The sequence below is a fragment of the Ammodytes marinus genome, assembly GCF_949987685.1.
Source record: "Ammodytes marinus genome assembly, chromosome: 15".
Classification (NCBI taxonomy): Eukaryota; Metazoa; Chordata; class Actinopteri; order Uranoscopiformes; family Ammodytidae; genus Ammodytes; species Ammodytes marinus.
In genome coordinates, this window is record NC_137219.1 from 13,446,347 (window position 1) to 13,560,489 (window position 114,143).

At 42.3% G+C, this 114,143-nt stretch overlaps 3 protein-coding genes across 4 annotated transcripts; 1 reads left to right on the forward strand and 2 right to left on the reverse strand.

Annotated features, from left to right (window-relative positions):
- The first annotated feature begins 10,938 nt into the window (after positions 1-10,938).
- Positions 10,939-13,360, forward strand: id2a (inhibitor of DNA binding 2a). Its single transcript, XM_080042115.1, has 3 exons — positions 10,939-11,384; positions 11,753-11,813; positions 12,668-13,360. The coding sequence occupies exons 1-2, from the start codon at positions 11,028-11,030 to the stop codon at positions 11,807-11,809; spliced, it is 414 nt and encodes a 137-aa protein (XP_079898241.1). The 5' UTR covers positions 10,939-11,027; the 3' UTR covers positions 11,810-11,813; positions 12,668-13,360.
- A 1,312-nt stretch (positions 13,361-14,672) lies between these two features.
- kidins220a (kinase D-interacting substrate 220a) lies at positions 14,673-60,403 on the reverse strand. Its single transcript, XM_080041953.1, has 31 exons — positions 60,271-60,403; positions 55,610-55,768; positions 54,845-54,943; positions 54,021-54,119; positions 50,203-50,301; positions 49,869-49,967; positions 49,630-49,728; positions 48,632-48,829; positions 48,353-48,451; positions 47,909-48,007; positions 47,519-47,617; positions 47,153-47,330; positions 46,838-47,002; positions 46,440-46,619; positions 45,826-45,991; positions 45,088-45,239; positions 44,538-44,638; positions 44,260-44,445; positions 43,955-44,095; positions 42,668-42,905; positions 42,371-42,462; positions 39,900-40,044; positions 39,368-39,530; positions 26,453-26,631; positions 23,819-24,030; positions 22,896-23,009; positions 18,952-19,068; positions 18,669-18,767; positions 17,564-17,782; positions 16,590-16,811; positions 14,673-16,204 (listed from the first exon to the last, which is right to left on the reverse strand). The coding sequence occupies exons 2-31, from the start codon at positions 55,739-55,741 to the stop codon at positions 15,365-15,367; spliced, it is 5,031 nt and encodes a 1,676-aa protein (XP_079898079.1). The 5' UTR covers positions 55,742-55,768; positions 60,271-60,403; the 3' UTR covers positions 14,673-15,364.
- A 1,380-nt stretch (positions 60,404-61,783) lies between these two features.
- mboat2a (membrane bound O-acyltransferase domain containing 2a) lies at positions 61,784-101,307 on the reverse strand. Of its 2 annotated transcripts, XM_080042897.1 has the most exons (13): positions 101,110-101,307; positions 81,748-81,893; positions 76,998-77,075; positions 71,416-71,511; positions 70,270-70,325; positions 69,419-69,473; positions 68,637-68,823; positions 67,646-67,838; positions 66,944-67,047; positions 66,780-66,844; positions 66,267-66,399; positions 65,369-65,520; positions 61,784-64,241 (listed from the first exon to the last, which is right to left on the reverse strand). In XM_080042897.1, the coding sequence occupies exons 1-13, from the start codon at positions 101,191-101,193 to the stop codon at positions 64,073-64,075; spliced, it is 1,518 nt and encodes a 505-aa protein (XP_079899023.1). In that variant the 5' UTR covers positions 101,194-101,307; the 3' UTR covers positions 61,784-64,072. The 2 variants fall into 2 exon arrangements, with proteins under 2 accessions (XP_079899023.1, XP_079899024.1); XM_080042898.1 differs by lacking the exon at positions 81,748-81,893 and having other exon boundaries at positions 101,110-101,227.
- Between the last annotated feature and the right edge of the window lie 12,836 nt (positions 101,308-114,143).

Genomic DNA, 114,143 nt, shown 5'->3' on the forward strand with positions numbered 1-114,143 from the left:
CTATTTATTCAGCACACACATCCTTTTAATGCTGAATCTTGGCAACGGCGCATGAAATCCAGCACCTTAATTCCATTAGCTTGTTACTCCAATGAGTCCCAATAATCTAAAACTAACTGCAAACTCATACACAGGCCCTGGAAATACACCAGCCGTGGCTGCTCCCTCTCGGGGTATTTTTTAATAACACTAATAGCCTTTAAAGGTTGATTCATTTCTGCTGATATTAAAGTAAATGACCACATTAACCTGCGTTGGCTGGGACTAACTGCAGTGGAGCTTGTCATAGATAGGAGGGGGAAAGCTGCGTCAATATGAACCACAGCAGGTTTTCAAAGGGATTTATTACATTACATCACAAAGATTTAAAGATGAAGAAAGTTGTTATTCCAATGCTTTTTTAACCCCATCCCACATCTGCTAAGTTTCTCACCGCCTTATGCTTGATGAAAGTCCCAAACAGAGGGTTGAATTTATTGTTGCTATAACAGGCCAAAGCTTCTCTTCAAATGAGGTTTAGCAAGTATCTTTCAAAGACTGTGCTCTTCATTTCACGAGTGACTCAGCTTTTAGTTATTCAAAGGGGTGAGGAGGAGGTTGCTCTAAGACCGAGGTGCCCTTGGTGGGAAAGAACAGATAAAACTGGTGAAAATGAGAGAAAAGAAAAGAAAAGACACAGACACAGACTGAGAGAGAGAGGACGGGCGCGAGACAGATAATCTGAGTGGCCAGAGAAAGTTGTAAGGATATTAAGAGCATGCCAGGAGAGAAAGGCATGAGAAAGACCGTGCTGCTGCTAGGTCTGATCCTACGTGAGCCGATGAGATGGGCGACGGGGTGAGGAGGGGCGAGAGAGATAAGAGCCCAAAGAGGATTAGGGCCGTGAGAACCTTTGTTGTTGTGATCAGTTAAAAGCACTGGCTCTCAAGGGTCCACCTGACCACTTCACAACTGCTTAGACCAGCACATTTGCATGCAAGGAGGACTGACGAAAACACCTTCAGCTTCAGCAACTCTTTGAAAGGGAAAGACCCTTGCAAAGGCCAACGGCGGCAGCGAATTTAGAAAATGTTGGACCCTTACTTCTTTAGCAAGGGATTATAAACTACAGTTGAGTCAAATTATCACACGCCATCAAAACCGGAGAACAATCAAAAGTTAACCACGTCATACATTGCAGGCAGCAAGGGAGAAGAACATTTTTTAAGGCATTGAAATGAAGGATTCAACTGACACGCTAGCCTACATAGTGCTCTAATAGGGCTGCAGCCAACAGTGAGGACAGGGAGGTCATGACCCCTGTGTTTTGATTTGGGGGATGTTTACAACCTTATGGGAGTTTACACTCTGTTAGCTATTTTGGGGGGAATTTTTTTTTTTTAGCTAAAAACAGCTGCCTTCTGTGAGCGAAAAATTACGCATTGACTGAACAGCAGCAGTTAAGTTAAAGTTTCGAGCCATAAAAGCAAAACAATGAGTCAAGAGATGCTGAAACGCTCCATAAAAACATGTTAGGTGATAATTATCTGCAGGTTCATTTGATTAAAAGTTACCAAAAACATTGCAGCTTCAACAATATTTGTAGGTCAACACAATAAATAAAAGGATCTAGTGTTCTCCCAGATTATTGCTATTTTTTTCCTAGCATCTTAGAGAGGACATTGATTATAGTGTTGATACAATCAAGTTGGAAAAATTAAAAATAATGCCGTCACTTACTGGTCCATCATTTTCTGGGAGGTTTCCTGGAAAACACATGTTATCTGGTACTAATTACATGGAAAATTGAGACAAACATCTGAGAGTTGTTTGAATTTAAGCGAACTCGTGTTTGCATGTTGATTTCTATTGAAAATGCAATTGATTGACAGCAAATTATTTTATTTCCCAACACACATAAGCCCTCGGTGTACTTTGACTTATGACCCCAGTGTAACATAAAAACTTGGCTACGCTCCTGTCCTCCACATAGAATATAATATTGGTAAAATAGTGAATGACTGAAGGGCTCCCGGACACTTCACCAGTCTCATTTACTTGATCAAGTTTTGAGAATCTGGACTCAATTGTGCACTAAATCAGCAAACGAGACCATCAGTGCAAAGAATGCTATTTCTATATAGTTTTTCTCAATGCCTTGGTCATGGGTATGCTCACCCAGGAACTACAGCTGGCGCAGTAAAAACACTACAGCTTTTGTCCAAAGGGGGTGCAAGAGTGAACACAAACGGAAAGTTCCTTGGAGCACCTTTAAACAATCAAATACACTTCAAGACAGCGGAAAACATCTTCGCACTATTGTTGCTGAGCTGTTGGCTTAGAATAAAAAATGCCACTCTCCTTATTAGTATAAATATTTCTCTAGTATGGCCATGTTTATTAAATCTCTCTAGAGGGCTCATGAATGTATTTTCCAGCTACACCTGAATGCGTGTGTTATGGCAGCACCTAGTAGCTCACAGCCTACTGGTGCAGCTTTTCTCCAAACACTGGGAACATGGTTTACCCTCTGTGGAAACAACACAAGCGCGGCTGGTCAGAGATGGCATAGGACAAGAGCAATGAATCAGCCAGTTCTCTGTTTTTACAGAAAAAGGAGTGTGTTTCCTACATTAACTCTCTCTTCCCTCTGCGCTGTATAAATAGATAAAGATTGAGTAAGAGCGAGATGACTGTGGTCAGAGGGCTCGGGGTTATAAGGAAGTGGGCTCTGCTGCAACAAAGAGATACAGCAGAAGGAAGCGGTTCTGTTCTGCAAAGGGGAGAGCTCAGTCCAAAAAGGTTGACCTCCTCTCTTCACAGATCTGAGAGGGTCACGATTGTGGATCATGACCCGAAGGCTTTCATAGTAAACGCCCTGCAGCCGGCCAGATCAGCTCCTCTTTAGTTCAAACTAAGGCTAGTTATAACGTAAGTGCTTAGTAAGAGGAGACTCATGCATCACTAAATTAACATGGCGTGGAGCACACAATCTAGCTCTTATGTAAAGATGAGCAGTTACTGAAGGACCTGCTAACATAAACTAGGTTAGGAAAACCAGACTATAACTTTTCTTTAATGTGAAAATTACATTTTCCTTGTATGATCATATAAATTAAATCAAGTTTAAAGTGCAATGCTCAAATTTCCACACAGCACTCAATGGACTTCTGATCCATTTTTGGCTAATGGTTGCTGGTGAAGATCATGTGATATACAACTGAAAGCTACCGAATGGACATAGTGGCGAGATTACTGATGCCCTCCTGGATCTTTATAATGTGTTTTAAGATCTATGTAATCATTTTGCCATCAAAATCTGGTCAGTGTTCATAAACAGATTTGTGTCTGTCTATACTGTACAAACAACATCATTTGTATGTCTAGTTGTTTTGCTTTTCATTATTGAGGGTCTAGTTTCCTGAAATGAAATGCAACTTCTTAGTGGACCGTTTGACACCCGCCATCTTCATGACCTACACATACAAGAAACACCACAGAATCCAAGAAGTCTCCGGCCAAGGTGGTATCAGAAGCTAGTTTCACGTCTCGTATACATTCTCAATTCCCCCTTGGAATAGAGGAACCCGACCGCCTGCACACTGGGACTGTTACAACACCAACATCATCAACTCACTGGAGCGGCTGTTAAGAGACGACAAGCAAAGGCCTAGTGAAAAGACATTACGTTGTTTCAGCACCTGTCACAACCCTGCAGTAACTGAATCAGTGTTGATCACCAAATGTTATTTTTTTAAATTTTCTGCAATGTAACTCCAGGACAGATAAGTTACCCCTAACTTAAGGTACAGGAACTCCCAGGCACCACCTCACCTCCATTACCCTCACTGCATAAAAATATATATATATATATGTAAGCCTACTGTATATCTGGATTTAACAATTACCTTCTGACAGCACGTTTGACTGCAAACCATACTGTCACTCTCTGTGTGAAAGTGGAGATATGCAGATATCTGATTACTGGGGTACAGACTGCTAGCTGCAGTGACAGCTGTGCCGCAGTGATAGGTGGGCGACGCAGTAATGTTAACGTGTGATTGTATGCCAACGGGCAATATTGCCCAAAAGTTAAACTGCAGCCAACTTCTCCACACTGCCAACTGGTTGGTGGTTGTGATGCTGGCCAAAAGATCTGAGCGGTTCAACTCCATCGGAATATGAGTGGATATTTTTTTACCAACTTCAGATGACTAGTTGTTTAAGTTGTCTGCATTTACAGTGGCAAGGTATAAGGAACGTAATGTATGTTTCCACAGGCCCAGCTGTCCAACTCCATCCTCAACCTAAGTATACTGTCTCATCTCCTGTAGCCAGCTGTGTGTTGTATGTGAGGAGGGAGGTAGGGCCCGCCTCCAGGGAGAGTGGCCACTCCATGACCAGCCTGGAAGGCACTCGGCGGCCGCAGTGCCTTTGTCTCCCGGTCCAATCTGGCTACCTCATCTCTCCCATCCATCCATCCCTCTCTCTCTCTCTCTCTCTCTCTCTCTCTCTCTCTCTCTCTCCCTCCCTCCCTCTCCAAGTGCTTCCTGCCTGCCTGTGTGCCTGCTGCAGCCTCTCACGTTACAATAGAGCCAGGCCTCTATCCATGGCTGTTGGTCAGAGAGAGTCCCATCTGGACCACAGGGGAGACTGAAGAGGGCCTAGAGTGGACAGAGTCAGAGATGAAGACAGCAACTGACCAGATGTAATATAGATACTCATTTAGTTTAGACTAAGATGACATGTTAAGTCACAGCTACTTTCTTTCCTTGAAGCAGTTTTTTCTCATTTGCACCAAGAACACATTCCAAACAGATGAACTTGTGTGAACGATGTGATGGTGGTTGTTTCAGACAAATCTAGATTTGAACTTCAATAATTCACATCAATGACATGATGAATGTTGACTGACTGCCAAACCTTCGTTTCACTTTTTGAGACTGTGGCTGAAATAGCCTTTGTCATCAGTCTATAGAAAATCAATCAAATCAGCAATTATTAGTTATGTGGTGTCAATTTACATTCTCTAGTTACAGCAAATCCAATGAGTGAATTTAGTTGTGTATGATAGTTAATCTAATATCTCTGGGTTTCCAGGTGTTGGTTGGAAAAAAAATAAGGAATCTGAGGATGCTGCCTTTGACATGTTTTAATGTTAAACTTGTATTTATTTATTTTTTATTTTAATATTTTGTAGACAATGATTAGGCCTAACTGATTAACAAAAAAAGTAATTGGCTAATTGATAGATAATGAAAATAATCTTGAACCAGACTGCACAGCAAGCACTTAAGCCCCAGTGAATGTACCATAAAGTGTCTGGTTGGTGGTATTTGAGCTGATAGGTTCACCCAGTGGAGATCACAGTTCACCCCCTCTCGTTTGCCTTCACTCCTGGTGACAGCACATCCCTCGGTGTTTGGGGGTGTATAATACCAGACCACGCCCCGTAGGGGTCGACGCTGCTACTAGAGTCCCCGCGCTACTCATATGTGTACACTCCTGCACGCGACAGGCGCGTGGCAGCCCTGCATCAAGCGCGAGACTTTTCATATCTCTGGGACGGAGGAGAGCAGAAATATACTCGCAGTTGTTACTTTGAAGGACTCGGACTGTGAAACAAACGGAATCCCATTTTATTTGTGTCAGAAATTGCGCGGTTTGTAGCCTATATAGTGAAAGGAAATAAAAAGTTTAATTCAAGGCAGTGAGTTAAAACAATATCTTGTCTGGTGCCTGTTGAATAGTTTTAAAGAGTTGAATGATTTCGGTGTTTGCTACTCAGCATGTTTAAGCGACTAAATTAAGCTGTTTTTGTTTTAGTTTTTAATCTTCTGAACTTGTTTTAGTGGCATGTTCTTATTCGTTTGTTTTGGCTATACCTTTACAGTTTCCTACAGAAAAGCTGCACTATTTTGTTGTTTAACTCGCCTAAACCTTGTTTTAAAACCGTCCACCGTGTTGGGGATTTAACTTCAGGGCAAGTCACCCCAAAAGTCATTTTTTTAGCAAATATTTTCGGAAATAAAAAAATGTGTTTGGCATAAGGGGAAAACACGGGTAGGCTAAATCATTTCCAAACAGTGATGTTAACTCATAGATATTAGTGCAGCCACGCGGCGGAATACCAACAAGTTGACCGGGGCGCAGACAGTCCGACGCCGAGGTTGCAGGGTGCACTGCGGCTGGCTGCAGCTCGGCTTTGTTTTCTGAACCGTATCTTCCCGACCCAAACTAATAGGTTGGCGACCGGGAAGAGGATGGACAGGGGAGGGTATGGGGGCTTTATTTGTTCGTTGCACAGGAACGTCTTTGAAGTGCAAATGAAACGTAGGCTAAAAGAAACTTCAGCCTGAGTCTGTGGCTGAGTGTCCTTGGGCATGGGCTGCATGCAGGGCCGCTGCTAAGCTTTTGGGTGCCCTAATCTTAAATTGTCAGTGGTGCCCCCCCCCCCCCCCCAAAAGAAATAAAAACACCAAGAAGCGGAAATTTTTTGCCCTTGCAAGATCTCTGCGACTGCTTTTTGGCACATTTGCTGTAGTGATGAGTTTTGCGAACAGCATTTACTAACAGAAAGAACAGCTTAACTTGTGAAAAAAGTTGCCTAGTATCCTACTAACTGCCTTTGCAAAGGAATTGAGTGATAGGATTATAGACGGATTATGAGATAATGGGCCCCTGGGCACACACTCTTAAAGGGCCCCCCACTTGTCCCTATCCAGTGAGGTACACTGAATTTTCTACACAGATACATACAATTAATGGCAAAAACATATTAGGGAAGTCAGTGTTTCCCACAAGACTTTTTTTTTTATCTTTTTAAAGTAAAATGCATCAATCTAGTGCACTTTGTGAGGAAATTTTAGAGACTAGAGAGATATCAAATCCTGAGATACAGAAGGAACATTATTTTTCAGATTTTTCTTAAACAGGCAGCACTCTTTACTCTGCAACTGTAAAAACAGTAGATTGGTCTGCAGACCCATGTTCTATGATGGAGGGGCCCATTTCAACAGATAAAGAGTGGATATGAACAATTTAGAATTCACACATATAAAGCGTATTTGTGTATGTGTGAGGGGGCCTTCAACCCCCTTAGACAGAGCCACTAATGCTGTTGTTTTTAACTTGCTTTTGTATTTCTCCCCTACTAGTTGAGGGGCCCATGATGATTTCTATCTTGTTACATTTTTACATTTATTGAGTATACTTATATTTAGGCTATTCCTTTTTGGACCCTGTTATTGACATCAGTGACTGAGCTCTTTGACTATGCAACATGAAAAGTTACTATCAGTATCTCTGGCTAAGGGCCCGCCTGAGCCCTTGGGCCCCTGGGCCTGTGCCCAGTGTGCCTGTGCAGTAATCCACCCCTGGATAGGTTACACAATTAAGAAAAAACAACGATGGGCCTGTTCATAACTTACTTATATATATTTTTTAAACTTAATTTTGGGGGGCCCCCGGACCATCTCTTTTTTCCTTTTTAATAAAAAAATAAAAAAATAAAATTATAATAATACATTTTTTTTTTTTTTTTGGGGTGCCCCCCCAGGAACTTGGTGCCCTACGCACTCTGCGTACTCTGCGTATAGGGAGCGGCGGGCCTGGCTGCATGGGAAAAGTTTGGATGTTCTGGTCACTAACTTGTTTTTAGGTTCTCGCCCCTGACGTCGGTGGATAAATATAAATAAATTGCTAGGCTATAGGCTACACTTGGCCATTCATGGACTTGCTGCCTTACACGGGGTCAAATTTAGCTGAGGTTGCTCATCACGCTGCCACATCTGGAAACAATTATCAAACATGGCTCACTGTTGGGAAGTTTAATCCATAACAGGTTTTAAAAGAGATTGAATCCTCACTGAACAAAATGTACAATAACTTTAAGTTTCACATAACAAGCTCAGGGTTATTGGGATAATGTCTCCTGAACTTCCCACTAAAGTGAGTAGGCCTACATGTCCCAGTAATTGATTTCTTCCACACACTAAAACTAGAGCTTAACTGCAGAAAACTAAGTTATATGATTTGCTTCAGTAGCCTAGGCTGATGTAGGCTTAAAGATGATGAAAGCCTACATCATGTAAAGTATGAGTTTCCATGGTGGAGGAAGGTCAGATCCTATTGGCCTGCCTGAGTAGCAGTAATAGTAGCCCATGCAATAGCCTCTAATGATTCTAATAACCTACTTCATTGAAAATAGACTAATAGCAATAGGCTATTGGTCTATTTTCAATGAAGTAGGCTATTAGAATCATTAATAGCCTATCAAAAGTAGCACAGTCCTACTCATTATGCAGATAAACTGCTATAGAATGCTGGTGCATTAAATTGTAAGGAGTAGGCCTTACTCATTTTACTGGTGTGATGGGTATTTATTATTCCCAGGTGTATTATTTAGGCCAAGGCCTATAGGCAATTTTTTATAAGGTCATCATATCTTTCTAGACCTATATGGAATTAAAAGTAGCCTCAGAATCATGTAGGATAATGGAAAAATAGGCCTGTATAGCACAAGTAGGCTATTTGAAATTGAGATAAGCAGTGCTTGATAAAATGTGGCGGCCACCACCGAAGATGAGCCCTCGGTGCGAGTCGACCCAAACATGCCGTCCGGGGGGTTTAAACTTCCCCGGACCGGTCCCGTGGGCTGATCAGCTGAGAACCACCTCCGATAGACAACCCCCGAAACCCCGTCTCCATGGAAACCGCCTCAGCGGCGCCGCGAGGGTTGGCTCGAGGGTTGCAGTGAATGAGGTGACGTCACGGCGACGGCGCCAGAGAGTCTGCTGCTCCAAAGAGCGAGCGGAGAGAGTGAGAAGAGAAGAAACTGAGGAGAGAGAGAGAGGTAGGGGAAGAGGCTGCTGCTGCTGCTGCCGCTGCTGCTGCTACCGCTGGTGCAGCTTCACTCGGCTCTCCACCGACGTGCTCTTGCGCCAATTCACCACCTGCCTGTCACGACATCAGTCAGGGGCGCCGTGCGAAATGTAGGCCCTACACAGCTGTGGGAGCGAAAGGAAGACGAGGAGAAGATGGAAAAATCCGATTGCACCAGATGTGGACACAGACTGCAGGAGTTCCAGATTATAATAGAAACGCATAAAATATCAGCTTCGTCAGACAGCTGAGCGAGAAGGTGTCCGTGCACTGGTGAATAGAACCGCGAGGGAAAGCATTGAAACAGATGGTGCTTTTTCCGGATTTTTGTATAATAGTCTCCTGCAATAAAACCCATCTCACTGACATCTTCTCCGACTAATGTCCCGGACATAATTTCATCGTTTTATAGATTGTTATGGTTCCAGAGCAACTTTCTTTTTGTTCGCCCTCTCTGCTCACAGTAATCCAGGGAGCCTGTCTGCTCTCCAAACTGCATCTCGTTTTGTCCATTAGGATTACTCCGGCTTTTCGGATTTCCTTGTTTGTCTTTCATATGAATTGTCATTTAAATAAACCGAACCCATCTAAGTATAATATTTCCCCTCACGCAAAATTATCTAGGCTATGGCTATCCATCCTATATTTCCCCCATTTTTTACATTTGCATTGATATTATTGATTTTTTTTTGTCTGACAAACATTGACTTCACAAAGCGAAAATCAGCACATGACCGCGTCCCTGCAACTGCCCCCGGGGCAATTAGTAAGTGCAGCATTAAACAGCCCCGGCCCATTCTCCAGCTGAGGAATGGAGCGTGTAATTCGGTCAAACCAAATGACTCATTCAGAAAAAACATTCAAGTGTCAATAGTGCTCAATCACCTCAGATATGAACACCACCTTTGACATAAAACGTACCCAGGTGACAATTATCGCTGATGTGCACTTGATGCATTTAGACAGATATACGCACAGCCACATACAACCGTGTTGGAGCCCGTGGCTGCTGCGTAAACTAAACATTTGGTGAAAACGTAGGCTAGTTCCTTAAATAGCCTAACTATATTTGTAATAAGGCACACATGTGGGCAATGTAAACAATGCATTTAAGTCAATTCCTTGTGATGTGTGCCTATGTAGAGCTACCGTTTGATCTGATCGGTGGACTGTTGCGCACCTATCATTTTATACAAACACACTTCACTGTGGACACTTCGAGACTCTGCTGGTAACGGTGAATAAAGAATACACAGTCATAAAGTGTGTCAAATAACCGACTCATGTGTATTGTACGATCTCAAATAGATCAGCAAACCCCTTACTTTCTCGTGCGTAAAGATACTAGAAAAGTGTTTGTCTCATCGCCTGGTGGTGGAAGGTGTTTTCACTTTGTCACTCAATCATTTCTCTATCGGGTTGCTTTTCAGTGTGAGAAACTTGCTTTCACAGCCGTCCGGGCTGCTGAATTAAGACTCACCAGACGCTCCTGATATGGCACAGCCTCTCATCACCGCACCACACCTCCAAAACCACTCTGTCTACTAAACAAATGAGTGATGATGGTTCCATATTTAAGATGTGTATTGCATTCAGATATAAACTGGGCACTACCGTAGCCTGCATGTATGAAATATAGTTTTAATTCTGACTTGAATCCCTTTTTGATCTTATGCCCTATGCCTTTCCAAACGCATATTCCTGCTTGATCTTCACGACATTCAAACCCGCGCAGGCAAAGGTATTGGTGCGTGCTCACACCTCGCCATGGTCAATTGACAGCCATGCGAATCATTAATTTTCTTGATCAGGAACAGGTAAGGGCTTAATTTTCCAAATTGCCCACCGGAGCTGCTGAAGCGCGCCGACTGGGCTCCGCCTCCAACATGCGATGCCACTGGTAACGCGGCGGAGAAGAGGAGGGTTCCGAGCACGAAGAGCCACTGGTACGTGTAGCAGGCTCTGAGTGACGCGTCGTTCCCGGCCAATCGGCGCGTTGGACCCGCCCGTGTCGCATGTCCTGCCTGCTGCCTATATAAAGCACACTGACAGCTTGGTAATCCAGTCTGATCGCGGCTAAAAAACAGGACTTATAAGAAGCAAGACATCCCCTCTCGCCTTACTCAAACACTGAGAAGACTGAAGAAGAAAAAATAATAATAACAATGAAAGCAATAAGCCCCGTGCGGTCCTTCCGGATAAACAACGCGAATTTATCGGAGCACTCCTTGGGAATCTCTCGGAGCAAAACCCCGGTGGACGACCCGCTCAGCCTGCTGTACAACATGAACGACTGCTACTCCAAGCTGAAGGAGCTGGTGCCCAGCATCCCCCAGAACAAGAACGTCAGCAAGATGGAAATCCTGCAGCATGTCATCGACTACATCCTGGACCTGCAGATCGCGCTGGACTCCAGTGTCGCACTAACCAGCCTCCACCATCCTCCACGGCCGGGGCAGCAGGCTCCATCCCGGACCCCCCTGACCACCCTCAACACAGACATCAGCATCTTGTCATTACAGGTAATTACGATGTAGTTAAACTAACGACCTTATTGTGGGGGGCGGTAGGGGAACGATATATTGGTGTGTTGTGGAAGATATTTAGTAGGGTTCTTTTTTTTTCTTTTTTTTTTTTTTTTTTTTTTGAATGTGTGCGCATAGCCAGTGCGCCCTTTTGTAGCCTATGCGTGACTCGCACAAAATGGCTTGTTGGAGAAGAACATGGCATGCTTCTCTCTCTCTATTTATTTGGACCAAAACCAGATGAGAGAGAGATTCGACCTACATAAATACAACTGTTGCAACGCCCTATAGGACATATCGATCGCATGGCTGCAGTACAAAATAATTAACATTTGGTCTTGCTTTGTTTGTTTGTTTGTTTTCAGTCCCCGGAGTTGCCATCAGAGCTGATGACAGATGACAGCCGGACTCTGCATCGTTAAAGCGGTAAGTAAAGGCTGTCCTCGTGTCTGCTGCTGCATTCTGTCCAGGGCTTTGTAGGCTTCGCTACAGCTTGTCTCCCAGTCTGCTAGAGCAGAATGGAGCTAGGATTACCATTCACCAAATCCATTTGTTCGCCACTATATAATGTAGTTCGTTTGTCTCACGTTGCTGTTCTGGTCCCAATATGTTTTTATGCATGAGAGTGCGCCCGCAAAACGCTGGAGCTTCAGTTATGACGAGACAGTTGGCTCGACTTGAATCCAAATTTGTTCGTATTTTATATGATTTTTTTTTCATTTTGAAAGCAGAACTGCTACACCTTGGGGACTTCAGTGTAAGGTGACCCCAATATCAAACAATCCTTTGGCTCCATGTCTAAAGACATGTTCTATTTCTTCTTTTTTTGCATTGGAATAAAATGGATGATGCTCGCTCCAGGCTGCTTTACTGTATAAGTAGCAGTCGTCAGGGTTGTATTATACCCTCTTGTGTGTCTATAATGAAGAGCATCTGCAACAAGAAAAATAATGGCTGTTTGGATTACTGCTACTACGATGTCTGCACATAATTGGTACAAGAAGTGGGTAGGCGCCAGCTGAGCGGCAATTACGCTGATTCTTCCCCAGATTGTAGGCTGAAATTGTGCAAAAAAGAAAAGTGTGTGTTCGCGTCCCCCCTGCTCTCTCTTTCTCTCTGAGTGTAAGTGTGTGTGTACATCTGGAGCGCAGGGTTTGCTTAGTATTCGGAGTGTTTGGTTAAATGTTAAAAACTGCGGCTTCCTCTCTGGCGCCAGTCTGTCCGGATCTCTGCCCTGTTTGCATTTTCTAAACACGCCTCTCTTTCTCAATCTTTTGCAGGTGTTTGGTCAAGACGCAAAAACACACACACAGGACCTGGGGAGCAGGACTTTCCCCTCACCAGTCACCACCACCCCTCTCCAACCGCTGTCCAGGCCTGGATTTTTTTTTTCTATTTCTTCTGACGCTGAAATCAAGAGACTTTTGCTTATTATGGGACAATCTTATGTGATGTGTTTTCTGTTTGGACACTTCATAATTATTTAACTTAAGACTTTTTTTAATTATTATTTGTGGGTCCTTTCTGGAAATGGAAGGCGCGTTATTCCCGAAACTGGGAGGAAAAACGAGATTATTGTCACAAGGATTAGGCCTATCCCCCCCTACACACACACACACACACACACACACACACACACACCCTTCCTCAACCCTTGCCCCCTTATCCTTGTTGAAATCTTCGCTTTTTTGCGAAGGTGGGAACGTGAATAGAAAAACAACTTGGTTTAGTTACTGTAAAAAGTTTAGTCTTGTCTTGTCCGAATGGTTGGCACATGAAGGACTGGACGTTGTTTCAAAGTTACAATGAGAGAATGAAACCGTGTGAACTCTTATCTGGAGTTTATCTTGTATAGTTGCAGGAATTTGACACTTCTGCAAAAGTGTAATGTTGTACTTAATTATGCTGAAACTTTTTATAAAAGTAATGTAAATTGTACCTTTTTTATACAAAAATAAATCCTAAAAACGCAATTTGAACATGTTTCATTTTGGGGGACGGATGGGAGGGAAAATTCAACGCTGGTGTCAGTGGATCAAGACACGTCAAACCAGCGCGTAAAACCAGCTTCCCATCAGCTGTAGCCTATACGTCCAGCTGACTTTCCACATGACTCGAGTATTATTGGACACGGCCGCGCTGCTGTATGTGCACTTCAAAAACAAATCCCACAACAAAGTGTCCTTATCAGACCGCTCGGTGACCCATAATAGTCAAAGACACAGCGTCAACACTTCAACCTGGTTGGCGCACAGTTGCATTAAAAGCGTATTAAGGGTGCACTTTCACTTACTCATACGCTCTGTAAAGTAACTGGGATTAACTGATGCGTTTCTGATTCCAAAATAAATATTCCATTTAGGTTACTACTTTGAGCAGCAATTCCTTTTGTACATATCTTTCTAAAACACGTGTTTTAGAATTTTTTTTGTTGCATTTCCTCATTCGTAAAGTTTTCCTAATAGCCTAGACCATCAAATAGCACTCGGGTCCAATGTTTGACATTATCAGCCACGTAAAAATCACTGCGAGCATGTGGTAACAGTAAACCTTGCTGCTTGTAGCCAGTGAAGAAAACAAACATGGATGTATTCCTTTGGATAATCCCACTTCAAACAAATATTCTAGTGGGTGACTAAGTATTATAATTTGGCAGTGCGCACTTTGCTGTAAAAGGTGAAACCTATAGATGGCTGTGGTAATATGGGGTATTGGCTGACATATAGTTGCCTGCCGTGTAGTGAAAACCCAGCTGTCAATCATATCGTTCCTACCACGCAGCCTGCCATCTCAAATGTTTTCACACCAGACCCGAAAGTGTGCTGATTTTCAGTCATCAAGTGTGTACATAGGAAAACACTCCTAACCTGACACATGAGCACATGTAACTATCAAACCATGAATACTTTCGTATATGAACTCAAAGTATCTCAAACCCCCTCTTAAAGGACCCCTGCATATCCCCGCACTCGACTTTAGTCACTGAGCAGAAGTTGTTGCCCTCAGTAGTTTCTAATGACAGCTAGTGGTCCGTTAACACCAGCCCGCAGCGCGTTTATATGGAGAGTGCGCCATCTATCGGAGAAGATAAATCCTGGCGCTTTCGTTTTCCATGTTACCCTCTCTTTCCCCCCTAACATGCATTTAGGACTCTGTTTAAATATATTTATTTACAAGCTAAATATTGGTCCACAGAAGCTCCCCTCTACAAACTGATGGTTTTCCTTTATAAAAAAAAAAAAAAAAAAAAGAGCAGTAAAGAGAAAACATCAGACTCGTTTCAAGGGTCCACGTAGCAAAATGTTTATTCATTCACAAAACACAACTTTCACAAGAATCTTTGGAAAAGACAATCACCACTGTGGAGACTAGTGCATGCACTTCTTCTAACACAGACACTTTCAACAGCACACTCTACCACTGTTTACAATCTATTAGAAATATTGCAGCACCACATAAAACACTTTGGAAAGAAAAGCCCTCAGTAACACCGATTGTTTTCAGTCTTGGCTACATTTCCATGAAAAGCACTTATTTTATGTAACATCTGATGTATATTGTCATTCCTACACACACTATTTCCATCACAGCACCACATTCACATGACAAACAAATCACACTTTTACAATCCAACCCACATGGGATAGCAGAAGGCCTTGTAACATACACTTAAAGAATTCCAATTTGACCTGATTGAAACAGTTTTGGTGCCACTAAATATCAAATGTAATTATGAATGTGTCTTGAGATTTGTATTTTTTTTTTAAATGTTGCCAACCAACTAACCTTTGAAAGCTCTACTCGTTGATTCACAGTAACACTTCCTACATTTATTTTCCTTACAGTAGAAAACAAATCTACTCTAATTCTTTGGATTACACCACAACACCGACCCTATAATAATGTCGTCACCACCAACAACATCTAAGAACCACAGTGAACTACGTGACCCTTTGTCAGAGTGAGAGCCAGCGGCCTCAGAGGACGCTCTCCCTCTCGTCACCCAGGCTGATGGTGCGCAGGTTCTGGTTGTGGATGGTTGCTGTGGTGCTGCTGCTGCCGGGGGTGATGATGATGACAGCTGGCGAGGCTGTGGTGGTGGACTCTGTGCCTGTGACCTGATGATGGCTGTTGTTGGTGTTGGTGTTGCCGTCGTTGGGGCTGCCTGAGTTGTTATTGAGGGTGCTGTTGCTGTCGGTACGGTTGAGGTTGCCGACCGGCCAGCTCTCGTCGGGGCTGCTGGCCATGAGGCTGGCTTCAGACGGAGCCTCAGAGCAGATGGACATGCGTGCCACCGCCGCGTCCTGCAGGCCGCTGAGGCTGCTGGGTAGGAGGCCTCTCTTCTTCACCAGGCCTTCCAGCTCCAGTTCTATCAGGCTGGGCTTTGGTGTTTCCCTGTCGCCGTCTCCGTCTCCCTCGGCCTCCTCCAGGGAGCGGTCGGAGGAGCTGTCGCTGGAGCGCATGCCCGAGTCAGAGGAGTCCTTGTTATCCAGGAGGACTTCGGCCAGGGAGACAGGCTTGGTCAGCAGCCCGGTGGACAGAGCTCCAGCTTCCATGTGGAGCAAAGGCATGGTGTTGTCGGCCTCTTCTGGGCCTGATTCATCGTCGTTAGGCAGCTTGTGGTACAATGCCCCCGCTCCTTTCTTCCTGGAGCCTGGAGTCCTGGAGGCTGCGCTGTGGTCCAGCTTCTCATCCTCTTCACTGATGGGGTCCAGCGCCTGGGCGTCAGTCCCTGAGGGGAAGTCTGGGGCATCGCTAGGCTTGGAGACTCTCTTGGTGAAAGGCTTGCGGCTGTCTTGGTCAGCTCCTTCCTTGGCCTGAGCATAGGGAAGAGGATTTCAATGAGAAGAACATGAAAATATACAGTATCGCTATAACCCAAGAGGCCTCTGAAGAGGGGATTCCTGTCCCTCCTTTATGAGCCAAGAGAAACACAGAATAATAAGAAGCAGCGATTTCCCCCTTTTCCCAGCCCAGAAAAAAATTACTTTTGGGTGTTTCACAAGCCAACATTCAAAAAGAACGTCATAACAAACGTACAGACTCAGAAACGGTGTCTTCACAAGTAAAAAGACAGCAGTCACCACAAGGTATTTTTCTGTCAGACACTGGGAGCTCCTACACTGATCTGACTAAACCACTTTTGCCGTCAGGGGATGCGTTGACATAAAACGTCAACACCATTTGCAACTGTCCACCCACCGCTTTGTCCTCTGCGCTGGCAGCCTGGAGGAACTGTCCAGGGTGGGGCTGCACAGGCCTCTCTGCCCCACTGCCGGACATCTCCACCTGGGCCATCTGAGCAATGTACTCCCTGTAGGCGTCACGGTACTCGGCCTGCTGCATGTCTGTCAGCTTGCAGATGTCATTGGAGGATTCCTGAGAGTTGAGGCTGGACATGCTTGAGGTGCGGTGGTTTGCCACCTGACAAAACGAGAAAAAGTGTGTTTTTCAAGGAATTAATACATGTTCAAAGTAACTGCAGTTAGTGTGAGACCTTTGTACGGTTCTCTGTTGTCAACCTGAAGTGATTACTGGATATCATAAATATTTAGTTTAAATGAGGCAGTTAGAACATCACTTTATCATGTGTAACCAATAAAATATTCAAAACATGAGAATTGGATATAGTGAACAAGTTACTGGAAATGACCACAGAAGGAGTGGCAATGAAAAGCTGTGGTGTGTTTCCATGTGTGATGGATGATTTGAATTAGAGAAAGATCACAAAGTAAGATCATAGAAAATAACAAACGGGGCCAGCTGTTTGCTCATGTCTCAGAGATTTTGCAAATTGGAAACAGGGAGTAGGTGAAAATAACAAAACAGGGGGCCCCTTGACACCGTTTGCTACGTTCCAAGGTGTATTTTTAAATCCGCCATGTTCGAGCGTGCCATAAGCTTCCTCTGCTGTGCTCTTTTTCTCACTTTAAAGCAGATTAGTGTGAAACCACCGAGGTCACTGACACACTGGCGTGGTGCAGGAGAGCTTGTGGCCATGCGACAGTTTGGGGTGTGCGACCTTGCGATCTCATTGGCAAGTGTTACACGCTCACAAGTTTGCTTACACAAGCAACTTTAATACCTTTTTTTTTTAAATCTCTTTGAACGTGTGTATGTGGGCAGATCTGCTGTTGTGGTTTATTTACACTAAGCTCTTTCCCCGGAGGACTGACCGGCCACTGTGGGTTGCTGCTCTGTCTCGGAGGTTCCTCGAGCCCCGCTCCGCTGAGCTCTTCGAAGCTGAGGTTGAGGCTGAAAGATGCCGCTTCATGCTGGGCCCCCCCTGTGCGCCTGCCTGGCTCCCCATGGTGCATGCTGCTGCCCTGCTCACTAGCAGCCCGGGACTCCTCCTGAAGCAGAGCCTGGCTTTCAGCATGCCGTTGATCCATCACCTGGGAAAAAGACATCGCCGTTCAGTATTTCCAACCAACAACTCATGGACTTATATTTCAGGACATACAGGAGTCAACAGTTAACATGTACAAAACAAGTATGTTAGACAGCAACAACCAAAACATGTGCTTGTGAGAGTGAGCTGTGTCCTCAAGTAGAGCTATTCAGCTGTCCACTCCTCCCCGACAATAACCTCACTTCATCCAGATACGGGTCAGCCATCTTGAACCAGATGTCCGTGCTGGCTGCGTCCTGGCAACACAACGCTGGCCACTGCACTTCCCAGCTGCTGCTACGCAAGCTCTACATCAGATGTGCTGTAAAACACGACCAATCCAGGGCTCTGGTTTGGTATTAGGAGCACAGACTGACATCTGATGAAGCGGAGCTGGCTACATGTGTATGTGATTTCAGCCCAGGCTCAGCAGACTGGACTGCTGGCTGACTTAACTAGTGTCCTTCTCGTAATACGGATCATAAAATCTCCATTCAGATATCTCAGCACAGCAGCACAAGATGTCATATTTACGGGATGTGGTCTTTTGCTTGTTTTTGGAATAATCAAGAGATGACACAAATTAACATGAGGGCAGGGCTGAGTGTCAGAGTGAGGAGAATGTATGCTATATACAATTTATTTCAGGTCTTTATTGAAGAGTAATGAAGGACTAGTTGTTATGGTTGATGGCAGACTAATGTTTTCTTTATTGTTTTTATTTCTGTCTACTGGTGGCCGCCTTCTTTTGTTTTGAAACAACTAAAAAAATATCTTCTTCAGTCCTCTTCATGAATTGATACGTCACATATAAAATGCCAAGGGCAACAATCTTAAACCAGAACTCTTGGGAAAGCAAAGAGACTCCAGAAGAGAAAATGAAGTTGCACCGTTCCCCTGAAGAGCTGCCAGTCGCCGAAGTTCATCTCCATCTCTTTCTTCAGCTCGTCCAGGTTGCACTGAGTCAGCACTCGACCATTTATATTCGCCTGCAATGGAGAGTTTGTTTACTGATTGTTCTAATGTTTACAGTTGCATCAGGAGCAAAAAAAAACAATATGTAAATTAGAGATTTCAGAAACGTGTTACAAACTTTTTCCTTTTGTTGCAAAAATACGTTCAATAGTGATGTTTATTTTAGAAATAAATGTAGAATGTTTTTGATGGACGCACCTTCTTGATGGTGGAGGTGTACTGAGGCAGCATGCCGGGGTCGATTCCATCTATCTGTCTGAGACGCTCGCACACGACATCTGTGTTCATAGAGCTGAGCAGGACTGCAGGAGAGGCCTACACACACACATACGCATAATATAAAATACAATTAAAATTTCAAAAAAATATAATTAGTGTTTTCATGAGTTAGGTTACCAGGCCAAACAACCGGCACTGTTAGCACATTTCAGACTAGCTCATCACTCCTAAACACATTGATTAGGGCAAAGAACGAGCAACCATTCCTGGCAGAGAGACGTGCAGGCCTGTTACTGGGAGGCACACACAAAGGCGCAAAACTGCAATCCCACACAGTAAATTCTCTCTATCAGTCACACAGTCTAAGTGTAAAAGTAAACAAGGCTGCCAAACCTATCCAAATACACGGTTACCTGCTCTCAGTCTCTTTTTTCTCAGTGTATATATAAGCGTGTGCGCGACGACACTTGAGGGATGGAGTCTGTAAGTCTGTGAGTCGCCGTTGAGGCCGAGCCACACTGAAGTGGTGCCCGCCGCCAAGCGCCTCGGAGGCCCTGATGTGACTAATTCCAGTGGCCTGTGGATGATGCTGTCAAAGGCCTCACAGACAGCCCACATGCCACCCGCTGGCACTACAACTAAACAAACCTCATCCACCCTCCTCCTCCCTCCCTCTCTCTCTCTCTCTCCCTGGTTCTGCTTGTCTTCATGAGCCCTCATCTTGTTCCTTCCTTCCCTCCCTCCCTTCCTTCCTCTCACATTCCTTCCCTCTAAGCCTCCTGCACTGACCTCCTTCTCCTCTCTTTTCTATTACTCCGTTTCTCTCTCTCTCTCCCCCAGCTTTTCCTCCTACTCTTTCCATCTTCATCTCCACTCTCTCTTGACTATTAACACTATTAAGACATGGCTTCAGATTAAGCCCCCCGGCTTTGTATGTGGTTTCGAGGGAGAGAAGAGCAGAGCTTAGTCGGACTGTGAGTGGTTGTTAGACAAAATAATAAGCAGCTCACACAATACAGTACACAACGGTAGGTGCCAACTTTCTGTAGTGGTGGGCAAGAGGATGAACACTGGCACTTAAGCTAGTCTTCGTGTCCACGCAGTTAAAGGATTTCATCTAGTATGAAACTATGTTAGTGAATCTACTGAACGGCTACAGGATATGCAGTTGTGCTAAGTCTATAATGTCTATTTGCTAGAGCATGCTTAGTGGTGTTGAACCGGTGTGTTAGATATGAGGTAGATATACATGGAAGATGGAGGTGGATGTAGCCATTAAACCAAAGGTGTACCTGCTTTAATTTGTAAGGCAGCGACTTTAAATGCTTGATAAGGAGAGAAGAAGAAGAAGAAGAAGAAGAAGCAGACGGACAAATGGTCAGACCAAAATACACACGCAGCAGACATTTATAACAGTATGAAGCGACTGCACCTGTGAGAAAAAAGGAGGGAGGAGAGGCAAAGAGGCACAAATACAGACAAGCAACAGAAAAGCAGAAAAGACACTAGCGCACATGCTGAACTCATCATCAGGAGACATTGGAGCAGACAGAATGTATCTGTCTCACAGCAGGAGAGGAGACGGCTGCTGAAAGAGAAGAGGCTAGTGTGGAAGTAGAATTATTACACAAGGAGATTTAGTTTTTTTGCAGGAGTCAGCAGGCGTGGTGTGCAGTTGTAATCTTTGCAGACAGAAAGGATAGCGGACGAGACAGAGAGAAAGACCGGGTAGAATTGGAGAATGAGACATCTCGCACTCTGCGCAGGAAAAAGCAGAAGTTTCAATTCAGGGGGCTAGCCTTGAATGCGAGTCCTAGATTTAGACTGTGAGCGTGTATTCTAAGAACGTGAGCAAAAGCGCGAATGTCTGCGGCTGTGTGTGCATGTGTGTGTTGTGTGAACCCTCCCAGTTTGTGTGTGATAAGACTGTAATTACAGCTGGGCCGAGCTCAGGGCTGGGCAGAAGGATGGGGAAGAGGAAACAGAGCCCTGTGAGGGAGGAAGCGTCTTGGTAAGGAGATAAGCTCTACCAGCGCTGGGCTCATTGTAAGCGTGTGTATGTGTCTGTACGTGTGTGTGTGTGTGTGTGTGTGTGTGTGTGTGTGTGTGTGTGTGTGTGTGTGTGTGTGTGTGTGTGTGTGTGTGTGTGTGTGTGTGTGTGTGTGTTGCCAGCCCCAACAGTTGCTCTGATGATAATCCCGGCAGCCCGAGGAATCCAAACTCACACTTATATCAGCTAAGCAATTACACTGGGCTAGGCCCGCTTATATATCCAGAGACTCACACAAATGAGCCAGTGCGCACACACACATCCACATTCAGAGATTTGCAAAAAATACAGGTGCATGTGAGCACTACACAGAGAGATGAAGTGTGAACCAAAAAGGGATAAAAAAAAAGGAAAGCCAGAATTGTATGAAACTGAGAATATGTCTACTTATGGGAAAGGAAACAAAAGCCTTAGGGGAGATATGAGGAAAGAAAAGGGGGGAAAGTTCCAAGACTGTGATTAAGGCTTAAATAAAAAGAATAAGATTGAAGTAGAACACAGACAGAGAAGGAAAGGAACATTACATACTAATCTATTTTTTAAATCTTTCATACAGCTCCTTTAAATGCTTGCTGGCAGTGCCCTGATAAGTGGCTTTGTGGAGCAGAAATCTCCAGAGTAGTGTTATCTTCAAATTGTTCTAACAGTGGCTGCTGCTTTTCTCTTAAAACGTGTGAATATCTCGGTGTAGAGTTTCAGTTCTTGCCAGTGCAACTCCATGGATTCCTGAAATGGATAGAACACTTTTATGTCGATTTATGAGAGAAAGGAAACGGCGACACTGCCAACATCAGATTGAACTTAATTCTGTGTGTTCTATTTACATATGCTGAAGCTTGTGACGAAAAAACAACACCTCCCTCATGGTAAGCGTGAGGTCGCAGTCACACCGGATGCAAATAATGCATTTTACTGTGAGCATTCTGCAGCGAGCAGCGACAGTCAACATTTGTTCTCTCTGTGTTCGTAAACCAAAACAAACTAAATGAGTAAGTCTGTCAAACCTAGAGGCGTGCATTTTATTCATGCAAAAAAAATAAAACTACACATTGAAGCATCAGGGCAACAGGCAGATAATAACGGTTGTTTGTTGTTTGTTTGCATAGTGCTTCACAACTGTAACTACGTGTTACCATGGTAGGTTCAGAGGGACAGGAGGGGAGGCCTTCACTGGTGTCCTCTGCAATAACATCCTGACATGGGCACAGAATGGTAGAGGTTGTATAGAGCGAAAGGCTAATGGAGGGTGAGTTCATTACCACTCAATTCATGGAGTAACCTTTCACTGTTTTCCTCTGGGATGGGGCTCACAAACTGGGAAATACCAACCCAACCAGCATCAGGAGCTGGGGACAGGGGCTTGGCACCAAGGGCAGTGAAAACAGGGTGTTGTTATAATCATCAGGAGGTAAAATGTAAGAGGTAAAGAATATAGGGCATCGCTCAAAAGAGAAGGTAGACATATAAAGGTTGATGGAGGAAAATAGGTACGTCAAAAAAAGAGGAAGTGTCAACAAAAGAAAAGGAGGTCAGGTTTTGTGGTATGTTTAGGCAGGATGTTAAAGAAAATGGACATGATAGTATATTTAACATTGACTGATATAATATCACTATATCATAAGCCTTTGAAAGCATATAATATGTATATAATTATTAACAGTTAGAAATTCGTAATTTAAATGAGATTTTCACAGGAAACATAATCATGAGAGCAATACAAACAGTTTAAATCATCATTTCAAATCACACAAACAAAGTTGTTGCAGGATATCATTTCTACTCAACAAGTGTGTATGTGGCTGTAATCTTCTAGTGTGAGATAAAGTTGCACCTCAGATGGATCTAGTACTGCTTTTTTTTTTTTTTTACTTACAAGTCCACTGGAGTTGTCCTTAGGTTGACCGGGTAGTTTAATGGAGTGGCGCGAGGGTGGGGGTGCATGGTGAGAGTAATGCCGTGGCAGGTGATACACATGGGGGAAATAAGGCTATGAGAGGAAAGGAAGGGATGAGGAGGAGAGGTAAACAAAAAATTAAAATCATATGAGGGAGGTCAAGCATACAGAAAATAAAAATGTTACAGGGATAGGATGCTATTCTAAAATTGATTATTCTTGGACATTGAAGGGAAAAAAACATGGTCATATGGTGAACACAAAGATACGTTAACTGCACAATTCACTCGGGTGGGTCGATGTCTTGCTACATTATGATAACGTGCAGAGGACTTGGAAGCTATATTCAGAGAGGGCCTTTTTAAAAACAGTGTGATTGTTTCTGGATCAGTGAGTGTCATTCAGGTGGCAGCAACTGTTTTTCTGTCACTGTTAGATAGTGGCTGGCATTTCCAGTTTTATTTAAAAGGACAAATATATGCTCATTTTCAGGTTCAGATTTGTAATTTGGGTTACTACTAGAAACTGCTTTCATCTTTATGCCCCGCCTTCCAAAAAGCCCAGTCTGCTCTGATTGGCCCTGAATCTAACTGAGAGTTTGAATCTAACTGCCAGTTATATTCAAGGGTATCTGGGAGTGTGCTTGTCACAGCTGGAGGTAGTGCTAAGTTAGGTAGGTAATGAGGGGGTGGGGCTTCTCCCCTTATGATGTCATTAGGGGAGATACATCTGACTGGGGTTTTTGAACACAGGTTTCCAGAAGTGAGGGTTGTTTTTTCTCATAATTTGGGAGCCTCTAAACACACCGGGGAACCATATTAATTTTGAAGGAAGGAGGAGAAGTCTAATTGGTAGGTAGAGGACCGTTGATCTAAACATAAGTCTCCTGTTTGCTGTCTCACCCGGTTGTAGAAGGGGTGCTGAGGGCCCGTCATGCCGCTGAAGTAAGCGCTGTGGGGCTGGGGAGGCAGGGATCCAGTGAAGGAGGCAGTGGGGGAGCAGGCAGCAGAGTGATGGCTGTAACCTGACTGTGGACGGGGCACTGCATCCTGCATGGGCAGCGTGGGATAGGTCACTGGTCCTATGTGCATCTGCTCCCTTGCCGCACGCACATCTAAGAGAAGGCAGAGCCAGGGGAGAAAAATTAAAGAACAAGAAAGGGAGAGAGAGAAGGAAGTTTTTTTTTTTATCTGCGATGATCATGTCTTGGCTATGACTATAAAGACTCCTCTGATCCACCCACGCATCAATAATTTAGTTTGGACAGTTGTGAATCCACAGAGTATAATACATCAAACAATCAACGTACTGAGAAGCAAAATTCTTTGATTTCTGTAGTAGCGTAGGGAACACAGCAAGAACGTCGTTCCCCAACATGTTCTCTACGTTCTCTATCATAAATAAAAACACGATCAAACAACTTAATAGAGGAGAGAAACTGGTCTCATATGTAAACCATACAAGGATTTTAAACAGTGAATTCCATTCTCACTTTGATTTTAATTACTCCGTTTGCTCACAAACCAGCAGGTGGGCAGCTACTCTTGTCTTTTCCAAATGATATGCCAGCCACGTGATGACTCTGGCACACGGAGGCTGTCCCCGACAAATACATTCACCCATGTAAACAAACAAAAGCAGACCATGTGAACTCAAAGGAACCGTCGCGTAAGCACGTCGCCGCAATTGTTCTCACATGAATCAATTTGCCTTCGAGAGGAGTCGAGTGGGAGAGGAGGAGGAGGAGGGGGATTTGGTAAAAAAAAAAAAAGAACATCCCAAATTAAAGTGAAATAAACCCAGAGACAGAACAGAGTGGCTCTGTGCGGCTGGCAAGAAAGTAAGAACCAGAAACAGAAGCAGGCACCAGAAAGTCTCCTGGTTATACAAGTGGCTGCTGAATGACAAGCTGAATGAGACCCAATCCAGCCTGTGAACACAATGGGGGCCTTATGATGTGAGTCAGGCTCATGGGCGGGTATCACTGACAGCACTGCCCACTGGCTGGCCACAGGACACTGGGCACTGAAGGAGCGGGATGACCGGTTAGAAGGCATTGGTCACCTTCCACTCCTCTGGGACACGTGCGGAGGTTTGAAACACCCACACAATTTTGAGCACACACGCAAATAAAAGACATGTTCCGTGGATACACACCTACGCACTTTTAAGGGACAGGAGTCCTGCACTTTACAGACAGGACGTGTGGTTGTTGTAGAGCTTGGTCAGCTGCACCCCTCCGTGACTCAACCTTGGCTCAATGGAACAGACTTTGTGTGTGTGTGAGGTTTGTGAGTTTGCTGTGGTCTCATAACGCTATGATGCAGCAGCTTCACACTAGGCGTCATTGACACTCCTGTACAGGCTGAATGGACGCTGACGCACGGTAGCAAAGGAAGTACAGCGCCCCTCTGGTTTACAGTTTAATAACGATGCAATATTGCGTCACTGTCGCAAAAAACTGTGAAATTTGGTGCAACACCGGAGGCACATTGGTGACAGCGAGTGAAAATATTGTCCTGATCCCAACAGTACTGCATTGGAAACCTGCTCGACATTTTCCGATTGTTTGGAAATGAGAAACAAGCTGTGGGTTTCTGAGAGCCCCTGCGGTGGGCCATTTTCAAGCGGACCCTGCTGCAATGTTATGAGTAATGTCACTGCCAAACGAGCTGGCAAGGAACTCAACAAAAAAATCACATAGAGGACAGCTCCCTGTGATTCTAAGATTATGTATACCAAACTCTTGTATGTACTTAAGACAAAACTGTACAATAAACCTCATTCTGCTTCACATACACACACAAATGCAGCACACACTCCATATCATGATGATCATTTAAAAAGTGTGAGAACAATATAATCTGTATGTCATCTCATGTGCCTCACCAGCCAATATCTAACTGTTTTCACTGCTTGGAAGATTTTTGAATAAAAGATGCCAAATGCTGCGGCTTTTTGACCCTGGTCTTAATTCAAGTTCAAAACATATTTTCCAAGTGATTTGTTGTTTCTGAGGCTTTAAAACATCTTGTTATGGTGTAGTCGTTGTTTTGTTGTCATGTGATTACAACTAAACCATATCCATGACAACTGAACAAGTCCAATTGGCTGGAGAAGGCCATTAGATGGGGTTGAATGCTGCAGAGAAAAACAGAAAATTTGAACCTTATATTGCGATTTAAAAAAAAAAATTATCTAACTGCTGTTTCAAATCAACTATGTGGAACATGCTGTGGTCTGACGCAGTTGCCAGATCTCAACCCAATAAAACACCTATGGGAAATATTGAGGAGTTAGACGGCGCTTTCCAACACCATCATCAAAGCGAACCAAACGAGGGAATATCTTTTTAGAAGAATGTTAATCCCTTCAGCAGAGCCACTTGTAGAGAGTCTATGCCAAGGTGAACTGAAGCTGTTCTGGCAGCTCGTGGCGGCCCAACACTTTTACTAAGACATTTAATGCTGCCTTTTTTTTTTATTTCTCTTTTTTTTGTTTTCACCCAACTGTACAAACACTGAGCGTGTATTAACCTGCTATGATCTCCCTGAGTTTGGGGTCCAGGTTGACGGTGCAGGGAAGGAACATCTCCACATCTTTGGCAGTGAGGAAGGGCGTCCTGGAGGAGAGAAAGACCTCAAAGCTGCGGATGTCTCCATCGATCTCCAGCAGCGGCTCCACGTCCTTGGTGGTGGGAATGTTCTTGGAGATTCTTCAAGAGTGGAGAAGAAGAGAAAGCAGGAGTTAATGCAGTGATAGCTGTTGGCACTGGTGTATACAATTCAACATGAACGTGAAATAAAAGAAAATAAGTGACTTTATTACTGAATTCTACAACTCTTTACTGTGGAAAACTAAAATCCTAAAAAAAGGACCACACACACACACACACACACACACACACACCAGTCTTATTGGCATATGACACAAATATGTCAACATGACAGTTTACACAAAATTCTGGCTGTTAGATTCATGAAAGAAAAACACTAAGCATCACATTCTGATGAAAAAAGAAAAGAGGAAATAGCACGCAGTTCTGTTTAGATTGAAGAGATATGCAACGGTCATCATCATCATGCGAGAGGAGAGATAACTGGATTTAGAGAAGGCGAGATAGTGAAAGGGGGATGTTTGAGGACAGATAGAGTGAGGGATGTTATCTTTTCTGAGCAGAGGAGGAAACCTGAGAAGATGACAATCAGGGTAATTTAGCAAGCAGCAGACGGAAGCGCGTCACGATGCGCTCCTGCAGTTAACTCAATATTTGTTGTCACAGAGTCTAAGTAAACACCGTGTTTGGAGATTGTTCCATTACTGTGATATAGTTTCCTGTCTATAACACAACACTGTATTATATTAAGAACATCAGATCATAGCGATTTCTACACACTGTCAAATTATTAGAAAATATGGCACCATACAATACAAAACTAAAGCTTAAACCAGTAGTTTAGAAGTGGCCACAGCCGTTCAGAAGTGCATGAATACTGAGCATGAATACTGGAGTGTTTTGACACGAGAAATCCAATTTCCAGACGCAGAAGGTTAAAAAGGAGATATCAGTTTAATCAAGGAGGGCAGTGCAACATGTGTCGGAGGCTACAAGAAAAGCAAACAACAACAACCCAGAGCAATCACTACATCTCATTAATCCCATCAATTCAGACATGAAAATATGAAACTCGGAGTGACTTCTGACACCGGCCATTCATCACCAGAATGTGCCGCTCTTATCAGATGAATGAGGAGACTCCGGCACCGAGCAGACATTATTCTAATCTCTGCATCCATTTCTCATCCGCACCCCTTCATCATTTTTCTCAGCGGATACTTTTCTCTCTCTACATCCTGCTTAACCTCCCCTCCTCATAGTTCGACCCACCCAACTCATCCAGCTCCCCCACCCTCCCCCATACATCACCCAGTCTGTGAACTGGCTATGCTCCGCTGAGAACACGGACTGATGAGGTGGGGTTTTTCCCGGCAAACTGATCTGTTTTTGAGAGTGAACACAGGCTGGCCTTTCTGTGACTTGATTGGATGATTAGTACCACCGCTGCAGCACGCTGGCTTAGTCAGGGTGAGGTCAGCATCTGGCCAGGGTTCAACACAGCACACTGTTAGCTAATTACCCAAACTAACAGCTAACCTAATCCAGTTAACAAACTGGCCGAAATGTCCCAAAGTCAGCCCAATCCAGTGAGGGTTCTCATACCTCGGTGATGGGTGGACAAAAACAAGACCTTAGAAGGACACTGCACTCAGTTACAAGTTACATAATTTCCATTTGGAGACTTTTAGCTTTTACTACTGTCCAGATTGCTTGCAGTGGGTGAACAGGTAGGGGTCCAATCTTCAGTTCAAGGACATTTTGACAGGACAGATGGCTAGTGATGGACACATCTGCTGTTGCAGGGCTCAAACCTGTGACCTTGTGGTTACAGGATGTCGCTTACCAAATGTACAAAGTCTGCCAAGGAATACAGCGATGGTGGTGTTCCATGCCTTGTTTCCACTGAGCAGTACAGTTTGGTGCTATACAGCTTGGTATGGAACGGTCACCTTAGATGTGGCTTGTGATTGCACTGCGGACAGTACCCTTACTTGCTAGGCAGGGTAAATGCCAGGCGGTGATAGCCGTGGCTATTGTTGTTCTATGGAGCTGGTGGCAGTTAAGTAACTATTTTGACATCATAGCAGCGGGACATGGTGCAGCCCACTTATGCATTTAATGAGGAGGAAGAACAACACACAGTATCCATATAGCTATGTGCCGATTATGTCGACAAATTAACAGAGTGTTGTCTGTAGTTCCACCTTTTTGGACTGTTTCGGGACCACTTGGTACCCAAACGAAAGGGTGAGAAAAATAGGTAAGGCACAGTATGCTTGTTTTGATACCTTTCCCAACTGACAGTCGAAATGATGTTTTACTGTAAATTCACAACCCTACAAAATGACATACATGTTTAGTTTGGCATCAAGTGCAATATAGTTAATTGAGACAAGATTTATATTTGTTTGCATCTGTGCTGGCAATACACATCCTCTAGTCCTGTTTGATCCCCCTGCAGTGATTCACATCTCAGCACACCAGCCCAGGTGGGTCACCCCCAGCCCCACTGTCCCCAAACAACCGCCGGTACGGACCGACAGAAGAGAGAATGAGCTGTGAGCAGGGAGGACACAGAGGCACAGCTGGGCTCCAGTAGACAAAGCCCTCTCAGTGTTTCTTCCATTAGAACCTTTAACAAGACCCAAAAGGTCAAGGAAGCTCCATGTTGGCACACATGAACCAAACTCATGTGACCTCTGCTGAAGAGGATGAGTGGGGACTCTGAAGGCACAGATGTTACCTGCACACAAGCACGTACACACACACACACACACACACACACACACACACACATCACCAGTGAACAGGGCTGGTGCTGATTCAAATCACATCGATAGAAACAACTGTGTAATGTCCATTGCATACACCTGTACACTGTGGATGGGGACAATTAAAGGCAAAGATTTAGGTTGGAAGGCTTGTATGTGTGCGCATGTGCATGCACATGTACAGTACGTGTGGGTGTTTGGTTCCTTTTTCCCATGAACTGTATTAACCCGTATACAGACTGAGAGAAGCCTGTGCTTTTCCCCATTTCCAGCTGGCTTACTGCTGTTTATTTGTGGGTCTGCAGACACAGACCAACAGGAGCCAGTGACTCACACACACACACACACACACACACACACACACACACACACACACACACACACACACACACGCACACACACACACGTGCACACAAACACGGCACTTCCTTTTGCTATATAGAGAACACCCTCTTAAGACTTTCTTAGGAGTCTTTTTATAGGATCATCCAACATAACTCAATGGTTTGTACACAGTTACGTCTGATTATGCAAAAACTATGAATTGACAACAATAATGAAACAATTTTAATGATGCATTTCAAGAAGTGATAGACACTTTCGACTACTTCTGTTTTTTTTCATACATACATGTAATAGTCTAAATAGATGTACAGTTGATAATTAAACTAATTGTAATGAAAACCATTCCATCTCCAGCTTCATTATCCCAGTAAGATTCCCTCAGAAAACAGAGACATGTTATGCAGCTTGCTAAAATTGCACACACGTTTTTTCCTTGCATGTTTGCTCTAGCCTGCTGTTGTACACTGCAGACACGCAGTCACACCAACAGCTGTGTCTTCCAAGACGACCAGGAGTTGGTGAGAAGAACAAATCAAGGACATCCCTCACTGAGTTACAGCCAGACAGATGGAAAGAGAAAAGCAGAGAGCCAGAGAGTCAGAGAGTCAGAGGTCCATTCCTGACGTTCCCAGTTGATTTGGACAGACACTTCTGCAGGAACGGCTGGCCAGATATAAAGTGGAACTCAAAACTTCAACAGTAGCCTTGTAAGATTTTAAAGTTGAAAGTTGATACGGAATATCATAGAAAAAGGAAAGAAGGAACAGAATGACTAGACCATGCTTGCTAACATGTTGAACTACATGGTGTTACAGAAAAAACAGTACCCATTGACTAACAACAGCAGTTTGTCAATGAGTTTTGACCACTACAAATTACATCTTTTACAGATAACTAATAATGAGTCGTTGGCCTTGGCATTAAGCAATTGACAGAAATTGCTTCAGACTTAGTCATCCTCACAGTGAACAGATGAGGAGGACAAAATGAACAAAGCCATTCTTATCAGCAATCAGTTGCTAAATGACAAGATTGATGCTCGACTTGGAGTGCCAAGGAAACGGGCAAACTACTTTCAGGCAGACCAAGGAAGAGTGAGATAAAGGCCTTCAGGCACCCCGGCAGCCATTCCTGCACAATGGCTCCATTGACAGGACCCAGCTTATAACGGCGGCAATACGGGCGCTTAGGCCCAACCACTCTCTGTGTGGCGTGGCTACTGGGAGCTTTCTGGGCTTATCCAAATGCTAATAGGTCCCAAAGCTGACTGGAGCATTGCCTTTCTTCTCCTCTCAACCTCCCACACGATGCAGCTGACGGGACTGAGCAGAATTCATCTCTATCCCTTACATCCACTTTGGGCACTGAAAGTGTGAATGAGCCTCTTGACTTTACTTTACAGCTGCCCTCCATGCGTACAGATGACATGTGCACACGCCACAAAGAGGTGGTCTTGCGGCAAAACATTTCCATAAAGGGACCCAAAGACAGAGAGAGAGATGCCTGAAGAACAGACAAATGCCTGTGCACATTGTGTTTGAGAAGCTCAAGAGTTTCAATGTCAGACACTGTGGCCTGTAGAACAGTGTGTGGGTGAAGAAGTTAACCAGGCCCGGGTCCGGCACATTCCTCTCCTGGTCAGAGTCATGTCACAGTCGCTGGCACGGTTTCTCCCCCCAGTGAGGCCTTCTCAGGGAAACAATGGACAGACCAGCAAGCTGGCGCGTGGACTTGCAGCATCAGTGCTGACAGAGGTTATTGTTACAGACGGAGCTGCCAAAGTCTCCGCCACCCCAAAGGCAGAGAGGGAGAGCAAGAATATGTTTTCACTTTCACATGACGCCATGTTCTTTGTCTCCTTAAAATCCAGACGTATTTTCTTGATATGAATCAAATGCTTAGAGTAATGTGGACACCCTACGTCTCTGCTTTCCCCTCAGTCTCTAGCTTTCGCTCTGCTTGCGTCCTAGTCTTGGCAGTGCCAACTGACAACTTGTGGCAGCGTCTGCTTTCCATATACATTCGTGGCAAAGTTTAGTCCAATAATTGGAACTCTCTTGTACTAAACTGGACCTGTGCATCCCAAAGCAAACCACAGAGACAAGCAGGCTAATGGGAAACACCAGGCTGATAAAAACCGAGCGGCTTCGGAGCGAGCAGCCTCCCTTTGTGACGAGCTCAGGACTTTCAGTGGTTCCGTGAAATGTTGATTAAACTCATGTGTTGCGCCGAAATGGAGCCTCCTTGTTCCAGACCTCAAAAACCTTAACTGAACCCTCCACTCAGTGTAACTAAGGCCTCATTCTTGACAAATAGTAAAACACTTAACCTCAGCTTGGTGATTTATGCATCGGAGGGGAGTTTGGAGCATCCTAGGGCCATGGCAGAGTTTGTTAATTTTGACACTAATTGCACCATGGAGTTCATATCAGCGCATGTGGTTGTTTGATAGCTGTAATGGCCAGTTGATAGGGCATATGATGCACAGTTAAGTGGGGTGGACTGCTAAAGTGAACACAAATGTGCAATTCTGCAGCAGATAATGCATCTGGAATAAGTCTGTTATGGAGCTGAAATCCATACTGGTGAGTGATGAATTTGACAAATAGAGCTTGGGATTCTCAGGCGGAACCAGTAATCCTCCGATTAACTTCACAGAGTGGGATGTGTGCATCAGAAATAAGATGAGGGAGGGATAGGAGACTGTCAATGAGCACACAAGCATGGCAGAGAAAGAGCCAGACAAAGAGAGCACGCTGTCAGAGGCAGCGGGGAAAAGCCTCTTCTGATAATTACAGAACTTTCTTTAGAACCTCAATCTCATTGCTTGAGAGACCCCAGCAGACGAATCAGAAAAACCAAAATCCTTAAGCTACACAGGGGCTGGTAGCATGATCACGTGCCAAATTGAAAAGCTGCTTTAACATAAAAGATGGGGATTCAATGCAGGCAGGATCAGCTCAATCTTCAATTCACCTTCTTTGGGTTAGCTCACTTGCTAATAACTCTCTGCCATTATAGTATGGTTTCTGCAGAGGGCTTGACCTCCATTGAGTTTTAAAGGGCCAGGATGCTAACGTGTGTATGTGTGTGTGTGTGTGTGTGTGTACAAATGTGTGTGAGTAACTATCAAGTGTGCCCGTGGCTCCCGCAGCGGCTGAGTGGCAAATCTCGTTGTCCACTTAAAGGTCAGTGCTGGCCCTCTTGCAACCCTGCGCTGCTATTTATAATCAGCCCCCCAACTTCCAGCAGTTCCAGCACAGAGAGACAAGCAGAGTGGGAGAGAGATCAGCAATAATGCTCAACACCACAGAAATAGCAGAGTATCAGGCAGATAGATGTGTGCTTCTCTGCCCGCAGCTCCGCTCCTTCCCTTCCATCTCAGTGTCACATTTTAAAAGGTTAATCCAACCTTGTCGTCAATGATGTATGACTATGACTAAAAAGCAGAAGCCAGTATGAGGTGTAGAAGAGTCTTTTATTGCATTCGAAATGATTCTTTATGGTTTAGACAATAAAAAAAAGGGGAACAGAGCGGTTCTCTTGTTTCTGACCAATTAGCCTAATCCTTCGACCTCGGTTTACAGGCAGAAATGAAAAAGGCTTTAAGGATTTTCGAACAAAGAATGCTTCGTGACGTTTTTTTCCGTCCTCACGTTGTAGCCTCCTGTCCACACACAAATACATGGACATGCTTACACAATAAAATAAAATAAACATTGCACACACACATGTACCACCTCCTCCTGTGTCACCTGTACACGTTGGCCGTTTATTTTATTATATAAATTTCGAGCAGCTCATTGGGGGTTGAGTGTTGGTGGAGCTGGCTGTGGCCGATTCATGAATGAGTCACCACGGCCAAACACCTGAGGGATGGAAGAACGACAATGCAGGCTCGGGGGCACACACACACACACACACACACACACACACACACACACCAGTGTATCTGTACAAACAGCCATGTGCGACCCAGTGGACATGTGCATGAGTCTGTGTGTGTGTGTGTGTCCACCACCTGGACTATCCAGAGCTTGGAGCAGCAGTATTACCTGGGGCTTGGAATACACCCGAGAGACACTGCACACCTATGGCAAACTCGTCCAGCAGTAATCCTGCTGGTATCTGGACTGATCCTCTACAGTATGCAAACACTTTGATTCCCTTTACCTCATGTTACCTCCTGAGACTGCTCTCTCTTTTCTTCTCACTCTTTCTTAATGCCCTTTCTTATCTAATACCAACCCTCTCCCTTTTTCCATCTTCATCTCACACCTACCATACTTCCTTTTTTGTCTACGTCTGCCTTATCTTCTTGTCAGTCAGGTGGTCCGTCAGCACTCTGCTGAAGAATCAATGTCGGTGTCCTATCAACGGTGGAGCCAGAAATCTATTGAGACATAGCTGACTTCACACCAGTCTCTTTACAAATGCACACACAATTTCAGGCCTTTTGGGCAAGAGGCAGTGCAATGAGAGATGGCATTACCAGTTTCCTTTCACTGAAATACCTCCTGGAGGGATTTAGCACATGGGACAATGGTCTCGCTCAGATGAGGACAAAGAGAGCAGATAAAAAAAACAGTTTTGAGCATTTGCCGTGCATCTAGATGATAAAAAGTGTCACGAATGCAACCGGAATTCACAGGAACAATAGGCTGCGAATAAAGAACAAAGACTTTTCATCTGAGGGCGGGAGGAGTTCAAAAGTATTCATCATGAGAAAAGAATAGAATCTCGCCTTTTTTTTTTTTTTTTTTAGCATAAAGATATTTAAGAGCTTATTAAAGGATTCCACATAAAGGAGATCACCCGCATGAGCTTTGGAACAGCACTTTTATCCCGGCACATAATTGCAACCAAATTATAATAATTGTGCCAATTAAAGTAATCCTGAATGAAGAGAGCGTCATTTTAATGTTTCAGTACTTGGGATAAGAGTCTCTCTAATTAAGACTGGATTGCCTGGCTACAAATTCATTCAGAGTGCGATTAGTGAAAAAAAAGGAAAAGTTTTGAAGTGTTGAAGAAGTGCCTGGCCCTAGTCATGTCTCTGATAGGGGGATTGTTTGGTGGATGAATGCAGGGTCAGGCAAACCAAGCAGAGGGAAAGAGGGGGTGAGGGATTTGTACATACAAATACAAGCAAATACAGAAACACCGGAAGAAGAGCACTTTTTACGCAACAACTATTTATCTGCTGTGTTTTGCTTCCTGCACCGTGTAAAAGTGTTTGTATGAGTGTTTGTTGAACGCAGCCTGCATCTCAGGGTCTGAATAATTACACTGATTCTCATAGGAGTTGGGGGTGACATATGTTCTTCTTGCACTGGTGTGAGAGTTTTGTGAGTGTGTGTGTGTGTGTGTGTGTGTGTGTGCGTTTGTAGCTGAAAATAGTATTATAGTGCATGTGTGCTTGTTTCACTTACCACATGCATGCATTTTAGCATCAATTTGTGTGTAAGAGTGTCATGAGTGTACTACAGCATGCAATAGTTTGTTTGTGTGTATGCATGTGTGGGTGTGTAATGAACGGAGGATTCAGGTGCGGCGCCAGAATCACACTCCTGAGTGCAGCGGGGGCATCCTGGCACAGACAAGGGCACCAGATGTCAGAGCAGTGGAGGAACCTGCTCAGTGGACCAGTGACACTTTTTATTTTTTTCCTAAAGCTGAAAAGGGGATCTGGGCGTCCAGGAATAAACTCTCCGAGGAGCCTGCCCCCGTACATCATTAGGCCCAAATATGTTAACCCGCTCCAACCAAGTACAGCACTGTTTTCCTTACAAACTAATAAGAAAAATAACAACCTCATAATTAGAGACATTGACTGACAACGGTGCCTAAAGACTGCATTAGCAGCCCTTTAAAAGTCCTTGAAGGTGAGTCATACTGTATTTCAATGCTGGTATTTGTAATTGAACCTCTGAGCTTTCTCTCTTCAATATGTTTTACCCAACATGTCACTAGTGCTGCTTTTCCACCAAATCTAACGAGTCGATCATCACTGACTTTATTAGGATGACCATATCTGACCTCTACTGCAGATTCAATTGATCCCGGTCTAAATACTGGGTGTAACCATTCCCATGCCCACACAAAATTGTGATTTCTTTAGCCATGGGAAAACGGGTATAGGTCTGCTACTTAAAATATCCTTTGTGCCAATTTTTATCCATTATATTTTACAGAATGAAAATGATAAACATGAATATATTTCCACAAACAGCAAAGATCAAAACCACAGCCATGTATCCAACAAGAGTGTCCTTGAGCAACATCCAGAACCTGTTCTTGCATAGTCGCTTGAAGTCACTCTACTGAAGAGATTCCACTAAATTGCTAAATGTAATGTAATGACTATAAACAACATCAAGGAAATACAAAATTACAAAAGCCCCATTAACAGTCTTTAGAAATGGCAGGGCTGCCTTTAAAGCAATAACCATGAAGCAGGAGAGAGCTAGGGTAGCTGTAGTCATTAAGTCTCTAATGGCAGCTAAAACAAGAAACAGTTCCTGAGAAGACATGACACAGAGAGGAAAGAAAAGATTTAGCTGAGAATGATAGTCACAAGGCTGCAGGCTCCAAATTCAATTTACTTGTGACAAAAAAACAGCGTTGGAAACACAGATTTAGGGTTGTTAATTTGACGGTTACAAATACATGAGGGCCAGTCCAAAACACTTTTGTTTTCCGTTTGCGTTTCTGTCTGTGTGTGCCAGGGAGGCCACAACGATGGCTCACAGAGTTAGGTGTAATATGTCGTTTTTCTCTCCAGATATAGTGAGACAAACATTTTCGCTATGCTTTGTGAGTAAGCTTGATTGCTTGGGGCCAATATCTCCTACAGACAGTGCCATCTTTGTTACAGAGTTCTTTCCCCCCCTTGCTACCTTGCATTAGTCTAGGCCGCCCCCGGTCTTACCGTTAATGATAGAAATCGCTGAGGTTATTAACCGATTACACATTCTCCATCAGATTAGGAAGGCTGTGCTGGCCTCACCCCCGCTATGGGAATTAGCGCTACACATTTCTTTTCACGCCATGTCCTACAATGACACTTCACAGCCCTTCATGGACGCTTGTTATTGCCAGGCAAGTTGCTTAAAAACAGCTTTTAGCCGCATTGAAAGCGTGTGTGTTTGTGTGAGATACGAGGGTGAAGGCGGGTGAGTGCTTCTATTTTTTTCTCCTCTTCTCTAGGAGTTCAGATGCATGTCATGGAGAGTAGCTGTAACCTTCATCACTGAGAGGCACTCTGTGCAATATACGTTCCCATGGTTTAGTACTGTATGGGTTCATTTTGTTTTAATTTAGAAAGGTAGGTAGGGCTTAAAGTCTAAACTGAGGCCGTCACTTGAATCTGAGCCTAATTTGAAAAAGGGCCTCGGGAAAGGACTACACATGCATTTTATTTACTTTTTACCTTTAAAGAAATGACTTAGTATGGTTGGTATGTAGACCATGTTTAAAAAATATAATATTTCTGATGCTCTGTGGTCTGTAGCTTACTGAGCTGTAGCATGCCTTACAAAGAGGAGAGGATAGAAGAGGAAGACCATGCTGCCTTGTGACTGAGATGCAGGGCGACAGTTGACCTATAAGGGGCTGACTCACCCCCACGTTCACTTCACCACTAATATATTCACTTAGTAACGCTCAGGGGATGTGCAGTTCCGCTGTGTAAAAATGGTTGAGCACAACAAGCCGTACACATGTATGGATGCTAAAACACAGACAAAGCACAGACATGAGGTCGGAACTACGTTGGTTTGTGGTAAAAAGAATTAAACAAAAAAAGATACTAGTTACAGGAAATTGTCCACTGGTCGAAATTGAAGCTACAGAAAAAGAGGTGATAATGTGTGTGTGCACACACACAGGTGCGTGTTCATATATACACTGCTGAAAAGGAAAGCAAAAAAGTAGCTATCCATTTCTCAAGCCAGGCAGACAGTCGGGAGAAGGGGCCTGAGGTTCTAAGAGGCCAAGTCAAGTGCCCATCCATCGCCAAGGGAAAAATAGTATCTCATCCAGAACAAAAAAGGGACCTAAAGAGCTTCAGATCATAAGAAAGAGGAAGAACAGAGCAGAGAGACAGAAAAAGAAACACAGACAGAGGCCTGAATCTTATCAGCGGAAGATTAGTGTGAGAGATAAGGCCTCTAGGCAAAGGCGTTGTGTTCAGCATGTTTGAGGCTTCCTGTCATCATCATTAAGGCCGCTTCTCCGACGGCCACTGTGGAACAGAGCAGCCATTTGGAAAAAAACACCCAGTGAGGGGGAAGATAAAGAAAGACAGGACCGTTGGTCGAAAACAAGATGATGGCTATATTAAGTCTAATGAACAGTGTGATAAAGGCAGCACTTGAAACCAGGCCTTTTGTCGATGTAGAAACACTGCAGAATTGTAGGGCTATCCCAAGTGTATAAGTCCCAGTATTACTAACACAATCATTCTTCTTCTATCTGGTAAAAGTCCAATTTTACCATTTTCTTTAGGTTTTCCACTAAACATGATAAAGATGCAATAGAAAAGGTGCAGTCACATATGTCTCCACTTAAATGAACACATCTAAAAGAGGCAAAGATCCTCATATCCAGTCAAGTCAGGTAGCCTCTAATCTTCTACCTTGTGCTATATCCTCTCCTCATACTGCACTGCACACGTCCCATGTAACACTTAACTGCCATACAAATATGTGGAAGGTAATGCCTATTGTCGTTTCAAAGCCAAACAGCAAAAACCCTGGTCTAATGAGGTAGCCTTTGAGATGGGGGGAGGGTTGTCTGCTGAATCTCGCTGGCTGACTGGCTGACAGTAACAGTCTGTGACACTTCCCTGCCGCAGGAGTCGTAGGCACTAGTGTATTGTGACAGAGTGCAACCTTTAAAGGCCAACGACTGATGCACAACAGCACCCGAACCCAGCGACTCGGCCTGTGTCGGCCTCCCTCCTCTTATCTGCGGTGTGCACGCCTAAAAGCATCTTCGACCACACACATTCAAAAAGGCATGAGCAGTCATACAGTAGTATACACACAAGTGGAGAGGTACAAGGCCTTTTTTCCTTCACTGCTCAAGCAAAGATGCCTGAGCGTCCATTTTACAAGGAAATGTGTCTCTTCATGGATTTAGGAGCAGTCCAGGCTGTAATATAATAAATGACTAAATCTGTCCGTCATTTGCCAATTAGTGTGGCGCTCACAACCCACTGCCAGTTAACTGTGGACCAATGAAACGCACATGGAAAACAAAATCCTCTACTGCCACCTGCTGGTCAAAGTTACTGTATCAGTATTTAAACCATCATACAAATTTAAATAAAGTGTATTGACCACAACTCTTACATTTTGTCCTAAATGCATGAACTCCTCAGGAAGGTCAGGACCAAAATTCAACTCTGCAGGTATTCAGCATCTGACTGATGATGCTTGGAACTTAAGACTACACTGAAGTGACCCCATTTCCATTCTATCTTACGTTAAAAAGTACGCTACAGAGAGGTGAATTGAATAAGCCACTTTCTAGATCACATAAATAACTACCGGAGGGGTAACAGACTAGTATCTGTGCGTGTGTGCGCTTGTATGTGTGTGTGTGTGTGTGTGTGTGTATGTGTGTGTGTGTGTGTGTGTGTGTGTGTGTGTGTACGCGTGTATACGTGCGTGTTTGCATGTGTACGTGTATACGTGCGTGTTTGCATGTACCTCTCGTAGATGGTCTTGAGAGCGACCTGGTCAGACACTCCGTCACTCTCTTCCAAAAAGAGGATGATCCATGATGTCCTGTAAGGCCACTCTTCTGTCAGGTTGATCCAAGACGCCAGCCGGTCCCAGTTGAAGATGATCTGGTTGGCCCGCAACAGACGACCTGTCAACAATGGAGCAGAGGATTACAGATGTCTTCTCTTTCTGCCAATCTGACTGAGAAAACAAGGCAGTGTGCACCCTCCTGATCGTCGCGGTATGACTAAACTTGCCAGCTTAACGTAATCCTCATAAAAAAACATTTAACCAAATTTCTCTGACTGGTCTACAATCAAATTATATCCGAGCTATTTTTCCCCTCACCCATACCGAGTAATATTTCCTAAGTGGTTTTGTGAAGTGAATTATCCAATTCCCTTGAATGAGTTCAATTAGGGCTAAACAACTGGTTTTACTGTAAAGAGCATATTTACTTTGTTGATATTACAAGTTGAAGGTGGTGCAAAGGCAGAATAGGGTTTTATTCTTCTACCTGTTATTGAAACAATGTTGAGCAGCCTCCTCATGGTCTGTGGGCTGATGTCGCTGAACCAGTCCTCAGTCACCAGCAGCTTGGTCAGGTCGAAGGACATTTGTCTGGTGATGGTCCTCTGCATCTGCCGACGGCGGTATGTGTCCTTAACAGAGTGAGTGAAGCAAAGGAGAAAACCAAAATTAATTTTGTCAAAGAAAAAACGTAAATTTTGCATATTAGGATTAGTCATGTTTCCGGAAACAGTCTCCAAGACTTTCATTTGTCTTTTTAATGCAACTTCTATCCATCAAATCAAGGATCCGGTTATATAAAGTGACATTTTTATAATATAAATAGTAAGAAATCCTGTCAGAGTGCAAATAAAAAAAGTATATTGGTGGGAATTAAAGAGCAGTTAAGCTGTAAAAACAATTAAGCCACAGGAGACATTTAACTACTGTACAGGGAACTTAAACATTTACTGTTTCTAAAGACACACTTAATGTAGAATGTTACTCTTGACCCTTGCTGAGGGTTTGAATGCACTGCTGCAAGCATCATGAGACAGGAGAGCAGCCATGTCAGGGTCAACATGTGATCTCAGTCCATGTCACTGCTTAGTATTATGCTTGAATATTGAGTATATACGTATACATGGTTCCCAACTTCTAAAACATAGTAGCATAGAATCAAATGAATGAAAAACACATTGATGACCAGCTTGTTCTTTGCCCTCTTGATTGTCTTTTATCTTTTCAGGAGAAAAACATATAACTTTCTGTGACTGCAAACAAAAATGAAAAGAGCCACTGTCCAGAGCTGAACAGTCATGACATACACAGACAAGCTATTGACACAGATCTACCGGAGAACATCTGTGATGATATCAGACAGCTGCCATGGGTCATGAGCCAAGACGGGGCTTTTGGTTGACTTTGAAGTGGTAACGCCAGTCCCATGACCTCTTTCTCTGACAGATGAAACATATGGCCGCCAGTCAGAACTGAAAAGGTCTACCATACCAACTGTGCGGGCACATTTTTTTACTGTAGTTTAACAGCTTTATGGGTTCTTTTAGAGGATTGTTTGTGTATTTGTTTACTTCTACTGCTTCTACTGATGCACCGGTCAATCATTATGTCAGAAAACGACTCAGCTTTATTTTTCTAATGCTGGTTACAAATATTATCCTTTTAAACCAGATTCATTTCATTCTGAATGGAAATAAGATGGCAGAGATACTCCTAGTGTCATCCGCAACTTGAGAAGCCACGTGAAAATTGAGAGCGACTAATTAATTTCCCCCTCCTGCTCTCATTTTAATCTCCACTTTTAGAGAGCGAGAGCGAGAGCGAGAGAGAGAGAGAGAGAGAGAGAGAGAGAGAGAGATAGAGAGAGAGAGAGAGACCCTCCTGCCAAGAGCTGGGAGGGCAAATAAAAAGAGCATGTTGTCCTTATTATGAAAGGGCCAACACCAATAATTGAGGGTACTAGATAAGCCCGGGGTACAAACAAATGTCAAACAAACAAACAAACAAGAGAGGGAGGCGGGTAGTGGGAAGGTCTCACAGGGGGGGAAGGAAGGCATCAGCGACAGCAGCGGAGTCACTTAGCCTCCTGCCAGCAGACCTGGTGCAAGTGTTTTGTCACAGGGACCCACTGCTGCTAGGCCTCGTCATTAGGCTGTGGCAACGCAGCAGGAAGGATAAACAGTCATTACATCAATTACACCAGGAACCTTGGCCGCACACCGAGCACCTCTCTCCCTTTGTCTTAGTGTTGTCTCCTTCTGTGCTCTGGCCTCTGCGCAGCCTGCCAACACTGCGCCTGTACTAATACCCCCCTCCTGCCCACCTTCAAGGAGGCGGACCAAAAGGGAGAGCATTGAGGGGTTTAAAGGCAGCATATTTAACCCTAATCCAATGTTTGTTTACCATTTTAATTTAGTTTTGACTGATGTCAGGACATCAAGCCATCATTTCCTGCTTTTATGATATTTCCAGATAACATGAGTGTAGTCGGAAAGTGCGATTTGGGGAATTTACTCTTTCTATACACAATACATTAGTCTCCATTTTACTTTTGCATCAAAAGGCACTTTTGATTTGGCTGTTATGGGTCAAGGTGGTGTGTGGACTGTGTCTAACAATTTGGGTTGATAAGTAAATAATACCTTGTTCTTGGTATATCTGATTTGGACGTACTGCAATTATAGTCTTGTACATGTATTTCTATAACCGTCTATTATAATTACCATTCTTCCACCGACAACTTATACTCCATCCTCCAGTCAACCTAAAATGGGGGGACTCATTTGAATAGCCTTTTGATGACACATAGACAAAAGGTATTTTGTCTATGACATGTGCCATGGTTAGAGAGCTGGGGTGGGGTCGAGAACCACTGATGTGGGGCTGTAGCCCCCAACAAAACATGTACAGTATTCGATATTGGTCAATAAAAATAAACTTGACTTGAATAGCTGTTACCCTGCGGTTTAAGGCGTTCTTGCTGCCCAGCTTGGCCTGGTCTGGGCCCACGCTAGTCTGAGAGATCTTCCTGTCCATGTCTTCATTCCATCCTAGAGAGAGAGAGAGTAAAAGGCATAGGTAATGACAGCTGACTAATGCTTTTGAATAATAAAACAACACCAAATAGCAGATGTCTATTCAAGTACAACTATATCTTCTCAACCTACTTTATGCCCGTAATGTCCTAAAACTATGTGCAATCGTCCATGTATGTGTACACAACACAATGTGTCGTATATCTGTATTAGTCCTTACCCTCAGTAGGCAATGCGTCTCCATTGGTAGGGGTTGCCAAGCAGAGCTTCTTGGCCGTACTGAGGCCTCTGCTGTTGAGGAAAACTGGCAGGTGAACGATGTTTCTCATGTAGTCGTGTCCGTTGATGTTGGAGTCTCTCAGCACACTGTTGAGGTTTTGGTTGATAGCTTTGATGATAATATGGGGGTCGCTGGCAAAGACGGAGATAAAAGGGCCTTTGGAGAAGAGTACCCTCACCTGGAATAAGAAGGAAATCTTAAATGAGTTTAGATAGAGATAGACTGATAAGAGTGACTATATCATCTACCTTGGTTGATTTTTGGCCTCTCCCAATGAAAACAAATACATAAAGGACATCTTTCACCACCTTTTTTGTTATTACATAAAACCTATTTGGACACTATGAGATCAGCCTGTTGCACTACTGTTTGTCATCACTACTTTTAGTGATGCTCTCCAGAAGGAGGTCTGAGGGAGTTTTGGGCTGATTTAGTTCAGTCATGTGAAAAACCTTCAGCACTGTAGATCCCTGTGTGGAACGCCTTCAATGTCAATATGGCTAGTTTACAATCTAATCCAGAACATGACAGCTCGAGGCAACAGTCAGCTGTAGTAATTACATTTAATGACCTCTGTGAGATCTGCAGCACATGGTGTTGGGGATTTCCACTCTGCTGACTTAGGGACATTGTCCAAGTGTCACAGGACAGCGATTTGTTCTACAAGCATACATGGTGTGTTAACCCCCATGACCAGCACCCACAGGATGTTGAACCTCTGCACCATCAGCTAAGGCCCCATCACATGGTATATGCATATTAAATGCACATGAAGGAGAAAAGGGGAAAAATGTACTGATTTGTGTGTCATGCAGAAAACATATGGTACAGCTGTGTTTGAATCCCTCTGAACAGAAGTTGGTGTCAGAGTGAGGAGAAGGTGCTTGCAGCAATGAGAACATTACATTAGCACACAGGAGGTTGCCATCTTCTCTGGGATTGCTTCACCAAATAATATTTTGCCAAAGGAAATTCTATTAGAGCAGCTGGTAGGAAGAATATAAACTTGGAGGCGAGTTGATGCAGCTGTACTGGAGAAGTGTGGGCTCTGTGTGCACAGGTGATAGACCCATTGAAAGTTAAGGCCACACGCCAGCTGCTCTACAATGTTCTGTCTAGTGGCTTTAAAATGTCTTGAGTGACAGATGTTTGAGGAAGTAATTCCCTCATATTATCTCGTTAAAAAGAGTGAGCTGCCCATGCACAGAAGCACGTGCAAACACTCACCGTGTCTAGCATCTGCAGAACCTTGTCCTGCTCGCAGGCGTCCAGTCCGTCGATGATGACAGCCATGCGTGTCTGGTTCTGGGTAAAGCCATCAATGGTTTTGGCCATTTTTGACATTAGCTCCACTTCATGCTTCAAGACCTATTGTGAGAAAACCAATGGTTCAAATCAATTTTGTTTGCCATGATTGGATTAGTAACTACAGCTTCATAACTTCATAAGCAAAAGGAAAACCATGATAACAAGATGTCGAGGGTTTCCATTCATCCATGATTGAGTACAATGACTAAAGTGTATTAGTCTACCTTCATAAATCCTTCACTCTTGAGTTTATTCAAGTCGTTGGCAGCACTGTGCAGCCGTTTCCTCTGGGAGTTGAGGACGGAGTCGGCCACCTGCCACCACGTCCTACAGTTGAGCAGTAAGGCAAGGCCCACCACACTGGCCATACCTATCAGCACTGCATTAACCGTCAAGTTGTCAGGGTCCACCTGGGAAATACAAAAGCATTTTAGTGATTACTGGGGCATCCAGATCATATGCTGTTTACACGCAGGATGGCCAGTTCATTGCTATAACCCACCTTAAAGATGGCCAACAGGGCCAAACCGGTGAGCAGGCATCCCAGACTCACGGAAAACAGCACGAAGGAGGGAACACAGCAGGTTTTCTTCCACTTTTTACCTGAGTATGAGAGGAAGGTAGAGAATAATGTGAGAGAGATGCACTTCGAGAACAAAACACTAAGAAAAGCTTCATTATACAGACTGGATTGACCTCAATCTCCACATATTGAGATCATTTGAGGTATGTAATTAATACAGAAAATAATGGTTATAATTTCTTATAAAAACTGAATGTTGCTCTTTAAAGTAATTTCACACGGCATCAAACTTATTTTGCAGTTTATTGAATAAATATTGATAATAAGAAACCTGATTGGGGAAACTATTTTAACCTTATCGAACAGGGATATACGTATTTCACATTTTAAAATCTTTAGTCAGCAAAAACTACAGAGCTCATATATATTTCCTAAGATCCTGAATAAAAAGATTGATGTGACTTTGTGTGTGCTGGCTGGAATTTCAATACATGACATGTACATCTAAAGCCAAAGAGAGTGAGTTCACCTTGGATCTCATCGTTCTTGAAAACCCTAAAGAGCCTGGTGGCCATGAAGCCAAACTCCCTCTCACAGGCATCTGAGAGCGTGGCAATCATCTCAGCTATGGAGGTCTCCCCTCCGACACTGGACAGACGATTATAATCCGTGAACAAGAACCTGTGTGACATGCGAGAAGGAGATAGGACTTCTTTGGTTACAGATGAAAAAACAAATTAGATAGGACAGGGAATAAACTATTCACGTTAACAAAGTTGTTAAAGGTGCAAAGGTTGAGTTGTTAATGGTGCACAATGTAACTTAGTGTGAGAGAAGTGAACATCTTCTAAGGTGTATTCTCATAACTGAACCCAACATTCCTGAAAGGAAAATTGGATCCCTGGAACACTGTTTGAGATTAAAAAGCTTCCTGAAAAGTTACTGTCTCACTGTTGTTGTTTACAGCAGCAGGGCATTTTGTTTACAAACATATGTATTCTAATCTTACATATGGTTCAAGGTGCCGTGTAATAATTTTGTTTTAAATGATGATTATATAATTATTGCAAACTAAGAATTACATGTAGAGTAAATATGTTTTGTAAACTAACTGCAGGCTCCGCAAACATAAACAAATCATCCTCCCTTGAAACTGCATAGTGCACCTTTAAGACTGTGATTACAGAAACGAACAAACCTCAACTAATACAAACTGACAGGAATCAACGGTGACTGAGCGACTGTGTGTGTGTTTGTGACTTGTCACCTGACAGGCAGTGCGCGGGTGGTCTGCTCTGGGAGTTCAGGCGGGTTGACAAACATCAGTTTGAGCAGCAGCTCCAGGTAGCCCACCTGGCGAGCCAAACGCGTGCTGATGACCCACGCCCAGTGCCAGCTCTCCCTTTCACGACGACTGCCAAAGTACACCAACACTGGAGACAAAAAAGAGGTGAGGGAAATGCTTTAGCTTTTGTAGGGAGGTGATTCAAATTAGTTAATGATTACAATGTTTAAGTTCTATTTGTAAAGATATGCAAGTTCTCTTCTGCAAAAAAAAAAAATCACAATCAACTTACAATTCTACTCAATTTACAATTGAGTTAAGAAGTCCATCAAAAGTGGTACAATGGCACACTCTAGTGTGCAAAACGGTTTGAATAGCATCATACAGAAAAGGTTCACTTTGTTGAAATGAATAAAAAAATAATCTATTTTCTAGAACTTATTTTAAGTTGGATCTAGCAGCTTTCAATAAATAACCAAATATACACAAAAGTACAAAAATATTCTATCATGTAAATTCAACCCCTTCCAATGAGGCTGCTTCTCTCCGAGGTGACTGTCCAGTCCTGCATTTTTCTATCTCGTTTGTGTCCTCACCGAAAAAGATGTAGAGCAGGGCGAGGAGGCTGAGGGAGACGGCGATTGCCAACTTTGGGTCAACGGTAAAGCCCAGAACCACAGCCACTGAGCCGCAGAGTAGCAGGGTCAAGAAGACAACCAGCCAAGAGAACTGGAACAATGGCTCTATCTGCTGGCCTGCGAAGGTCTTCATCTCATCTGACGGACAAGAGGAAGATTCAAAATTAGTCAAATAAGAATCTTATGCCAGATATGTAAAGAGTAGAAGTTAAAATGTAAGATACTATGAGAGCATATGTATGTAACTTTAAGTGTAATGGAGGAATTGGAGGAACAGAGAAAAGGCCACTGTCAACAATTAGGAACTTTCTTTCTTTGTAATAGAATAGTTTTGCAGGTTGTGGGGCTTAACTTACCCTCCAGTTTCTTAAGAAGAAAAGACTTGCCACTGCCCCACTGGGCGTACAGTCCAACACAGATAGGCGGCTGCATGGTGGGCTCGCTGAGGATGTCTGCTAGAGCACTGCTATACAGGTCATAACCCAACATGTCTCCATCTGACTCGGAGGGGGAGAGGTGTTCTGAAAGAGAGAGAAATAGAGGGAGAGACAGAGAGAGAGAAAAAGAGGGGAGAATGTAACGAGAGAAAAAGGTTGAATGAACATCAAGGGGTGTGAGCTACTCTTGTCACACAATTTCTTTCCGATTGAAATGGAGTAATGTGTTCGTACTGGCTCCAAATATCTGCGTGAGGATGCTTTTCTGGTGGGTACAGTCGATGTTGTACGGCGTCTCTCCGGCTTTGTTGGGGCGGTACAGCAAGCGGCCATCTTTAGGGTTCCTCAGCAACAGCTCGGCCAACTTTCGGCTTCGCCCTCGGATGGCGATGTGGAGGGGCGTGTCTCCTTTCTGAGGGAAGGGTAACACAGAATTTACTAATTGCAGTAATTGACAGACTTAAAAAGGAACTATTTCAAAAGGTGCTCCAAAGTGAGTGGGTAAAAAAGAAAACCCCAAGATCACTCAAATAAAACACTATAGAATAACTTTTTCTATACAGGTGTGTGTTATGTTGTAAGTGTGTTTAAAGAAAGTACCTTTTCCACTGCAGAAACCTTGGCTCCTTTATCCAGCAAAAGTTCCACTACCTCTATATTCCTCATTTTTGTGGCTTTGATAAGTGGAGTCTCTCCATCCTAAAACACAAAGACGCACAATATTACTCGTGATACCAATACACAATAGTTTTTCAGTAAAGAAAAAGAGAAAGCAGAGGGCAGGCTCTTAAAGGCAATATTTATAGTTGTCAGTGTGAATGCTCAACAGTATCTTTACAGAAAAAGTACATTTTGATTGTCTTTATTTGATGTAGGGAAATATTATTTTAATATTCTAAACTAAAAAGAGAATACTTCAAAAGTAATTATCAATCAATTGTAAAGGATAAGCTAATGTTGCATTGTGCTCTTGGTCTGCTGGTTTTGTACCTTAGTGCAGCTCTCAGTGTCAGGGTTACACTGCAGGATGTCTCTCACCATGGTGGCATTGCCTTTCTCCACTGCCCAGTAGAGGGCAGTCTTTCCATCCTGATGTGGGAAGGATATTCAAAGAAAACTTAACTGACAGAAATACAAACATTTCATTGAATAGCCAGAAATGATTAGCCTGTATTGTTCACAGTATATAAAGAATGTGTAGTATCATTCACAAGGCATTGAGGTGTGTCTTGTTTAAATGGCAATGATTCTTGTTTATATTTGTGTAATTCTAAGCCGTGGATTAAAGTTCACTTTGTCAGGAAACAACGGAACGTAAACAACAGTATTGAGTAGCAGGCCGTTCTCAAATAGAGAACACAAGACGGCCCCCCCTGCCTCGCCTTTAATCATCAAATAGGCAGCAGCAGAGATAGCGGGAGAGGGAGCTAATACCTGGCCCCTGACGTCAATATCAGCGTATTTGTTGAGCAGGGCCCGGACTATCTCCACATGACCTCCTCTCACTGCCCCGATCAACATGGTCTCCCCGCTCTGGAAGAAAAAAGGGCAAGAAAGAGTGATGCATAGGGGGAAAAACAAACAGAGAGAGAGACATGGATTGTATTTCAATCCCTTTGTCTGGAATAATATAGACAGCTCTTGAAAATCTTGAAACAGCGAGCTGTAGTGCTGCTGTCTGTGTGTGTGGGGGTGCGGGGGGAGGGGGCTCACCCTGTCTGGGACATTGACATAGGTGCCAGCATCAAGCAGGTCCTGTACAATCTCAATTAGTCCCTCCTTGGCAGCGATGGCCAGGGCTGTGTTGCCGTCCTTGTCCGTCATGTTGACATTGGGGTTCCTCTTCAGCAGCTCCTTTACAACATTTGTAAAGCCACCTTTCACTGCCACAATCAGAGCAGTCATGGAGTTCTGAAAATACCCAGAAAGACAACAGCTTTTAAATTTGAATTTATTTTTACAAATGTATTTCCCAAATGTTATCAGATCATTTGAGCAGCACTGGGAGACACACCACAGGCTCAATGACATATTTATTATTGAAATATTGGTGAGCAAGCCGCCAAGCCCAATAACTCATATTTGTTAATCACATTTAAAGGAACCCGCTCTGCAACATTAACTACTCTACTACTGATTATTGATGCTACATATCAACCATCGCGTCGTTATTTGTGTCAACACAGATGCAACATGACTCGAAGGAGCACAGATGCGCTGCGTCATAGATGCAATCAATTATTTAATAACGCAGTTCACTGATGCGCTTGCGGTGCTTGTGAGCATTAAATCTTGATTTTGTGAAAACTACACTGGTGATAAAAGGCTGCTTAGTGTGTCATTCAAAACAAAACTAGGCCTGCTCCGCTTCTAAGCTTCCTGTGTAGACTTCCAAATCAAATATATCTCTATCTAATAAATATTGCTTTGCACTTATATTCTTATATTTCTTGATCATTCAGATTTACAACAGACAGTCTACATGAATTAAAAATTTCCAAATTGTCTTATTTACAATTACTTGTACTACAGTTGTAAGATGCAGTTCAAATTTGATACAAATAAATTACTAGTCACATTGGCAGCAAAAAAGAATGCCCAATAAAAAGGCCGAAAAGATTTTCTAGGTTAAAAAGGCATGATGCTGTTTGATCTCTACTCCACTGACAAATAGAAAACCACCATTTTACAGGTATTTACAATCCACGTACCGCTCCTTCTTGGTCCACATCAGCACCGTTGGCCAGCAGGTGCATCACACTGTCATAGTGGCCCTTCCTGGCTGCCCAGATCAAAGGAGTGGTGCCATACTGCAAAAAAAGAAAGAAAAATAAATTGTAATACAAGTGCCGTAAAAGGAAAGGATATTTAATGAAGGAAGAATAATTCAAACTCTCTTCCATGTTATTTAAATCAAGTAAATGATGAACATCTGTCAGTGTGTAGTTACCTTGTCTGAGCAGTTGACCTTGGCACCGTACTGCAGCAGGAGATGGACAATCTCTGCATGGCCTCGACCCGCTGCCCAGATAATGGGGTAGACGCTGTACTGTTGGGGAAAGAGAACAGCGGTGAAGTCATGCTGCAGACAGTAACTAATGACCAGTGTCAAGCCTGCGCTCCTACTATCCCTTTAAAAGACACCTCATGGATTGCTGGTGGTGGTGTTCACAAGTTATGCTTACTGACATTTACAACCAAAGTTTGTAATCATGCAAAATATGTCAGGAATGGATTATGGAGGATTACGGAAGAAAGAATTACAGTGTGCCCAGTCTCAGTACCTGACCAGTGGTGTTGGGGTTAGCTCCTTTCTCCAATAGCAGCTGGACCACATCTGTACGGCCTTTATAGGCTCCCCACATGACAGCAGTCCAACCTCCCTGAAAAGGATACATACACAGAACACACTTGGGTTGAATGGATATATTATGCTTTTTGTTCATGACTTAAAACAACATCTCTTCATATAGAACATGTGCTGTTTCCATAATATTTGGCACATATAAATCCAGGTATTATCTTTTATGAGAATAAGGTGTGAGGTCGACAACAGTATGAAATGCATGCCTTACAGAATAGGCTAAATCTAAGCAGATTTTGCAGTAGGAAAAATGTGCTATTTCCAGCTGGTGTGACACACTTTCCCAGTGAGTGCACCGTATCACACAGTGTGGTTTATTATAATCCCACTGTGATGACTGTGATCTGTCCTGTGCAGACACAGCCCTGCACGGCAATGAGTGGGCTGATGGCCTGAGTCACTTGCATAAAGTCACAGGGGCAAAGGATTTAAAATCAACTCTAAATGTCTCATCATAAAGAAGAAAATAAAATCTCTTACGTACCAATATAGAATTTTAATATGTAATTTACACTACCCACTGAAGGTTACTTCTCATTAGAATAAAATGTTTAGCATTTCTGGCTGCTGAAAATGCACACTGCCTATTGAAATATCTAGATCCCAACTAATACCAAACATACTCAGCACAAGGTAATGAATACATGTATCTGCTCATGAATAAACAGAGTGGCTGCTACAGCACGTCTGCAGACCACACTGTCTGCCTCTGACGGATTCCAGGCCTAAATCATATCAATGCCCCATGCAGAGACAAGCAGAACTCAGGAAATAGAATTACTACTACCGGAGCCATTACACTTTCATTAATTTCATTTAATGTCCATTTCAAGGCTAATGGATCATCTTGTTCAACCAGCTCTGGGGTCATAACATTTTACAAAAACAAATAATGTTCCTACAATCAAGATGTCATTACTTTTTATTTTATTTTATTCATCCTAATGGAGAAGGCGCTGGGGGGGGGGGGGGTGGTGGTGTCGGGGTGCGTGCTCAGGCGTCTGCAGTGGCACCGTGCTATTGCCTGACTGGACCGTTGGGTGGATGGAAATGGGGCATCGGGTGCAGATTGTGTAATTGTTGCACTGGTAGGTGGGCACTGCGATGTTTTTAATCGTTTAGACGCAGGTTGCTTTTGACCGCCTCGGGAGAACTGCGGATAGATTGTCCTAGGGTGGTTAGAAGCAATCTATGCAATTTGCGTTTTAACTGTTTTTAAACAGTTTTAATCATTTATCCCTGCCTGGCGGTCCGCTCTGTGGCGTCGCTGTTGGCATCTGTGTTTCGCTGCCCGGCGTCGGTACTCCTCCGGCCGGTCCTAGCTCTGGGTGTGCCGATGGCGGCGGCGGATGCGTCGCGCCCTTTGTGCTTGGCGCCTCTGGCCTTGCCTCATGGGCTGGGCATGGCCGGTCCGGCGGGCCCGAGTGGGCTGTACGGGACGCCCCTCCGGGGGTTTCGGCTGTGGTTGCTCCTCGTGGCAGCGGTGCATTTGGCTATTTCCCTATTCTATACTGTCTATTCTCTATCTATGGCCCCGGTCCTCCTCGGGACTAGTGCCGCACTGGGGCGTGCTCTCTGGGGGCGGGGTGCAGGCTCTGGGTCTGGGGGGCTGGCCCCGATTGTGTGTCGGTGGGGAACGGTAGAGTGTAAATCAATGTAATTTAATGTTAATTGTGTTCATATTGTTTAACATTGTTATAGCGTTATTATTAACATCCTGAGGAGCTGCCTCGGTCTCGGTTTGTCTGGGCCTGAGTACCGGTTGTCCTCCCACTGAAAAATTGTCCTGCCGACGCTAATTGCATAACTGATACCATTTCTCAGACATTTGTTCTCCTCTGTCTATCTTCCATGACTGGCTGAGCGATGCCCCGGGGTTCTCTCCCTCTGTCTGCCAAGCACTCTCCATGCTACTCGACTGACTCCGAGTTCTGTGCGGAATCAGCTGTCCTAGGAACGGATGCTCCCCGCCTGCTATTGCCTCACATCAGCACTGATTCACCGTCCATCAGGATAGTACTCTTTCTTCTCGCTTGCTTGTTCAATCTTTAAATTCATATTTGCTTTGCTCATTGGTTGCCTGTCTGTCCTCTTCCAGTTTCCCTGGTCGTGACGAGACGGTGTGGATCTGGTCCCCCCTCCGGTAACATCTGAGAATGGACCATCAACGCTGAAGATGTTGCAGTGGTTAAGGACGCCACCTGGAGACGTGGGATGTAATCCCGGCGCTGGAAACCTTAGTTCTCCCTGGTGGTGACGAGACGGTGTGGATCCTCTGGCAGCATCTGAAGTCTTCCTGCATCCACACTATTCGCACTTTACTTTTACCATGTATTACCATGTATTACCATGTAATCACCTGGTCAATGATCAAATTCCTTTGTGATTTTCTCTACTTATGACATCTATTGCAGTATGTCCGTCCTGGGAGAGGGATCCCTTACTTTGTCGACTCTCCCTGAGATTTCTTCAATTTATTTTTTTAATCCCGGTAAAGGGTTTTTACTGGGAGTTTTTTCTCAGCCGAGCTAAGGGTGTAAGGGCAGGGTGTCATATTGTATCATATTGTATGAAATGTAAAGCCCACTGAGACAAATGTATTTGTGATTTTGGGCTATACAAATAAAACTGATTTATAAAGGCAAGGTACATTTTTTGGGATGGTAGATAGTTTAGATCAGTGCTTCTCAAATGGTGGGGCGCGCCCCCCTGGGGGGGCGCCGTGAGTTGTCAGGGGGGGGGGGGGGGGCGCGGGCTGCCTTGATTTCCAACTGACCAAAAAAAAAGAAAAAAAAAATATTTTTTTTTTGTGCTAGCAAGCGCGATGTGTGCTTGTGTATGGTCATATCCGCGCGAAAGGCCGCAATTTGCAGTAAAAAAAAAAAATGTCCATTGTGTCTCCAAGTGTCTCTGTAGGCTATTTAAAAAGAAACCAAGCAAGTAGACTAACAATAACATTAATGAATTATTGGTTATCGCATCACAGAAGGCCTGTTGGCCTATAATAATAAAAAACCACCACCTTAACTATGTTTACAGTTTAAAAATGTTTTGAATGAAATGCAAACCCCAATGAATCATTTGCTCTTATTTCTCTGTCCTGAGATTCACACAGACTGAGCAGTCTTGTTTAAATGTTACAAATTGAGCTAATAAACTGAACTTTGATTTTTTTTTGCTGCAGAAGTTATCTCAGCTAATTTTTGTTATCTAATTTGATAATAAGGTGATTGTATGCAGAATGCTCGTGCCAGAAACTGATACAGTGGTTTTGTACGGAGAGATAAATAAATATTAGCAGGTTCTCAATAGTATTTCAATTTAGGGGGGGCGCGAAAAAAATTCTGTCCCCTAGGGGGGGCATGACAGAAAATAATTGAGAACCACTGGTTTAGATATAGAGAAAGCAAGGAGGGCGATTAAAAGCAACAAAGGTCTCTAGAATCAAACCGTGGACATTAACATGACATGACAATTGCCTCGTCCACTAGGATGGCCCCAAACCCAAATTGTATAACCTAATTCATCATACTTATTTTTCATATGGTTTTCTTGAATTAATATTGATAACAAAGTATGGCCTCTCCGGATAGCATGATAACACGTTTGATTGATTACATTACTTTATAACCATAAAGTATACATTTTTGGAAAATGGCATGTTAAAATTTAAATTGAAAATTGAAAATCAGGGTTAACGACGGATTTTGAAATGAAAGACTTTGCAGTCATTCTCACCATGTCTCGATGTTCCAGGTTAGCGTTGTTCTCCAGCAGTTCACCCACCACCTCAATGTGGCCCTCTTTAGCTGCCGAAATCAACGCCGTCCAGCAGTCCTACACACACACACATACACATACACACACACATACACATAAACATACACATACACACACACACACAACCGGTTACCCTGGAAACTCCAATCAGCCTCCAAAATCAAGTCGCACAAACTGCCACCGGGAATAGTCAAAGCATTGTACCTACCAGCTGGTCATACCAGGTGCTCATGGGACCACGGTGCCGCATGGACATACAGGAGTGTCAGAGAGTAAGGTGTGCAAGTCGAGAGCGACTAAAGTGCTTAATGCTTGTCCTCTCTTCTTCAGCGTTATTGTGGGAGTGAGGGAGTGAGCACAGGTTTGAGTGTGCCATGTGTAATAGCGGGTTACATACATGAGAGGTTCATTAGAAGTGTAGTGTGTGTGAGCATGCGTGCGGGATATGTGTGAGTGTGTGCATGTGCTTCTGAAGGCAAAGGGTGTTGGCCAACAAGTGGATCCTGTCATTTAGTCAGGAGAAGAGTAAAGGTAAAAGTGTGTAATAAGTTGTCATTATGGCTCGTAATAGCTGTGGACTAAGCCTGAGTGTGGTGAGTTCAGCAAGATGGAACATCACAAGCCACCAGTTCAGCTAAGGGGATGATGTGGTTAAAAATGTACCACATTGTTTTTCACCTGTGTTTGTGTTTGTGTTTGTGTGTGTGTGTGTGTGTGTGTGTGTGTGTGTGTGTGTGTGTGTGTGTGTGTGTGTGTGTGTGTGTGTGTGTTTCCATGCTTACAATATCATCAAAGTTAACGTTGGCTCCTCTCCTAATGAGCTCTTGTAATATCTCCAGATTACCCTGCTCTGCCGCCACCATTAGGGGAGTCTGTCCGTTCTGGAACAAGGAAATAGTGAAAGAACAGAAAACTGTGATACAGATTTGAACTCACAATTCATTACACTTTGCTCTGTAACTTGCCAAAAAAGAAAATGGGAGGTATCTATAGTATTTGATGATTTAACTCAAGGCGTAATACTGTAAAACAACATGGTATTCAATCCCTGAATACAATATGACATACACATAAAAAGCGGGTTAAAGATTGTGCTATATTTCTCTTACTGTCAACAAATTTCATTTAAGAACCAAAACAAACAGTGCGTTACTTATGGAAGATTATGGAAATGAATGCCCGGGTCATCCAGTGTAACAGTATGGCTCACCGATGCATTTGGTTTTCATATCAATATTATGTTTTTATGTTTTATTCTTTTATATCATTACTACAAAAGAGGGTTTAATCTGGCTGTATATTGACACTGATAAAAAGAAAAGACAAATGCCAAAGTGAAATCAGTTCTAAATGAGTGAAAACAATGAAAGCTTCCAAGGCGCTGAATACTTTTCATAGGCACTTTATCTCATACAGGAAAAGGAAAATGTTAACCTTCTGTGAGCCAAACACATTATGAAGTACTAGCTGCTACTATCCCTTTTCCCACAAAACACTTGTAGGATGATCTCAAAGAACCTCTCATCACATCACACTCATTGACTTACATCACTCCTGCTGTCCACATCTTTGAACTTGTCCAGATGTGTTTTGATGGCAGCCAGGTTCTCTTCCTCCACATAGCTGAACAGACTCTGGATGGCCAGAGAGGTCATCTTCATGGAGGTGGTGGTATCCATGGTGAAGCGCTAACCCCCTGTACACCACTGCAGAGCCAGAGGGAAAACACATTAGAATTCACACAAGACTAAAGTTTGAATGGTGTGTCACTAATTGCCCCAGGTGGGATTAATAAAGTTGTTTGAATTGAATTGAATCTTTGAAGTCATGCAAACAAGTTAGGAAACCAAGCCTAGCTCACACAGATTTGCTTGTACCAAACAAAAAACAGAGGCAGGCAGCCTCTTATTGCTCAGCAATAAACATGATATGCAATCAAGTGTGTGTGTGTGTTTTTTTTAACTATGCCGAAGTCTCATTGAAAACGTATGTTCTTTTGATGCATAAAAGTACATTTGCATCACATAAATGAAATCAAATAAAAATAAATGTAACAACTTATGACTAGTTTGATTTGCTTATGCGTGTGCGCTTGCTTATTATATTTTCTCATTTCTGAATTTACTTTTAAAAGTCGTAATAGATTGTTAAAACGTTTCATTTGGCTGTACACGCACATGTGTTGGCCTTCACTGTCATACCAAGCACATAAACACCTTGTGCTCTTGGACATTTTTCTTGGGCAAAAGTGCTGATTTCGACAAATAAAGTAGATTCCTCATCCTTTAGGTTTAGGACACAGTTAAACATTTACTTTTTCAAACAATAATGTCAAAGTATGGTTACCAATAGAACAACACACAACATACTCATTACACAGGAGTTAACGGGTTCAGTCTGCCTGCTCATGCTGAAAATGTGAACTGAACTCTGTCGGCTCAGTATAACGAAGGCACAGGAATCACAAAAGTCCACTAAGTCAACAAATACCGCTGAACACAAACAATAGCCTTTAAACTTTCATCCTTTGATGTAATGACGACTTGGACAATTGGTGCACTGGACTGTGTGCTCCAGTTATATCAAGACCAACCTCAGCTCTACCCTCCTCCACTGCCTTTAATTGGACTGTGTAGAGTTTCTGTGTACACTTAATGAGAAAAGTGCTGTTTTCTTTTAAGTGCCTGAGAGTACAATGGGTGCACACCACAGACATGTGCTCTTTTTTCCCTGAAACTGCTTTGCATTGATTGGAAAATGGCAAGAGAAGACAAAGTTAAGGCAATTTAATTGGACAAATCGTTGCAGACAGGCAGCCCACTTCAGGGAGATTATATCCATAATTAGGCTCCTCTATCGACTGAGTCATATTTTAACCATTTTTATCCTTAGTTCACCCGCAGTACTAACAAGTGACAATTCTTAACTATTCAGAAAGAAGAAGATATCCTCAGAAAAATTAGAAACTGTAAAAATGTCAAGGGTTCCCAGACATTTCTTGCATAATTATTTCACCTGACAAAAGAAAAGCCCCCACAAAGATGGATGTTTTGGCTGTAGTGTAGGGATTCAGCCAATCGATGAAAAGCTCATTAATGATTCATCAAGTTGGGCTCTTCCATCATGGTCAGACTTATTTCCTGCCACATACTCACAGAATTAATCAGCAGAAGTCATTGCTTGCATGCTAGTTGCCTTGGTGACTGGCTAACACGCTGCTGCTCAACATTTCAACATAATCTGTGAAACAATCAGCTCAGGCTCAGTCAATAAACGCTTAAATGTCACATGTCTGGCTGTCAGTACAAAAGCTCAAAACAATCATTTCAGTCAGATTCTATACAACTTAACTCTCAATGAACAACTACGTACTCTCAATTTTTTTCACAAGGTCTTATTTTGTTGCTTCCGTCAGGGATCACCTGTCAATTGCTGTCAAATAAGATAAAAAATCCTTTGTTACAGTGAACGCAACAGGGGCCTGTGTGTGTGGACACACCCTCCTCAGCTCTCAGCAGCACAATGGGTGGATGATATCGCCACGCCAAGAACCAATCAGTATATATTTAGCTTCCATTATCTTGAGCAGTAATCAGATGGAAGCTCACCCACATTCGTTTCACAAAGCACCAGAAGAGACAAAACACAAATAAATAAAACATTTAAACAGTAAAAGGCATTCAAAGAAATGTATTAAAGCTGCTTAAAGAGTGACAAGTGGACTATAGAAAAACACTAAATAGGTGAATAAAAGAAGCCCTTACCTTGGTGTAGGATGATGCTTATATTTATTTGGCTATTAAACACTAATCTTTATTCCTTGCTCACTCACACACAGTATCAACAAGCACTGCCAGGCTCACGCTCAGCATACCCCCTTCTCTAAAGGCTGAATATTAGATGAGGGGGCTGGCTGGCTGGCCCACGCCCATCTCCTCCCGAACACAATGGACACACGCGACCTGATTTTCATTCAATAGATGCACTAGCTTGGCACCAACTAAGATAAGATAAAAAGGAGAGAGACAATTTAAATTGTCTGATTTAACTCTACGGGTAATGCAATAAAGAAAAACATTTGGTTGATATTAACGGGAGCTGTCATATTTGAACTCTGGTCACTTGAGTGTGCTTACATTTCTAAATTCATTATGAAATAAAAGGGAAAATAATAAACTAAATCTATTTAATATATATATATATAATAAATATCTACTGTTACAACCATATGAAACCCCTTAATATCAATAACATTTTAGGATGGGCTCGGAAATATTGACAAAAAAAAACATCATAACATTTCATATTGAAAGCACAAATATTCAGCAACAACAATAATGTTCTTTATAGATTATTTTGATGTTTACGTCTCAATAATTAATTCATCATTTTGTCCATAACATTTTAAAAACAAATAGTGAAAATGTATAACACAATTTTCCCCAAATCAAGTTAAACTTGCCTATTTTGTTCTGAAAGAAAACAGAAAAAAAGTATTTAAAAAATATTCACAATTGGGGAAAGCTACAACCACTGAGGTTTTGGCATTTTTGCATATAAAAATTACTTATGCTTAATTATAAATCAATTATCATAATTGTTGACCATTATTTTCTTGATATATGGATTAATTGCTGACCACCCAGCAGATGAGAGCACACAAAGGTGTTAAGAGACATTTTTACAATGGTAAATATTAGTCCTTGTCTGGTTTTCAACACACATCAGTGTTATTTATATTAAGATAAAGAAATTCCCAGACATACTTTCAGATTAGATTTGTCAGAAATTTCGTGTTTGGGCAAAAACACAGACCACCTGATAGCATCGTGGATATTCAGCTGTGCTGTTATCTGAACACACACACACACACACACAAACAAACGTGAACTTGGGAAGCAACACTAGACTAGATAGGATCTCTAAATTTAACCGGTCAGCTCCTTACTGCTTGTCATGTGGGTAGGAAACTGCTGGGGATTGTGTTCCCTGCCACATATCTTTGTCTGCTCCAAATAAAAAGGCTTTATTGAGCCAGATTCTGCAAAACTTTAAAAGCAAAGGTCTTTTCACAAATCAGTGTTTGAGGTGGTGGTCGTGTGTTTTACTCTTAAAGGTTATTCATTTAAGTGAATAAAACCTTGTGCTTGGAACAAAGCCCTGGTCACAGGAGCTGCTGGAGAAACTATATAGGTCTGGCAAACAGCCAGACACAGTTTCAACATAGAAGTGATAAACACACTGTGGGCCTCTATGCTGAATGTTCCTGCTTCTCTCTGCAATGTGAAATAACATATCAACAACAACCTGTAAGGCACATGACTGGGTGCAGGGTTCCTTCTTTTAATGCCAATTTAGAATTAAATTAAGATCAATTTTACCCTAACCAAAACTGTAGAGAAAAACGGCATAGGCTACATTTTGCATGAAACATCTTCTTTGGTCAAGTGAAAGAAAGTAAATCTACTTCAAACTTTGATAAAAAAATAATAGTTTTCTAATTTTCTAGGTAAATATTTCATCTCGTGAAATTCAGTTCAAATTACACAACTAAAAAGGCAGAAATTATAATAATGTGTAATGTGTCAGTTAAATGTCGTCACGTGACAACATCGGACAATGCCATGCAGATCTACGTGAGTGGCATTTGTAAATTAGGCCTATAATAAGAAAAATAAGGAATACAAAATAAAGGAGATAAACAGACCCTACCAATGATATGGGTCTTTAAAATTGCCTTGTCAAGAAAAGAAGATTGTTTCTGTCCGTCCCCCTTGTGTTAAGTATTTTTAATACATTTGAAAACTTGAATATAGACATTTTACTACAAATTAAGGCCTTAATTTTAATAATTCAAATGCCTTCCAATAATATTTAAGGCTCTGTAAACTTGTGTGTGATTCTATTGGGGTTTAAAAGTGAACATCTGGATAACACACACACACCACGTTTGGCCTCAGATAAGTATAGTTATAAATCTATTTTGCTTTGATGCCTTAAGATGGACATTGATTTTACAAACAGTCTGACTTCCCCTGTGTTTATTGATGGCTGTCACGTAAGAAGCTACAGGAAAACATTTGCTAAACTCCCAACAGCTAGCAACAGGCTAACGTTAGCTCAAGTGGCTAGCTAGCTCACCGACAGGTCCTCCTTACTTACTTTTATCAACTTTAAAAGTACACTACACAACCTGAAGTACTCTTACCTAGGCTGTGCTGCTTTGTTATTGCCTGTGTTTTGTTTCCAGTCAGGGGGATAAAGTGAAATACCGCTTTTTCACGTCATACTGTGGATTATTTGCGTCTCTGTTTGTGCGGAGTTAACCTGTTCAGTGAGGCAGCTACAGTGAAGCTCCACCTCTTTTTACTCCGGTTACAGAGGCGTAACATGTGGAGGAGCAGCTGCGGCCCCCTCCCCCACTGTACACCATCAGACCTATTGTTTTACAGTCTATGCATCAAAACCAGACGGACCCAATCTGACAAGAGGTAGTGGAAAAGCGCCATAGTCAAGTAGACTACAATATGCAAGTAGGCCTACTGAACATTTAAAAGGTTCTAACTGTAACATACCATTGTTTTCCACTAGATTAAACTAAGCAACAGAATATAAGATAAGATAGGCCTTGCGTTATATTGAAATAAAAAGTAGGGCATTCATCATGCATCATCAGTAATAATAATTCAATTATAGCCTATAGCTAATATAAATATCTCATAATCAATAATTTTTTGTTTTACTTCAAGTGTGGGCTGATAACACTGTAGGCTACCTTTACTTTGGTAAAATTGTAAGTGCAGAACTTTTACTCATAATTAGGCCAACGTATTTTAGCACTAGGCTTACCCTATTGCTAACCACAGGAGGGCATATCCCAAAAATCTCTTAATTAAACAGTAGGCCAAATGATCTCTTTCTGTGGGTGAGCCAGACAACTGCCTACACACGTGAATGATATGGTTTAATAAAAAAATTATAGAAAAATAAGTATTCATGGCTATAAATGTATATTGGAAAAAGTGGTTTGAATTATGACGATTTAAAAAGTTGATAAGTGAATGTGCTTGAGTAATCGCAGACATCTACAGTTCTTTTAAAGTTTACATCCTGAACCTGAAACAGTTAAAGGAACGCAGTCAGCTATTATTCATTTCCTCATTTACACATGTGCCTTACCGCCTATGTTAAATAGCCTTGTTTGGAAAAAGGACTACTACACAAAAATGTTTAATAGTGCGGTACACAATCACGTTATGCTGAAGAAGGTGCACTTGCACTATATGTGACCTCACCCACTAAAAACCCATTGAACTTCAACATCAGCATCATACAGTATAAGGGCCGGGGCTTGTTTAGCAGAAATATAATCACCACTAACTTATTCACTGACCATGAAATTTAGGCAAGCAAGTTCTAAGGCTTTGGTATTGTGCATGCTGCCTGACTATGACATTAAATGGAACTTCTTTAATGAACTATGTTTCAGCTGTACTTCTCCCACCAAAAGAAAACATCCGAGTATGCTGTGAAACAGTGCACCACAACAGTGCATGGACATGGTATTATTGAAGGATTTCCCTTTTGCTGATTGAGTACGCCCTGGATCAAATGTAAAATTATTAGTAAAATTATTGCTAATATTATTCAGGAACAAACAAAACTCATTGTTTACCAAAATGTATCTCCATTGAAAAAAGGTATTTCCACATCTGTTTTTAGTGTTTAAAAATAATTTCTCTTTAATTTGCCACATAAATCAGATTTTTAATGTACTGTTATACAAATCTTTCAATAAACTTCCTTCTGACACAAAAATAACCGTTATGTTACACAGGCGCACACACACATACTACATGGTCACATGCACACACACACGCAAACACACTAACATACATACACACAGCCACGCATGCTCACATCCACGCAAAAGAAATGCGCCATTCATGATTTGGCACTTTGGACATATGGAGCCGTTTGCATTGATCTGCTGGTTTGGGTGGCCATGCAGTGCAAATAATCGCTATGTTAGAATGACATCCCTTTCCTTTAAAGTGGGCCACAATCGCCTAACACAGGGCCCAGGCTACAAAATATAGTTCACATGAGACCACATTGACATGTACAGATCACATGAATACTGGTACACACACGGTTATGGCAAGAATATGCAAATGTTAGAAAAAATCTTAAAAAGAAATGAAAGGAGGTCCGTACTTCAAAGCTCACCTCTGCTGCTTCGTTATTTTTAAACAGAAATGCACCAAATCAACTCAAATTACGGACAAACCTTTAGCAGAGAGAATACTTCAAAGTGTTTATGATATCTTAGACGATGAAGAGGAATATTTCCTGCTCTAACAGATACGTAAAAATGTGTCTTTTGACTGTTTCAACAACAGTGAGGTGCCTTTAAGGTTGCGGCCACATTTCCACATTTTATTCATAAAAACCTCTAACGACACCAAAATAGGGTGGCTGTTTGAACTGCTCTGTGTTGAAAAGAGTGAACTTGATGATGTGAAAGGCTTAAAAAGGTGAGCCGTGGACCAAAACAACGTGAGGAAACCAGTGTCTCTTACACCCTACAGTAAATGCACCCTGAAACATCCCCTACTCTAACAAAAGCACACAGTATGAAATAAGACCATGTACCACAACAGCTTTGAAGTTTGCACACCATTAGGATGTCACACACACACATAAATAAATGTAAATTTCCTTGCGGACAAATGCAAATTGCGCAGTTAACATGATTTCTTTTTTAGCCTGGACACAATATGTTCTATATGCACTCTGCTTTAAATTGGAAACATTAAATTGTTTTATAATAACTATGGCTAAAAAAACGTTTTCTTAAAAATGTAATGAATCTTCGGCGAACTTGGTAATCTGTTTAGAATACTGTTACATTTGTGGGATTCAGGACAATTAATCAAACTGTGTTCAAACAGTCATGTGAAAGATCCACTGTGTTGCCCCAATTATGCAATTTTATTATTAACTTGCATTTATTAAAATAGTTTGGGTATTTGTATTGTATAGTTGAGGCATTTGTACAGAGAGGAAACCTGTTGTGAAAAAAATAATTAACACACGTGTAAAAAAAAAAGAAAGAAAAAAAGTGAAAACACATGAGAAAAAACTGAACGGCAAATCAGAAATCCATAAGAAATTTCACAATCAAACTCCCTTTGAAACAGACATTTGGAGGGTGGTGGGGTGCAGCCGATATGAAAAAAATGATAAACTGAACTCCGTTTAGCAACGCTTGAGCGCCTCTTTTAGACTGGGCAATTTTTTATCGCAGAAATGGAAAAAAAATTAAGAAAGCATTGAGAATGGATTTCATATAGTGTCGTCACAAACATCTACATAGAAAAACAGGTACAATGTGAATTCTTCAATAAAGTTTTTTTTTTAAAAGACATAGAAATCAAACAATGTTTTTGAGGATTCTAAGGCCTGTTTTTGAAATTGGCAGCTGATGATAAAGGTTATGGTTCTTTTACATGAACACGTTTTTCCCCCGTTTTCCACCTTAACAGAGGCTTGGTATCCAGATAATGACAAAAACCCTCCACATACTGCACTTTCTATTCTGTATAACCATGACACTGCAATGAGTGGAACTGCATTTGGGTTCTGCAGCGTGCCAACTTCTTGCTTCATCACACGAGTACATAGAGGGTTTAAGGCAGCTTGGAAGTCTTCATTCCCACTTATCAACTCATTAGTTTACACACGGTGGCCATTGTTACATCCTGGTCTCTTTATCCATGTCAGAAGTGTGATTACTGTCATTCCTTGCTACTGGAAGTTTTTTGACAGAACATTTTGACTTGTGTTTTTTCTGTCTGTTAGGATTTTTCAGAGCGTCCTGTTTTTTGGTTCTTTATTTTTTTTTGTCCAGTAAATGGACTTGCCACACTCCAGCTCTCAGCTAGTTTTGCTAGTTAGTAGTTTCTGCTGCTGAGGAGGGGGGCCGTGCCGTCTCTATCCCGAGGCCCTCATGTGGCTTTGTCTTTCTGGTTGCAGTTGTTGTCTGTGCTGTTGTGATGGGTTGTCTGGTTGTCCTGTAGGCAGTCCTGAGGCTCTTTGGCCGGCCGGCATCTCGATCTGACGGGTAGAACCAGCACCACCAGGAGACAGAGGAGATGTAGGCAGTAGTACCAGGACCTGCAAGAGACATTGTATGTTGCATATTGCATTAGGTTTGGTTTGTGATCACGCAGCAGCGTTTACAAGTGAAGGGAACATTTGTGATGCACGAGGAAACTGCACTCTACTTGGTGAGAATTTCCATACAGGAAAACCAAGCGTAAAAGATGAATAGAAAAATAAACACAACACTTTCCAATTTCACAATAGAGGGGCAACTAACTGGGTTTATCTTGGCATGGCCAGCCACTATTATTCCGATTCATCTGCTGCATATTTTAGACACTGAAGAAATGGCTAGTGGTTTAAATAGAAAATAGAATAAATAGCATAATGCTTCCTGCATTTGTGTCAGTTCAAAGTTGGATCATGTTCTCACCACAAGCAAACTGTACCAGAGTTCGTCTAATGTTTACGGAATATCTGCAATGACATTCCCATCAGCCTCAGATCTACTTTGTCTTTAGTGTTGCAAATTTAATCATGCTAATGTGAGTCAATTCAAGTGATCTTGAGTGCTTTGAAAGGCGCCTATAAATGAAATCAATTATTATGGTGTGTCATATAAGAAATAGAAATACTTAAATTGAATGAAAAGAAAACAGTTGAATTTCAAAATTGGCTTAGAAAAGTAATGAGACAAGAGAACTATAGTAACTTAAATATGGAAGATATCTACCTCATTAGAATAGTCAGTTATTATGGTATTGCACTAAACGCCCCACCTCCTCCCTTCTCCCACACCCCTGCTCCTTAAATGGCTCAGTTTTATATGTCTGATTTAGCAGTGGTCCTCATCTGAATGACCCTGACCATTGTTGAACCTGTATCTCCCGGTAGTGGCCTATCTAGGCTCATCCTCGTCAATCCTCCCCTACAATTTGCAAATTTTGCTGTCTCGTTAACCGTTACAGCCTGAGAAAAATGTAACCGGGCTAATGAAAAAAAGAAGTGTTAATTTCTACAGGGTGGCCAGTAACTTCATTAACATGCTTAATATAACAATTCATTTACAAAACAGAGAAGCAGTAGCAATTGTGTATATACTGTACATTCAAAGATATTTTTTGTTTAAATGGACTCAATACAGTGCAAAGCAATAGGGTTTTTCATCATTTACACACGATTCAGTCAAACATACGTACCTGTAGAATTTGAGCGAGCGACCCACAGCAAGTAGGACAAAAGGCGCCACTGTGTAGCTAATAGCAATCTGGGTCCATGCCCACGTGATGACATCATAGATGCACTTGTACGAATCAGAGCCTAAGAAGTACGGTCTGATGTTGTGCCTAACCTGAAAGAGCACAAAACAAAAACATCCAGTGAGTTGAACTTCTCAACATGAATCAGTAAACTTTAAATTGCATTCCACCCATTCTACTGTACGGTAAACCTCGACTTGAACTGAACCAATTGACCTATTTCCTGAAATCTTTACTGCTTAGTTCTGCTCATCTCCTATATCACTCTCTTTTTTCCCCTCTGTGTCTTTTTCCATTTCATAACTCTATGGAGAAAATCTATCTCAGAACATGTCCGTGTGGCAGCGGCCAGTAGTTTTATGGCGTAACTGGGTCAGTGGTCTCTTTGTCCTCCTATAGATAAAAGAAGAAAAATCCGCTGGAACTCACCTGCACGACAAATGAACTGTGCTGGCTGATAAACTGGCTGATAAACTGTTCAGTTTATCAACCCTTTCCCAATCCAGGCTTACAGTGAGAGTTTCCCCCTGTACCATTTATATCTAAACACAAACATAATCTTGTCTCCTTCTTTCAGAAGACTAGAGTGAAGAGGTTTAGTTACCGGTAATGGACTCACACTTTAGCACGAGTTTTAAGCGGTATTCATCATTATCCATTAACTCTCCATAAAGGGATTCTGTTGCTTCTTTGTGGGTCTGCTAAGTAGCAATGGCAAATCTAAAATAACTCTTAAAATAAAATCATAAAATTAATCTAATAATCGAACAGAATGTCTGTAACAACTGTAGGATTTACTTTCTGTATTATAGTCTGGAATTGGAGTTTGTGTACTCACTGCACGTGCAGCCATGGTCATGGCAATGCCAGTGAGGAAGGTCAAGTAGTAGCCGGGATACACCCCGTGCCACATGGCCGACAGCAGGAAGGTGGCAGCGGTGGGGTTGATGGCACAGCGCTCATAGCACACCCTGGGGAGAGAGCAGACAAGACAACCGCAAAGGTGTTTGCTCAGAACAAGTAGAAGCAAATGATAAGCTAATGCATTCATTCCAGACCACATTTGAATATATATTTTCATATGGATAGAAATGTAATCACATTATGAAAAGAATGTTTGATTCTTTAATAAAAGCTGAATAATGTATCATTTGTGTGCATTTTATGAGGAAGCTTGTATATGTTTGCAAAATCTTGACGTCTTGTTTTTCAATCAAACCATAAAAATTGTGGTTTTATCTAAAAAAAATATGGAAATTCGTAAATATGCATCATACAACAACCCCTCATTCAGATATTTCTCTCACAAAAACTGTACAAAGTACATTATTACAAGCTGAATGTTTTTTACCTTTTGAGCCAAAGAGCTGTCTGAATATTCCAGTTGTCTAGGAACGACTTGAAACTGGTGGCAAACTGAAATTGGAAAAATAAATAAAATAAATTAGGCTTTAGTTGGAAACGGCCCAAAATACGGATAACATAAAAACAGGTCTCATAGAAAGAGAGCCTTACCTCAATGTCCAGGATTCTGAGATTTGATACCAGGTCCCATCGTGGGGAACCATCTTTGTTGTATCCGTTGAAGCCAAATCCTGCAGCGTTGTTGATGGCATCAGCTGCAGGAGAAAGGTACAGATGTTTCTGAGCACTAGAACCGACAGGAGGTCTGTTTGTTCGTTTGTGAAGCAATGACAGGAACAGATGGAGATACAACGCCACATGCGTTTGTCATTGGTAAAGAACGAAGAGCTTCTGTTTTCATCTCACTAGATGGCACTATTCGGTCAGGAAATGCTATTGAATTTTTTTTAAGGCTCCACCTCAACATTTTCAAAAGACCACTTTGACCACTGCACTTGAATGCATAAAAAGCTTGGTGATTTCATGGCACTCAAATGAGAAGTGGCATTAGACAAAAGCAAGGCAAGAGAGCACTTCTTTATAAAATTCCCATCAATTGTATTACTCCAAATTCACTCACTTTTGTATCAAAAGTCAAGTAATTAGACTCTTCTGGTGGATGGATCAGAGTCTTCAGTCTAAGTTCATTATTGACAGAATAAGACGGAGTCACAACAAAGGGCCTTCCATCCAAGTACGGCTCGATGTCACAATGCCAGCCTCTTTTTATATCTTTTAAATACTAATTTACATTTGATATAAAATCAATAAATCAAATGTGCAAATATTCAGAAAGAAAAAAAAGCCACTCACCAAGTGTCCAGACAAAGTAGTACTTTGGTCTCAGAGCCAGCATGGCCAGGTAAAGGTAGATGACCTGAAGGTAGAAGGGCGTGGAGCTGACAAAGTGGTCGTCTATGGAGGTTTCCACGGGGACCAGATTGCACAGCGACAGGTAGATGCCCAGCGATACGGCACACGTGAACAATTTGGAGATTACGTCATTCTAGGTTTGAGGTGAGAGAAGACAGTGGGGTACAAAGAAGCAGTCCAGTTAGTTACCCATAAGATTACCCATTACGCCACATTGTTTATCTAAAAACAACAACAATTTCTCAAGTACTCTAGTACCTCTAGGATAGAACCAAATGTGTGATAACTAACCTGCACCCCTCAAAATCAGCTCAACTAACTGTATGGGCCCTTTCACAAACATCACCCAAACATACATTTAAAAGATAATTGCACGGTTTTAAGTCCCATCCTATAATATCAATATCATCACCGCTCGATCAAGTATTCTCTTTGAGGGTTCAAAACTGCACATAACAACAGCACATAACAAAATGACAATGTAGGAGTATTTCCAGCTCTTCACATTATGTTTGCACTTCTACTTAAAAGGTGGAGTAAGCTATTCTGGAGAACACTTGTAGTCAAAGTCAAACCAGATAATTTTTTTAGCACATACACAGTACGAACAGGTAGTGGATCAACGTGAGATATTCACAATTTCAGATTTTTGTAAGATATTTTTTGAGTGTTTTAACCTTTATTTGACAGTTTGAAGTAGATAGTGACCGGGTGAAAATGGGGAGACAGGGGGGATCACATGCAGTAAAGGTCCACAGGTTGGACTCATGCCCGCGACAACTGCTATAAGGACTGAGCCTATATGATACCCGCCCTACCTACTATGCCACCACCCTCTATATTCACCAATTTTGACAAAAAGTTAATTTGGCAACAAAAAATTCTACAGACGCGCTGACTCCACCTTTAATTGGTAAAAACTGTGTCATACCTTGGGGGAAGGCTCGCTCTGCTTGTACTTCCCATTCTCCTTGCCATTGGCGTTCTCATGGTGGCGCGGCTGGTAGCCCGTGCCATCGATAAAGGCCATGTAGTCGTTGTAGGAGCAGGTGGGCCCTGCCAGGATGCCCATGAAGTTACAGTTGTAGCTCAAGTACTCCAGCAAGCTTGGCATCCGCCTTAAAGGTGGACACAGGGAAGAGACAAGAGCAGACATGTTAGGAAATTAAAGGACGTTTTTTTTAAGTAGTGCAGCAAAGAAACTTAGGTTTGGGCTGTCTCACAATTGGGTCTTTATAGGAACAAGTATTTCCAGCTTTAGTCCCTGTGTAACTGAAAATGATCCTTTGCAACAATTATGTCACGCTGTCAGTCCTGCTATCTGATCCCACCGTTATCTCTGTCTTGTTTAGCAGAGTTGTCACGTACAGTCTGAACTCCCTGTTGGCATACAGTACCCAGACAGTCTGCCACAGTAACTGTCAGGGAAATAAACTGTGCAGTTTGGAAGCCAAGATAGTTGGAGAGTTAGGCATTCCTGCAATGAAGGTCACATGAGAGTTGTGAATTGTGTGGTGTCCTGGATACAGAGTGCCTAACAACAGTGGGGGCAATGTGGTCATTTCCTTTGCAGAGAAGAAATGAAGGATTTATCATAATAAGGAGCATAAATTCTTACAGACTGAGTTCAAACTCTAATGTAAGACCCTGGCTGAACTTGAACTAGTTTAAACCCATCACCTGAAGCAGTAAAAACATACCTGACTCACATACCTGACAGCTAGGTATTGCTGAGTAGGAGTCAGCTGACCATCTCGCTTTGTCAAACCTACGCGACAGACACGCAAATAGATACATGTCAAGTATACACAATTTTTTTTTTAAAGTTCAACTTATGTGTGTATTTTACAGTAAAGAGTGTGTGTGTGTGTGTGTGTGTGTGTGTGTGTGTGTGTGTGTGTGTGTGTGTGTGTGTGTGTGTGTGTGTAAGCAGCAGACAGGTATCAGGGTGTGACAGTCCTCTGAGGATGGGGAATTACAGTCTTAGTTTCTCATTGGACTCACAGTTGCGAGGCGAGTCAGTGACCTGAGGAGAATTTAAAGCTCTACGCTGCATGCATGCACACACCCCCTTGACACTTGTGTATTTTAACCGGCGGTGTCAAGTCTATCTTTATTTGTCGCTTATTAGCACGTGTGGCGATAAGAGTTGTAGCGGAAACTTCTGTATTAGCTGTAGTATTAGCACGACACTGGACTGGCAAGCGGCATACTGAACCTTTGTTTGCATGATCTGGCTAATAAAATGGTTAAATCATCGCTATCCAGTGTTATTAACAGCGTGTGTTTAAAGTCAACCATTAAACTGTAATACAGAACAAAAGCAGGACACAGTGCAGACTTGGTCATTGTCCCATTACATAACTGTGTTTATGCATTTTTTCTGGTCCATGGGTCCGTTGTCAGAATTGACTGCTGGGTTGGAAATGTAACCATGTGATGTTTTTTTTTAAACACCAAAGAGAACTGAACTATTTTCACTTCCGTAACGTCTGCCCTTTTTTTCTCCTTCACACTCCACAGAGGACGTACACTCACTTAAAAAACACACATGCTCGTCTTACCATCATGTATTTCAAACGCCAAGCTGGTAATCTTCTGTGTTATAACCATCATAGGCCTGGTGAAGAGCGTCACACAGAAAAAGGCAGAGTTAATATTGGGAATTTCACAACATCACAGTGTTTTGTTTGATTATTTCTTACTAAGCTGACATTTTCTAATTAACATCTTTTCTCGGGTGCGTGTGTATGTGGTGTGTTTGTTGTGTGTGTTTAGAAGAAGTCATCACGTTAAACTCCCACATATTTATTCAACCAGTTTGTTGAATTTTGCATGGTAGGATAATGCCAACAATAACCTTTGATGCCAATTCATAACCGTATAGACTGCAATTATATCCCCATAATTGGAACTTTTCTTCCAGGGTAATTGCAGACATTTTTGAACTTCCTGTTGTTCCTATTCTTCCCTATTCCTGATGCTCAATCTGGTTGTATTATTATTATTATTATTCATCCCTCCTCCTGTTGGCTTCGTGAAGCCATTCTCCATTAAAGAACACTGCAAAGTGTGTTCCCGTGTGCATTGACCTGCATTTAGATACATACAGTCTTTATGTCGATGCTTGCATCAGAAATTACACGGTCCGGACAGTGGCAGCATCAAGTCAAACTACATAGTTATTTACAAACTGCAGGCTAAAGATTTTCTGGTCTCTATAAAATAGCTTCATGGTATTGAGGAAAATGATAAACTACCTGGTCATATTGGGCTATTAGGGGCACAGTGACTCTTAGAAAAAGGTGAATCTGACATTTTCAGGAAACAGGGGGACAGCAGCATGCGAGGTAGCTGAAACAGTGAAATCTCTTTCCTCGCAGAGGCAGTATGGGTTTGCATTAGGTTGCTAAGCAACTAACCACCCCCACCATGGGAGTGCGTGCTGTCTGCTTGACTTGTCAGACAGTCTGGTAGAGTGGGAACCAACCACGAGGAACTATAGACTACGGACGGCCTCCTGCAGACACAGCGGGGCGACAGCACTCTCCTTTCTGTTTATCTTTGACTGGTTGAGTCGTATCCAACATTCCCCCGTCACTGTTACTGGTAACCTCTCTGTTCAGTATAATTTGTTCTGCATTTAGAACTCTAGATTAAACCCCATGAAATTGGAATGAGGAGAGCACTATGGTCCTGGCATAGCTTACCCTGTGAAATCTGCAGAGTACATGCCATAGTCGAACACGTAGACTCTGGTGACCTGACACAGTATCAGATAGCTGAGTGTCACCATGAAGCAGTACCTGTACAGATGAAGGAAGCAAATGTATTAATGATTATACAGTATATTTATATATATACATTTCCGTTTATTCTATTTTAAAGAATTAGTACGAACTGAAATGTTGCATTCAAAAGCCAACAACAACCATGACATCTTGTTGAATAACCTACACAGTGAAATGAGTTGTGTGGAGAGAACAGGGCTATTCTTTTAGTGGAGCACATAAGACAGTGGCCTCTGCTACAGGGCAGAGCTGTGTGAAAAGCGGAGAGGGTTAAAAAAATTGGACAAAAGGGCAACTGAGGCTCCGATAATGCATCAGTGTCAGTGGTCGAAGACAGGACAGCATGACCTTTCTTTGACAGAAGACCAAAGACAGAGCAGCAGCACTAAAGCCTGTTGTACAAAGCAGTTGCAGAGTCAGCCCAAGTCAAGGCTAGCTAGCTAACTAGCTGCTGCTGCACAACAATAAGGGGATTGTGCTGCTCTGAGGAGGAATACAACGCAGGCAGCTAGAGCGAGGCTGCATCTCTGATTAGACACAACCTCAGGGCCTACTGTAAATGCAGTCCAGGAGGCAGCCGAGAGATCACCTGATGGTGTTTGGCAAAAAAAAAAAGGAAAAAGGTCCACACTATGCCTTTTTACAACCAAATGTCTCCTATTTTAGGTTGTATTCTCTGTAGTGTACCTAAAGCCTATGATGTAAAGTTAAAAGAGACTATTTTAAGTTATTTCTCCTCCCCGTTCAGTGTGTTACACACTGTAGAAAGAAACACCTGAAACAAAATCCTACGTATTGAGTAAACTAAGTTGTCCTATTTTGACTTCAGAGTGAAACAATCCTGGTGCATTTTGCCTAGCTCATAACTAGACTATAAGACATAAAAATAAAAATGTTAGCAGTAAGAAAAGGCTTTTTGTTGTATAATAACCTTATTTCACGTAGAAGAGCTTTCTCCAATGGCAGCACACAAAGCTGCAGTGAGGATATGAGCTACTGTAAACACGTATGTGCTATATTTGCACTCAACGGATCCCTGATTGGTGTTTGTGTATTTCACAGCTCAGTGTGTGTGTGCGTGGGGAGGGTTATTTCCAGACAGTGGTGGACACGTCAATAGGTAGACAAGGAGCCGCAAAGGAGCCACAGTTACTCTTGCACACTGTACGTAAAGTAAATGAAAAAAAAAAATATATAACTAAATGTCTAAAACACTGAGACCTCTCTGTGAGGTTGTGTACACATAGAAACTGCCCAAAGGCACTCAAATGCACAGAGATTCCCGAGAAATGTTCCATCTGTTCAGAAAGCAACTGCCGAGCGGTAATTTGCACACTTATCACTGTCATGCTTCCACACCAAAACTAACTAAAACAAACTTCAATTAAATTAAAAGGTTGTGTTACACAGATAAGAGGTACATTTCTCAATTTCATCCTCAGCTCAGGTCCTACTGAGGATAGGAAACTGTTTACAGGATAGTAGGGTGTTTTAATGAGTAGATACACCAACCTAAGTGTTGTCTGTGCTTTGGTGTTCTGTGTGATTGGGAGAGTAGCTAGAGGCAGGGGTTGATAGCATCACACCGCCCTCCTCTGTGTCTAAACTCGTTTCACTGAGTCAACCCCGACCCCTTCAGGTCATAACCAGACATATGTGCACACTTTAGTACTGTACTGTTTGCTTGAGCTGCGGTTCGCAAAGCGTGGGTAGGAGCCTGCAAAAGAGGTCGCAACACACATCAGAGGGGTCGCAATCATGTGACAAACAGGAAAAAACTAATTTCTGCTTCACATTATTGTGTTTCTTTATCAGACTACTTTAAGGTTTAAATTTGACTAACAAGACAAGTTAAACATTTACATTACATTGGTAAGAACATGTGGCAAAGGGGTGCAAACAGACACTGCTTCTTTTTAAGGAGTCACAAGCCAAAAGTAAAAAAACAACCGATCTGAGAATACCGTGTCCTGCAGTAAATTTGCTTCACCAACAGAGAATATGCTTGAAAAGGCTACATTTACATAAAGCTTTACTGTATCCTTTGCCTGAGTCATCATAATTTAGTTCTGGTCCTTTAGCATGAGTATGTCTCTGTGCCGTCAACCAACCAACCAGGGGGTGGTAGGACGGAGAAGAGGGGCCGACCAGTAACCATGAGGTCACTGGTTCGATCCCCCGCACCAGACAGGAGGGTGTTACTTGTAATACTAGTGGTGGCTGGCAATAAAGTGCTATATAAAATCCTATCCATTATTATTATTATTATTATTATTATTATTACATCTACGGTGCCCACCACCTACCGTTGTGTTTTTGAGCAAGGCACTTAACCCCAAACTGATCCAGGGGCACTGTGGCTGATCCTGTGCTCTGACCCCCTCCAAAGTGTGGTCACTTGAGAGGGGATATGTGAAAAGACGAATTTCAATGTGCCTCGTGCAAATTGACTAATAAAGATAACTTAACTCAGTAGGCACCGGCAGTGCAGTGAAACTAAAGCAAGTAGGATGAGTAGGATGAGGGTCTAGACAGTTCCCTGTCACATCCAACAGAGGAACCAGTCGGAGAGAGTGATGGGAGAATGAGAGAGCCACAGCTGCAGAGATAAAGGTATAGTATGAAACATGACGCCTCAACACTGAGCAAAGTGGTAAGTCCAGAACCACGCTAAACCGGTTTAACATTAACGGCCATTCCCACGCTCCACATGAGCTTTTAGCAACGCCATAAAGCTGTCACACTGCACTTGCTACATGTATTTGGACCCAAGGGTTGGGGGCATCTGAGCAGGAGAACGACAATAAACAAGAGAAACACAGGTCCTACCACCGTCTGCCAGTCTTGGGAGTGGTGTACTGTTGGGGGGGGGGGGGAGGTCAGTTCCCAAAAGGGCTGCTGTGCCTAAGACTAATGGCTGTCACTGCAGCATAATACTGATGGTTCTATCATCAATACTCAGCAGTGTTAGAAATACAGTAGTAGAAACATAATTGGGGGTAAGTGACTGGGGGATGGAGATTAAGGTTAAAGAATCGGTAAGCAAAATATGGATGACAATGGACAAGAATTTGAGAAAGACGGCGAGATAGGGTAGACTTGAATATCAGGAGTTCAAGGGACAGGTTACATTTTTAGATTTAACCTGTCCGGTATTTTAAGATGGGGCAAGGCCTACGATCTACATCTTGAAATATCTCTAATACATTTTTTATTGTGAGCAAAGCAATTTAGAACCGTTTTATTTATTTTCTTTTTAAAATACAATCAAACAAATAATAATTAGTATGATAAAAAGGAGGAAAGGGGGTAAAATAAAGCCTTGACAACAGATGCAACCAACTCAAGTGTACGCCATGGGTTAAGCATTAAGGACTCGGTCACTAGCGGTTAAGGGGCACTTTACACGACAACACGAAACGGTGCATACGCGAAAATATTTTCGCGGTTGCACTATATCATTTACATGAAAACAGCAAACGCAGGCATGAAACCGCAAGTTTTTGAGATCTACTCCCAGGGAGGATTTTTTTGAAAACACAACGGTTTTGGTTTCTTGTAAACACCGAAACCATTTTCCCTGGTAACGCTGACGTCACGGCTCCACTTCACGTATGCGTAGTCTATAACATTTGCTGTCAAAATACCCACACGCAAGTTAAAAAGTTAGAAGACAACATAACATGAAAGGTGTCTCCGCGGCACCATCACTGTGATCAACGGAGAGTGTCGTGCAGGGCTCAAATATAACACTCGCCAAGTTAGTCTAAGCGATTAGTAAGTTATTGAGACCACCCGCCACTTTTTCTGGGGAAAGATTTGTGCTCTGTCGGTTTTTCTAGCAACATAAACGTGTGTAGCTTCTATTATGCCAGGGACACGGCTCTCTCTACTTTAAAAAAACACTATCCATAGTTCAGCGCGCAGCGGTTAAGTTACTGTTCAACAAAAGGAGCATTACGGCTATGGCTTCACAGAAAAAGCATTTCACTGGCTAAACATTAATAGCATGTCACTGGACAAACGTGAGTTGACTTTTATTTTGAAGTATGCCTAACAGGAAAGTAGCCGCTCACAAAGCCCCTTCACTATCAGCATGTCTTCTGTTTTCACGAGTTCAATGCGGTGAAATAAGAGGACAGAAAGCTTGTAATTTACAATACTTGTAACCCCAAGTTACACCAACCGCTTTATGAACGTTAATGGCATTACTTTTCGGTTACAGTAAGGTTTTATGCATCAAATTGTACCGGAAGAGCTATCTACTAGGCTATGTGTCACCGCTGACTATTGGCTTGTCATGCCTACTACACTGCTACTACAGCAATTTCGTCCCGTTTCCTCTGAAAACATGTGTACGAGTGAAGATGTCAGATAAATTGTGTCTGAACGGGGTTTTTTTTTTTTTTTAAACATAAACGGGAAAACTGTCACGTTTTCACCGTGTAAAGTGCCCCTAAATCTCAACCTGGAGTCATTCATCTGTTATGCAAAGGCCAGAGGCAGTGGGTTCAACTCCCTGTGCAAACACGACCGATGTCAGAGCGCCCAGCTCCTGTAGTTTTCCTCCCCGCTGCCCTGGAGCTGCACTTTCACCCCAAGGCTGGGTGAACTGTCTTAATTTTTAATAACAGCTACAGTAAGAGGGAGTGGATGCTGCTTATCTAGCCACTCAAACAAAGGGGGATGGATCACCAAGCTAAAAGCCTCAAGCAGAATGCTGTTTGTAGAGGTGGGGTTCAACTTCTAGGAATAATGTGATAAGACTTTTTATCGTAAACCTATTATGGCTAGATTTTTAAAAGCCATTTTCTAGTGTGGATAAAATTGCCCTTTGTTTCAGGCCACTACTATTCTGTCATTGGGGTTTCAATGCTTTTTTGAAAAATGTTATAGAAGGAGGATTAATGTTTTGTTAGCCATCTATTTAGAGTGCTCTCCCCAGGGGAGAACGCATCATACTGTTTACACCTGCACTCTTAACCTTGAATTCTGGTTCAAAATAAATACAAAATAGCATCTGTGTGTGTGTGTGTGTCTGTGTCTGTGTCTGTGTGTGTGTGTGTGTGTGTGTGTGTGTGTGTGTGTGTGTGTGTGTGTGTGTGTGTGTGTGTGTGTGTGTGTGTGTGTGTGTGTGTGTGTGTGTGTGTGTGTGTGTCTTGATCAAACATGGACACAGATGGAGAGCTGAGGGGCAGAATCATCATGGGCGTCGTGACCCAGGCTCGCCTGCCTCAAAAACACAGTCCGACCCACAAATAGAAGATTGATCCTCTGTGAACTAAGAACTGAATGCAGCATTTTCATCATCGTACATCTAATAAAGAAATTTCTCACAAGATGTGGGTTAACTGGTTTCGACCAGTGTCCTTGTCATGCTTCCACTTGGCCTTTCAGGTTTATTAATGTGTGTAAAGGTCATTGAGGTCAAATTACATTTTAGGTGAAAACAGCTCACTTTTTGGAATAAAAAAAATCTAAACCGCTCCACTCGCACTTACTTGTGCATGTGCTCCAGGCCGACGAATATCATCACACTGTAGGACAGACCGCTCTGCACCAGGAAATGGAGGGAATACCTATGGAGAGACAAGAAGTAGACTTTTTAAACATTTTCTTTTAGCATTGTTTTCTCTATTTCTATTCCCTGGAAGACATACTTTATTCTTGCCAACACATATACTCCTTCATTATACTAGTCTCTATATTAGACTTCATTTTTCTCTCTGTATTGACATCCACTTCCTGCTTTGTCATCCCATACAGTCACATTAGGTAGAGAGGAAATAACAGCATTACGAAACCACGGTCACGCCATTAGCCATGTGAAGCCAGACCTTTGTAACCAGTAATGTAATGTGTCATCTCCAGTCACGAGGGAAGATAGTGACGATCACCATCATCACACCATGTCTCCTTATTGTATCCAATGGCTTCCAGCTGCGAGATTCCTCATATCGCACCATTATTAAAGTGTGCGTGCTGATCAAACTCTCCCCCACCCCCAAATATGTGCACAAACATATTGTTCAATAGAAAGCAGCGGCAGCAGCAGCAGCTACCAGATGGGTCTTTGAAGGGCACAGTGTGTGATGCTAGCGACGTCAAAGCCCCCTCCAGGAGCGGAGAGATGCCACAATGCGTTAGTGGTGAGTCAACAAGGAGGGCAAGGGCGTCAGGGGGTTGGCAGGGAACAAGGGGAGCAGGAGCTGGGTGAGATGATAAAACCGACCAGCAAAAATAAAAAAAATAAAAAAGGGTTTAGAATGCAGTAATATTCGAGGAAGAGAAAGAGGGGTGGGAAATGAAAAGTCATCTGCAATTTCGTTTTTTCCGCTGTGACATTGAAAAACAAACCGCGTGCATCTGACAGGGGGAGAAGGTGTCTTAAAATAAACCCAACACTCTGCAGCATCTGTGTGGCAGATCCTCTAGGGCTGCAGCCAGGTGCCCCTTAACACGGAACAGTGTGAGCGTGTGTGCAATGATGAAAGCTTGATCACTCAAGTGTGTGTGTGTGTGGGTGTCTGTCCAAAGATGCATTCATGCATTGCAAGCGAACAAACAAGCTGCAGACGCCGATTAAGATCCCATAAACAATTGCGTGTTCCTGTGTGACCTTACTGTGCTTGAGACGTTTATCAAATAATTACATATTTTCAAATGAGAAATTTCAGTATTAAGAACACTTTAATTCATTTAGTTAAACTATCACATGAAATACTTGGAGCCTGGAGCACTGAGTATAATAAATATAATATACCGGCATTTTTAGCATGTAGAATGTTTGGTTTATAGATATTTAAAGAGGCTTACTGTCTTTTAATTATCATAGCAATTGAAACTCTTTGGCAGGCTTTCACTGACTTACTACTTTAGCTGATTGTTTGACCAATTTGGGTAAAGAGGCAGTCAAGTCTTTTTCAATTGGAGTCCTGAACTGTGCAAAAGATAAATCCTCTTTTTTTTAACTGGCCCTTTTCGTTCTGATGCACAGATTTAAAAATATATAAATAAATATTGTTTTGTTGCCCAATCCACCAGTGACTACAGTACTACAGTCATTTGACTTTTGCTACCTGAGCAATTCTTATGTTTAATTTCCTTTATTTTCTTAATACATGCATTATTTCCATGGTGTGGTAAGGAGAAATTTAACAATCACCATTTGAAACAAGTTTTAGCAGAATAAGATATCTACGGTAACAAAGCGAGCACCTGCAACCTGATGACCATTGTTTAGTATTAGACTACACACAAACACACACTGTTACACACCGCAGCACTTTAAGAGGCACTCTGCCAGAGGTACAGCGGGTTGTCTATTACTGGGCAATAGCTTTTCTAATTGGATATCAGTTACTCCGCCATCGACCCATTTGCTTTGGCAAGGATCAGGGGAATGAGGGCAGGGTGAGGGAGAATGAGAAAGGGGCAGGGCAGGAGGGGCAGGGGCAGAAGTTTTGATATTTTCTGAGGCCAAACAATCCAAAAAATAATACCTTAAACATGTGTTGAACAGCTTCTATCCGTTGTTGTTGTTCAGTGCTACTGTATGTATAGTTTATGCCCACGGAATAAATAAACAGCCAGTGAGCCACTTCAGACTGTGCAACTGAGAAACGGTTTATAAATAAACACTGAAATGTGTTAGTTAATTGGGTTGGGTTAGGTTAAATGACACAATTAGCCGATTTGATGGTTCATAATTCTGTTTCAAATGGTGAACACATTCCTCGTCATTTATATATCTAATCATTTCTATTCCAAAGTAGTCCAAATGGGGAGTTTAAATGTGACATTAAGAATGCAATATTCCCTGTGATATATAATTCATCATTTCAACAGGAGCACTCACTATTAGCTAGTTAGTCCTTTCACAGCTCAAAGATCCAGCGTATTAGCATGATGCTAACGCTACATGCCAGCAAAACATCAAGGCCTGGGGGTTTCCCACGACATCAGCTCACTCTGGGAGGAGTCCAAACATGGCATCCAGTTTCATTTACTACTATTGACTGATCAGATTCAGTTCTTTCCTAAGGCGATCATATATCAATGACCTTTGTGTGGCACAGTGTTTTTGCCAATGGGGGTGTGACTCTTTGGTTCTCTTCGGCTCAACTAAAGACTTCTACTAAATCAGGGGTTCTCAACCTTCTGCAAGCTGGGCCCCCCCAAAGCTGGGTCATTGCAGTTGGGCCCCCCCACCGACCGTGACACCCCCCCCCCCCCCACACACACACACACACACACACACACCACCCTACACAGATAGATAGATAATCTATTATTGTTATTATCACAAGGGCTAGGCCAGTGGCGCACCTTTGAGTTGAACATTGGGTTTAGGGTTGGGGTCCGGACATTTCTTATATTTTAACGTTAAATTCTGGTGCACTTTAAAAGCTAATTATGAGATTGTATCAATGAGACACTGAGGAAATGTTTTTGTTTTTTTTAAATCTCCTTAGAAGAGAAGAAAATAGTAGCCTAAATAGAACATACACAGAATAAATTCTACAATAGGTATACCTGTTATGAAAAAGCTTCACAAAACAAAGTCTATGATCAATGGGAAACACTGCTGTCTGACAACCCAGTTCAGAGAATGTTTCAACTATTGAGTCTTGGATTTGGAAAGTGGCCAGATTTAGCTCAAAATGCTACCTGCGATTAATGTGCTGTGCAGCCTGAACGCGGAGTTGTGTGTGTCTCAGTGGCGATTCCAGGAAATTTTGACTGGGGGTGGCCAAGGTGGGCCACAGAGCTAGAGTGGGGTGGCCATCGCACCCCTGAATGAATAGCATGTGATATGCTGTACAACCAATTCAAAGATGATTTATAATCCCAAATGCCCAAATCATGTTAGTATCCATTGTAATGTTTGTCAGAAAACTAAACCCCTGAAGGGGGGTCTGGGGGCATCCCCCCCAGAAGATTTTTTTGTGTTTTTAAGATGTAATCTAAGCATTCTGGTGCATTCTGGCGAAGATAATAAAGGAAAAAGTCAATATTTATTTCAGTTCAGATGAATAGTAAAATTAGCAAGACAACATAACTTGCTAGCAGCCAGATGCCTAACAACTGCACAGAGGGACGGATGACCACTAGCTTTTGACCAAATATCTTGCTAAAAAAATAAACCTTTATTTATGAAATTCTGCCCTAAGAACATGTTAAACTTGCTAACTACAAACTTACATTTTTTTATTCAGATTTCAAAAATCTGCTGGGACACGTGCCCATACACATGCATGGGTGGCACGCATGTCACAAGCACACTTATGCTGTTTTCAAGACCTTTGCTGACCAGAGACCAGTTCTAGTGGCCACAGTTCTACCATTAATTCAGTACTTGAAAATTGCAAACTGATCTCATATCAGTGGATTGGAGTGTTTGTGATGAACTTGGCAACTACCTATCAAAAAAAGTTAAGAAAAAAAATACATATCATCTCTGAACTAGGCTACATATCAGGAAAAAAATTTAAATTACTAAAAAAAAAAAAAAAAAAAAACATTAAGATTTTTTTTTTTTTTTTTTTTACCATCCCCCTCGCGCCCCCCCGGTAGAGTGTCCGCGCCCCCCCGGGGGGGCGCGCCCCACCGGTTGAGAACCACTGTACTAAATAATAGAGCTGAGATCAGGCTGCAATTAAATTACATTTTTGTGATCTATAAATGTTACGCTACAGAAAACAGTTATGAAAAAAAATGCCCACTATGATTCCCCACACCCCAAGGTCATATATTGAAATTGCTTTTATTTGTCAAACACTTCAAGACTCAAAGACATACAGCTTAGAAAGAGAGAAATCTTCAAATCCTCACATCTGAGAAGTTGGGATCTTTTACTGGCAGCTAATTGGTTAATCTGCTGTAGCTGAAAAGCTCAGGTAAAATGGGATTTATGGAAATGTAGGAAAATCACTTTGTGAAGAATGTGGACACTTATTACATATATACTTTTATTACATCATATTTCATACATAATACCATACTTTTAGGCAATCAAAAATCCAGCAGCTCACAGTTTAGTAATAAGTTAAGTAATGTATTTATGACTGCATGGAATTGGGATAAGGAAAGAGGAAGGAAGGAAGGAAGGAAGGAAGGAAGGAAGGAAGGAAGGAAGGAAGGAAGGAAGGAAGGAAGGAAGGAAGGAAGGAAGGAAGGAAGGAAGGAAGGAAGGAAGGAAGGAAGCTTGGGGACAAGACGAGCTGCGGGATAAACAGAGCGTTGACTCACCAGCCAAAGCAGAAGAGAGCCAAGTAGAAGCCCAGTAGAGTGGCCACCACATGTCTGATGAAAGGACTGGTCTTACTGGGATGGAGGTAGAGCCGAAACCACACAGCCATCAGCAGGGCAAACAGCTGACATGCAACAAAGTTAACCTGCGCCAAGGGGACACAAAAAAAACAAATTTTACAGACGTGCGAGGTCTGAATTGATCAAATTGGACTTACACGCCAATTTCTGTAGATGATCACCTATATGATTTTCATGTTTTTTTACTCACACGTGAAGGATTTGTAGAACACACAGGTTTCTTCAACTAAGCATTGTAGCATTCTGTCTCCCAGTAAAAAACATATAAATCAACGTTTGTCTGATAATACATCTACTTCTTTTTGGTTTTGTGTGTGTACACATTTCTTTGGGGTGGAAAAAAAAATACACTCCTTGCCTTTGAGGTCATAGTAAATCTGGGTTGGAGTGCGTGTTTCATCTCCTAATGTCTCCAAAATGGCACCGCAAAGAGGCTTTGCTCCAGACAATAGTGAGATTGACTGGACCCACCGAGGGGGGGACAATGGAAACCTCTCTGTTTGATTAACAGCACTTTATCTATACTCGCTCTGAGCTGTATGGTGTAAGATAGAACACAGAGGCATAGGTTGGGTGTCCAATCGATTTAACCTGTAAATTTGATTATTTTAAGAATTTATGATCGAACTGCCAATATGACCAAAGACCTAATTCTTTCTAGAAAGGCATGTTAATTTACCCTTCAGTGACACCGTTGGTGTATAAAATGCACAAGGTTTTGTTTGTGAATGTCCTGTCTGCATAATATGCCCTCTCAGCCCATAAACAGAGATGAATCAGGGATGATGTTTGCTGCGTCTTGCTATTAAGGATATTTGCGTCCCGTGTGGCTGGGTTATTCATTACTACCCATCATTAATCTGCACACTTGCACTCACGCACGCTAAAAGGAACAAACGAACCCCCACACACAAACACACACAGCTAGGCCTGCAAGAGTATAAGTACTGTTATTCCAGCAGTGACATCACTTCATATTTGTGGTTATACATGGTGTGACTGTGCACATCTTTTAAACTGGTATGTAAAGAATGTCCGTTTACAGAGCCTAGGCTGTGTATTAACACTGGATATAGTTCAGCACACCTAGCGGATCATGAGGATTTGTTCAGCACAGGTAGCGGATCATGAGGTGATTTTGACAACAAGCATTCCCCCAGAATCACTGACTCCACCTTTAACAGAAGCAGAAGCGGGACATGCACTGCAGACATGAGACTAATTGAAAAATTTAAAAGATTTAAAACTACAAGGTGAAAGCTAAAGACCCCCTGATGTTTGTTTTATGCCATGACTGCTGATGCTTGTCTGAAGGCACAATGGCCCCATCCACGTATATAGGCCATGTTAACAGATCCGTCTGGCCAGTGAGCAGTGAAAGGCTACAGACAGATACCATGAGCACCCATCCATTATCTATGGATCGTGCATGTTTAATGAAAGAGAGAGGGAGGGAAGGAGGGAGGGAGCTAGCTAGACAGATATAGCCTGAAGTATGTAGGTCCTTTTGGTCTGCACGGATAAAAGATGTAGCGACAAATCATTTGCAGCATTAGCCTGAGTGTATCATATCAGATGGCATTCGGCAGCAACGACTGGGGGGGTGTTTGTTTTTCCTGTGTACACATGAATTCACACACATAGAAACAAAGCAAAGAGCGATTAACTGGAGCTGGCCTCTTTCGCCGTGGCTGGTATTGTTAAAGGGAGGAACCGCAGTTGGGATTCAGAAGAGTGTAACTGATAAAATAATCCAGCAAGATAACCTTTAACAAAAAGCTGGGGGCAGTTCCTGGTGGTACTGTTCTGAGTAAAGCCAGAAAGAAAAAAAAATCCAAGCAATGCAAGTCATGACACTGGCCATTTGTTTGCCATCAAGGTGTGTCATTTTAGCGTCTGATAGCGTTTCTAAAAGGTATCAAAAAGCAAACTGCCAGTCATCTGTGTGGCTGTTTCGGATCAATGGCAAACAACACAACCCACCCATGTGCCAATGGATGCTCGTGTTTATTTAGACCGCCAGCTATTTGCATCGTTCAACCATGAATAATACAGGAGGTTGGCCCTAGTTTAAGTCCATATTGATTTCCTTTCGCATATTGTGCTCATTCAGTTTGGGCAATTCCCAGTGAAACAAATAAGGATAAAATCAAGCCCAGGTTTATCTGCAAATCATCCTCCCTCCTCCTTTAAAATATAGGGAGCAAGAACAAATAAATAAGATTGCTTGGTAATGACAGCAAGTCATATCCAATAGACCTCCTCAGGCTAACCCTTCTCATGCAAGCATCTTTTTTTTTCTTCCAAACAGCATTTTACCAAATCCACAGCTTTGGATGTCATTTCACGCTTTGATTACTTCAAGCTGCTCTCTTAAGAGAGGAGGAGTGAATGAAAAGTTGACTCGCCACTCTGTGCGCCTGCACACAGAATGACTGACTGGATTACACAAACCAGCAAACCCCACATTAATACTACTGATTTTTATATATTTTTTAATGGTTAAAATGGTTAGTGGATACAGCATAAGACAAGATATTTTTAACAAAGACAAAAAGATCTTATATCCTATGTTGCTAAAATAATTGAAAATTATAGATGTTGTATAGTAGATAATATAAATCTCAGGTTTTTACAGCTTTAATATTCTGAGCGACTGTTTCCTTACAAATGACAGATTAACCTGTTGGAAGTTGAACTTGTAGAACGACAACTTCTGTCTTTGCAATGGCCTGGGAGTGAGAGAGTGTGAAATCCGCCCCTCCCTGGATATGAACTTGGTGCTTTGTGAGGAAGGAATTTCATGTGGGAGACTGGCAGGGCGTGACAGAGGAACAGTATTGTTCAAGGCAGCAGCAGCGCAAAAGACCGGTAGGTGACTGCTTAGAAAAAAAGCTGACAGTGTGGCAGCAGCTCTGACCGAACACTTTATCAACTGTAAAATTATTCTGCTTTCAAGATATTCATGTAACACGTAGAATTGGGCTGCAGAGGTTGACTTTTTAATTTTTTTTACAGCTGCAACATTTTGATTATGAGGCATTAGTTATTACTATCCTAGAATAAAAAAGAACTATATCATAACGGCAGATGGGTTTCAAGAAAATATTGTACTCCACTGGGCAGCTTGTAAGTTTAAAACCAATACCGAGTTAAAAGAGACCAGCTTGGAATTGATGATTTGTTAAAAGCAGATCTTCAATTTTCACCAAACAGCAACTAAAGTCAATATTGACAAGGCAAATGGAACACAAAGAGCAACTATTTACTTTACATGTCCACTTCCAAAACAGGAACCTCTCTATATTTAAGTACCCTGTGTTTGCTGATGTTAGCTGATAAGAATATCCAAGCCTCCTTTTAAAACCATCCACTTTCGGTGACAGGTCTGTCCAAGTGCAACTGTTTAGTGCCCTTAGTGCAGGCTTGCAATAGGACCTGTTGAGTACTGACTGGTTTATCAGGAGATCTAAGGAGCCCTGAATCAGCACTCACTGACACACGGTCAAGACAGAAAGCTCAGGTGATTCATGGACTGGGAAATGTCTTCAATGGCCGTCCTTTAGTAGTCTTCCCTTTTTTCCAGGTCACGGTAAAAAAACGTCCGATTATGAACTTACTGACAAGATGCAGGTTCATGCATGGGAACACTTCCTTTATAGATGTCATGAAGACCAGTTCATTTTAATAACAATCCACATATATTTCCTTTGCCTATGGACATGTGTCATTCTAAACTAAATCCCCAAAATGCTGCATCTCTCGCCACCTTCACCATCCTCATCAACTGAGACACTGTGTTCACTCCTAACAAATGCCATAGTAAGACTTAGGAATGTGGTGTTGAATGGTGTTAAATTTACTACATACCACAGTGTGCTGTGATATAATAGACCGACATTAGACACGAACGCCAGCAGTTGAGAACCCACCTGTCGAAGTAAACACAACTGTTTTTCGAAAAAAGGTCCTCTCTTCGCCTGAGCCGCAGTTACATAATGAGACCACATGCCAGTGGACATGTTACTTTTCACTCACAGCTGTGAACTGACACCGTAGCATCCTGGCTGTGATTCTTGCCTCACGTAAAAAGAGGCCTTTCCACATTCAAAGATTTGTTTGGATATGTAGCAACTAGCAAGCCGAAGATTGTCAGATAATGCATTGCGCTACAAAAACCATTAGATGTGAAACCCTAAAGAAACACTTTTATTTCTTGATCATTCCCAAGATTTGATGAAAGACATGGCTAAATGTGTTTACCCCCTTTTAACCGGTCGCCAGTGATTGAGAGTGGTTCACTGAATAAACAATTTGCAATAGACGAGCTCCCGTGCCAGGGTGCGTTGTTTCTTCATTCATAATACATGGATCTGCTTTTCCATTATTGATTTACTCTGAAGTCAAGCTTACCCTGGGGATCAGAGCTCTTATTGTTTTAGAAGGTAAGGCAGATGATCTGTGCTGTAGAATAGGTTGTGCGCGGGGGAAAAAAGGGGGAAATAGATATTTTGGCTAAATGCACTGCAGCAAACCCACAAAAATATGGCCCCTTGGGGGGAAAAAGAGAACATTGGGTGGGTGGAAGAAAACACTTAATGAAGTTAAGGTGTGTCTGGTTCTTATAAAACTATGCACTTACTGGCAAAACCATGAAAGCAAAAGGTTGTACAATCCAGATGTTGGTGCCTGCCACTCCCACTCCTGAAAAAAACTCTTCTTTTTTTGGCAGGAGGACAGAGATCATTTTTCCTTTTCTTTTCTCACCTGTATTAATAAACACCCACTGACACAGTGTTTGCTCCAAAAGCTCAAATAGACACGCCTGGTGACTAGTGACACAAACACACACCCTCGAGGTACAACAACACCCCTTACCTCCCTTCATACATATCCAGCCTGCTCTCACTTTATCCCAGGCAGATCAATCGTGCATCATTACAGCTTGCATAGATCATACAGACACGGGGAGGGAGACATACGACGTGGCACGTGTTTTGATGGGTGGCAGGCGCCAGTTAGCGATTTAGCCCTTTAGGGGGCATGCGGCTCCTCCTGGCAGCTGTGGCGCAGGCAGGGCAGAAGCTCAGCTCGGCTTTAGGAAGAAGCTACATTATGGACTGACACGCGGACTGGCAAGAGGGAAAGAAGCAGAAGGCGAGGGAGGAGGAAGCTCATTGTGGATGCAATGGAAGGCAGAGATAAGGCAGCTTCCTGAGGCCTCATTGTGGAGTGAAATACAGCGTGTCTGCATGTCTGTAGGTGTGAGGAAGAGTAACATTAGAGCCCCCTCGTGGTTTTTTCATTCACTCTCCGTCTCTCCTTTCCACTTCCTCCTCCCATTGTTTTCCCTCCATCTTCTGTCACACACACAACTTGTCTCTCCTTCTGTCCCCGCTTGTGTTTTAATGGAACGTACCAGCTGGAAGCGGTCCCGCCGTCGGGGAGGAGATGCGGCCACTCAGTGAGGTTGTTATGACGGGAAGGAATGGCGGCGCAGGAGGGGAACGGACAGATGGCGTTAGCGAGTCACTTTCCCTCTGGGAATTTGTCTTTCCTTCTCTTTAAAAAACAAAACCAAGACTCTATATAACTCTATAGTATAATGGTTTACCATGTCCATCATCTTAGATTAGAGTGTCATCTTGCTTATATTTGCATTTAAGCATTAAACACAATGTTCAGGCTGAGGCTGAAGGCAATCACATTAGTTGTGATGGGATTTGGCCATCAAGTTAGTGGTGGACTAAATGAGGGCCTTAAATCATAATCAGATGAGGATCATTCATTTAAATAGTTAAAAGGGATTTGGAATCATTTTACAGTAGCCCTCCAGTAGTTGTCACGATATTTCATTATCAAACAAAATGTCTACTTGACAGTGGCGCTTGAGGTAAATTCAGAGTTTTACCAAAGTAAAAGAGGATTCATCCTCTGGGAACCGAATAGAAAGAGTAGTATGAAAGTTATTGCAGGTCTGCAGTGCTCGTGTAAAATTCTAGGAACGGAAACTGAAAAATCTCCATGCAATCAGACTAACCTGTCAGCTGACTGCTTTTTTTCAAACCATTATATGTCTGTTATGATCACAGGCCGCCTGGAGAAAAATGCTGTGCCTACAGTTCCCATGGGACAATGAGACAGATAAACATCTAAAAAGAAAAAAAACATCTTGATGAGTCTGACCTGCTCTCTGTGCAGCACACCTTTCCCATGGGAGAGCTCGTTGCTTGGGTAATGATTCTCGCTCTTTCAATCAGCCCTAGTAGCACCACACCCCCACCCCCACCCACAATATACTCTTGTCTCGCCCTCCTTGTCTACACATAGCACCCAGCGACTAAAATAGTTCCTTTAGCATTAGAGCAGTATGCCGCCCAGTCCAGGCATTACTCATGGCGACTGGTGGGCACCTGTCTGCCGGCATCTGTTGGTGGGCGTCTACACAGAATGTGCGGGATAAAATTAGACAAGTTATTAACATAAAACCCTTTTTCCATGTCATTAAGTCAGTCACTGCCTCCTTCCACCCCAGCCCCTCCTATCCCCCTACGTACAGCCTTGTGTGTGGCTACAGTCCCATTCCTGCACCGTCTCATTTCATTCCCATCAGCTGTAGTCCACAATGACTCATGCAAAAAATTGCGGCGCTGCTGTGCTGCCTGAGCAGAAGGAGGGATTCTAAAGCCTTTAAGTTAAACCCAACTAGTGTCACAGTCTGCATTCTAAAAAAAATTAAATAGCTGTGAAGTATACACATTATATACTGTACTACTGATCCTCCTTGGGAAGCACTGTAATGCATGCCGAGAAAAACAATGTCTTCTGCAGTTTGGACGTTTGGTGAGCGCTGGAGAGAGAGCATCAATGTCTAATTCCCACAGAGACTTAGAAACAGCTGATGATAAGGGTGTTACCAAATGGCATAAAGTGTGTGTGGATGGAACAGATAGCGAGAAAAAATACAAAGAGAGTCAGATACAGGCTGCAAACCGTAGAGAGGAGTGCAGGATCCGAGTACAAGGACAAAGTATCGCACTGTTTATAAACCAATAAACGTAGCCGTCAATCTGTAAAAGGCCAACTGGAGATTGTGCATAAAGGGTGCTCCGTTCTCTGCCATTCAACCCCACGTCCTTGGATGGAGAAAAAATTAGAGGGGTCTGTCTGTTCTCCCATAAGCAAACACACACTTGCAAAGAAGCGAGCGCACACACACACACACACACACACACACACACACACACACACACACACACACACACACACACACACACACACACACACACACACACACACACACACACACACACACACACACACACACACACACACACACACACACACACACACACACACACACACACACACACACACACACACACACACACACACACACACACACACACACACACACACACACACAGCCATGGTAAATAATGGCCAATAAATGTGGCATTAATGCTGTGTTGGTGTGTGTGTTTCCATGCGTGCACTGTGTGTGTGTGTGTGTTTGTGTGTGTGTGTTGGGTAAAACTACATCATGCTGACAGTATGGGAACAAAAGTATTCTTGTTCTTTGCACCAATATAACAAAGCTTTGACTTGTTTTGCGTCACTGGCCGTGGCCCCTCTTCCCACCACCACACGGAATGTAGAGAAAGAAAACGTTGAGACACTTTGACAAGTTCTTAAAATCAAGTCACAGGACAGTGCACTGAAACCATGGATGAATGAAGACAGTGGAACAGGCTATACAATACAGTCAGCCCATGTTAAAAACAAAATCAAATGACAGGGTTGATGCATGCAGCCGGCCGCAGATTTCATTGAAGGCCAAATATACGGTTGTGTAACTTGACACAAATAAGAGCAACACAAAGGAATGATGCAGGCGAAGATGCACTAACACACACGCAGCCTGCAGTGTGGCGCTCCCCATCTCAGAGCTGATCCACGGATTCCAGTCAGGCTCTACGGTCAGGCAGGCTATTAATAGCCAAACAATCAACCATTCCCCACAAGGCAGCCAGCAGCACTGGGCCAGAACCAGAAGTGTGTGTGTGGATCCTTTCTTGAAACACGCAAACACGACCCGACCAAAGATTACAGGGCTGCTTTTGGTCAGAAGACGTCATCCGTACTCCGATGGAGTCATCCAGGTTCCCTGTTGGGAAAGTGTTATGATGAAATCATGTTCTTGCAGCGAGGTACACACAGTGATGAGTGACCTTGGCTTGATACACTCAGGCTCTTGTATACAGTGTGTTTCCATGTCATCACAGAAAAAAGCAAACTGCTGAGCAACAAGAGTGCAGAGGGGAGGAAAGACAAAACCTTGTAATTAGCCCACATCCTATAGAAGGAGCCCTTGCAGGCGGCAGTGCCGACCATTGTCTCTGTACCCTTGAGCGCAGACATGTCTCCCTCTCTCTCTGGGTTCCTCCTTTATTTTATCTTCTTCTGCTGTCCCTACACTGGGAGAGCTTTGCCAGACACCACTTACCCCATTCCATAAGTGCTACTCTTCGCAAACAAGCATCAGCCACATAAATTAGACAAGAGATTTACTGGCATCATTACAGAGACGAAAAACAGAAAGGGAAACTGAAATGTTTTTTTTTTTTTTTTTTTTTTTTTTTAGGAAAAACCTCTAAAAAAGGAAGAAGCAGTACTAGGTTCCACTAGAGAAATTATTTTGTAGCTAATAAATTGAGGGAATTACTGCTGGCTGTCAACCAGTTTCTACATATTGATGCTGCATGTGGATGCATGTCTTCTCCACTTTGCAGTAATGAATGCATTAAAATATAAACAGGGAGCATTGTCTGACGGCCACTTTTTTATGCACATAATGCCAGCGGTGCAGCCATTTGATTAAAAAATATGACTCACTCACACACAGAGAGACATAGACATGCTTTTAGAAGTATTCGTCATAGGAAATGTTACCATTTGAGTCGTCCCATGGGATACCACTGATGTTTTTTTGGGACATCAGTAAAAGTGAATGACGACATACTCCAGCATTCTACGCAAGTGTGGAAGAGGGCCACTGGAGAGCCAGAGGAGCAATGTAGACTATTCATGCATGTCTTGTGTGTCTTGGATTGTGCCCACTGCAAATTCTAGTGGCATTGCATTTTGGTTTTTTGAGGCTCTCGTAGGTGGTGAACATTGCATCTTGTTTTGACAAGGATTTCTCCATGTATGATTGTCAGCACTGGTAAGTACAGTTGGGTCTAGAAAGAAAGAAGCATCTTGGGGCTAAAAACTAAATCTGACTTTTACATGTGAGCTCCAACATAAAGTCACATCTACATTTGGACAGAACCACCAATAAACCAAACTAAAAGACACAGAATTCCAAGATACTTAAAAGAAGAAGAAGTAGTAGCCATTTTAGCAAATGATCACATGGTGGAGTTCTGCTTTCATGCATGCGAATGTGAAAGTTGGTAGTGGATTTGGTGTGAGAAGCTGTTGCAGCTAAAGAAAGGGCAGTGCGTGTCTCGAATACTTGAACAAGGGCAACATGACTGGGCTACCAGCCCTGCTTGGCTCGTCCAGCCAGCCAGGACTTTGCCAGTAACCTGTTGTTGTTGTCATTTTAAATGTGGGGCCTCATGTGTATTCCTTCAATATGGAACCTGTAACAGGCAGAGGTTCAAAGGGAGGGTGTGTTGTGCCATACATGATAAGTCATGCTTTAATAAACGGGAGCTTTGAAACATTACAGTCTCAACTGATGAAGCAGAACAATTTGAAATTTCAGAAACAATATGTGATATGAAACCAAGAGTGATCCTCTCTTCCTTAATTTGTATTTCTATCACCAAAGTGGATAGTCCACACATTTTTGGTAAAGGACAAACTTAAGGTGTTAAAAGTTTGGTCTATGAAGAGTTGGTGGAAGAATGGTGGAGCGGAAAAACAAAAAAAAATAGAAATCAAACATCCACAAAACATTTTGTCCTCTCATTCATGCCGTTCCGTGGTCTTAACCCAGAGGCAAGAACTCCCAACAAAAATACAAACCAACCATTAATGAAACCCGAGCCCCTTTGGGAACCAGAGTACACTCACTTACATTCACAAGTGCCTGATATATTGGGCAGAGCTGCCTTTTTTGCTCAGGAAAGGAGCATATAGTAGTAGCTCATAAACAACTGCCTGTATGCTACTTTTAGAGAAAAATGAGGCTTGCAAGTCATGGGACAAAAGAAGATACTTTGACTAATAGTAATGAACAAACATAGTATGCAGCAGTAGAGTTCACCTTAGTGCTTCAAGCCACAATACAATCATGCCATGTGTCACTGGAGGCACTAATTCTGCCCTATCTTATACCAACTAAAGGTCAGTGTTACCAGAGTGTTACTAAAAGGCATCTTAACTGCTCATTAGCTCGGTCAGGATCAGTAAAGTAAGGCACTTTTACAAGTTGCCCAGTGTTGCCAGAGCCAAATGGGTTTAGCAGCCATAAGCGTGTGAAGAGTAACACCTAAATTTGACTCATGCCTTGGCAAACAATAGCTTGTTATGTGTAGCAGGAAAGAGAAGAAACACACAATATTCCTAGCGTTGGCAACAACAACCTAGATGGAAAAATAAAGCAGTCAGTTGCCATGATACAGCATGGTAAATGCAATGATTGGTGTGCTAAGAATGGTGGAGACAACAGTTTTTGGACTGGAGGCACTTGGGCAAGAATCTGCAGTGCTCAGATTTAGAATTCACAATGAAAAATCTAATCAAAACTCCGGTGCTCAAAACTTCAAAGTAATGCTCTAGTGTCAGAACTGAATACAGCACAAAAGACAGGGTTTTCTTGATGTTTCTTGATGTTACAAAAGACTGTAAATGCTACGCTAATGTTACATAAGCATGTTAAGCAACTGACATTTGCCTGTGTGGGTGAATGATCTGTGGTTGTTCCACGTAGAGGTATGTCACTAACGACAACATAAGCGGCCACAGACATTTCGTCTGAAGTCGTGTCCTGTTTTATGAGCGGGGGATTTACAGCTGGGTACGGGGCGTTAACGCCACGGGGAAGCACATTACCGGATGCAGTTTGTTTGTGGGTACACGCGCTTGTTCCAAAGCATGTGCAAAAGTTTTTTGTTCTTTCTAACCATTGCACACCTCACACGAGAGAGCGAGTGTGACGGTGAAACTGAAAGGACTTCCTTTAGTATAGTAACTTAATTGCGGCCACTATGTAAATCAGAAATAGCAGGAGATGTATTGAAGGAGCAGACACATTGAAGGAGCAAGCATGTACACACGGGTGGTGGAAACTGCTACAACTTCCTGGACTGGGGTAACAAAATTGCAGTTGCGTGGTATACCATTTTAAGCACTATTAAAATATTTAATTTATGGTACGGGTGATCAGGTTCAAGGAAATGAATGGCCCTGAAGAGTAAACTTTGTGAATAAATTCCGCATTTTACGGGCCGAAATCTTCAGATGACATCGCAACTTGTAGTTAGGGATGATCAATTTTCCGATTTATTGGAACGCAGAGCCACTGAAAAGTAAGGTGACAGAAGCTTGTTGAATGTGGCAGAGTCTATCTGTTAATGCAAAGGTGAATCAGCTAATTCTGCACTTATTGGCTTACTTCTATGGAATTACAGGTGACAGTGCAAAGTCACATTAATGCATTTTTCATGTTCTTTCATTTATTAAGTGGATAAATCTCCCTTATCCTCCTTGTACTCCTGGTCGAGCACAGTGAATGATCAGAATGAAACAGCTGTTGCACATAACCCAAGTGTTTGAAGAGAAAGGATAGGCCTCAGTCTCACCTTCACATTAAACTGAACTAGCCGGAAATGTAATATTAAGAGCTAACCCATTTCAGACTGTAAAATAGGGTTAGGGTTGCATGCAAACATTAAAATGGTACTCTAAGCCGAGAGAGTGCAGGCTTTTTTAGCACAGAAACACAATCCACCCTCGTAACACCACGCCATTACCAACAGTACTAATGAGTTGGTAAGCTGAGTCATGCAGACATCGACTTAAGTGGCAATGCCAAGTACTTCAGAGTGAAGAGGATTGACGGATGCACAGATTTCCCTGCCTAGAGTATACAGTAAGACAGCCCATGCAGCTTCGTTTTTTTGTTGGATTGCAAGGGCTAAAGTCAATTATACTAATAACATAACAAAGGCTGTTTAAATTGTATTGATCATTTGCAATAATAGTAGGAAATTAAACCGCAACCCTGGCAGTTATCAGCAGGCTACAACCGAACAAGATAAATGCAGAGAGCTGAAGGGAAAGCAGAGCCTCCAGTGTCTCTTCCACAAGTAACAAAATCTCATCAAAATCCCATAAAAAGTTGTTAAATCACAAAGCTAAAAACCCCGACTTGGAAAATGATCTTATTCAACAGCATGTTGTGTGGCATAATTAATATGTTTAGATAAGATAAAAGGTTATTCAAAATGTGTTAGATACTATAAAATCCTTTTTGCTTTCTTTAACAAATATCTTCATGTCCCATATCTATATTCCATCATGGACTTAACATCATACATTGTCAAAGGGGGGGCGGGGGGGTTTACAGACATGTATGTAATAACAGCATGATGGGAAGGACTTTTAAGACAGACAAGATTACAGCTACAGGCAATTTAAGTTTGTTTTGTAAGCTAACAAATAAATGGTCCTTAATTCGATTACAATATGGAGATTAAACTTTGAGAAGATGCTTCAAGTCCAATAAAAGAAATGCAAGCCCATTGAGTTACAGAAGCTGTGAGGTCAGGACTTCAGGAAGCAGCAGAATCTTACGATTAAGGCAGAATTATGAATACTAAAATACAATATAACTTTGCATTTAAAAACATGACATGTTGAGTGAATTGAACATTGTGGCCCCATGGTCAATTCCTCCATTTCTCAGATTTCACACTTCCAACAGTCAAGCCTTTTTAAGAACATGGTCATATATTCAAAGCCAACTTTAGAAAGAGATTTCCATTTGTTTGTGGTTGTCTGTTGTCAACCGCGCAACAATGTTGATGGCAGAGCCAAGTCTTTCCATGTTCCCAGAGGGGACTCACACATGCTTGTGTTGACTGTGCACCATAAAAACGGCAGCAGCCAGTAGCACTCGATTAGAGAGAGCCGAGGGGAAAGATATCAATTGGAGGGCTAAGACTCCCCAGAGAGCAGACACTTAAAAACAAAAGGGGGAAGGTAGAGAACCTATGACGAGACCCAAGGGCTTGAAAGTAACACCAGCGGTTCCAAGCCAGGATGCTTTGGGGACGACAGAGGGGGAGGGGATCTTGGAGAGAAGCCAAGATGAGTTTTTTCAGGCAAACCTGACTGCCACTTCAAATATCCACTCATTGAAGGAAAACGCCAGTATCAGCGCTACTGTGAGAATAATTCTGAGTGTTTTGAGAAGATCCAGAGATATGATAATAACAGAGCATCCCGATTTTAAAGTCACGGCCAGTTGCCATTATATGCCACCATTTTTGACTGCTTATCTCAAAGTTTGGTAAACTGAAGTTGTTGTAACCTAGCCCTTCCCTATGTTACATTGTTGGACTTGTGTTACTGATAGCAGGGAGTCGTGGGTGGATAAAAGGAAAGCTATGAGTCAAACCCCCCCCCCCCCCCCCAGCCTTCTGTGGGCTCAGAGGCCTACAGTACAAAAGCCCGGTGGAAAATGCAACAGCGACAACAAAAGAAGGCTTGTTATCGTGATAAAAGACATGGCCGTTGACTGTGACAAACTGCAATCCAATATGTCACATAAACAGAAGACTGATTGTACAGCTGTGCCGAGAGGTCCTGTTGTGGCCACAGGACCCGGGGACGAGCAGCGAGTGGACACATACAAGACAGCATCTTTACATCAAGACATTGCGTGGTATATTGAAGTGATGGACGAACTACAAAACCAGTACCTTGACTGCATTTCCTTCAATGGAATATGTCGAAGCTAATGCCAGTGCTGACACTAAAAACATTACATCATCCAAAATCCCTTTACTGGTCCAAATACTAAATATTTATCTTTTATAATAGTCTCCAAGAAATAGCCCATGCGACAAAATAAACCTTATTTTTAAGGTTAAAACCATCTGGACAGTCAGTTTATTGGGTGGAGATTGTCTACCAAAAACATCACAGTGCAAGTGGAATTTTCCATGGTCCTGAGACACTCTTTTCAGTAAACTCAATCAATTAAATCCCAGTCTACCTAGATCATTTAATACAACAAACAAAAGATGCAATATACTATCTACATCTGCGACCATACAGAAGGGGATATATCTGAGTCACTGGCGACATCACCCCATTTAGCTTTAGTTTGTATGAATCAAAAAGCAGTGGCACCCTGTTATACAGTAAAGGGCACCAAACAATGAATGAATTAGGATGCAAGACAATGGACAACTGCAAAAACAAACAGCAGGTTGTTAAGGTTCATTGTATTATGTGAAAAAAGTCAGAAGGGGTTCAGCCCCGCTGCTGCATATTGAAACAGCTGCAGCTGTGGAAGGACTTCTCATCTGATGGTATGACCTTAAAGGTCAGGACACACCGGTCCGACTACCCGAAAATGGAGTCTGCAGTTTCAGGCTTGGCTTGGCATGCTTACAACAGCGATTTCGGACCGTTTCCTCTGAAAACATGTGTACGAGTGAATATTTCAAATAAATTGTGTCTGAACGGGGGTTTTTTTAAAACCAAAAACGAGAAAACTGTCACGTTTTTAAGGGAAAACAAGTCTGTACCTGAAATCAAACTGTGTGGCTCAAAACAAATCATGTCAGCCCGGAGTGATATTGTATGCAAACGTTCTACACACAACCTGATTCAGTTACAGGATGCCCCTTTGTGGAAATCTCAAAGAGAACTCTTTTGAAACTCTTCAAAGAAATTGGTTGGGTGTCCGGTGTACATACAGAGATATAGCTATACAGGGATGTCAGCCAGAGGGGGGAGGGAGGCCAGATGAAATGGCAGTAAAATGTCAAATTTTCTTGCCGAAGGTCAGGTCAATGTCTTCAAGTCAATGTCTTCAAGACTAAGGGCATCAGTTAATACCGGATACGGCCTTCACTTTACACAAGGTTTATGCAAAGCAGATGAAAATGGCTAAATACTGTTCAACCAAATCTGGGGCAGGCACAGCTTGGGATCAGGATGTGTAAGTTAAGCCTATAAATCACTTTTTTTCCTAGCAGAACCCCTGAACCTGTTCGGGTGAAAATTATAGCGTTTTGAGTGGGTGCACAAAAAATGCACTAGCAGGACTTAGTCAAAGAAGTAACAGCATGTTAGTGAGAGGGGACAGGCTGTGTGTGATAGAGCGAGAAAGAAAGGGAGAGAGTGTCAGTTCACATTTCACAGCTCCCACTATAGCTCTGACATAGGCAAATGCAGAGGCCTGTCTCTCCCATGGGATGCATACAGTCCTTACAACATACAGCGTGGTGCCAAACTATGGCAGTATCATAAGAAAGAAAAAAACAGTGTCAATGTCTGTGGGCTGCACAGATCATACTGTATCTGAGTGACTTTATCGATTTCTGTGGAGCAGACAGCCAACCCTGGCGCAGCGCAGTGCCCAGTTGGCAGCATGCTAACAAACAACACTGTCACAAGGGTGTCACCTGTTCAGCAAAGCAGAGTGGGCCGTGATAGCCCCAAGATTATAGGTCTCATTTGTCCAATGCCATTCTTTCTTGCTCAGCTGGTCCCCGTTCAAATAGAGAGAAACATAAGAATAGCCAGAGGCAAGTAACTCCAAGAGTCAACACGAATATTACAATAAACAAATACATGACACAGAGGTTGACTTCTCATTTCCTGCATTGCAAATTATGCCTCTGGCTTCAGTGCTTTGGCCATGATGGTTTGCAAAACTGTCTCAACAAAAAATAAGGTATTGTTATGATTGGGAGTCAAGCAAATGATCAGAATTAGCAATGTAGCTATTAACTAAACAGTAGCTCTAAAGGTGCCAACACACTGTACATCGCCGCGCGGCGAGTTTACATAGAAAGTCAATGTATTTCGAGCACCGCCGCGCGAATCGGCGGCCGGCGGTTCGCGCGGCAAGGGGCGGCGCGAATGGGGTGGCGCGGCCGCCGCAGAAGTTGAAAATATTTAACTTTTCGCCGCCGGCCGCACCCCGATAGCCAATCAGCGTTGAGCTCCTCCCGACGTCACTCGGGTGAGTCTGCTGAGCTATAAGACACGTGAAACCTGGCTGGCGGTGCTGTCGGGAAAGGAGGGATGAAGGGAAAAAAGAATGAAAAGACACAGAGAGAGAGAGAGAGAGAGAGAGAGAGAGAGAGAGAGAGAGAGAGAGGGAGAAAGTTCCAACACATATGCACGGCCATGGATACATAGGCTATGTGCGTGTGTGTGTGTGAGCGCATGTGTGGGTGTGTTTACGAAGCTTGGGTGGCAGGTGGCGGGGAGAAATGTGTGAGAGGTGCAGTGAGACCAATACAAGGGCCGATGGCAGAGATGATGAAGGCAGAATACTTCAGAGACACTCCCAACAAAAACAAATCAGTGAGGATGACGACGATGATGAGAGAGATGTAAATAGCGGGAAGAAACTGGGCGTGCACATTCAATGAGTCATCGGGCGGCGGCGGACACAAATGAGCCAAAATTATCACGCGGCGCGGAACCTGCGATTCGCGCGGCCAACCGCCGCAGTGTGTTGGCACCTTGAGAGAGTACTTTGACTAAGGTTTGCGTCTAACAAGTTCCAAACCACATAATTATAATGCTTATTTATTATAAATATTTAGTAATTACACATTACAAATACAACGCAGTTGGCGCTTTGGGGGCGCCATTGATGTGTGCTCTTTGTTTAACGTATAGAGACTAGATGTATTGTCTTATGTAACATATTCTTCTTCTTACCGACTTACTTTTAATGTGTTTTTATATATTTTTTTTAAATGTCAATAGTAAAATAGCAATGTGTTTGTTTTTACTCTGTAAAGCGTTTTAAAAATTGCATCAGTGTATGAATTGTGCTATACAAATATATTGCCTTGCCAATACAATGGGCACTTCACAAATCCTTTACAAGTTCAGAGAATGCACAATATAAAATTTGAAAAGTCCCCACCATGCAACATTCTTATTAGAGATTAGGGCGAGAACATGAAACATACCACACATACGCAGGAACACAGAGGATAAAAGATGCTCGGATAGGTTTGATGTTTGAACCACAACAAGGCTTAGGGGGTTGAGAGGTCATGTATCTTGGTGTCCATATGCATGGTGGACCCAGAAAGAGGCTCACACAGACACACACGTTATGGCACATTGTATCATTTATGATTTTGAACATCTTGAATAAAAGTGTTGGCTACCTTTGTGAACCACCACAACTTTTCCATATTGTTTCAAACCATACTATACAAACTCTTGTCTGATCAAAGACTATAATGCTCAACATCCTACCTACCAAACAAACACACTCTTATGACCTCAGAGGGGAAGGGTGAGTTGTGGGCTTGAGGCTTGTGCATTAATAGTGCGCTTTTGGCAGGAGAAGGAAATGGGATGGTTGGTAGGTGACCCCATGCTGATAAGGACGGAGTGAAAGATAACAAGTGCTGCTGATGACACAGGGCGAGAAGCGAATAAGCAAAACTATATGTGAGAGGAAAAGGTTATCCAAGGGACACGGCAGAGGATTCCCTTTTCTCACACTAAAAACTGCTAATCAAAAAAGCCAAGATTAATTTCAGATCACTGGTACTTTCAGTGCAATTGAACATCACGTTAAGAGAATATTTGTTGCAATGAATGTGACTAAAACAGGGTAGCTGGTTATCATCAGTGCAATAACTAAGAGGAGTTTGAAAACAATGCAACTTGCAATGCAGGCAGAGAAAAGCGTTGGGTGTTTCACGCTCGACCAGCCAATGTGGCACTTGGACAAATGATGAATGTGACCTAAAGATGAAATCAAGTGTCTTGAAGCCTGTACGACTAACCCAGTATATCGCTGATCTGTTCTGACGAGTCTGTGCCTCGGCACGACACAACAGGCTTTCTGTGGTGAGTCGAGTTGGAAATGTAGTTAAAATATATTTTACATAAGCACGTTGCCAGGGTTGGTGCGTTGTGCCTGTGTGAGCATGAAAGTGTTTCACAGTGCCAACATTTACACACACACACACACACACACACACACACACACACACACACACACACACACACACACACACACACACACACACACACACACACACACACACACACACACACACACACACATCGTAATGAGTTCCAATTCAGAAAAGCTATCACTAGCTCACTCCACCTAGTTTCAGACTGACCAAACCTACAGAAAGTGAGAGGGAGGAGTCTATCAGGGAAGGTGTGGTGCCCTCTCTCATTACAGATGAGCAATGAAGACAAATAGCAATGCCTGCCTGAATGAGCACCACAGGCCACATGTTTCAGTAACTCTCTTTTGGCCTGATTTAGGTTGGCAAATGTATAACTCGGTGAGTGATTCCTACAGTTACGGGTTACAAGGCATTCTCTATACCAGATAGTGTTTCAGTTTGATGAGAACTGAAGGATCACTGACAACCCTTGGGCCTAATAAATTCTGAATTCATTCTAAATAAAGTAGGCCCTTGATGTAGGCTACTAGGCCTACTGGTTTACAATCACATCCTTTTCCATTTGAAGAAACCATTTTACATAATTTATTTCTCAGGCCTTCTTAGGCCTAAAAGTAGTCTGCATTGTATTGTCTGTGTCTTCACTGAGGAGAAATCTGCTACAATGTGGAAGATTAATCATTGCGGCCTAAATGCACAATATTACGGATCTAACTTCAAGTGAATGTTAAGGTGAAAATGAACCAGTTCATCCAGATAATGATGGTGGTGATCCGATGGATCGAAAGGATCTTTATGGGCCCCTCGGACCTCGGTCTGTGAACCACTGGGCTGTGGGCATCGAGGAATAACAGACAAAAGGCATTAGCTGTGGTGTAGCTTGACATGGGAGTGGGGGGGCTAGCTGCTGCTGGTGGAAGTGAAACACTGATTTCGGGCAATAAATCCGCAATGTTTATTTGAGGGCTAAACTAACGATTTTTGAAGGGAAGAATATGCGCTGCCAATGCATCACGGTGCACACATGCTAGCAAAGAACGACAGTTGCGCTGTTTTAAAACACACAGCAGCTCGGATGTACAGATATTTTTTTTTCTCCAATCAAAAAGAACCCCAAACGTACCTGGTCAAGGGGGAGATTGATAATTTCGCTGATTGGCTGCAACAGAGCGGATCCAGTGCATGTTGCTGTCGTTTGGGTAGCCATGCTTGGGCCCGCTGTGTCTGTAAATCCTTTTCTTTCGTTCTCTCTCTCCTTCTTCCTCCTCCGGTTCACTTCGCTCCCCCTCGGCTGCTGCGATGATAAATATGCCGCCGCCGCTGCTGCTGCTGCTGCTGTTGCTGCGACGTGCTGGTTGACGGTTGTCATCCACAGCGGCGCACATCCATCAAAGAGTACGAAAGCAATGCGAGATGTCACATGCCAAACACTTTCTCTTTCGTCTGGCACCCGTTTGTAACACAAGGCGACGTAGTTTTGAGCTAGGAGTCGACGATAGTGCCTCAAATTTGGAGTTTTTACTGCTCTGGTATGTGTATTTAAATAAGCTAGAGTCGGTGTTAGCTGTTAGCAGCCTACTTTACTACTGACAAAACACATTTAAATATACAATGTTCTCAGTTTAGGAGGAGTCTAAATAATTTAATGGTTGCTCGCATTGTGTGCATGTGTGGATTGTCTCTACATTCGCACCGGTTTTTACCATAGTTTTTACATGAAGAGGGAAATTGTGCCTTCTTTTCGGCTAACCCTTTCTGTGCCATTCTCGTCCAATGTATAAGCTTGCACGCTACCCATGGAGGGAAACAATGCATGCTCTTATGGTAGAGCAGGGCAGGAACTATCTTGGAGAGCAGCGCGTCTTTGACGCCAATAAGAAAAAATGGTGATGATGTGGGTGGAGAGATGGCGGTCCAGCCCCTCAGTTGTAGGCTACATAATATTTTCAGGGTATTAACCCTGCATTTGAATCTTCTTTGGGGGGAGAAAGGGAAGTCCATCAACCCAATCCTACATGGAAGTAGTACATGTTAGGGGTCTGAGGTGGTTGGGGGGGAGGGGGTGACGTGATTTAACACCTTCAAGGCAAATTCAATTTGGGTGAGTGAGGGTCCCTAACACATGATAGTGGGTGGGGACATTGTGACATAAGAGAGGGTATTTGGCAGGAGAAATTTGAGCATGCCAATGATGGTTACACAAAGTGAGCAGCGAGGCTTGCATGTGCACTGTCTGTGCTGGTCTTTTTGGCTGCACAATAAGACATAAAGATCAACAGATGCTTTGTAAAATCGCTCACTCACACTATACTTTCCACGTGGGAAATATTTTTGAGCTACTGTGTTTGGACACATTGCCCATATTATGCTTCACAACTACAGTGTCAATATCATGGACCTATTATAAGAGGTCAATATAAATACCGATATAGCCTTTTTCCTAATGTCAAAAAGCAGCATATAGCCTAAAATGAAGTTGCTCAATTTATCTATATATGTCTATATAAATAAATACATTTTAGTTTGGCTATGTTTGTAAGTAAGAGGAAGCAAAAAAACAAAAACATGCCAGACTACTTCATAATATTGATTGCACTGCATCATGAAGTAAGAATGCATCTAAAGTTGAAATGAAAATGAAACTCACACAGCTCATTGTTGTGTGTTATGTAATTATTATAGTATACAAGTTGAACTTGTAGCAGCCCTCATTCTTTCTTCACTGTCTATCAGCACCACCTAGTGGTTCAAGATAATTGCCCCATTACCCTATGATTTAGTCAATCATTAATTGAGCTTTCTCCATAACATGTTGTAGGTTTAAAATGTTTTTTTATTTACAAGTATGGATAATGTTTTCTTTCATTCAAAGTTGTCATCATACTTTGTCATTACATACTTATCCAACGAACATACTCCAGTTATGTTTTATTTGCAGAAAGTTTGCAACCAAGCACAGTAGCCACTAGAGGGCAGCACTGGCAAACCAATGACAAATGATCTCACTACTATAGCTTCCAATTTTGTTAATTCATTCAGGGCAGGGAGTTCCTGTAACACTAGGCTTTTTTCAAAATATATGCACAATGCCAGAATCTAAAGATAATTATATGCCCATCACCTGCCAGATAATCACAACATTGTTGTGTATTTTAACTCTGCTGACCCCTGATTTTAAACAACATACAGTCTTAGCTCTTTAAACCTAGGTGGCGTTGTCATTTTTTACTCTTTAAGATATTATAACCTTTTGACTTGTTAAATGTTTATTTTTTTTATTTCTAAACCCCCCACATTGTTACACTTAGATGCAATATGTTGTTATCAACTGGATTTCAACATTGTTTGGTTGTTTCTGAAACATAACATAGCTACTATCGGATTTTATCTAGATGCGACAGTGGCAAGGCCTTTAGTGGTGACCTTGGCCTTGTTTTGTGTTTATGGTATTTTGTCCACTTGTTAAGTTGTTAAGACCTTTGTATATATAACTCTACATTTTGGAACCTCAGAAAGACGAATTGCTCCTAAACCATGCTGGAAAAACTATTTTTTCATGGTAAAGTTTCTCAGGAATGTCCTTGTTAAGGCTTATGTTTTGTCTGCAGCATTGGCACACCTTTTTTTGTTTTCTCACATTGTTTGCATAGATCTGCAAGTGCTATTCCCAGTGATAAAATAAACTGTGATTGAACATCACACTAACACTGTTCTTTTCATTGTACTTTTTTTTTGGCTGGGCTTTGCATCAAATCCTTCTGCAAGACATACATTTTAGTCAGCAGGTCGTCTGTACGTGGAGGAATGACTCAGCAAATATTGTGTGTGTGTGTATACAGTATGTGTGTCTCTGCACTGCAAGGAGATGGGCATAGTGAATTATTTAACAATTGCGGGTGTATATCTCTGTTTTTTTAGGCTGCACATCACATCGATTACAAAAGGAATTCAGAAAAATCTTGCTAAGCAAAAACACACTGTTGGCCAAAGTTGCTTACATGAGATTACATTCGAGAGTAGAAGTCAGTTGAAATTAATTATTACCTTTTTGGAATGATGTATTGTCCTTACATGTATGGTCAAACATTTCACTTATTCAAAAGTATGTGAGAATGGATCATATATAGGCCTACTGTAAGTGCTTTAGTTTATTGTAGGTTACTTATTTATATGCATCTTCTCTCTCTCTCTCTCTCAACGGTCTGCACCACTACATGCTCTCTGTATCACTCACCATGCACTTCATGTACTACAGCTCTTATATAATCATCATTAATCATTCATTACTACACGAAGAGAAAGCAAGAGTAGGCTATATATGACATGAATGCAGGCAGACGGCGCTCTTCACAGAGACAGACCTTCATTGCAGTCATCAATGCATGCTCAATGTCGCTCGCACTCAACTGCTGTTTGTCTTTTTGGTTCTTCTTCAGTGATATCAAATAAAACCCAACATCACTGAGAGAGGGACACAGTTCGTTAAGTTGGCATCGTCATGGCAACCCCATCCCCCCTTTTTTCCCCAACCTCGGTGGACTGATACTCCAACGGAAGAGCAGGGTATTGAGAGGAGAGGAGGTAGAGATGGTGAGAAAGAGCAGGGATAGACAAAGCCTCCGCTAATCTATTTAAATGGCTCTAGCAGCGTGTGAATTGCGGATGAGCTACTGAGAGGTTCCCACTCATTCATTCATAATGAAGGCCCAGGCAGTTAACAAGAGCATGTGCGTGTGTGTGATAACTTTTTTTTTCTTTTTCCTGAAATACTTCCCCAATCACTGGCGTGGCTGACATTTGTTTACAAGCTGAGATGTGCGGCTGATCTGTGTTGTGGTGACAAAAGTCCATAAGCTCCTTATATAGTCAACAGTTCAGTGTTTTGCAATGGGCTTTGATCCTCCTGGGACATGCATTGCAGCCTTTCTCTTTACAGATCAGGCAGGGAGTGTCTTTGTGTTTGGGGGTCAGGCCAGAGTTCCCCCAAGTCTGGATGAGAAAATAGAACAAGTCCACAGAGATTGAACGTCGTGCACTGTTTATTTACAACAAGAATCATTTTCAGACTCTTGTTGCACCATCTTTCTCCCCCCTCCCCTCCCATTCCTTGCTTCCTTTTCTATCTTGGTAAAGCCCATGTCTGCTGACACAGAGCGCTTACTTAGCAAGCAGAGCGTGGTCTGCTTTAATACTTTTGCCATCCAGGTGGGATTTTTCTGGGAGCAAATGATCGTCATCACTGCAAATAGTCCAGACCAGACATACAACCACTGACATGTTGATTAAGAAACGGGGGCGGCCATATTTTTCAATCAATAAGCAGCTCTACCCAGTCAATACACTTTTGCTGACTAAAGAATCCCAGCTTTGAGATACTGGGAAAATCGTTGTAAAGACTTCCTGGGTGTTCACGTTAAAACATCCTGTGATGGAGTGCAGTGTAAGATCCCCAAACCAAAGAAATATGCATTTATTTACTCTACTTGTACATTAATAATGAATGAGGCGAAGGTGATCTGGCATAATCACTGTCCACTGTTCTGGAGAGGAGAATTACAGTAGTAACACCCCATTAGTTATGTAATCCCTAACTAAAATGCTGAGTTCAGAAACACACACACATCCTTTTTCCCACATCAGCAATACATTTAGGAAAGTGTGGAGTCAAAATCTGTAACCACCATCTATTTCAGTGTGAGAAACATGAGTCTTCTCATTGTTTCATTTTCTGCCAATCTGAAGGGCGGGGCAATCCTTTAATTTCCCTAACCTACATCATGACCTTAACATTGGCTTTTTATCTGTATTTTTCAACCGTATTAGCAGCTTCTCAGTATACATGGAAATTGGGATTATATTTGTTTTCATTTTCGGACGTATTTTAAGATTGATACAACACTTATTATTGTGTACGGTTAATGGGCCTGGCTCTGCCCACCAGCACCTCTAAAGCTCATCAAATAACACAATACTGTTTGTTTAACTATTCCTTTTAAATATCACTGTTTTGCTTCACTCCAAGAGGGTGAAAGATTATCAGCTTTTGTTCAAGGTGACTTTAAGCAAAAACAGGCAAATGAGGCAATGACTTACCCTGGAGATTCAACTGATGCCAGTCACGTGTCTTTATCTTTGAGCACATTTCGATAAAAGAAATTATGTGATCCATCATAGGTAAAAAGAAAATTATTAAACTAAAATGTGATGGATGTCAGAATGTTCAGCATTGATCTGATACAGTAAAAGATGAAAAAGGATTTATGTCAGCCTTATAATATGCATGCAGTATTTTCACATTGTGTGTGTATTGTGTACTACAGGACTGATTTTCCATGATTAGCTTTTCCATATAGCTAAAACCTTCCATCGTAGGAAGGCAGGAAGATGGATGAGCATGATGGCTGTGATGGCTCCACACTGCAGTACAGTCTGTCTGAACTGCTCACTCTGGGAGGAGCAGACACAATCATTGAGTTACACGGACTGAACCCGCTGCCCTATCCATTAGCATTCCCAAGAGCCTACCAACAGATTCACTCCAAAAACTTACTGCTGGTTCCACTTCATCCTTTTCCTGTGGTGATCTATGTACTCTGGACTGGAGCCATCTCCTCAGTCTATTTGCCAGAACTTTTAAGTGATATGCGTGAAATAGAAAATGTTGAAGTTATTTCACACTTGCTTTGGCAATGTAAACATCTATGTCTCATCTCCATGAAGCCCATTTGAATTGATATTGAAGTCCATCATCTGATTGAGGCGACAAGGAGCATAATGCAAAAGCCCTGGTGGGGGATGAAAGTGTACCTACACTTTCATCCTCTACCGTCCATCTCCCACCATGATCCCATCACTCTACATTTTTAACACAGCTAGTTCTATTGCCTGATAGGGCTTTTCAACCCATCTGTTGCGGCTTCAGAGCAGATGCAACACAGCCTGGGAATTTGTACACTGACAGTAGAGGAGTTTTTTTAAGGACTGTCAGTGATGCAAATTTGGATTCAAGGGTGCTGCAGAGATGTTGCTTGAGCCAAAACCTACAGTACATTTTTCTTACCCTGAGTTAGATTAAGTTGGTGTGGGTACGGTGGACAGATAAATGCCCAGGAGGCAGACAGTTCCCCCCAGCTGTGGTCTAATTGCAACTGTGCTACAGGAATGTGTCATTTAAACATGCCTTTGACTTTGGAGATACAGAGAAAGGTCACTTAACGTCATGATTGTTGTCTCTCGCGAAGCTTATCAGCTTTTGTCCTCCATCGATTCCTATGTAAATGAATTCAGAGGAACTACCAAGCCTGCACCGGTTGTTCCAGCTGACACGAAAAAGAGCAATGAATATTTCATTATCCACATTAAAAAGATGATGTTGTGAAAAAGGAGATGTTATGCGTGGTCAGCTTACATTCCAATAACTGCACTGACCTTGTGCAGTTTGAGTCACCCTGTGCAGCATACTGTGCATTGCTTCGTTTTTTTTTTGTACTTTGAGTTGTTTATTTGGCGGGTTTTGCACTTCCATTTATTTGAAGGCATCTAGCTCTTGTTGAGTTTGAATGCAAGTATTGTAAGTTCCTATCGACAAAATAATTCACCTAATGAATGCGATAAAACATTCAATCTAGTTTCCTTGTTAAAAAAGGATCACGGGGGACCTGGGAATAAATTGGGAGGTTTTTGCAGAACGTAATCTTATTTGTGCGTCTGTCTATTTGTCCTACTGTACATTGCATGGCGACCAGAGGTGATGGTCAGCAGTATTAACAGAGAGAGAATTCACAGCCATTCACTCTTTATAAGGAGCTGGTGAGAGAGAGCAATGAATGTGTCCTCATCCTCTTTCTGTCTCAGGGGATCGTGGCATATACACAATGAGATAACATTGAAACAATTTTTTGCTGCAGTATGCAAGTCAAAATGTACTCTATACTGCACTGAGGAGGTTTCTTTAAAGGGTGCTGGATTGAAGTGAAAAGCTTGATTGAGCATTGCGAGATATGGTTACTAGGAAGCCAAGCTAAAGATGATAGAGGTGTCGGCATATAATGAAGTACAGGGCCTCTTGATATGCTCAGCCTCACAGTGCCAAATCCTATAGAGGAGAAATAATTACTGTGAAAGCCACTTGCTCCTAATGATGACAGTGAAGCAGCTGCAGACCCCCAGCACTTTGCTACCATCACTCAGATGTGAGTGTGTGTGTGTGTGTGTGTGTGTGTGCGTGTGCGCGATTGAGTGTGTGTGTGTGTGTGTGTGTGTGTGTGTGTGCAAGTGCGTGCGTGTGTGCAAGTGCGTGCGTGTGTGTGTGTGTGTGTGTGTGTGTGTGTGTGTGTGTGTGTGTGTGCGTGTGTGTGTTAATGTGTGTGTTGGGGGATGGCTAAAACTGTCATGCAATTATTTTACAGAACGTTCTTTTCTTGGGCGTCAAGTCAGTGCGGCAAGGTTAAATGAAAATCAGGAAAGAAAGCATTTCTCTGGTCGAAGTGTCTGGTCTTGCTCAGATTTGGATATTGGAACACTGGAGAGTGAGAACTGTGTATCCACAGTGGACAATTTTGTTGATGATTATTAATAAGCTAATTATCGAGAGACATCATTTGTGTGCTATTCAGCAGAGAAAAATTAACACAATCAATCATGCATTGCAGTTCAGGCCTACAGGTCATTTATCAAAGGAGGACAGGAGAATTTTTTAATCTTCACCAGCTAATTGAATTTTCCGTTGTTGATTGAACAATGCGTAATTTCATCCTACGCTGACCTTTGACTCTATTGACTTTTTCTTCTTGAAGATAATGTATTAGTCTGTAAGTGACTCCTACTGTTGAATTATGTCAGTTCATGGGGAAACTATAGTCTTTTTTTAATATATTATTAAAATGCCAGTGGGTGTGAACAGAGTTACCAGTAAACCTACATAATAATGTTGTGTAAAATGCTGCCGGCCATGGAAGTAATGCTGTGTAAAGTTGCTTATAGCTTGTTAGCTGGACCTGCAATTTCCATTCCTTGCCCTTTTGCTCTTGTGTTTTTGTTTATAGAGGCTAAAAACATCAATACTCAATAATTATTTCTGGAGTGAACACGAACAGTCAATTTAAGAAGATCTACCTCTAGCAAGTGCTAGGAAGTTAGAATAAGTAAGTGTGCAGGGCGCAAGTCAAGAAATATGCTTATCCTCTCTAAATATTAAAGGTGAAGTAAGCGGTTTATTTATGTTAATGTAAGTGTTAAATCGCTCTTTATTCACACAGTGATCACTTACATAATGTGTGCGTTTCATAAAGCCAATCTCTCAGTCAGCTGCTCTGCATGTAATCGGCAAATAAACTTATTGGAGGATCCCGAAATTTATATCCAATCACAAGAGAGAACGCTACAAACCGAAACCCGTCTCACTCATGGTCTCACTGCTGGTGCACGGCAGAGCGACAGATGGGTGAATGTTTATGCGCCTACAATGGCGGAGCAGGTAAAAATCCTTCCCAATGTCTGTTTTGATGGTTTTTATCCTTATTTACTATCTATGTTTTTATCATATTTTATCACACTTAGCCTATGAATCTGAGATGATGCTGCTTGAAGACCGCAGTGCATTAATGTGGTGACGTAGGGACGAGCGAGGGGACTGCTAACTGCAGTAACTGACAGGAAGTTAGCTAAAAGAACCATTCCGCTTACAGCATGGATTCAAGAGGTGTTGTATTATGCCAATGACAGAAATAACATAATAAAAGTTATCAAGTCAACACAATAATTTTCATTAACAGGCACTAAAGTTGTCCAACTTTAAACAAAACTGCAACTGTAAGTCTCAGCCAGGATTATCATTCACAGGCTAACAAGCTATTAATCTTATAAGCACATTAGCAGTCTCAAAGCTAAACCTTGTAACACAGAGCTTGAGTGAGGTGTTTTTCAATACACTATTTAGGGTTGTAATGCTTTCATTTGTATGACTGGCAGTTATCTGGTGTTGTTCTTTTACATATGGGTTAAAAGCAGATTGTGTGGGGAGAAGGCAGGTGCTTTTTTTGTGTCGTACATTAGGTGTTAGCTGGCTATTTACTTGAGGCAGTGCGTAATCAAACTCAGCCAATTGTATCAGTGTAAACATGCAACACGCATAAGTGAACTTTGCAAAGACCCCATTGAGTGATAATAAAATGATGCATGTAGCTAATCAATACAGTTTAGACGGTAGCTTGGCCCATTAAAACAGCATTCCAATAGCATAAATAGCTTACACTGCACATTTGCCTAAAAATGTCTCCATAAGTTGGTAAACGGGGTTCTCTATCACATGCTGATGTGATGTGTCTTTTAGGCCATGAGTCCTGTACAGAGTATCCATTCAAATACACATTGGTTGTTTGGCTGAGTTTTGTTTCTGAGAAAAGACAAGGACTTCCATTACAGTTCACTGCCCTGCCCTCAGCGCTCCTCTCCCTCCCCTTGTTCCTTTGCCCTTTCCCTCCCGTCTTCTCCTGACCCCTCTCCCATGTGGAGTCCCTTGTGTATGGCTATTGCTTATAGGTTCTCCAGGCCCTGCTTGCTAGCGACATGTCCCGAGTCCTGTGTAGCTTCTTCTGTTAGGTAAGAAGCTCTTCTTTAATGCAGCCTTTGGTAAGGCTCTGATCGATCTGAAAAGCTGAGATTTTAGTGATGGGCCTGGACTTATTGGCCCATGATGTGCCATTTCCATCCACTAGAGCGTCGGAAAGTTCCAGCTGCCAAATCATTAGAATTGGCTGCTAATTATTTGAGACAAATAAGTAATTCATTCCACTCAAATGCTGGATTGTGAGGTTATCCCACCTGTTGCACAATAATGATGTCACAGGCAATGCAATTAGGAAAAAGTGACTCCGACTAACCCCGGGCCCCCTTTACTGGCATGACATGTTGTCTTTTTCTGCCAATATCCAAACGCCAAAATCACTACACTGGATATTTGTGGCTCATATCAACCAAAGAACGGGTATGCAGACCCGCCCTGTGTAAAATTCACAATAGGCCTACATCTTTTCCAAGAGGGAATCTGAATACAGTATGACATCTGCTTTGTCTATGTTCTCTCTGCAGCTGCCTGGTTGCATTCAGTTTCAGTTTTACAGTATTAGGTCAGCATGGTTTGAAAGGAGGAGAGTGAACATTGTGCACGAAAGCAGTTAATATTATGGACACTTTTTTTTAGCTCAGTGGCTCACTGAATGACTTGAAGATGTTCAAATACAGCAGCCGTGACCAATAACCACCATCCTCACTTGTTGCTCAAGGCTACAGGTTGTTTGCATGCAAACAAGGTTTATATTGAGGATAGGCGCTACTAGTGAAAGACGCTTCTGTTCAGTTTAATAAAGCAGCTAAGACTTTCTGCTTTGGCATCTTTTTTTGGCAGGCCACAGCAAATGCAGCTTGGCTGTTGAAAGTAAAAATCCAAATTTTATGAGACTTTGATGATACAATAAAAGTAGAGTAGGAATTACGTATGCCGAGGCTTCATTCAGTGCAATTGATCAGTGTTCCTTTAGCTGCCTTTTAATGATCCCAGTGATATGCCTGTTTGTGCTTTTCCAGGTCCTATTAAACATACAGTATAAAACAAAGTTCTTTTCATAATATGTTTCCAAGCGGTACCTGCTGGGTGAACCTATTCACTGGTGTTTCCAGCAACAGAAAAGTGGAAAAATCCAACTGATGCAGCACTTACAGTTTAGATATTTCTTGGTTTGGTTTGGTCTTAAATTTAAAGGATTAAAATCTGCATTTAGAAAAGCAGATGGTAGTGAAGATCTAAAGCCGTGTCAGTGGTAAAGGCCTGGTGTTATTTGGTTCTGCTGACCTCACTGACTGAGCTGCTCTGTCTCTGGATAGCAGATGTTTGCTGGGAGTGTGTGCATTCATTTTCATATGTGAGTTGCTGGCCTTGATAGTCAGGGTCAGCCTCGGTCCTAAAGCTCTTCATTTAGCAGCTTGCCAGGAGACGCTGCAGAGCTGAAAGAATGTGTGAACACTGCCCAGTTTGTGATTTAAAGGCTGCCCAGGGTTTTGCCTCGGCTGTTGTGATACTATTTATACCGGTAGCTGTCCTGCCGGGCTGAATTAGCTGGGAAACATCCGCAAATTTTAAGTCCCAAAGCCCATTAAAAAAAAATGCTCTAATGGAGCAGAGTGCTGTTATTTTTTTTCAAGCTCCTGTTGATTAAAATTCAGGCACGGTAGAGAGTCTTCACAAGTTTCAGGCAGCACCCAATGTGTTATTTCTACTGCCTTTTCCCAACATCATTTTAGGAGATACAAGTCTTTCTTTAATCACATTTAGACATGGTTGTGGGCTCCAAAAAAACCCACTTAACATATTCCTACATAGGGCATAACTCAGTAGCTTTCTTTCATGTAAACTGTTGAACACACACACACACACACACACACACACACACACACACACACACACACACACACACACACACACACACACACACACACACACAAGACATTGAAAGTACTCAATATCTGGCATAATTAGCCTTTTTATCTGATACATTGCGATGGCACATAACCAGGGCTCGTGTTGAAGCTTATCAGAAAACTCTGGAGCCTTTTTCTCCCTTTATCAGAGGTGTGACAAAAAATGATCTCCAGTCAGCAGTCTAGATAAAAGTCAACATAAATCCACTAAACTCTTTCAACAGTTGATATTATGAAGAAGGGGAATCGTAGGATAGTAAGTGAGATAATTTGTTTTCCAAGCTTTCCAATGCATGAAAAACATCAGTGCTATACATGAAATACTACAACCCTAGTTTTCTTCCTCCTTCTCCTTTTAGTGTGCATTTTCATTTCTTGAATGTCTAAACTATAGTTTTACACGGTTATTTTATATCAGTCAACATCTAAATAAACCAAAATACTAGTGTTGAAAAGAATAACATGTTTATAATATTGTAATGTTTTCACTTTTTCACAATTAGGTGTAAGCTTCCTCAAAGCAAGTGTACATATGTGTGTGCATTTTCACACTTAACATAACACAGAATAAATAAGAAACATAAATGACAGGCATTGGCTCAGAAATACTTCTAAAACCACACTTTCATTATGATGCTGAATTATTTCCCCACAGTTGATAGCTTCTTTTCTATCTCCACCATGAAAGAAACCTAGTGGTGCTGTTAAGATGCTGCTTTTAGGGACAGTTGGAAATATTTGTACTCTAAACAACCTGTGCTGCACTGAAATAATCAAATGCCCAAATGAATGGAAAATAGATTTGTGAAATTTGTATGATATCTTAGTTCATGGCGGGTGGGGGAATTGTGCCAAGCATGAATGCATTTTAAAATTGTATAGGGATGATTGATTTAGGGTGAAGTCACATTGGTAACAACATTTGGAAAATCAATATATATGTTGAATAGCATCAGCTATAGCCTACATCCTAACCCTACAACGGAACGTTTAGCTGTGCTTGATTGATTTCAAAAGAATACTGCGAAAAATAGGAACCAAGGAGCTTCTATTAATGTATGCTCTATTTTGTACTGGGATATTTAGACTATTAATGCTGTCAGTGTCAGACAAAAAATGCTGTTTAAACGGATGTGTAACCTAGGGCTGCTAATAAGCTCCATCAATCAAGATGTAGCCTAAATGGACACAAGAAACCAATAAGAAAGGAGAAAAAGAACATGTACAAGCTAAATGTATAGGCAATGGGCTGCAATAATCTCATACTTAAAATTCCAGTTCACATGCAGATAGTCAGTAATAACATAAACATTACTGGTTGAAGGCTTACACTGAACTACAAGGTTTATAGAGAAGTAATGGCTTGTTTTCTATTATTTATTTTCAAGACTCATTGATTTGTTAACCTTACAAAAGTTAAACAATTTCTTTTTCCAGGGAATCTTGTTTTTTTTTATGTTGATCGAATATAGTCTATTACACATGAAAAGGCAGACTGCCACACTTTTTGCTAGCATTTCAGCTAATCATAGCCTGCCCTACTGTAGGCATATGTGTCCCATATTCGTTGTAGACTAGCAGTGTTTGTTTTAATTGAGATGCTTCAAACTTTAAAAAAGTACATTTGCATAATATTACTCATAACAATTCTAACCGTTTTTTCATTGTGTTTAAATTATTTTG

Excerpts from the sequence above, each read along its gene's own strand:
- id2a (XM_080042115.1), top strand. The coding sequence starts at position 11,028 with ATGAAAGCAATAAGCCCCGTGCGGTCCTTCCGGATAAACAACGCGAAT. Across the intron at positions 11,385-11,752 it reads TCAGCATCTTGTCATTACAG|TCCCCGGAGTTGCCATCAGA; the intron begins GTAATTACGATG and ends GTTTGTTTTCAG.
- kidins220a (XM_080041953.1), bottom strand. The coding sequence starts at position 55,741 with ATGGATACCACCACCTCCATGAAGATGACCTCTCTGGCCATCCAGAGT. Across the intron at positions 47,003-47,152 it reads CACGCAGATATTTGGAGCCA|AACACCTCTCCCCCTCCGAG; the intron begins GTACGAACACAT and ends TCTCTCTTTCAG. Across the intron at positions 42,463-42,667 it reads AGACGCATTGCCTACTGAGG|GATGGAATGAAGACATGGAC; the intron begins GTAAGGACTAAT and ends CTCTCTCTCTAG.
- mboat2a (XM_080042897.1), bottom strand. The coding sequence starts at position 101,193 with ATGGCTACCCAAACGACAGCAACATGCACTGGATCCGCTCTGTTGCAG. Across the intron at positions 71,512-76,997 it reads GGCCTGGAGCACATGCACAA|GTACTGCTTCATGGTGACAC; the intron begins GTAAGTGCGAGT and ends TCATCTGTACAG. Across the intron at positions 66,845-66,943 it reads TCAGAATCCTGGACATTGAG|TTTGCCACCAGTTTCAAGTC; the intron begins GTAAGGCTCTCT and ends TTCCAATTTCAG.